Raw genomic sequence first — 108,570 nt, 5'->3', positions numbered from 1 at the left:
GATGGTAGTGGTCATAAAGTCCAATTGGATGTCAAACGTTTTGCAGAGAGACCTCCAATATTTGGCGGTGAACTGGGTCCCGCGGTCAGAAAGTGTGTTTGAGTAGCCCATGGAGTCGGAAGACGTGGTGAATGAAGAGCTGGGCTAGTTCTGGGTCGAGGGAAGGCCAGCTAGGGTGATGAAATGCGCTATCTTAGAGAAGCGATCCACTATCACCCAGATGGTAGTATTGCCTTTGGAGAGCGTGAGGTCAGCAATGAAATCTGTTGAGATGTGAGTCCAGGGCTCTTTGGGAACCTGCAGAGGATGCAATAGTCCCCAGGGCCAGCCTACCAGGAATTTGTGTTGAGCGCAGGTTTGGCAGGACTCGACGTAGGATTGGACATCTTTCCTCATGTCAGGCTATCAGTAATAATGTTGGAGGAGGCGAGGGTCCGGGCCTGTCCAGGGTGGCCTGCCACACGGGAATCATGGGCCCAAAAGAGCATTTTATTACGGAGTCTGCATGGAACAAGCATCGTCCCAGGAGGAACAGGAGTGGTGACGCCAAGCAAGACCATGGCCAGATCAATGATGTGTCAAGGAGGGTCGATCAAATCTTCGGTGGTGAAGGATCGTGAGAGGGCATCTGCCCTGAGGTTTTTGTTGGCAGGCCGGAAACGCAGCACAAAGTTAAAGCAGGTAAAGAAAAGGGCCCAAAAAGCTTGGCATGGGTTGAGGCGTTGTGCCCGGTGCAGGTATTCTAAATTTTTGTGGTCAGTGTAAAAGGTGATTTGGTGCTGGAGCAGGAAGTCTGCAATAGGAATCCTGAGACAGGACCCTGAGGCAGGGCCACTGAGGCAGGTCACCGAGACAGGAATGCTGAAATAGGAGCACTGAGACAGGAACGTGGGAAACGTTACCAAGTCAGTTTGCTGGAGCCAGAGGCGGCCTTTAAATAGGCTGGAGGGACCGACGTCATCAGTGGAGGCCGAGCACCCTTTTCCTGCTGTTGGCCCTTTAAATGGGCCGGAGTGGCACACACACCTAGGGAAGGCCTGGTCGTGAGAGGAGAGGAGGTTGGCGGCGTCTCGGCTGCCACATGAGCGGCAGCTTCGGAGGACCCGGGCTGGGGCAATGTGCATCGGCAACAGCTCCGTGCTGCTGCCAGAAAACCGAGGGCTGCTGCGAGCGGGCAGCGAGGTGAGTGAAGCTGGCTGTGGGGCCCTGCGGCCGGTGAGCGTAACAATCACCTAGAGCACAGAACAAAGCTCAGGTACTGGGAACTTAAAAAAAAAGAAAAGAAAAGGGGAATCTACTGCCTTGCTGTCAATGCGGCTTGTCATATTTGTCTGGGGAACATTATGGATAAGGGAGAGCCTATTACAACAGGATGGGCTCCACCTTAACTAGAGTAGAACCAGGCTGCTAGTGCTAATTTTTAAAAAGGAAATAGAGTAGCTTTTAAACTAGAACCTGGGGAAAAGCTGACAGTTGCTTAGCAGTGCAGAGGGAGTTTATCTTCAAAGGATACTGGCAAAACAGTCAGGTTAACCTGACTTCAGTGCCAGGAAAAATAGTGGAAAGTGTTCTAAACATCAAAATCACAGAACATATAGAAAAATGGTTTAATGGAACAAAGTCAGCATGGCTTTACCCAAGGCAAGTCTTGCCTCACAAATCTGCTCCACTTTTTTGAAGGAGTTAATAAACATGTGGATAAAGGTGAACCAGTAGATGTAGTGTACTTGGATTTTCAGAAGGCAGTTTATAAAGTTCCTGATGAGAGACTTCTAGGAAAAATAAAAAGTCATGGGATAGGTGGTGATGTCCTTTCGTGGATTACAAACTGTCTAAAAGACAGGAATCAGAGAGTAGGATTAAATGGACAATTTTCTCAGTGGAAGGGTGTGGGGCAGTGGAGTGCCTCAGGGATCTGTATTGGGACCCTTACTTTTCAATATATTTATAAATGATCTGGAAAGAAATACGACAAGTGAGGTAATCAAATTTGCGGATGATACAAAACTGTTCAGAGTAGTTAAATCAAGAGCAGATTGTGATAAATTGCAGGAAGACCTTGTGAGGCTGGAAAATTGGGCATCAAAATGGCAGATGAAATTTAATGTGGATAAGTGCAAGGTGATACATATAGGGAAAAATAAACCATGCTATAGTTACACAATGTTAGGTTCCATATTAGGTGCTACTACCCAAGAAGAGATCTAGGCGTTATAGTGGATAACACATTGAAATTGTTGGTTCAGTGTGCTGCGGCAGTCAAAAAAGCAAACAGAGTGTTGGGAATTATTAGAAAGGGAATAGTGAATAAAACGGAAAATGTCATAATGCCTCTGTATTGCTCCATGGTGAGACCGCACCTTGAATACTGTGTACAATTCTGGTCGCCGCATCTCAAAAAGATATAATTGCGATGGAGAAAGTACAGAGAAGGGCTACCAATGATAAGGGAAATGGAACAGCTCCCCTATGAGGAAAGACTAAAGAAGTTAGGACTTTTCAGCTTGGAGAAGAGACGGCTGAGGGGGGATATGATAGAGGTGTTTAAAATCATGAGAGGTCTAGAACGGGTAGATGTGAATCGGTTTTGTACTCTTTCAGATAATAGAAAGACTAGGGGGCACTCCATGAAGTTAGCATGTGGCACATTTAAAACTAATCAGAGAAAGTTCTTTTTCACTCAACGCACAATTAAATTCTGGAATTTGTTGCCAGAAGATGTGGTTAGTGCAGTTAGCATAGCTGTGTTTAAAAAAGGATTGGATAAGTTCTTGGAGGAGAAGTCCATTACCTGCTATTAATTAAGTTAAGAACATAAGAACATAAGAAAATGCCATACTGGGTCAGACCAAGGGTCCATCAAGCCCAGCATCCTGTTTCCAAGAGTGGCCAATCCAGGCCATAAGAACCTGGCCTGGATTGTACCCAAAAACTAAGTCTATTCCATGTTACCATTGCTAATGGCAGTGGCTATTCTCTAAGTGAACTTAATAGCAGGTAATGGACTTCTCCTCCAAGAACTTATCCAATCCTTTTTTAAACACCGCTATACTAACTGCACTAACCACATCCTCTGGCAACAAATTCCAGAGTTTAATTGTGCGTTGAGTAAAAAAGAACTTTCTCCGATTAGTTTTAAATGTGCCCCATGCTAACTTCATGGAGTGCCCCCTATCTTTCTACTATCCGAAAGAGTAAATAACCAATTCACATCTACCCGTTCTAGACCTCTCATGATTTTAAACATCTCTATCATATCCCCCCTCAGCCGTCTCTTCTCCAAGCTGAAAAGTCCTAACCTCTTTAGTCTTTCCTCATAGGGGAGCTGTTCCATTCCCCTTATCATTTTGGTAGCCCTTCTCTGTATCTTCTCCATCGCAATTATATATTTTTTGAGATGCGGCGACCAGAATTGTACACAGTATTCAAGGTGCGGTCTCACCATGGAGCGATACAGAGGCATTATGACATTTTAGGGTAGATTTTCAAAGGGGTACGCGCGTATGATACGCGCGTACCCCCCGAAAACCTACCCCAAACCCCACCTGTGTGCGCCGAGCCTATTTTGCATAGGCTCGGCGGCGCGCGTAAGTCCCGGGGCTTGCATGGAGGGGCGTGTCGGCGTTTCGGAGGCGTGCCGCGGGTGATGCGGCGTTTCGGGGTGGGCCCGGTGGCGTGGTGCCTGCCCAGGGGCGTGGTCGTGGCCTCCGGATCAACCCCCGGGTCGGGTGATGGCGCGCCAGTAGCCCGCTGGCGCGCACAGATTTCCTGCTTTCCGCAGGCATAAATCTGCCAACAAAGGTGGGGGGTTTAGATAGGGCCGGGGGGGTGGGTTAGTTAGGGGAAGGGAGGGGAAGGTGAGGGGAGGCGGAAGGAAAGTTCCCTCTGAGGCCGCTCCGATTTCGGAGCGGCCTCGGAGGGAACAGGCACGCGTGCTTGGCTCGGCGCGCCAGGTTGCACAAATGTGCACCCCCTTGCGCACGCCGACCCCGGATTTTATAAGATACGCACAGCTACGCGCGAATCTTATAAAATCCAGCGTACTTTTGTTCACGCCTAGTGCACGAACAAAAGTATGCCCGTGCGTACATTTATAAAATCTACCCCTTTCTGTTTTATTCACCATTCCCTTTCTAATAATTCCCAACATTCTGTTTGCTTTTTTGATTGCCGCAGCACACTGAACCGACGATTTCAATGTGTTATCCACTATGACGCCTAGATCTCTTTCTTGGGTTGTAGCACCTAATATGGAACCCAACATTGTGTAATTATAGCATGGGTTTTTTTCCCTATATGCATCACCTTGCACTTATCCACATTAAATTTCATCTGCCATTTGGATGCCCAATTTTCCAGTCTCACAAGGTCTTCCTGCAATTTATCACAATCTGCTTGTGATTTAACTACTCTGAACAATTTTGTGTCATCTGCAAATTTGATTCTCTCACTCGTCGTATTTCTTTCCAGATCATTTATAAATATATGAAAAGTAAGGGTCCCAATACAGATCCCTGAGGCACTCCACTGTCCACTCTCTTCCCTGAGAAAATTGTCCATTTAATCCTGCTCTCTGTTTCCTGTCTTTTAGCCAGTTTGCAATCCACGAAAGGACATCGCCACCTATCCCATGACTTTTTACTTTTCCTAGAAGCCTCTCATGAGGAACTTTGTCAAACGCCTTCTGAAAATCCAAGTATACTACATTTACTGGTTCACCTTTATCCACGTGTTTATTAACTCCTTCAAAAAAGTGAAGCAGATTTGTGAGGCAAGACTTGCCCTGGGTAAAGCCATGCTGACTTTGTTCCATTAAACCATGTCTTTCTATATGTTCTGTGATTTTGATGTTTAGAACACTTTCCACTATTTTTCCTGGCACTGAAGTCAGGCTAGCCGGTCTGTAGTTTCCCGGATCACCCCTGGAGCCCTTTTTAATATTGGGGTTACATTTGCTATCCTCCAGTCTTCAGGTACAATGGATGATTTTAATGATAAGTTACAAATTTTTACTAATAGGTCTGAAATCTCATTTTTTAGTTCCTTCAGAACTCTGGGGTGTATACCATCCGGTCCAGGTGATTTACTACTCTTCAGTTTGTCAATCAGGCCTACCACATCTTCTAGGTTCACCGTGATTTCATTCAGTCCATCTGAATCATTACCCATGAAAACCTTCTCTAGTACGGGTATCTCCCCAACATCCTCTTCAGTAAACACCGAAGCAAAGAAATCATTTAATCTTTCTGCGATGGCCTTATCTTCTCTAAGTGCCCCTTTAACCCCTCGATCATCTAACGGTTGACTTAGATAATAGCTATCGCTATTACTAGCAACAGTAACATGGAATAGACTTAGTTTTTTGGGTACTTGCCAAGTTCTTATGGCCTGGATTAGCCACTATTGGAAACAGGATGCTGGGCTTGATGGACCCTTGGTCTGACCCAGTATGGCATGTTCTTATGTTCTTAAATAAGTTAGAATGACCCTATACAAACCATGCACTGTTTAAATGTAAACCGATGTGATATGTAAATCGAACACCGGTATATAAAAGTAAATACATAAATAAATAAATAAATAAATAATGCACTGCTAAACTTTCCCATAGGTTCTAGTTTAAAAGCTACTCTATTTTCTTTTTAAAAATTAGCATCAGCAGCCTAATTCCATTCTGGTTAAGGTAAAGCCCAACCTGTAGGAAAATGGCTACCCCTTACCCATAATGTTCACCAGTTCCCAACAAACCTAAACCCCTCTTCCCTGCACCATTGTCTCATTTATTTAGATTTATATTCCACTTTTCACACTTTTTTCAGTGCTTCAAAGTGGATTACATTCAGGTATTGTAGGTATTTCCCTATCCCCAGAGAGCTTAAATCTAAGTTTGTACCTGAGGCAATGGAGGGTAAAGTGACTTGCCCAAGGTCACAAGAAGGAACAGCAGGATTCGAACCCTGGTCTCCTGATTCATAGCCCACTGCCCTAACCACTAGGCTACTACCCATTGAGACTCAAGAGCTTGACCTGCCTCTGAGAGGTTGCAGTGGTGGTTCCAAGCAGATCCTGTCAGGAAGGGGGCTTCCTGGGAGACACCGGTCTAGTTGGCATGCACAACGGATGTGAGCCCTCGAGGCCAAAGAGCAACAATGGGCCATCGAGTGGTTGGAAGTACGCGCTGTTAGCCTGTGTGCTTGAGGTTCGCCAACTGGCTGTGGCCTGCATCAATCATTAAGGTGAAACCAGGAGCCACCAGATGACGGTGGATGTTGCTGAGCTCATGGAGTGAGCAGATATACATCTACAGGCCATTTCTGCCTTCCACATTGTCAGAAAGGATAATGTAAGTGCCGTCTTCCGTGAGAGGGGGAGTTGATAGGCAGAGCCTTTCTGCTAACTCAGTGGTGTGAAGTGGTCGTCTGGATTTATATGGACGACCTCCAGCAATGCAGAAGTGCTATGGTTATTCAATCGCAGAAGGGATCTGAGAGCGTTAAGTATCGATGCTCTCATCTGGGTCTGGCTGCGATCAGGATGAGATATCTCTTCTCCCTATGGCTCTTGATAGCCTGGATCATTTGGAAGGTTGCAGGGCAGACCAAAACTGTATGTCTGTGAGCTCCAAATTAGCGATAGGCCATGGTATGCCATTCTTTAGAGTCTCAAAATAAAGACCTAAAAATATTGCAAGTGTAAGAAACACAAATATGTATAAAACTTGCTAAATCGAATATCTCAACTAAAGAATTAGTCAACCTTCATACGATACCATAAGGAATTGGTTATTGTGCTGATAAGCTATGGCCAGCATAGGGTTCCGTTCCGCATAACGCAGGTAGCCTGTTTGGCACTTGAAATTTAAAAGTGATAGCTTTTTGCATTGCCTTTCCGTGTCTGTCAGCAGACGGTTCTGTCCCGGACACCACGACTCCTGCAAACTTTACATCCACTGACCACTACAATTAACGTTGTGTCCTTGAAGAAGGGGTTACATACCCCGAAACCTCACGATGTCGGATGGCGAAAACTATCACTGAAAGTGGATTTAAAGATAAGTGCAACAAGTACCTCATCCAAGAATTATTTTTCCTGGGCTAAATTGCACAATATTCAGTCATCTAATGATTTACAAAGCTCTTTAACCATAAGAGCTTATCAGCACGATAACCAATTCCTTATGGTATCGTATGAAGGTTGACTATTTCTTTAATAGAGACATTCCATTTAGCAAGTCTTATGCATATTTGTGTTCTTTAGAGTCTAGCAGAACTCTCAGACTTTCATTTAGGAAGGATCTGTTGCACTGGCGTCCATGTTGCACGATGATCAGGTTGGTTTTGTTTATGGTCTAGCCCTTGAGAGGGCTCAGTTGCTGAAGCATCCTGCAGTGCTCCCGGCCAGAAAATTTTCTAAATCTCTAGCTTACATTAGAGTTTGGAGGCTATTTGAAGGTTGGTGTGAAGAGCGAGGTTTTCATCTTCTCATAGTTGACATTTTACTGATGTTGGAATTTTTATAGGATACTTGCTTAAAGGCTTGGCCCTTAGCACATTGAGGGTGCAAGTAGAAGCTCTTGCTTGTTGTAGAGAAACAAATCAGTGGTGGGACATTGCCTCCTGTCCAGATATGTCCAGGTTGGTGAAGGGAGTTAAATGTCCTCCCTTGGGGCTACTGGTGCCTCTTATGGCCCTTAGCCTGGTCTTAAATTTCTTGACTGTTTAGCACGCCCAGTTTCAGAGCTGCAGGCTTCTTCTTGCCATTCGCCATTTCTGCAAATGGCTCTGGGGGTGGTACAAATTAGGATAGTACCTTTTATTTTTGCCAAAAGTGGTTTTGGAGTTTCATTTGAATTAGTTTAGGCTCCTTCCCACTTGGGACAGGGATAGAGATGGGTGTGAGTATCATCTGTTGCGTGCCTTTGATGTCTAGAGACATCTGATGCGGTACTGGAAAATTGCTTTCAAACAATTTGAGTGACTGTTTATGCTCTATGGTGGATATAAACAAGGTTAACCGGCAACGCAGGCGACTATAGCCCTTTGGGTAAGAGAAATCATCTTGGCCAGCTATGTGGATATTGAGGTTCTATTGCCTAAACAGAGTAGGACACTTTCCACTGGGGCTCTGGTGGCATCATGGGTGGAGATTCGGTTGTTATCTCCTGTTGAGGATTGCCAAGCAGAACATGGTCCACCTTACACACATTCTCCAAGTATTGCCACTTGGACGTTTGGACTTAGGAAGATGCCACCTTCATATCTGCAGTGTTGATGAGACCGTGGACAGCATCCCACCCTGTTCAGGAGCAGCTTTGGTACATCCCACTCTTGTGGATTGGCTTGCCTAATTGTGGAGGAAGGAGAAATTACTACTTATCTGATAATTTCCTTTACTTTAAGGAAGGCAGGACAGGCAATCCACAACCCTCCCTCAGCTGATGACTTGCCTTTTAGTTTGTACTTAAGTACATAAGAAATTGCTATGCTGGGTCAGACCAAGGGTCCATCAAGCCCAGCATCCTATTTCCAACAGAGGCCAAACCAGGCCACAAGAACCTGGCAAGTACCCAAACACCAAAAAGATCCCATGCTACTGATGTGATTAAAAGCAGTGGCTATTCCCTAAGTAAACTTGTTTTATTAAGCTATCCGAAATGAATATTGCAAGAAATAAATCTGCAAATACTAGGCCTCTGATGTATGCAGATTTATCTCATGCATATTAATTATGGATAATCACAGCTGCAGACTCAGTTTTGTGTGTATTGTAGCCCCTCTCCAGGTTTTCCCCACATGCTGTGGATGACGCAAAGTATGTTCCTGTTTATTTGCTGAAGGACTGGTGAGTTTTATAACCAGCCCCTAAGTCAATTATTTTATCTGTGCTCAGTGTTCCAAACTGGTTGGAAGCATAAGTGGTCGACTGTTAATAGTCATGTTCAAGTCTAATCAGTTTGTCCACAGTTTGGCTTTTCCAAAGAATAGTGGCAGGATGATGTTGGACAGAGCTGTATGCCTGTGACATCAGCTTTACTTCATGTCCATCTACTGGTAAAGATGTATAATCTACTTGTGTGGATTGGCCTGCCTTCCTTAGAGGAAAGGAAATTATCAGGTAAGTAGTAATGTCTCCTTTCCCTGGGAAGAAAGAAATCTTCAACAAATTTCTGTGGTATATAATGCAGGTCAAGAAAATCTTCAAGCGATTTCCATGCTCCTGGAGCTTCTGGATCGAGAAGAGTGGGAACTCAGCCAAGAGGTGTTTCAGAAGATAATGAAATGATGGGGAATGCCACAAATGGATCTAATGGCAACTTGTAAAAACGCCAAAGTCCATCAATTTTACAGCTGAAGCAAGAATATGAAGCAAAGGAATAAATCTTCAGAGGGATAGCCTTGTTAGTCTGGTGTGGCAAGAATGACAAGAGCCAGGTGGCACCTTATTGTCATGAGAATCCAAGTTCTAGGGCACATTCTGGGCCATCGTTCAGCTGATCAGAAGTCTTGGCTTAGATGGAGAGTAGCTTGGGCCAGTATGAACCAGATAGTCAACAGCTATCAAGGCTATTAAGACTGGACTTCTTAATTCATTAATATACCAAGGCCCTCCCTTAGCTCACTTTCTCCCTTGACTGTTACCTGAGTCTCAATACTCTCTATTCTCAATATCTCTTTCAGTGCAAATGGAGATCTTTCCCTAGTTTCAAATGTAACCCTATGTTAAGGTATATCCACCTTCCATAGCTGCAGACTTACCATATGTAGTGCCTATAAAAAAAACTTTGCAAGTCTGAGATACTCTTTCTCAGCACTCTCAAATCTCCTCTGGGCCTTTATTTCATTCTTTCTTCTTTAAGACAAGCATATAACATGCTTTGAAGCCTGTTCCCTTTTATATTTACTTCTTCACAACCAATATTGCATTTCTTTTTCAAGCAATGACAATCTGTAAAGCTCACAGCTAACACAGCTCATGAATATTCTTTCAGTTCCATATAGGTGTCTCTAACAAACTGCTGAAAATTACACACTTCTTCAATGTTTTAACTCCACAAACAATAACAGACTGAATATTGGTGGATATAAGCCCCAAAAATCATTACATTATCACTCCCCAGTTTACCTACAGACAGTACTATAATGTTTCCATGTATTTATAACTTTGCAAGATCTTGAGAGTGGACATAGCTTTATACCCTGGGCTCAGTGTTCCACATTTAAGGCCAGCACCAGTGTTATTCAAGCTTACCCTAAACCTTTTATTTGGAGACTTTCATGGCGTGCACAGCTCTTAAACTTTCAAGCCCAGCTGTATTCTCTACATTTCTTACAACCAAGAGTTTGCATTTTTTTTTCAAAATTACCTGAAGACTCTCACCCTTAATGTTAGCTTGCAGTCCCCATCACTTTGGAAGGCTACCTAATTTTGTTGCAAGCATAGCCTGATCCAAGCTCTCAATTAGTGCTAATTAGGATGTTTTTGTTTCTAGTTCACAGTCACAGTAACATGGTCTCTTTCAGCAGTATTACCAAAGCAATTAACCACCCTTGCTTAAATCTAGGCAAAACAACCATTGTTTTTTCAACTGTCTTTGTATTTCAGAAAGATAGCTTTTATACATTTGTTAGCAATTCAGTTCTAAAGACTATAAAGACTATCACTCAGAAAAATTAAACTTCTTATCTTTTCTTTGCATTCTTTCTTCCCCTCAGGATCATAAACTCAACTAAAGCATTTCCATATACCAACTCTAGCTTTGCAGGGTTCAGTTAATCAATACAACACATCTTAACTTTAGTGCCATTAGCTGCTTTAGAACTGGCTATTGTTCTTCCTCCTCTTCAGAGGATTTCTCCATGGCTTTGAGGTCAAGGCTGAGCTCCCTGAACCTCTGCTTCTTTCCTCTGCTGATATCTTGACTGTTTCAGTTCCACTCCTCTTAGGGGTGGTTCTATAATGAGGCAGGATGAGGTGGCAGCCTCAAGCCGCCTGATAACCGTCTGAATTTAAAAACATTCATCAACCACACAACCAAGGACTGCTTCTATAAACTGCAGGTACTAAAAAGAATTAGACCACTTCTACACTTCCAAGATTTCAGAACTGTCCTCCAAGCCATTCTAGTCTCCAAGATAGATCACTGCAACTCCATTTTGCTAGGTCTCCCCGCTTCCTCCATCAAACCTCTGCAGATGCTTCAAAACGCAGCAGCCAGAATCCTAACAAACACTTGCAGACGAGACCACATCACACTCATCCTCAGAAATCTACACTGGCTACCAATAAGTTTCAGAATTCTACACAAGTCCCTCACCATCATCCACAAAACCATCCATAATCAAGCCCCTCTTAACCTTCAATTCCCACTCAGACTACACCTCGTCCAGACCTATCAGAGAAGCCTACAGAGGATCCCTGCAGGCCCCCCCCAACCAAATCCACCCATCATCTAGCCACCAGAGAACGGGCCTTCTCCACAGCGGGACCAACCATATGGCATACTATTCCCCCTGAACTCAGACAAGAACCCTGCCTGTTGACATTTAGAAAAAGGCTTAAGACTTGGCTATTTAAACAAGCCTTTCCCTAAATTCACCGATCCGCCATAGCTATCATTACTGAACATTCAGCACACTGTAAATAATTATTATGATCATTGAATTACTTTCTGCTTTGTCTTCTTCTTCCCCCAGTTCCATTACCCCTGTTCATTGTAACTTTTTGCCTCTCTTCGTTATGTTAATGTTTAAGGTTTTTTGTACCCCGGTTCCTTGTAAACCGACATGATATGATTGTATCATGAATGCCGGTATAAAAAAGCACTAAATAAAAAAAAAATAAATAAGCGGCAAAATTTTGAAGCGGCAAAAAGTGGTACCTGCCATAGCCACCTCACCTTGCCTTAAGGCCAAACCCAGCAACGCAGCTTCAGTGAGCTGCCCACAGGGTTTCCCTCCTCCCATGAGAAAAAGAATCCTCAGTGGGCTATTGCACAATTTCAATCTGCAGCAATGCAGCTTCAATGACTCCGTGCCCGTGGCACATCTGGATCAATGCGGTCCTCCTCCTTCGCATCTTAAATGACGTGGCCCTCTACCTGGTGCATCTTTAAAGACTTGAACCTCCCCCAGTGGTGCATCTTTAGTGATACAGCACCTCCCCCCATGGCACATCTTTACTGATATGGCTCCCCCACTAGAGGCGCATCTTTACTGAAGCAGCTCCCCCTCCCCTGCGGCACATCTTTACTGACTTGGCACCACCAACTGGTGGTGAATCTTTACTGACACGGCCCCTCCCTGGCAAATCTTTACTGATGGCCCCCCTCCCCAGCAGTGAATTTTCAGTGAGGCAGCCACCACCCCCGATAGTGCATCTTCATTGAGGCCACCCTAGTGACAAAAGAAGAAACTCATTGGGACAGCTGCAAAAAGATCCATAATAGAGTGGACGACCTTGAATGTGTGTGTGTGTGAGAGAGAGAAAGAGAGATCATGCATGCTTGTGAGAGAAAGAGAGCCACTGAATGTAAGAAAGTGCCTGTGTGGTAAGGGAGAGGTAATGACTGAGCATGAGAGGAGGTCTGTGTGTATTTGTGTGTGTGGGAGAGAGAGCCATTTAATTTGAGAGAGTACCTGTGTATATGTGTGTGAGAGAGAGAGCAACTGAGTGAGTGAGTTTCTGTGTATATATGGGAGAGAGATCCACTGAGCTCGAGAGAGTGTGTGTGTGCAGGTGGGTGTGTCTGTGTGTGAGGGAGAGAGCCACTGAATGTGAGGAAGATAAAGGTACTGAGTGTGTGAGAGTGCCTGTGTGTGAGGGAAAAAGAGCCACAGCGAGAAAGAGAAACACTGAGCAGGAGATAGTGTATGTGTGTGTGTGTGTGTGTGTTGTATGTGAAGAGGAGAGAGTCACTGAGCCTGAGAGAGTCCTGTGTATATATGTGTGTGAGAAAGTGCCTGTATGTATGTGTGTGTGTGTGTGTGTGTGAGAGAGAGAGAGAGAAAGCCAATGAGTATGTGAGAGCTTGTGCGTGTATATGAAGGGGAGAGAATCAATGAATGAGTATGTGTGTGTGTGAGGGACTGTGTGTGAGAATGAACATGTGTGTTAGAGTGTGTGTGTGAAAGAGAATGAACATGTGTATTAGTGTGTGTGTGAAAGAAAGAACATGTGTTAGAAAGTGTGTATGAGAGAAAGGAAAAAGTTTGTGTACCCTCCTCCTTCCTCTCTAATCCAGGTCAATCTAAGGTTAACTGGAAATCAAATGTTCCCAGGTATGGAGAGTGGAGGATTTTTAAAAAATCCCTATTAGTTTTAAATAATTGGCTGTTTATTTGATGTGTCTGTTTTGAAATATTTTTTTGATGTTTGGTATCCCGGGCACAAGTGCCTCGGGGGAACCTAAGACGAATCCCCTCCTAGAGGGACTCCGTCAGACCTGCCATCATTTCCCACTGTTACAAGCCGTCCAGCAGCTAATTGACTTGGAATGGGAAGCCCCGGAGACCACGTTCAAAGGGGGGCGTGCCCTGGCAGCTATGTACCCTCTGGATCCCACTACCAAAGATGACCTGCCATGTCCGAAAGTGGATGCCATGGTCTGCGCAGTATCGAAGCGCACTACTATCCCAGTCGAGAGAGGAGTGGAAGCGAACCTCTGAGAGATCTAGGCCGTCCACATTGCAGGGAAAGACAACGTCACTGCGGATTACCTCAGCAGAGAAAGTCTAGACCCAGTTGATAGTAAGCCATTGGGGAACACCAACCATGGACCTCCTGGCAAACCGGTCCAATGCAGAAGTGCCCAGCTTCTTCAGCCTCAGACGGGAACCTCAGTCCCAGGGAATCAATGCCCTGGTACAGACTTGGCCACAGGAAACTCTATTATACGCCTTCCCACCATGGCCCCTATTGGGTGCAATCATCCACAAGATAGAACACCACAAGGGTCCAGTACTTCTGGTGGCCCCGGACTGGCCAAGAAGGCCGTGGTATGCAGACATGCGAAGGCTACTGACAGGAAGCCCCCTTCTGCTACCGCCACACAGGGATCTGCTCCAACAAGGGCCGATCCTCCACGAGGACCCAGCTCGATTCTCTCTTACGGCCTGGCCATTGAGAGGACTCGCCTGAGGAAGAGCGGATACTCAGGGGCAGTAATTGACACCCTGCTCTGAGCACTCAAGTTCTCCACATCCCTAACATACATAAGGATTTGAAGAGTATTCGAAGCCTGGTGTGAGGACTAAGCATCCCACGATTAGTCAAAATTCCCACGATTTTGGAATTCCTACAGAACGGTCTACAGAAGGGATTGTCTCTCAACTCCATCAAGGTACAGGTGGCCGCATTGTCATGCTACGGAACCAAGAGGGAGGATGGTAGCCTAGCCTCTCACCCGGATTTCTCCCGCTTCCTGAAGGGAGTCAAACAGATCCGACCACCCCTAAAGTGGCCGGTGCCGATATGGAACCTCAACCTGGTCCTAGACTTCTTAGCAGGAGCCTCCTTCAGACCTCTCCGCGGCCTGTCCTTCTGACTATTAACATTGAAAACAGCCTTCCTGGTGGCAGTCTGTTTGGCCTGTCGTATCTCCAAGCTGCAAGCACTGTCCTGCCGGTAGCCGTTCCTCAGACTCACTCCAGGAACCATCCAGTTACGCACTGTCCCGTCCTTCCTCCTCAAAGTGGTTTCTCACTTCCATCTCAACCAAACCATCTCGCTGCCATCGCCAGATGAGCTTAAGGATTCGGAAGAATCTCGCAGCCTGCACCACCTCAATGTCGGCAGACTCCTAGTCCGATATCTGGAAAGGTTGGAATCCGTATGAAAGACGGACCATCTATTTGCCCTTCATAGCGGGAAGAAGCAAGGGGAAGCGGCCTCACAGGCAACCATAGCCTGCTGGATCAAAGAAGTTATCAAGGCGGCCTACGTAGAAGCAGGCAAGCCTCCGCCTTTGCAAGTCAAGGCCCATTCCACTAGAGCCCAGGCAGTGTCCTGGGCGGAAACCAAGATGCTGTCACCCGCCGAGATATGTCCGGCGGCGACATGGTCCTCCATCCACACCTTCTCCAGGTTCTACCGCCTGGTGTTCAGGCTCGAGAGGACACAGCATTTGCAAGGGCAGTACTAAGTGGGCCTTGGGCAGCCTCCCACCCGTTTCGGGAGTAGCTTTTATACATCCCATTGGTCCTGAGTCCATCTGCTACACGCTAGGAAATGGAGAAATGACTTACCTGATAATTTCATTTTCCTTAGTGTAGACAGATGGACTCAGCATCCCACCCACGGCTGCTGTTATTCATGGAATCCTCGGGTGACATCCCCGAGAGCGAGTTATTCACGGGTAAGACAAGCTTTCCCTCCAATTAGGACACCCATCCTACCGGGTGTCGACGTTTCTTGGTTGAGGGCACTGGCGGTCTCCAGCTATAACCAATTCAACCAGTTCAAGTTAATCAAGTTAACTAAGTTATAAAGTTAATCATGCTATTTATTTTTCATTTTTATATACCGATGTTCCTATATAATATACATATCACACCGGTTTACAAGGAACTAAAACTGTCGCCTCTGGGGCGGTATACATTGGAACAAATAACAATAAGGAACTTACAGAGAACAGAGAGGCCTAATTAAACTACAATATAGAACTATTCAGAAACATATGTACAGAAGTTATCCAAGTTATTCAGCCACACATATATCCACAATTGCTTTTCGAGGAGAATACTGAAGAGCTGCACTTCCTGCAGGGGTATATGTACTAAGGCTGATGTCAGATTGAAATCTGATCCGTCTCCAACTGCTTTCAGGAGTACACTATACCCATTGGTCCTGAGTCCATCTGTCTACACTAAGGAAAACGAAATTATCAGGTAAGCAATTTCTCCATTACCCATCTTTCACCAACAAACCCAATTATAAGTTCACCCAAGACATAGGGAGCAAACAAAAAAAAGTAAACTTTGCACTAGGACTCCTTTTGCAGGCCTCTTAGGCTCTAGCACAACACGCCCCTTCTCCCCACAGTTATGCTCCAGGCATCAGCCTTTCCAATCCTCCAAACAAAACAACAAATAATCAGAGTAACCTAACTCACTCTATTCCCTCTGTCTCTGTTTCTGCTCTGCTCTGGGTAGTCCACTTCTATGTCCTCCTCCCCTTCCTTAGGGCTGGCTCCCAATTTAAACTCCCCAGCATCGTCTTGAATTTCCTCCTTCCTAATCAAGGGCTCAGCTGTGTGCGCCCACTCCCTCAGGGTCACATCTCCCGGTGTATGAACAGCCCCCTCTCTCCCTTCCCATTGGTCTGTCAGTGGCTTTAAGAGCCTGTGAAATGTAGTCTCCCTCCTGTCTCTTTGAGGCCTTTGCTGCCTGGATCTGCCTCTGGCTCTCCCTGGGATAATCCAGTCCAGGATTTTCTTCGTAGGTAAACATGAGCCTCATCACACTTTATTACTTTCAGTGTGTGTGCAAAAACCCGTGGCCTTTACTTTGGAGCCCATTTAGAATGCTATTGAGAGTCTTGGGAAAGTTCTTACAGGGTCATTTATCATTTCGCGTTAGGGCCTTAATGCGTGTGTTAATGCCCTAATGCACGTGATAAATAATGCAATGCAAATGCATATTCCACATTGAGTATTCCAGTGGGAAGAATTTGAGAAGAGTTAATGGTAATGAGAGTCAGCAGTGCCCAATGCAATATAGCAGCACATGATTTAGTACCGAAAATAACACCTATTTTTCAGTGTATTGTGCTTGCGATAGTCTTGCATTATGGCAAGAATATTTTTACCACACAGGGGAGAGAGAGACTCTGCACAGAGTCAGTCTGACACTCTCTTTATATGTACCACAGTAGAGGGACACTTTGAGTCAGGGTTGGTTTTGGAAGGTGGAGGGGGAGGGTTATAATGACTGCAAATATTTAGTGATGCCAATTTTAGTATAAATACCTCAGAATATTTCTGTAACACCATCCCCCTAACCCCCCCACCATCCAAAACCCACCCCAATTCAAGTGCCCCTCTACAGTGGTACATATAGAGTGTCAGACTGCTTTATACAGAGTTTTCTTGCCTTCTCTTTCTCAGTGCACAAAGGGGCAGATTTTAAAATGTACGCGTACGGCCTACATTTGTGTGCGCTACCTGGTGTGCACAAATGTATGCCCGATTTTATAACATGTGTGTGCAGCTGCGCACACGTTATAAAATCAGGGGTCAGCGCGCGCAAGGAGGTGCACCGAGCCCTTGGGGAGACCAGCTGGTTTCCCCGTTCCCTTCGAGGCTGCTCTGAAATCGGAGCTCCGAAATCGGAGTGGCCTCGGAGGGAACTTTCCTTCCCCCCCCCCCCCCACCTTCCCCTCCCCACCCTTCTCCTACCTGTTCCGCCCCCCAGCCCGAAAAAAAACAACCCCGTACCTTTATTTCACAAGTTACGCATGCGCTGGCCGACTGCCGGCGCGTGATCCCCTGGCCCAGTGGTGTGGAAAGGCGTCTGGCCACACCCCCAGACCACCCATGCCCCGCCCCTGGATCGCCCATTTTTTCAAGCCCCGGGACTTACACGCGTCCCGGGGCTTTACGCGTGCTGCTGGGCCTTTTGAAAATAGGCCCGGCGCACATAACCCCCCTACGCATGTAAATCCTCATGGATTTACGTGTGTAGGGCTTTGAAAATCTGCCCCCAAGTGAAAAATAGCACAGGTGTGGAAATTTTCTGTGTGATGTGGGAGCTGGGTAATTAGCCTATCCATGCCACCCCCCCTTTTTTTTCTTTTTTTTTATCAAGGGTGCTGTTTCCGCTATATTTATAGCATTTTATAAATCTAGGGGTCAGCTGTGGTGATCAAAGAAAATTCTGTTGTGGATCAGAAGATTAAAGAACTGGATAAATTTAAGGAGTCACCTGAACAACGCCTGTCGGGCTTAATGAATAAGTCTGATCAAATTGCTGCAATTCAGCAATCTTTGATTGAAGATAATGTTTGTCTTCTACCTAAAATGGCGAATATAGAAAATTCTATAAGATGGCAGAATTTATGTTTTATAAATTTTCCTAGGCTGCCCAATGTGTCAGCTAAAAAAATGTTTTGCAGATATATGGTTGAAGTCTGTGAGGTACCTACTTAAATTCTTCCGCATCTATTATATGACTCCTAGTAAAACTGTAGAGATAGTGGTAAGAGGTGAAAATTGGTAGTTTCATAGGAAAATTTGGACTTAACAGAATGCCTGAAGAGATATAGATGAAGCCTAGATTTTGCAGTTAGGGGCACGATTTTTCCTCAAATTTTCTTGTAAATATTTCATTAAATATAAAGAAGTTTCTTAGATTTTTTTTTTTGCTCCTGTGCAGTTGACATTATTTCTAACTGATAAGTTTATGCAGTAAGGTATGAATGGATCCTTGAATCATATTTCTGCAGAGTCATCATCCTAGGAATTGAACTCTCACATACATATGGTACATTAAACACATTGTCTTAGTTTCTTTATAGAAATTCCTTAGGTTGTGTGTGATAGTTTCCTTGATATTGTGGGCTTTGATTGGTTGCATTGTGTTGTATTTATTTATGATTTTTTTCTTCTTATGTTTTTTGATCAATTATAACATGTTTTTCTTTCTCAAGGTTTCTTGATATATTATTTTGTAAACATTTAATAAAGAAATCATTAAATACAAAAGTAGAATGTGAAGGAAATAATTTTTTTGAAATATCTGGATATAAAATGTACTCTTCTAAGATATTTAGAAGTAGTAACAAATTCTTTTAGAAAAACAGGTAAACTATTTGTATTTGGAGGACCACACAAAGGTGAAGTGTCATCTAAAGCTACTTTAGCAAAATAGATTATTACTACAACATATGGTATTATTGAGGAGTATTATTTATTTTTTGTTTTTTTTATTCTGCTTGTTCAATATAGAATATCACATCGGTTTACATTGTAGCTGTGTTAAAGAAGTTGAGGTCTTCTTGTTGTACATTATAACATCATCAAGTTCTTATTTAACATTGTGTATGTAACTGCATTATAACTTCAGTACAAAATGTATTGAACATTGTAATTAACTCTTATTTCACATCATATTTAGTTCGTATTTAGCTTTGTTATTGTTGCGTTCGTGCCTGCTCTTCACCCTCGCTCCACCCGGTCTACCTCTTTGGCGACTCCCTCTGGGTCTGATGGACGGTCTGCTGCCGCAGAATCTCCTTGCCGCTTCTCTCTGGCGTCCCCGGGCTGGCTTGACGCTGTGGATCTGCCATGTTCCTGATGACGTAGGGCGTGCACGCGCGCTCCGAAGTTTGTACCAGCAAGGGCGCGAACCTCGGGGTCGTCCCCCCGTAGTGACGTCATCCGCTTCCAACATAATAGGTCTTTGCTTACGCTTACGAATCGAGTTAGCAAGGATTCGTCCAAGGTACTCTTCCTCTTTGAACTTACCAGGGGTACCCGCTCCTCGGGGGCCCCGCTCTCTCCTCTTGTTTTCAGATTGCTAAGACGGGATCCGGTACGCGCTCCTCGAGGGCCTACGACCCTGAACACTCAGAAGACTCCCTGTTGCCTGGAAGCGATCGCAGACATGAACTTTGTGAGTCTCTATTCCAGCTGCATATAGGAACCGGTACTCGCTCCTCGAGGGCCCATGTTCCTAGAACCCTGAAGATTCTCTTCTGTCTAAGACGCTATCGCAGGTACGGAGATCGTGAGTTATTACAGATTGCAGATAGGAACCAGTACTCGCCTAGAGGCTCCTGTTCCTGAATATACTAACTATTCTCTATTGCCTAGAAACCATTACAGAGATAGATAACTGTAAGTCATCATCGCTCTCTCAGAGCTGTCCCTGGAACCAGGTACTCACTCCTCGAGGGCCTAACTCTCTCCAGCTACTGAGCCTTCTTATTAATCTATTCTGAGTCTCTCTCTACAGCTCAGCAAACCCGGAGATTGCAGTTCCAGGACCTGAGGGACTTCAGCCCTGCTGGGCACTTCAGCTCACTACTGCCACCTCTGGTGGTTCTACTACCTGTCTAATAAAGAACTGTTTGTGTCTGTCTCCATGCTCCAGCCTAGCCGGTGGTCCCTCTCATGATATCCTCCTGAGGGTGCTGTCATCTGCCATCGGCCCAAGGATTCACCATTCTACATTAGAGTGCTCATTTCTCACTCTTCAAGAGCTGAGTACATTACTAGTCCCTCCCCTCTGGGGAGTAACTATAACAGATTGCTAACTCCGCCCTCCTGGCGGGGTGATTGATAACAGATTGCTAACTCCAGTGAATCCGGCTTTAAAAATTGGAGAAGCAGTACTCCTGGGAACCCAGCTAAGTATTGGATGTCTGTAGCCATGGACCCGGCTCTTCTTTCTGCCTTGCAGGCTATTCCGGGCCTGGCTCAACGCATCTCAGAACAGCAAGAAACCTTGGAAAAACTTACTGCAGCCTTTCATCAGCTTAACACCCAGAAGATACAAGGCACAGCTTCCACACAAGAAGGTCAGTTACAGGAGGTAACTTTCAAGACAGCTGTCCCACTGGCGGCCCTTTCGATTCTCCGGAGAACTCCAGAAGACTCGGGGCTTTTTGAACCAGTGCAGCTTGCATTTAACCTTACAACCTTCATTGTTTCCCACAGGTCTCTCTAAGACCAGCTATATTTTGTCATACTTGGATGGGAGAGCCTTGTCGTGGGCATCTACCTTGTGGGAATGCAAGGACCCTATTTTGCAGATATATAGAAGGATTTATGGACTTGTTTAAATCCGTTTTTGATGACCCTGTTCATATGTCTGTTGCCGGGTTTGCTTTAGTGGACTTGAAGCAAGACAACAGATCCCTGCCTGAATTTGCCATAGAATTTAAAACTCAGCGGAACTTCATTGGGACCCCAGATGTCTGAAGACACTCTTTTGCAGAGGTCTGGATACTCGCGTGAAGGACGAGCTGGCTGCTCGTCAGACACCTGACTCACTGGAAGAATTGATAGCCTTAGCTATTCGGATTGACTGGCGGCTTCGAGGCAAGGTGAAGGAACTTCCGCCTAAGGTATTACCTGGGTTGAAACAGGTCAGTACTCCTGCTTTTCAGATGGGTCCAGCAATTCCTGCAGTTGATAAAGAGGAACCGATGCAACTTGGTCATGGTCACTTAACTTCTAAAGAAAGAAGAGTCCGGGGACAAGGTGGTCTGTGCATGTATTGCGGTCAGTCCGGCCGTGTTGTCTCTATATTACTTGAAGAACGGAGAAATTCTAGTACGGTGGAGAGACTGTTCTTGGGACTTACTGCATCCTCTCCTCCACTTTCTCTTCCAGTCTCCCTGACCTATGAACCAGTCACGGTTCAGACTTCTGCCCTGGTAGATTCATGGGCAGGAGGCAACTTGATTACTAGATGGTTAGTGGAATGTTTAAGGATTCTTCTCATCGACTTAAAAAATCCACTACTGTTGTCTTCCATTCATAGGGAACCCTTGCCGGGCGACGTAACTTACGAGACCGTACCAGTTACACTTCGCACTGGAGCACTTCATACGGAGATCATCCCCTTCTTTGTACTGGAAAAGGCCATGCACCCCAATGTCCTGGGGTTTCCTTGGCTGCAGTTGCATCAACCCCAATTTGACTGGGCTTCCCTGGACCTTTCACAATGGGGCCCTGAATGTCATGAGAAATGCCTTAAGGAGGGTTCGTCTACGATCTGCATGACTATGACTCCAGCGGTGCCAGGACTACCACTTGAATATGCATCCTTCGGGGATGTATTCGCCAAAGAAGCGGCTGATATTCTTCCTTCGCATAGGTCTTATGACTGTGCCATAAGGCTGAAGCCCAATTTGGAACCACCTAAAAGAAGGGTGTACCCTCTCTCGGCTCTGGAGAATAAGGCTATGTTGGAATACATCAAAGAAAATCTTCAGAAAGGGTTTATTCGACCATCTAAGTCACCAGCGGGCGCAGGCTTTTTCTTCATAGGGAAGAAGGACGGTCCCCTACGCCCATGTATCGACTATCGAGGTCTAAATGATATCACGATTAAAGACTGTTACCCCTTGCCATTAATCTCGGAGCTGTTTGATAGGCTGCAAGGGGCCAAGATATTTTCTAAACTTGACTTGAAAGGGGCCTACAACCTTATCCGCATTCGAAGTGACGATGAATGGAAAACGGCCTTCAACATGCGAGACGGCCATTTCGAGTACATTTCGAGTACCTGCACAACGTTTGAATTACTGACAGGCCAGATGGTCTTTATTCTTCAACCATTTTGACTTTGTACTTAAGTACTGACCAGGAGATCAAAACACCAGAGCCAGACGCATTGTCACACTCATTTCATTCAGAAGATGTGCCTGATGAACCACAGCACATAATAGATACAAAGTGGATATCTCTAGCAACCAGCCAGTCCGTTTCTGCTGATGATGCTACCAATTCTCATCCAACTATATCTATTGGAGAGTTACCTTTGGACATGGATTTTGGACATTCTTTTATACCACCACTTTCACTGAATCCTTCAGTGACGTCCGTAGCCGCTCCACCCAATGCTGCTGATATCAGCAATAAACTCAGCAAGATTCTTCCAAATCTCAAGATTCATCTATCACCCTTGTTGAAAACGAAGTTGAACTCAAGATTAAAGAGATTATGGATTTTTGTAACAGAGGCAAACAGTTGGAATACCTACTAGTCTGGGAAGGCTTTGGTCCCGAATTGAGCACTTGGAGCCTCAGACCAATATCTTGGATAAAGAGTTCCTTCATCAGTTCCATCTCGCGCATCCTTTAAAACCTAAGCCTGGTACCCGAAGAGGAGATCGCCCTTTGAAGGGGGGTACTGTTGCGTTCGTGCCTACACTTCACCCTCTACCTCTTTGGCGACTCCCTCTGGGTCTGATGGACGGTCTCCTGCCGCGGCGTCTCCTTGCCGCTTCTCTCTGGCATCCCCGGGCTAGCCTGACGCTGTGGATCTGCCATGTTCCTGATGATGTAGGGCGCACGCGCTCCGAAGTTTGTACCAGCAAGGGCGCGAACCTCAGGGGCGTCCCCCCATAGTGACATTATCCGCTTCCAACATAAAAGGTCTTTGCTTACGCTTACGAATCGAGTTAGCAAGGATTCGTCCAAGCTACTCTGCCTCTTTGAACTTACCAGGGGTACCCGCTTCTCGGGGGCCCCGCTCTCTCCTCTTGTTTTCAGATTGCTAAGACGGGATCCGGTACTCGCTCCTCGAGGGCCTACGACCCTGAACACTCAGAAGACTCCCTGTTGCCTGGAAGCGATCGCAGACGTGAACTTTGTGAGTCTCTATTCCAGTTGCTTATAGGAACCGGTACTCGCTCCTCGAGGGCCCATATTCCTAGAACCCTGAAGATTCTCTTCTGTCTAAGACGCTATCGCAGGTACGGAGATCGTGAATTATTACAGATTGCAGATAGGAACCAGTACTCGCCTAGAGGCTCCTGTTCCTGAAAATATTAACTATTCTCTATTGCCTAGAAACCATTACAGAGATATATAACTGTGAGTCATCATCGCTCTCTCAGTGCTGTCCCTGGAATCAGGTACTCGCTCCTCGAGGGCCTAACTCTCTCCAGCTACTGAGCCTTCTTATTAATCTATTCTATGAGTCTCTCTCTACAGCTCAGCAAACCCGGAGATTGCAGTTCCAGGACCTGAGCGACTTCAGCCCTGCCGGGCACTTCAGCTCACTACTGCCACCTCTGGTGGTTCTACTACCTGTCTAATAAAGAACTGTTTGTGTCTGTCTCCATGCTCCAGCCTAGCCGGTGGTCCCTCTCATGATATCCTCCTGAGGGTGCTGTCATCTGCCATCGGCCCAAGGATTCACCATTCTACATTAGAGTGCTCATTTCTCACTCTTCAAGAGCTGAGTACATTACTAGTCCCCCCCTCTGGGGAGTAACTATAACAGATTGCTAACTCTGCCCTCCTGGCGGGGTGATTGATAACAGTTATCAATTCTTATTTAGTATTGTAACTTTAAACTTACTTATTTCTTACAAAGGAGATTAGGCTGTAACAGTAACGAGAGCATGTCCTCCGTAGAGTTTTGTTATTATGGCTCTGACATTAAATTCTTACAAAGGAGATTACATTCTTACACAGTGGATTAAATGAAAAACAGTCATGATATTACATCTTATGGGGTGTCTTGTTGTAGGGTAACATGAATGTTGAGTTGTAACTGTATGTCCGAAGGGTTATCCTATCATGTGATGTCCTCGGAAATGGGTATTAAATGGTTGTTGTAAAGGCTTTTTGGAAAAGCTATGTTTTTAGTTTTGTTTTGAAGGTTTGCGTTGTTGATTCCAGTCTTAGCTGTGTTGGTAAGTTATTCCAGAGGGTAGGTCCGGCTACGGATAGAGTGTGTTCTCTTATTGTGGTCAGGTGAATTGCTTTTGGAGAGGAGATTGGGATGAGTCCAGTATTTTGGAGCAGAGATTGCTTTGTGGGTCGCGGAAATAGAGGGTTGTGTTCATCCAGTTGAAGTTGTCAGTGTAAAGAGCTTTGTGGATGAGGGTGAGGACTTTGCATTGGATTCTGGATTGAATGGGCAACCAGTGTAGGTTTTTTGTAGGTTTTTAGGTTTTTAGGGATTTTTAGGTGTAGTTATAAAAGGTGTAGGATTTTTAGGTTTTTAGGTGTAGTTATAAAAGGTGTAGTTATTCGGCGCGAAAATGACAGTGAAAAGTGTTGCTATGCAAACTTTTTCTCTTCAGTTGGCAAACCACAGAGGCTGAAGGGCCTGCATCAGCACTCCTCACTGAAAGGCCTACATTAACACTGTTCGCTGAGTTTGCATAAACATTCTCAGCATTTTGCCTATCTCGTTCAGAACAGACACAAAGTCTGCATTTCTTAAGCTGTTGTTTTTCCACATTTAAGCTCTTAGTATAAATAACCCTCTGTCTTAGATACAGTATGATTGTAGCCATAGCTACGTAGGCATGCACACAGGCAACATGTTGTATCAGCACGTAGGACATATTAGCCAATCATATGTATAGTAGTTGCTGTGGAATTCTGTAACTCGATATAATAAAAACATCCTCAGTCTGGGATCGGAGAATCATCAGAGGATGCTGGCTTCCCTAAGGATCCTGTCTGAAATGCCTCTTCTTTCCCTGCGCCGCTACAAAAAGCATGCGTGCTGTTCGTTGTCTGGGAAATCTTTGCGGAGTCGGCCCCGGTGCCACCCCGACTCCTCCTCTTCCGGGCCGACTCCGCCCCGAGCTAGCTATCGCACGCGTGAGATAGCTTTAGAAAATGACCCCCCAAATTTGCAGATGACACAAAATTGTTTCGAGTTGTTAAAACAGGAGCAAATTATGTAGAACAGCGGAAAGACCTTGCAAGACTAGGAATAGGGCTTCTAAATAGGAGATGCAATTTAATGTGGACAAGTGCAAAGTAATACATAGGAAAAAATAATCCCAACTGCAAGTATATGATGCTGGATTCCGTGTTAAGAGTCACCACCCAGGAAGAGGACTTCAGAGTCTTTTGGGCAATACCTTGAAAACTTTGGTCAGTGTGCAGTGGCAGCCAAAAGGCAAATAGAATATTAGAAATTATATGGAAAGGAATAGAGAACACAATTGAAAAATTGATAATACCTTTGTATAGATCAATGGTACAACTGCACCTTGAGTATTATGTGCGGTTTCGGTTACCCTCATCTCAAAAAAGATATAGCAGACATAGAAAAGTACAGAGAAGGGAAACAAAAATGAAAAGGGGATGGAAACGCTCCCTTATGGAGAAAAGCTATACAGATCAGGACTCTTTAGCTTGGAAAAGAGATGACTGAGAGAGGATATGATTGAAATTTATAAAATGATGAGTGGGGTGGAAGGGGTAAATAGGGAATGGTTATTTACCCTTTGAAACAACATCAGGACTTGGGGACATTCCATGAAACTAGAAACTGAGATTTAAAGCAAATTGTAGGAAGTATTTTTTCATTTGGTGAACAATCAAGCTATGGAATCTGTTGCCAGAGGACATGGTTAAGGCAAGTAACATAGTGGGGCTCACAAAAGGACTGGACAAATTCCTGAAGAAAAAATTCATAAACAGTTATTAGCCAGGTAGACGGGAAAGCCAGCACTGTGAATGAGATTACAAGAAGCAGATCAACTACTGGGGATCTGCTGAGTACTTGTGACATGGACTGGCCAGTGTCAGAAAGAATGCTGGGCTTGATGGACCTTGGTATGACTCAGCATGTCACTTCTTATGTTCTTATCCCACTGAATATCTGGGATAAGTTAACTTGTCCACTTTCCAGCTTACTGAATATTAGCCTCATAGAATTACATATTTGATATTCTTCCCTTTGCTGAAAGAAAATATTACAATACAATGCAGTACAGTATTTTGGTCCTTCATACAAATGTAGTCTATCATACTTTATGGTCAATGAAAAAAGCCACAGTAAACCACAATATAATAAATACAAAAAATCTGAGCAATTAAATTACAGTTTGTTTATATAGCCAAGAGAAGAGATGAGTCTTGGGGCAGAAATGAGGAAATTGTTGACAAGGTGAAGAAACATAAGATAGGACATTTCAGAATTCAGTAATGAAGGCTGGCTTGATTACGAGACAGGTTTCAGAGAAGGAAGGAATTTAAATAGTGGAGGAAACCAAGTGTTAAAAATAGAAATTAGAAATACATTTCTCTGCCTTCTCTTTTCCCTACTTAAACCACTACTAAGGAAAGGGAATCATTTTGCCATTTCTTTCCTATTTATTTTCCTCCATTAATATTAACTAATATTTTTGTACTTTTGCTGTGTTTGTCAAGCAATGGGAGGACCGTCTGATTCAAATTCAGGAAACTATTGACGAATGGTTGAAAGTTCAAGCTCAGTGGCTTTACCTGGAACCCATATTCTCTCAGAAGACATCATGCCAACAGATGCCAGAAGAAGGACGTCTCTTTCAAACAGTAGACAGAAACTGGAAGGAGATCATGAAGCACTGTGTTAAGGATCCTAAGGTACTTTAGTAATGTGGAAATTATTATAGATCATAGTACTTATGAGGGAGTATACAATAAACTCCCTCAGACTACCTTAAGGGACCGGGCACAGCAGTCTTGGATGGTCTTTCTTAAGATTCAGACCCACAGGGAATCCTTGGTGGAGCCCTTCAACAGAGTATGAGACTGTAGGGCCTAGAAGGGTTAAGTGGGCCCTGAGGATCAGACAGAAACCTACTGTATTCTAAGACTTGCTACATTTAAGGACTGTGAGTAATCTAAGTTTAAGAGCTGCTACTTTTAAAGATTGTGAGTTGCTTGAAGTGAAGGTGAACTGCACTGTTGTGTGTTTTTTTTTTCACTGTAAATAAACTGCACTTAAGGAACATCCAAAGTGTGCATCCTTTTTTCTCTGGCTGTCTTCTAGCCACTACCGCTCGAGTTACCACAGTGCTTTACCTTTCTTGTCATCTAAATCTTTTAGCTACAAATTTATAATTGAAATAGTCATGTTGAATTGTGACCTACTTAGTATAGAATTATACAGTATTTATAACTAGTGTTTAAGAATTGTTATCCTTTTCTATTATAAATATCTTGTATGTGATTTGGTACATGAATATAGTTGATATTTTATATCTGTTCTCACAGGTACTTGCTGCAACTTCCTTGTCAGGTTTATTGGTAAAACTTCAAGACTGCAATGTTCTGCTGGATAAAATTATGAAAGGACTCAATGCTTACCTTGAGAAAAAACGTCTCTTCTTTCCTCGGTATGCTTCCTTCTCTCTATAATGACAATATTCATCTTTTGTTCACTGGTAATATTGCTCTTAATTTGTGGTGCAGTGCCTGTTATTTACTTTATCAGAGGTAATGCTTTAAACAATAATCTTTATTTATAAAGATGCAAAACCACACAAAACATCAAGATTACAAATTCACAAATGGTACAATTTCAATTAATAATATTATGATGCCATGTCCAACCTAGCTTATTAGTTAAGGGTAATAACCGCCGTACCATCAATTTACTGCATGCACTCTTTTCTCCAATTCCATCCTTTAGCATTTAGGGTTTCACAGTATTTATCCCATGCCCTTTTGAATTCCTTCACTGTTTTGGTTTTTACCAACTCCTTCGGAAGGGCATTTCAGGCATCCACCACGTTCTCTATGAAGAAATATTTTCTGACATTTGTTCTGAGGAGTCCTCCTTGGAGTTTCATTTTGTGACCCCTAGATCTGCTAATTTCTTTCCAACGGAAAAGGTTTGATCTTTGCACATCATTAAACCCTTTTAGGTATCTGAAGGTCTGTATCATATCACCCCTGCACCTCCTCTCTTCCAGGGTATACATATTCATAACCTTCAGTATCTCCTCATAGGCTATCTGATAATGACCCCCTCACCAGTTGGTAGCCCTTCTCTGGACCACCTCCATCCTGTCTCTATCCCTTTTGAGATAAAGGCTCCAGTACTCCAGGTGAGGCCTCGCCAAGGACCTGTACAAGGGCATCACCACCTCCTTTTTCTTGCTGGTTTATTCCTCTTTCTATGCATTCCAGCATTATTCTGGTTTAGCTATCATCTTCTCACACTGCATTGCCATTTTCAGATCGCCAAAAACTATCACCCCAAGATCCTACTCTTGGTCTGCCTTCTCCCCATCTCATATCGCTCTTTTGGATTACCACATTCCAGATGCATGACTCTTGGTATTGAATCCCATCTGTGAAATCTTCGGCCACTCTCAAGCCTTCGTAAATCACTTGTCCATTCCTTCTGTTGTATCTACTCTGTGGCAGGTCCTGTATCATCTGCAAATAGACACACTTTATCTTCTAATCCTTCCGCAATGTCGCTCACAAAGATATTGAACAGAACCAGTCCCAATATCGATCCCTGTGGCACTCCACTTAACATGGCTCTCTTTCAGAGTAGGTTCCATTTACCAGTACACGCTGTCTCCCATCAGTCAACCAGTTTGTAATCCACTCCACCACCTTGGCGCTCACTCCGAAGCTTCTCATTTTGTTCACAAGCCTCCTATGTGGGATGGTATCAAAAGCTTTGCTGAAATCCCAAATAGATGACATTGAGCACTCTTCTTTAATCCAATTCTCTGGTCATTGTTGTGTCCGTCGGTCTTAGATGGCTTCGTCCCGTTTGCCTCACTTTATTCACGGCTCCTCCTGCTTACCTAGGAAAGATGGCTACCACCATGTCTCAAGCCGACCTCTCTGGCGTCCCTGGAATGGCTATGGTGCAGCCTCCCGCCATTGCTCCTCCCAGGTACCTACTAAGGTGCGCGCGCAACCCACATCTTTGTACCACCCTTGGCGCGAACCTCGAGGGCATTCCATCATGCTGATGTCACGCCATCCGGGTATATTGCCTTCACCAGTTTGCTAGCTCTTTGAGTTAGCAAGGACTCAAATCTGTTCTTGTCTACGCTACTCTGCCGCTTCCGTGCTGCCAGAGGAAGCTCTCTCTCTGCCCTTCGGGGTATCTGCTAACCTGGGTACCCGCTCCTCGGGGGCCCTCTGCTTTATTTCAGGTGCCTTACAGGGAACAGGTACTCGCTCCTCGAGGGCCTGCTCTCCCTGCCTCTGTGCCTGTACCTTCTACAACATACCTGGTGGAATCGCATACCAACAGCAAACACCTAGTGAGTATTCTAACTCTCAGTCTATCTCATCCACAGTATCTTCTAGCTGGGAGACCTGCTGTGGAACCTCCTGACGTCATCAAGGAGAGAAGGGCTCCCTCTGCCGAGGTCCCTGAGACTGTAAGCACTCGACTGCCTCACCACTGCCACCTCTGGTGGCTCTCTTCACGCTGTCTAAAGAACTATTCTGTGTTTGGTGTCGTACGAGTCTAGCCCAGTGCTATGGCTCCTTACGGGGTTCCTCCCCGTGGGCATGGTCATCTCCACAGCACCCAAGGATCCACCAAAACACACTTAACCATAACAGTCATCCTATCAAAAAAATCAATCAGATTTGTCTGCAGGACCTTCCTCTGGTGAATCCATGCTGCCTCGGGTCCAGCAACTTACCAGATTTTAAATAGTTCAGTATCTTTTCTTTCAGCAGTGTCTCCATTAATTTTCCCCACCACTGAAGTGAGGCTAACCGGCCTGTAGTTTCCAGCCTCCTCTCTGCTACCACTTTTATGAAGCAGGACCACCAGCGCTCTTCTCCAATCTCGTGGCACCACTCCTGTTTCTAGGGATCTATTGAGCAGATCTTTCAGTGGACCCCGCCAGGACATCTCTGAGTTCTTGTAGTATCCTGGGATGTACCTCATGGACTTGTCCACATTCAGTTTTCCTAGCTTTTCCCAGACATACTCTTTTGTAAAGGGAGTAGTGTTAAGCCCATTCCCTTCTATTGTCTTGTCAACCAGCAATGGTCTTTTTCCAGGGTCTTATTTATTGAACACAGAACTGAAGAATTTGTTTAATATTTCTGCCATTTCCTTATCTGTCTAGGCACATTGCTCCTCGTCACTCTTCAATTTCACTATACCACTTCGGGCTTTTTCTTCTTTCTCTGTTTATCTGAAAAATGTTTGTCACCTCGCTTTACCTCTTTGCAATCCTTTCTTCTGCTTGACCTTTTGCTTTTCTGATTTCTTTCTTCATCTCCCTCAGTTTCACCAGATATTCTTCCCTGTGTTCCTCTTTTTGGGATCCTTTATACTTCCTGAGCACTGATGTTTTTGCCTTTATTTTTGCAGCTACCTCCTTTGAGAACCAAATTGGTATCTTTTTCTTGAACTTTTGCTTGCTTATCTAACAGATTTGTTGCCTTTGTAATAGCTCCTTTTAATTAGCCCAATGTTGTTCCACCTCACCCTTTTTTCTCCCAGCCTTCTAGTTCTTCCTTCAGGTTACATCCCCATTTTGTCAGAGTCAGTATCTTTGAAATTCAAAATTCAGGTCTTTGTGTGACTTCTTGGTATTATTTTTTTTTAAACTGTATTTATTGGTATTTCAGGGTAATATAACATATCAACCAACAAACAACAACAACCATCACCTGATATTACCCCCCTCTTCCTCCCCCCTCCCGCCCTCCCACCCTTCCCCTTGTCCATGGAGTCACAAAGAGGAGAAGAATAAATAGAATGTTCCTGTGACTAGTGTTGGGTAAAGATGAGCTGTAACATTCAATGTGACTGCTTCTGAGCGGCGGGCAGGATGTTTACATCCCCTTTTCTCTGATATTGAATCCTGGTGCCAGGCGCCATGGGTCAAATAGAGGTCCAACGTGCGGGTCCAGGTAAGCTGTAAAGGCAGCCCAAATTAAAGAGGTATTTAAAAACTTCTTTGGCATGGCTTTCGTAAGGAGGGCATGCTCCATAGAGCAGAGATGTACCATTCTTTTGAACCAATGTTCGTGGCTAGGACTATGAGATTGTAACCAAGTTGTTGGGTTGATTCGCTTCCCCACGAGGCCGGCCTTCATGATATATAGTTTAATTGGGGTGGATAAATTTAATTGGGGGGGGGATCCACCCCAAATAACCAGAGGTTGGGGTTGAGAGGCAAAGTTTGTTTCAAAAAAGTTGAGCAAGCGGTACACACTTGCCTCCAAAATTGGGATATTACCACACAATCCCAGAAACAGTGGAAATAGGTGCCGTCCTCGCTGGCGCACTTAGGACATTGAGTGGACTGGGTAATTTTCATTTGTTTTGCCCATATGGGCGTTATATAGCTTTGCCAAAGAAATTTGTAATGCATTTCATGCAGTATAACATTCTCAGATACTACAGGCAATTCTTTGAAACATTTCTTAAAGTCAGTAAGTGTTAGTGAAAAAAGGCCCCAAGCTGTCCATTTAGCATAGATAGAGTTTTATATCTGTGGGTCCACTAGGTCCATAATCTCTTTGTAATAATGAGAAACAGTAGGTTTCCTAACCTTCTGTACTTGTACAAAATCCCTTAGCTTTGGAACTTCTGGGGTCTCTGCAAGAAGGGGGTCTCATGGACCTTATAAAATGTGTAACCTGAAGGTACACATAGAGGTCAGAGTCTGGTAGCGGAAAACGTTGTTTGAGCAAGTTAAAAGGTGATAGGGTCTGAGACGCCCTGTCATATAAATCCGAAATAAAGGTGAGCCCCAGTTTTTCCCAACGATGACAGACACCCCCCCCCCCCCCCTTTTTCCCGGGAGGAACAATAGTGTCCAGTAATGGTAATGAGCAAGGTTAAGCTGCTCGGTACATGCCCTATTCTACAGAACATTTTCCAAGCTTTCCGACATGTACGAAGCAATTCCTGTGGTTTATGTGAGGGGGAAGCATTGGGATGTCAAGTTGTAATAGAGGATTTAGGGACGTCACCCAATACCATTCTAACAGGTGCTTATGCGGGGAGATCGTTGCCGTGGAAAAGAGCCAATCTTTTATATATCATATGCTGCATGCTAAGTTGTACATTGGTAGATTTGGGCAACCTAGGCCTCCTCTTTCCGGAGGGTTAGTGAGGATTTCCATGGATAAACGGGCTCTCTTTCCACGCCACAAGAACGATCGAAGGGCCTGAAGTATCGTGTTGTGGTCTCTTTTTGTGATCCAGAGGGGTGCCAGCTAAATAATGTATAACCACTTGGGGGCTAATATCATGTTAAAGAGCTGTTTGTGTCCTAATAATGATAAAGGGAGTGGTGTCCACCCTCGCAGAGTGGTGAGCGTATGAGTCACAAGGGTTTGTATATTAGCTTTGTACAAATTTCTCACCAGGATATGTATGCCCAGGTATTTTAGATTGTCCGACACCCACCTGAGTGGAAAAAACCCCTGCCAAGTTGCTTGTAGTTTCCCCATAATATCAATGACCTCAGACTTGCCCTGATTGACCCTAAGGCCTGCGAAATGGCCAGATTCATGCTGAATGTCCAGTACCGCTTGCAGCGAGTGTTGGGGTTGGGTGACAAACACCAATAAATCATTGGCAAAGGTGGCTATTTTGAAAATATGATGTGGACCGTCAAATCCTTTCACCTCCCTGCACGCATCAATTTTCCGCAATAGGGGGTCTGTTGATAGTATGTACAACAAGGGGGACAGTGGACACCCCTGGCGGACACCACTCTGGATCTTGACCTCTCCTGATAAACAACCGTTGGCAAGTATGCGCGAGGTTGGGTTATCATATAGTAATGAAATATATTGAAAGAATTCACCTCAAAGGCCAAACTGTTGCAAGACCGAAAAGAGGTAAGGCCATGCTACTCAGTCAAATGCCTTCTTCAAGTCAAATCCAATAGCCAAAGCTGGGATATCTTGACTTTGGCAAATAGTCATAGCAGTGAGCAGTTTAATAACATTTGCCTGAGGTTTGCGTCCCCGGACAAAATCCACTTAGTGTGGGGAGATCAGGTGTAGGTGGATTACATTCAGTCGTTCAGCGAGGACCTTTGCTAAAATTTTTTGATCGCAATTTAGCAGTGATATGGGTCTGTAGGATTCGACAGATCCTTGCCCGGCTTAGGGAGAACTACAATGTGTACCTCCTTGAAGGGGGCTGGAAAGTGTTGTTGTGTTAGCCCCTCTGTGAAGTATTTTGTCAGTGGTGTCCTGATGTGCTGAAGTAGTAGTTTGTAAAAATCATACGAGAACCCGTCCGGGCCAGGGGATTTGCTGGTTTGAGCGGCCGAGATGGCTTGTGAAACCTCATATGTCTGGATGGGCCAGTTTAGAAAATCAAGTTGTGAGGCCAAGAGCATGGGGAGAGCCAGGTCCCGGAAGAAAAACTCCCCCCCCAAGGATTCAGGAGTATACAGAGTGTTGTAAAACTGCCGAAAAACTTCGCTTATCTCAGTTTCTTTGGTGACGAACCCCCAGGAGTGCGTCTTCAAATGAGCAATAAACAACTTTGGCCTGTGGACTTTCGTTAAGTTTGCCAGCAAGCAATCGGGTTTGTTTCCAAATTTAAATAAATGTTGCTGTCCCTTTTGTAAATAAAATTGGGCTCTGAGGTCCAGAAGGGTGTTCAGTCGACCCAGTACACTATAAAATTCTTTCCTATTACTGTGAGAATTTCGTTGTATTAGCGCCCTCTTTGCTTGCTGTAGCTTTACTTTGAGGTGCAAAATATTCTTATGTAGCTGTTTATTGCGAGAGTGGACATATGCTATAATTTCGCCCCGGAGTACCGCTTTTCCTTTGTCCCAGAAGAGATGAGGCTGATCTGCATGCTGTTGGTTATTTTTAGCGTAGTCTTTCCATTTTTTTCTCAGAAAAGCTTGAAAGCATGCATCGTCCTTGAGAAAAACAGGGAATCTCCAAAGGCGGGTAGCTTGTGTGGATGTCTGGTATTTCGATGGTTGCAGAAGCTACCCTGAAAAGATGTTCTGGGAAGTTAGAATATAATCAATGCTTGACAGCGTACCATGGGATCTCGAAATGTGAGTGTAATCCCGTTCATTAGGATGAAGCGTGCGCCACACATCCAGGAGGTCAAGGTGGTGGCAGTGATAGGCTACTCCTTTTTTCCTCTTTCCGGCTGAGTGCAGTTGAGGGGGGCTTTTATCTAGAGAAGTGTCATGAACACATTTAAAATCTTCTAAGACATAAAGTGTGCCATGAGTATGTATGTGAAGTAAATTGCTCAGGTTCTCAAAGAATGCATGATTGTAGTCGTTCGGGGCGTAAACGTTTGGGGCGTAAACGTCTGGAGGTGGTCCAGAGAAGGGCGACCAAAAGGGTGAATGGTCTTCATCGAATGACTTATGAGGAGAGATTGAAGAATCTAAATATGTACACCCTAGAGGAAAGGAGGAGCAGAGGTGACATGATACAGACTTTCAGAACTTGAAAGGTTTCAATGATCCAAAGACAACGACAAACCTTTTCCATCAGAAAAAAATCAGCAGAACCAGGGGTCACGATTTGAAGTTCCAGGGAGGAAGACTCAGAACCAATATCAGGAAGTATTTCTTCCCAGAGAGGGTGGTGGATGCCTGGAATGCCCTTCCAGAGGAAGTGGTGAAGACCAGATCTGTGAAGGACTTCAAAGGGGCGTGGGATAAACACTGTGGATCCATAAAGTCTAGAGGACATGAATGAAGAGTGGGTGGCTTGCGGGAATGACGGCTACTGCCTGGAGATAATACCCCTATTCAATAAACATACACATGGTTAATGCAACTCCAACATTGCTCTAAGCTTCAACGGCAAGAGGAAACGTGGAAAAAGATTTGCATTCACAAAAAAGCGGGGAGTAGCTTGCTTGTTACGGCAGTTACTACCCCAAACCAAATAAGCCTGATACTTCACTTTCAATGCATATCCAGCATAGCTCTCTGCTTCAACGGCAGGGGAGAAAGACTAATACTTCACTTTCAATGCATATTCAGCATAACTCTCTGCTTCAACGGCAGGGGAGAAAGTCAGATACTTCACACATATCCAGCATAGCTCTCTGCTTCAACGGCAGGGGAGAAAGTCTGATACTTCACTTTCAATGCATATTCAGCATAACTCTCTGCTTCAATGGCAGGGGGAATGAAGAAAAGTGGATCTAGATACAGACAACAACCAACAAGGTCTGAATTATTTAGACTGGTTAAACAAATAAGCATGGGTATAGCTTGCTTATTGCGGCGGTTACTACCCCAAACTAATTAAGCTAGATATTTCACTTAGAGGCAGTTCTAACACTGCTCTCTACATTAATGGTGGGGGTGGAAGGGAAATAGAATAAAAAGGTTACTAAGAGCCAAGAGTAACAGATAAGTATGAGAAAAAAAAAAGTGCAAAACTTGCTGGGCAGACTGGATGGGCCGTTTGGTCTTCTTCTGCCGTCATTTCTATGTTTCTATATATGTTTCTATATGGTGACGGGCTTGCTATTCCATACCCCGAGCAGGATGATAAAGCGTCCCCCTCGGTCAGGGATAGTTAGTGGACTTGCTAATCGATATCACTACCCCCGCTTTCCTGTGAACCACCGCAGTGTACACACATGTACCCACCCATTCCCTATGGAGCTTTTTGCTCTCAGGGTCCGTGAAATGTGTTTCTTGGATACATGCTATATCAGCGTGCAAATGTTTGAGGTGGGACAAGACCTTTTTCCGCTTTACCGAGGTACCCAATCCGTTTACATTCCAGGATATGAGTCTAGACATTACTGTTTGTATAGTGTACTATGTGGCCAATATTGAAACCACTTGAAGGGGAGGTTCCCAGCCTAGCCTCCCCTTTTCCTACTTCCAAGCCGCTCCCAGAAGATGAAAGTGAGTCACATCGTGAACCACAACAGAAGGTGATACAGTAAACTTGCCTACACCATAAGATGCACAGCCTTCGAAAGTCAGGAAACAAAGTGATGAAAACTATTGCTCGTTCTCCTCCTTCCCCAACCCACCTCTCTTCCACCCCCTTCTCCTCCCATCCCTCCTTTCCCCCACTTCCTAGTCCCCTCCCTTCCCTACGTCCCTGACGTTCCCTCCCAACCTTCCCTTCCCCCCCCTTCCCCCCCCCTTCCCTTGACCCACCCTTCCCCTGTCCCTTCTCCCCTTGCCAGTGTGCATCCCCTGTCTCCCTTGGGTCCCCAGAATCTTTGGAGATAAGAGAGCCACAAAACCCTGTACCAGTACTTCCCCAAGATTTCAATATGTTTCAATTCACATACAACCCAACTACTGAAAACTTATAAAACTAAAAAACCCAACTTGATAAGTATACAAAACCCTCTGCTTTTGTCCTTGTTGTTTCGCAAGCTCCTATTAGGTATTCTTGCTTCTCCCTGTTGTGCTTCATTCCGATCTTGGCTTTCCGGATCTTGCAGGCTCCTTCAGGTGTCCGTAAGCGCTGTTATGAATGCCCGTGCACTTGTTGCAGTTTCAAAGGTTTTCCATACTCCTTTGTATTCCACCCTTAAGCTAGCTGGGTATTGTAAGTTGAATTTAATATGTCTATTATGCAGATCTGCGCAGACTTGTGAGAATTCCCTCCTCTTCTGTGAGACACTGGTGGAGTAGTCCTGGAATATCAGAATTCTTTTCCCTTCATTCATAAGGGAAGACTTCTTTCTATAAGCCTGTAATATTGCAGCTTTGTGCCCAAAGTTTAGAAATCTTGCAATGAGGACTCTAGGGCATGTAGCATCCGGATTACTTACACCCAAGCAGTGTGCGTGCTCCACATGACAGCTACCCTGAAGCTGCGCTAGGCCCAGTTCCAGCAGCAACCATCCCTCCAACAAAGAATGAATGTCCCTGTCCGTATAAGTTTCAGCAAAGCCCACAAAACGTAAATTATTCCGTCGAGACCTATTTTCTAGGTCATCTACCTTTTGTTCCAGGGCTTGCATTTGCTGTTCCATCGCCATTTGTTTTTGCTTCATAGCCTGTGCTTCATCCTCTATTTCAGACACTCTCTTTTGTGTGTCCTCTACTTGCTGCTTTATGGTCTGCAGCATTTCATTCCCAGAGGCTAATTGGGTCGAAAGTTCCAGGAATCTACTGTCCAGGGCTTTAACCACAGCAGCTGTGACCTCCTCAACCAGCCCTCCGAGGTTGCTGCTACCCGTGAGGAGGAGGAGGCCCATCGGCCATTTTAGCTTCCCTCACCTTGCTGACTGTTTTCTTCTCTCTCAGGGGTTCCGTTGCCATTTCCCCTGCACCGCGGAGCAAAAACACTTCTATGGAGGTCTGGGAAGCCACGGGTCTGCCTTGAAGAGGACCGTGAGTCAAAACAGAGGGTAAGAATAGCGTTTCTTGGAGGAAGCACCGGGAGCGTGCGAGTGTTGCTGCTCACTCGCTCATCAGGGCGTGGCTTCTCCACTTCTTGGTATTATATTTGCAAAATCAAACCATACCGTCTGATGATCACTTGTACCTAGGTGGGCACCTGTCTGGACATTATAGACATTTTCCCTGTTTGTGAGCACTAGGTCCAGGATTACACCATGCCTCATGGGATACATTACTATTTGTTTGAGCATAGCCCCTTGGAGGGTATCCAGTATCTCTCTACTTCTTGTAGATTCCACAGAAGGGATACTCCAGTCCACATCCAGCAGATTAAAATCTCCATTGAGCAACACTTCTCCCTTCTTTCCCATCTTTTTGATGTCTTTGATTAGATCTCTGTCTAGCTCTTCTGACTGAATTGGAGGCCTATAGACCACACTGATGTAAATGGAAGCTTCATCTTTTTTTTTTTTTGATAGTCCATAATGCTTCTTCTTTACCCCACATTCCATGCTTTTCAATTGCTTGGATATTGCTTCTGACATAAAGTGCTACTCCTCCCCTTTTCTGTTCTCTCTGTCCTTCCTTAATAAGTTATAGCTCGGGGTTGCTATATCCCAGTCATGTGACTTTGTAAATCATGTTTTTGTAACAGCAACAATGTCCAGATCCTCTTCCACATTAGAGCCTGCAGGTCTGGGATTTTATTGCCCAGAAAATGAGCATTTGTGCTCAAAACTTTCCAGCTTCCCTCCTTCAGGTTACTGCTCTGCTTGGTCTTCTTTTGTACCTTATTCAGCTGACTTATGTTATCCCCTTCATCCATTTCTTTGAGATTTGGGGGGGGGGGGGGGAGGGTGACATTCCAGTTCCCTTCAGCCATCCCCGTCCTCTAGTTTAAATGTCTTTTGGCATAGGATTTGAATTTATCACTTAGGATCTTTTTTCCTGCCACAGACATATGTAATGTAATTACACAAAGGGTATATTGAATACAACTCTCTATGAACTTGTCATAAAATTACACAAATTTAGAGAGCCAAATTATATATAGTAAACATACAAAATTTATTTAAATTCACCCACAACCTATGTAAACAATAAAAACTAAGCTAGCACACTCACACATTCATACCAACACATTAAAAAATATGTTCATTGAGATATCACATACAAAATGTAGTCTCTTGCCACGAATATATTACACATATGTATTTTCTTTACAAACAATCAACAATGTAAATCTTATCTATTGCCATAAATTTCTTAAACTAAGATGTATAATTCCTGATGTCCGACAAAAGTAGATCACAAGATCTCTTCGTTTCACTCCTCACATGAGGGGCTTCCTCAGGGACCAATGTAATTCACATATATTGCATATGCAGACGCGCTGCAATAAACCAATATAACAGGGATTAACCTCCAACTTAATCTGAAAAACCTTTTTCACCCATAACCAATGAAAATATCTCTTCAATTTTTCAACTCCAAACTTTAACCATTAAAACCCTACCCAATTCACCATCACCGAACTTCAAAATTATCTCCTAATTCCCTTTTTAACCCTATCCTTTAACCATGCCCGTTACAATCAAAACAATGAAAACACAATTTTTTCTTCTTTTTTTTCCTCTTAACCTATACTGAACCACCTGACAAACTCAGGTCAAATATATATCACGACCACACCTACCTTGAGTTATAAATATCCAAGTGTTTTACTTCATTAAGTTCTTATAAACGCCATCCTTCACAATGTTTTCGATACCTCTAGGGCCATCAATCCAAACACTTCCTTGTTTCACAGCATGTCACGCGGTGTTCCCGCTAATTGTTACAAACTGATACTGACTTCAATCCTTTTCATGAATCTTATAAGACACACCAACCCGTGCTCTCAAAGAACATATCCTGCAACGATATAACCCACAAATTGTTTCTTATACCTAAAGAACTTGCTTACCATTCACCACCAACTGCTGCAATGCACAGGAAACCTTCCAATACTCACGTTCAGACCGGAGGTGACGTACCACGTCGTCACTCACTGATGAATGAAAGTAATGCTGATTCAAACAACTTTATATGAAGCGAACACAGATAATTGGACGCACTTGCCAATTATCTGATCACAGCCTCAACATAATGTGCGAATAACAAACCACCCCAGTCCACTTTTATCCTAATCAGAACCCAATAGACCTTGCTGGAACTATTCAACTACCCACCTCTTAATAAATGCATTCCATTCTATTGGACCATTAAGTCCTGACGGGATCACAGTCTGCCAACTAAAGATAAATTGTTGTTCAATCTTTCTTAACATGAGGGATAAATCTCCCCCATGTTGAAGGGTTACTTGCTTGATCACAAAAAAACGAATATCTTCCACAGTGTGGCTTCTCTCAATCCAATGACTTACTAAAGGAGCATGTTCCCGCGATGCCTTAATACGGCTCCGATGCTCAACAATACGACAACGAATGGAGCGCGTCGTTTGTCCTATGTAGATTAAATTACACGGACAAATGATAGCGTATACCACTCCACTAGTATTGCAATCAAACAGCCTTGGAATTTTATAGGGAAATTTCAAATGAGAATGACAAAACATTTGACACCGCAGCGTCAAAGGACAAACCGAACACGACCCACAAGGCACTTGTCCATATATCAAACCTGAATCACCCAATATCTTACCCCCCTTAAGTTTATCGTGCAAAGTTTGACGTTTTTTCATGGCGAATACAGGATTCTCCATGAAACAAGGAATAGTTGACAGGATGTGCCAATGGCTTAACACTATATCTTTTATCTGAGTACTCTTCATGGAAAATGGAATGGTACAAATCATCCGGTTTAAAGTCTCTTTTGGATTATAAATCAACAAATTGTCCCTGTTTGAATATAATGCACGTTTGTAGGCTTTTTTTATAACAGACTTAGAATACCCTCTAGCTATAAATCTATCCTGTAACTGAGATGCCTGAATTTTAAACTCGGTAGTGGAAGTACATAAACGGCGATATCGTAAGAATTGACTTATAGGGATGTTATCCTTCAATTGTTTCGGATGAAAACTACGGTAATGTAAAAGTGTGTTTCTATCCGTACTTTTCCTGTACACCGTAGTGTCCAACTTCTTTCCATGAACAAAAACCTGCATGTCCAAAAACGTCACAGAATGTTTATGTTTAACCACAGTGAATTTTAAATGTTGATCCCAAGAGTTCAATAAATTCAAAAATATTTCTAACTGTACCCCATTACCACTCCAGATGAAAAATAAATCATCGATATAGCGTTTCCAACATACTATATGTCGAAATGAATCAGATTTATAGACCCATTTACTTTCAAAATTTGCCACGTATAACCCTGCTACACTGGGAGCCATCGGCGACCCCATGGGGATACCTTGAGTCTGTAAAAAGTAATCCGCCTGAAAACTAAAACAATTCTGGGTTAAAGCAACTTCTGCGATAGTCATCAAAAAATGTATTTTCCTTTGCGGTATATCAAGCTTCACTAACTCCCCTTCAATTACTTGTAAAGCTTCCCTTTGGGGTATACTGGTGTATAACGAGGATATATCCGCAGTAAGTAAAATCCAATTTGATTGTATATCCGGCAGACTTGTCAACTGATTAATAAAATCAGTGGAATCTTTAACATATGAAGGTACACACTGTACCAGAGGTTTCAAATAATGATCAATCATCTGCGCAAGGGGCTCCAAAACAGTCCCTATTCCCGCCACAATCGGTCGCCCGGGCGGGTTTATCAATGTTTTGTGGATCTTTGGTAAAATGTACAGATGGGCCGTAGTAGGAAATGATACCTGCAAAAAGCGATGTTCTTTATTGGTGATAATTTTTTCCTTATTCGCCTTTTCTAAAATTTCCATAACTTGCTGATGCAACACAGGCGTAGGATTTTCATCCAATTTTCTATATGCCTGTCTGTCAGATAATTGACGATGCACTTCATTTTCATAATCCCTCTGATTCATGACTACGACAGCACCCCCCTTATCCGCAGCCATTATCCGTATAGAACTATCTTCCCGCAAAATTTTCATAGCTTGCCATTGTTCCTTCGAGAGATTGTATTTAATAAAATCTCTCTGGCCTTCCATTTGATCTAAATCTCGAAGTACCAAACTTTGAAAAGTTTGAAGCAAGTGGCTAGGGGGAATAGGTGGAATCCATTTTGAAGGTTTGTAAAGCCCATCTCTATTGCTTGATCTTGCCTCATCCTTAAAAAACTCCTTAATATGGAGGCGTCTAAAAAATTTTTGGAGTTCAACCCGGGTCACAAACGAATCATATCGACAGGCAGGACTAAATGAGAAACCTTTATTTAACACCTCTAACATAGGTTTAGTCAAAACTTTATCAGACAAATTAAACACAGAGGTATCACTCATAACACCTGTGCCATGGTCTATCGACGCAGATTGTAGTTGGCACTGTACGGTCTGTTTTTTTGAAACCTGGACCCCCGTGTTCCCCTGTTTCCTCGGGCCCGCTGCTCTAAAAAATGAGAATCAGTGTGTTGATGGGACTCATGACTAGCATTGGAACTTTCCCCCTCTGCAAACCTTACCTGTCGCTTCTCTTTATTTTTCTCTTTTTGTATATCTTCATCTGTGGAATCCTCGGATGAAGAAAAGTCACCCTTTCTTTGGCTGAATCTCTGTTTTCTATTAACTTGCATCCAGTGGTATACATAACCACCATTATAATCCTTCTCGTCTCGATAAAATTTGCTGATTTTTATTTTTCTTGTTTCTTCACGATACTCATCTAATTGTTTTTGTAGCTCACTCATCTGATTAGATAATGTATCTGTTGACAGATCATTCTGAATTTTTTCCAATTCAAAAAAGCCTACAAACGTGCATTATATTCAAACAGGGACAATTTGTTGATTTATAATCCAAAAGAGACTTTAAACCGGATGATTTGTACCATTCCATTTTCCATGAAGAGTACTCAGATAAAAGATATAGTGTTAAGCCATTGGCACATCCTGTCAACTATTCCTTGTTTCATGGAGAATCCTGTATTCGCCATGAAAAAACGTCAAACTTTGCACGATAAACTTAAGGGGGGTAAGATATTGGGTGATTCAGGTTTGATATATGGACAAGTGCCTTGTGGGTCGTGTTCGGTTTGTCCTTTGACGCTGCGGTGTCAAATGTTTTGTCATTCTCATTTGAAATTTCCCTATAAAATTCCAAGGCTGTTTGATTGCAATACTAGTGGAGTGGTATACGCTATCATTTGTCCGTGTAATTTAATCTACATAGGACAAACGACGCGCTCCATTCGTTGTCGTATTGTTGAGCATCGGAGCCGTATTAAGGCATCGCGGGAACATGCTCCTTTAGTAAGTCATTGGATTGAGAGAAGCCACACTGTGGAAGATATTCGTTTTTTTGTGATCAAGCAAGTAACCCTTCAACATGGGGGAGATTTATCCCTCATGTTAAGAAAGATTGAACAACAATTTATCTTTAGTTGGCAGACTGTGATCCCGTCAGGACTTAATGGTCCAATAGAATGGAATGCATTTTATTAAGAGGTGGGTAGTTGAATAGTTCCAGCAAGGTCTATTGGGTTCTGATTAGGATAAAAGTGGACTGGGGTGGTTTGTTATTCGCACATTATGTTGAGGCTGTGATCAGATAATTGGCAAGTGCGTCCAATTATCTGTGTTCGCTTCATATAAAGTTGTTTGAATCAGCATTACTTTCATTCATCAGTGAGTGACGACGTGGTACGTCACCTCCGGTCTGAACGTGAGTATTGGAAGGTTTCCTGTGCATTGCAGCAGTTGGTGGTGAATGGTAAGCAAGTTCTTTAGGTATAAGAAACAATTTGTGGGTTATATCGTTGCAGGATATGTTCTTTGAGAGCACGGGTTGGTGTGTCTTATAAGATTCATGAAAAGGATTGAAGTCAGTATCAGTTTGTAACAATTAGCGGGAACACCGCGTGACATGCTGTGAAACAAGGAAGTGTTTGGATTGATGGCCCTAGAGGTATCGAAAACATTGTGAAGGATGGCGTTTATAAGAACTTAATGAAGTAAAACACTTGGATATTTATAACTCAAGGTAGGTGTGGTCGTGATATATATTTGACCTGAGTTTGTCAGGTGGTTCAGTATAGGTTAAGAGGAAAAAAAAGAAGAAAAAATTGTGTTTTCATTGTTTTGATTGTAACGGGCATGGTTAAAGGATAGGGTTAAAAAGGGAATTAGGAGATAATTTTGAAGTTCGGTGATGGTGAATTGGGTAGGGTTTTAATGGTTAAAGTTTGGAGTTGAAAAATTGAAGAGATATTTTCATTGGTTATGGGTGAAAAAGGTTTTTCAGATTAAGTTGGAGGTTAATCCCTGTTATATTGGTTTATTGCAGCGCGTCTGCATATGCAATATATGTGAATTACATTGGTCCCTGAGGAAGCCCCTCATGTGAGGAGTGAAACGAAGAGATCTTGTGATCTACTTTTGTCGGACATCAGGAATTATACATCTTAGTTTAAGAAATTTATGGCAATAGATAAGATTTACATTGTTGATTGTTTGTAAAGAAAATACATATGTGTAATATATTCGTGGCAAGAGACTACATTTTGTATGTGATATCTCAATGAACATATTTTTTAATGTGTTGGTATGAATGTGTGAGTGTGCTAGCTTAGTTTTTATTGTTTACATAGGTTGTGGGTGAATTTAAATAAATTTTGTATGTTTACTATATATAATTTGGCTCTCTAAATTTGTGTAATTTTATGACAGACATATGTAAGCCATCTTTGACATAGAGCCTTTTACTGTTCCATACATGGCCCCAGCCCCCAATATATACAAAACTTTGTTCCTTACATCAGGTTTTGAGCCGTGCATTGAAGTTATCTGTATGGCTTAGCCTCTCTCTTTCTCCTTTCCATGAACAGGTAACACTTCTGAAAAGGCAATAGTCTTTGTCATGTGTCTAATCTGCTTCACCAAGTCTGGAAATCTCTCGGTACCACTTGAATGCTGTTTCTAGCAAGGTCGTTGGTTTCCAGATGGATGATAATATCAACTTCAGAGTCCATACTTTTTTCTTTGATTGCATTGACTATTTGAATAACATTTTTACCAGCCGATGATCCCAGAAGGCTTTTAACTATAGTGTTCCCTTCAAAAAGAGTTCTCAAATTAGTGCCTCTGATGACTGAGTCACCCAACACAATAAGCTTTTTCTTATGGTTACTGATTGAGAGAATTTCCAAATTCTGCACAGAAAATGGCAGAGGAGACTCTGGCATGCCACGAATGGAGCACACCGTTTGCGGTGAAGATGAAGGCTCCCAGCGCACTGGTCACGATGAAGATGAAGGCCCTGGCATGCTGCAAATGGAGCACACCATTTGCGGTGAAGATGAAGGCCACCAGCACGCTGGTTGCGATGAAGATAAGAACATAAGAACATAAGAAGATGCCATACTGGGTCAGACCAAGGGTCCATCAAGCCCAGCATCCTGTTTCCAACAGTGGCCAATCCAGGCCATAAGAACCTGGCAAGTACCCAAAAACTAAGTCTATTCCATGTTACCGTTGCTAGTAATAGTGGTGATTATTATCTAAGTCAACTTAATTAATAGCAGATAATGGACTTCTTGTCCAAGAACTTATCCAATCCTTTTTTAAACACAGCTATACTAACTGCACTAACCACATCCTCTGGCAACAAATTCCAGAGTTTGATTGTGCGTTGAGTGAAAAAGAACTTTCTCCGATTAGTTTTAAATGTGCCACATGCTAACTTCATGGAGTGCCCCCTAGTCTTTCTATTATCCGAAAGAGTAAAAAAACGATTCACATCTACCCGTTCTAGACCTCTCATGATTTTAAAAACCTCTATCATATCTCCCCTCAGCCGTCTCTTCTCCAAGCTGAAAACTCCTAACCTCTTTAGTCTTTCCTCATAGGGGAGCTGTTCCATTCCCTTTATCATTTTGGTAGCCCTTCTCTGTACCTTCTCCATTGCAATTATATCTTTTTTGAGATGCGGCGACCAGAATTGTACACAATATTCAAGGTGCGGTCTCACCATGGAGCGATACAGAGGCATTATGACATTCTCCGTTTTATTCACCATTCCCTTTCTAATAATTCCCAACATTCTGTTTGCTTTTTTGACTGCCCCTGGCGCGCCATTCGTGGTGAAGATGAAGGCCTTGGCATTCTGCAAATGGAGCGCATGCACCCTTCATGGCGAACATGAAGGCCCCTGCGTGCCTCGGGTTGCACTCCACTCGTGGCAAAGATGAAGGCCCTAGTGAGCATGAATGTATTTAGAGAGGTGTGAGGAGGGAGAGGGAAGGGGGTGTGAGAAGGGAAAGGGTGTATGAGAGAGAGGAGGGAGAGGGGAGGATGAGAGATGAGGGGGTGAGAGAGAGAGCAGGGGGAGGGGGTGAGAGACAGAGAGCAGGGGGGTGAGCAGGAGGGTGTGAGAGAGAGCAGGGGCATGTGAGAGAGACCAGGGAGGGTAAGCAGGGGGGGGGGGTGAGAGATAGCAGGGGGGTGTTTGAGTGTGGGTGCCAGAGAGCGGGAGCCTATAAGAGGAGATTGTGAAGGAGTGTGTATGTGTGTGAGAGATTGGGAGCTGGTGTGTATGAAAAAGGGATCCTGTGTATGTGAGAGTGCTGGCCTGTGTGAAGGGATTGTGTATGTGTGAGGGAGAGCCTATGTGAAGGAGTGCGTGAGAGAGAGACATAGGTAGCCTGTGTGAGGGTATATGCGTGAGAGAGAAAGGGAGCTTGTGAGAGTGTGCATGCAAGAGAGAGGGAGCCTGTATGAGGGTGTGTGTATGTGCACTAGAGAAAGGGAGCATGTGTGTGAGAGAGAAGAGGGACAGAGGGAACCTGTGTGAAGGGCAGTTCTGAGAACGGGGTCAAACTCTGGGAGTGGAGATAGAGTGGAAGGGGTTGAGCCTAGAGATGGAGGGGAAAGATACTGGCAGGTGGAGGAGTTGGGGCCTGAGAGGGCAAAGTGGCCAGGGGTATAGGGAAAGAGAGTGGAAGGGACACTCTTACAATGAGTTTCTAGAGAAATTCTGCTCAAAATATTTAAAATTCTGCATCTTTAAGTAAAAACTTTTTTCTGTATTAATTTAAAATGTAATTACTTAAGGACCATCATGTAAATTGTTATTTTAACCAATATAAAGTTTGCAGAATTTTGCAGAATTTTAAGTTTTTGTGCACAGAATTTATATTTCTTTTGCGCAGAATTCCCCCAGGAGTATTTCTTTTCAGAAACCACTTAAATCTCTCCATTGCTAGAGTTTCTTCATTATCTAATACAGAGAAGGCATTTTGTACTTGTGTCACTTGAGAGGGTGTATGTCACTGCAACACAGGTCTTACTCTCCCAGAGCCCACTGTAATCCATTTGTTCTTGGGTTCCTGTATGCTCTGTGTTCATCACAGACCCTCTGGTATATAAGGTTCCCTCGGAGAAATAACAGGCGCCTAAGCAAAGGGTCTCCAGCATTCCACAGTGCATGTTGTTCCTGCATTCCTGGTTCCTATTTGGTTCTTGTTTTCCTGCCTTGCTTCTTCATCCAGCCTTGCCTCGTCCAGTCTCATCTCGTCCACCATTGTTTCCTCACTCCAGTGTTGTCTGTATGTCTTTGTCCTTCCCAGCTTGATGTTTTGTTACCGACATCTAGCCTTGGACCTGACCACGTTTGCCTGCTGCCTGGATCTGACCTCTAACTTTGGTTTTGACCACATTTGTCTGCCACCTGCCCTGATCTTGGCCTGTCTCAGCTTCTTCAGTCTAGTGCCTGTTTTGACCCCTGCATGCCCTTGGACTCTTGCTCACCTGACTGCCCTAGTGATTCACCTAAGCTCTTCTGGCTGCCAGAACCCAAGGGCTCAATCTGTGGGGATATAGACGAAGCTCCAGCATGTCCCACTATAGGGCGCATTTGTAGCTGTCAGCATAGGCCTCGTAGGTTTACCTACAAAGCACTGTCAACCACAACATAGCAACAAGGGCTCACACCCACACCACCCATCACAGTTAGCTGAGGCCATGAGCTTGGCGGACTCGCCTAAGGCCTCCACTATTGCTGGGCTGGCTCACCAGCTTCAGCAGCAGCAGGATCAGTTGAATGGTATGGCTGCCCGGTCTGATCTGGCTTCTGCTCCATCACCCGTGATATGGCCTACTACTCTCACACTTCACCTGCCTTCGCGCCCGAGGTATAATGGAGATCTGGTGAAATGTAGAGGCTTCCTGAATCAGGACACGTTTGAGAACCACTGCTGTAGAGTATTTGCAACCTATACCAGTGCCTTTTGATCTAGAACATGCAGAACATTTTGGAGCCTGTATTACATTTTACAGTATATCAGAAGCTGTCTACTCTAGCTCTAATTAAGACTTCATTTCTGTTTGTATAGTTCTTCTATTCCTTCTCTTTATTTTCAGAGAACTTCTACTATGCTTCACCAATACAAATATAAAAATACAAAAATGACAAAAAAATAATAATAGAATCATGAAGAATAAATCAGTCAAATGACAGAACAGAAGATTCTCAAACAACTCACTGATTATGACATGAAAACTACCAATTCATTTATAATTATCCTTACTCTTTGCCTCATGTAGTAGATCAATTTTAATATGTAATAGTACATTTCTCTTGATAGATATCAATATCTGACTGTGAAAACCTTCTCTGTATCCAATCTATGTTTGTTTGTTGGTTGTGTTATAATTATGAATGTCAATTTGAAACTGTTGTGATTTACACATGGAACAATGGTATATAAAATGTCTAAATAAATTAAATAAATAAAATAAACAATACCAGATGCAGTTTAAACTGCAGCCACCCTTTTCCCATCAGATTGGGTCAAAGTGACCTATATTCTGTCTTTATTGGGTGGCTCCACCTTAGCCTGGGCCTCACCTCTTTGGGAAAGAGATGAGCCACTCCTAGCGGATTTGAATCACTTCCTGCATGAATTCTGTCTGATTTTTGAACTTCCAAGGCATCTGAACCCCTGCAGATCAGATGGGGTGCCCAGTGGGTGGGGAGTATGCAGTGTATTTCTGCACCCTGGCCTCCGAACTCCAGTGGGGCAGTAATTGTCTAATTGCAATCTTCAGGCAAGGGTTTCAGAGCACATTAAAGATGAGCTGGCTGCTAAGGATCTACTTGATACGTTGGAGAGCTTAATCAGACTAGCCATATATCTGGATCTTAGGTTCCAAGAATGGGCTCGGGAGAGGAGCTTGGTTAGTCACCCTATTTATCTTACCCCAAGTTTCCAGTGACCAATGACTCCCTGATCACCTCCAGAGCCGGGACCAGCACCAGTGGAAGCTATGCAGCTTGACCGCCTCAACCTATCTGCGAAAGAGAAGTAGAGGCACTGAAACTTCAACCTGTGTCTCTATTTGTGTGTCTCCAGAGCACTTTGCAAGTTGCTGCCCAATTAAGTCGGGAAACTCCAAGATCTAGGTCTGGTGGAAGTAGCCACCCTATGTCAACCCTACACTTCTCCACAAATTCTTGTACTAGTATGTCTCTCATTTGGGGACATCCTCGACACTTTTGCGTTCCTTGATAATGGCGCTGTTGGCAGCTTCATTCATGAGGCTTTGGTTCATCACTATAGGATCTTGACGGTTTCCTTGGATACTTCACTCTCAGTCTTGTCTGTGTACAGAGAACCTTTGCCTGGATGTGTCAAGAGGGCCACTGTCCCACTCACCATGCAAACACATATTCTGTATGCAGAGCAGATCACCTTATATGTGCTGTCCAAAGTGGTCAATGCAGTCATCTTGGGCCTACGTGGTTCATGCTATACCTGCCCCAAATTGATTGGGCTACTTTACAGATCACTAAATGGAGATCCTGCTGCCATGAGCAATATCTAGCCAAAGTCTTGCTAGTTGTGACCCTGGCCCTGACAGTGACCTCAGAGCTACCTGGCCTGCCATCACAGTACACTGAGTATGCTGATGTGTTTAGCAAGCAAAAGGTGAAGGCTCTGCAGCCTCATTGTTCCTAAGATTATGCCATTGATTTGGTTCGTGAGCAGGTACCACCTATGGTTAGGGTCTAACCGCTCTTCACAGAGGCAGAGGCTTTGTCCAAGTATATTAAAGAAAACTTGGACAAAGGCAATATTCGCCCCTTTTCATCATCTGCTGGGACCAGATTCTTTGTTGTGGGGAAAAAGGACGGGTTGCTATGTCCTTGCATTGACTATCGGGATCTCAGCTCCATGAACAAGAAGAACTGCTATCTCCTTCCCTTGATCTCTGAGCTCTTCGACTGCCTTCGAGGTGCTCAGATATTTGAAAGTTGGACCTATGAGGGGCATATGACTTGATTAGGATTCGAGAAGGTGATGAATGGAAGACAGCCTTTAATACCCGAGATGGATACTATGAGTACCTAGTGATGCCCTTCAGGTTTGTGCAATGCTCTTTCAATTTATGGTCAATGAGATCTTTCTAGATTTGCTCTGTTCCCAAGTGTGGTCTGTTTGGACAATATTCTAGTCTTCTCTGTCCTTAATGGAGTATGGATGTCATGTGAAACAAGTCCTCCAGAGATTCCATGAGCACTATCTCTACACAAAACTAGAGAAGTGAACCTTTGAACAGAACATAAGAAATTGCCATGCTGAGTCAAACCAAGGGTCCATCAAACCCAGCATCCTGTTTCCAACAGAGGCCAAACCAGGCCACAAGAACCTGGCAAGTACCCAAACACTAAGGGAAGAACTTCCCTTTTTGGGATATATCATCTCTCGCCAAGGCCTACACATGGACCCAGCAAAATTGAAGGCCATTCTGGAATGGCCCAAAACCGTGGGGTCTAAGGCACTGCAGCACTTCCTAGGGTTCACGAATTACTACAGGCAATTTATTCATGATTGTTCCTCTTTGGGCATAGATACCAAGAACTGGACCATCAACGCTATTCAGGCATTTAAGCAACTCAAGGAGGAGTTCACCCATGACCCGTGTGTGTGCCATCCAGACCCTTCCAAGCCATTCTTTCTGGAAGTAGATGCTTCTGCACTCGGATAGATGCTGTACTCATGCAGCACAACACACTGGTACCCTCGTGACTTGCTCCTATTTCTAGAAAAATGTTCTCCTGCAGCAAAGAATTATACCATCAGAGACTGCATGCTGCTAGTGGTCAAGCTAGCCCTAGACAAATGGAGACACCTGTTGGGCCAGGCTCCCAGTAAATATACATGGATCAGAAAAACCTGGGACACTTAGCACAAGCACAGAGACTGAATTCCTGGCAAGCCCGCTGGTCACTGTTCTTCAATCAATTTGACTTTGAGCTGCGGTATTGCCCTACAGAGAAGAAACTGATGAGCTAACACTCTCTCACACACCTTTCATATTGAAGGCTTTCTGGAGCCTCCATGGCACTTCATAGAGCCAGTAAAGATTGTAGTTGCTGCTGCCTTCAAAGTCCTTCCTGGAAAACCATAGTTCTCCAGCATCTACATCAGACGTTTCTTTAGTGGGCCCATGACTCAAGGTTGGCGGGTCACCCAGACATCATCCGAACCTTGGAGTTAATTTTCTGACACTACTGGTGGCCCCAGATGAAGTCAAATGTAAAGTGGTATATAGAATCCTGTCCTACATTTGCCATGAATAAGTGTTTGAACTTGACTATTGGGGTTGTTATAACCACTGCCAGCCCCCAAGGAACCCTGGACCCATTTGGCCACTGACTTCATCACTGACCTTCTCCTCTCAAGTGAGTGGTGGATCGATTTTCTAAGATTGTACAATTCATGCCCCTCCCGGGTCTCCCTTTGGTGCCCGAACTGGCTAAACTCTTCATCCAATGTAATCTTCCGTCTGCATGGGCTTGTCTTCACATCCTCTCAGACTGGGGAGAACAGTTCACAGCCTGCTTCTGGAAAAGCTTGTGAAAGAAGTTTGGAATTACCTTAGATTTCATCTCAGCTTACCATCCCTAGAGCAATGGGCAAACCAAATGAGTAAGTCAGAATTTCAAAGCCTTCCTGTGAGCCTCTGTGAACCAGCGACACGATAAATGGGCATCCCTCTTCACATGGGCCGAATTCTGCCACAATAACCACATAAACAGTTCCACTGGGTCATTGTCCTTCTATACAGTATTCAGGCATCAACCCTGTACACCCAAACCTGTTCCAGTTCCCATAACTTACCCTGCAGCCAACTTAATGGGGGGAGAGAGTTCCAGGTTCTCTGGCAGAGGATGCACCACCCCCTGAAGCAAGTGGCAGAGCAGTTCAAGAATCAGGCAAACAAGAAATGTCGCCAGGCACCCCAACTTAAACCTGGTGACTTGGTATGGCTCAGCACAAGGAACCTATGCTTAAAATATCCTTATTAAAATTTGCACCGAGATTCCGAGGGTCCATTCCCTATCGAGCGAAAATTGGGCCTGGTGGCCTACAAGCTTAAGGCACTTTTCACTCTGCATATCCACGATGTCTTCCAAGTATCCTTGGTAAAACCTGCAATTTTTCTGGCTGGTCAGACCACCCCTCCAGCCCATGGAAGTTTCAACAGAGGAAGACACTCAATATTAAGTCCACAAAATCTTAGATTTATGGCAGGTCCAGAAACAAATCCAATATTTAATCTCCTGGAAAAACTTTGGGCCTGAGGAGAATTCTTGGGAACCAGCCTCTAATCTGCAAGCCCCACAACCACTAAGAGATTTCCACAGGAAGGTCCCCAGGAAGTCCAAGCCCAGAAGATTGGGGAGGGGGCTTTGATGGGAGAGTACTGCTACATTTGGAGACTCGCAGGAAGTCCCTGTGAGCCACCTCACTCATCCTGGGATTGCCGGTGTTTGCGGCAGAAACGCCACCTGCATCCAGGCCCTGCCAGGTATGGCTTGAGACTCTGTCACATTGCCTCTCCTCCATCCCTCCCAAGGTGCGTGCACGCCCGACACTCAGACATTTAAAAGGCCCGAGGCGGGTATCCAGCCTCGGTGCCCTTTAACATCACATGTCCTCCGGTATATAAAGCTCCCTCGGAAGAGCAACAGGCGCCTCAGCAATGGGTCTCCTGCATTCCACAGTGCATGTTGCTCCTGCATTCCTGGTTCCTGTTTGGTTCTTGTGTTCCCGGTTCCTGTTGTTCCTGCTGTGCTTCCTCTTCCAGCCTTACCTCATCCAGCCTTGCCTTGTCTAGTCCAGCCTTGTTCATCCAGTCTCATTTCATCCACCCTTGTCTCCTCACTCCAGTGTTGTCTGTGAGTCTTTGCCCGTCCCAGCTTGATTTAGCTTCGGACCTGACCCTGTTTGCCTGCTGCCTGGACCTGACCTCTAGCTTTGGACCTGACCATGTTTGTCTGCCACCTGGACCTGACCTCAATCTTTGAACCTGACCACATTTGCCTGCTGCCTGGACCTGACCGCTAGCTTTGGACCTGACCATGTTTGCCTGCTGCCTGGACCTGATCTCTAGCTTTGGACTTGACCTCATAAGTCTGTCACCTGGCCTGACCTTGCCTTGGCCCCAGATTCTCCAGCCTGCTGCCTGTCTGACCCCAGCATACCCTCAGACTCATGCTCACCTGGGTGCCTTAGGGACCCACCTAGGCCCTGCTGGCCTTCAGAACCCAAGGGCTCAACCTGCAGGGGAGATGAATAGTATAGGTGAAGCTCCAGCCTGTTCTGTTACAGGGCGCATTCACCGGCTGTAGACATAGGGCTTGTAAATTTTCCTACACAGCAGAGTAACACCAGAGCAACAAGGGCTCACAACCCACATACCCATCATACAAACTCAAAGCTACACTGTCTCAATTATTCCTAGACTCACCCCCCCCCCCCCCCCACTTACCAGAAAATGATTCTACCATCTAGGCAAGCCTTGTGGGGTGGTGCTTTAGGGATGATATTTCCCTCCTAGCTGCTAACCAAAAGGACAGGGACCTAGGGCCATCTAGTGGAGACCAAGATGTCTCTACAGATGTATAAAGATTCCTTGTCTTTGGCAAACTAATTCCACATTTTTCCCAAATGTTCTGCAAGTCTAAAGAATAAAACACCGTTTAAAAAAAGCAGCATACTAAAATAATTAAGAGTTTTATAGTGTCATAGGTCTCCTAGCAAGCTATCTCTCTCCACTACAATCTATCCTAAATTCAGCTGTGCAACTTATCTTTTGTCAAAGTCACTACATTCACATAACTTGTCTTCTGATATCACTGCATTGACTCCCTATCTGCTCCCATATATAGTTCAAACTCTCCTTTCTCACCTACAGATGCCTTCTGTGCAGCACCTCACTACCTCTTGTCTCATATTTCTCTCTACACCTCTCCTCGTGCACTCCGTTCATCAGACAAATCACTCCTGTCTGTGCCCTTCTTCTTTTCCTCCAGTTTCCACTCTGGATTTCCACCCGGCTGCACTGTGTGCTTAGAATAGTTTTCCTGAACTGGTGTGCATTGCTGCCTTATCAGGATTTAGAATAAAAACTAAGTATTCAAGTGCAGTAGTATAAAGCCTGTCCTCTGATCGAGTGCAACTCAGACAAAGAAAGTGGATATGATTTCCCAGCCTTTAAATGGATGTGCTCACAAACTAGATACAAAGGGGTAAATAATCAAAACTGTGTACCCAGGTGCAAATTCTGCAGGTATTTTTAACCTGTAGGGTTTGCAACAAATCAAAAGTACGTTGCTTTGATTAATGCCCACTGAAAAATTACTTGCAGAGATTTGTGCTTGCTTTTTCTATGAGTAATTTTTATGCACAAAAACACTGGGATAAACAAATTTAAGCATGCTATTCTTTTCTCCTTGGCTAAGCCCAACAAACAGCCACACAAGATGGGTGAAGTCATCCGATGGTTCAGAGTCAGGTCATTTTTTTCTCATAGCTCAGAAAGTTCCACTTTGACTTCTGAGAATGCATGGGACTTCTCTTGCTAGCATCTCCACACTTGATTTTGCCTCAGTCTATTTTCGTCTACTCAGCAAACAGACAGGAAAACTTCTCTCTCAGTGTCACTGCATCAAACAGAGATATTGACAGAAAAAACTTCTTCTAAAAGGAAAGGAAAAAACACATTTAAGAAATATTAGAAATGTAGACACCAAGAGTGCAATATTCTGCTGCAGAGTGACTTGGCTAGTTAGCCAGATAAACTCATCCAGCTAACTTATAGGGTCATTCATCAAAATGCATTATGGTGTTGACACACGCGATAATAAGGCTAGCACATGGCGTGAATGCAAATTTTGGGAAGGGGCAGGATTAGGGAGGAGTTTGGGTGGGATTTATGAAAATGAGGGGCAATACACCAAGTGATAGCAAAATGCATGCTATTGCATGATTTTAACTATACCTTTTTTCCTGGCGTTAAGCTGTGCGATATGACCGAAACAGCCATAAAACAATTCATGGTAAATTTTGCGAATTGCATTTCTGGGCTTGGAAGAGGGGAGGAAGAGGGAGAGAGAGAAAGAGAGAGAGCCTCTGGGGAAGCCCTCACAGTATGCAACTATTTATATGCCTATAGGAGTGGCATCTAATAGCTCGAGGTGATGTATTGGTGATGGTTTAGGGGCCAGTTTCTCATGCAGAGTGAGATGTACGAACAGCACAGTATACCTCAGTGAAGATCTGACGTCATTTGGAGTGAGGAAAAAAGTCTCACAAAGATTAAATTTTGTACTATGTTATCTCACCCTAGCTTGATGGTACCCTGTTATAGAGCCCATCAAGCTAGGGCGAGAAAACATAGTAGAAATTTCATCTTTGTGAGACTTTCCTCACTCCAAATGACATCAAATCTTCACCGAGGTGTACTGTGCTGTTTGTATGTCTCACTCTGCAAGAAAAACTGGCCCATAAACCCTAAACCACCACCAACACCTTACCTCAAGCTAATAGCTGGCCTTACTATAGAGATATAAATACTTGACTACTATGAAGGCCTTATAGGTAGATAGTCTCAGTTGCAGTCAGAATTATTACAGTGTGTAAAAAGTTTACCATACTACTAATGTGAAGTGCTATGGTGCAGTAATTCTAAAATTTTCATAAACAACACTCCTTTTTCTTAATGCAGGCATTATTATAGCATTTTGATGAATCTAAAGGTAAGTTTGTATATTCAATGACAGCCCTAAACACATAACTTCATAAAAAACAAGATAAATTAAGTTTGAGGTTCAGACCAGCTGGAATAATGATGTTTAATCAATGAATCCAAAATTGTTCCTTTTGAAATAGTGTAATAGAACAATCTCGTCCTCATCATCCAGGATATGTATCTATGACACAGAATCATAAATCATTAAAAGAATGATTCAGTTCCATTCAGTAATCAACTGAATGAGCTGTTGTCCATTGATTCTTGATATGTTCAATCATCTGCACGCCAACATTCTGTACTGTCTTGCCAAGATAGGCTTTATTGCTTGGGAAGATGATGATATAGACTACCCCTGATGTCTTACAATCCGTATTGTAATGTAACTTAATAGTGTATTTAGCTGAAGGGACAAACACTGTCCCCGAGTGCAAAGATATTATACTTATGGTGCAATTTTTATTTTATTATTTATTTTTATTTTAAATCTTTTCTATACTGTCGTTAAGATTGATACCGTTACAACGGTTTACAGTAAGGCACATAAAAATAATGATGCTAAAATATATCAGTTTACACAGGTGCCATAATGGTTCGGTAACATAGGGCCTGATTTACTAAGCATTTTTCCCATAGACACAAAATGGGAGAAAAGTCTAAGTAAATCAGGGCTACAGTTTGTAAAAAATATTAAGTGGTAAATGTGACAAATCATGTCCAAATCTCTCTGTATCAGTTTTGAATAGAAGACTAGCTTTATAATTGTATCTTTATCCTAGTGATGAACGAAAAAATAAAAATGAAAACTACACACATAATAATTACGGTGATGTGTGTGGGTGTTCAATTGTTTGTACCTTGCACTTCCCTGGGTTCTATTCTCCCTTCTCTTTTTGATAAGCTTGTTTAAAGAGCCAGGTTTTTAAACTTTTTCTAAAGGTTTTGCTGTCTCTTTGTAATCTTAACTCCAAGGGCATGGTGTTCCATAGTATGGGTCCTGACAAGGATTGCACCCTTTCTCTTACTTGTGTTAGTCTTGCTGTTTTGATTGATGGAATAGTTAGGAGTGCTTTGTTGGCTGATCTCAGGTTTCTGTTAGGGATGTGTATGCGAAGGGCTGTGTTCAGCCATTCTGCTTTTTCGTTATGTATTAATTTATGTATGGTGCATAGTGTTGTGTACTGTATTCTTTGCTCAATAACTCAGCCAGGGTTTCGGTGATGTGGTCTCTTTTACTTTTACCGGTCAAAATTCTTGCAGCTGTGTTTTGTAAAATTTGTAGTGGTCTTAGTGATGTGTATGGTAGACCTAGTAGAAGGGCGTTACAATAATCAGTGCAATTACCACATAGTTGATGTTGACCTGCCACCCTCTGTTCCCCTAGCTGTTCATTAAAATCAGATTTGACCAGTCTTTCTCAGGTTCATACTGTGAGTATAAGCCATGCTTGGGAATTCAGAGAACTCAGGTTGAAGTTGCAATATGTGCCAGTGGCTCAATATAGCTTGATGTGCTGCATGTACCCATGCTGTAAAAGGTAAAACACATGTCAATTTCTGATCATCCTTAGAGGGGCTTGGCAGAAAAGCCAATTTTAGTGGAAGTATTTCACCCACAAATTGGCTTTTTGAGTCTCATTTTTTTTATATCTTCTATTAGCAAACAACTCAATCATGATCTGTGCTTGATGTTGAAAATTCTCTCTAGACGTGCAATACATGACAGCCTTAAAAACTGGGTAACTGGAAGACTGAGTTTTAAATTCCTTGGATCAAATGTCAGCAGACTCTTACAATCAGTGGGCTTTTGGAAGAGATAAGTCGAAACCATCCTCACTTTTGATAAGTCAAATATAAAAAAGAAATCTAATGTTCATGAATGACTGCTGTAAACTTCACATTCGGGTATAAATTATTCAGCCAATCTACAAACTGTTGAAACACTAAAGCAGATCATCTCCAAAAAATAAAAATGTCTGTATAGCATTTCCATATAAGATGATGTCTCTGAAAAGGTTGATTGTTAAATTTATTTATATTCCACTTTTTGGCACTTCAAAGCAGATTACATTTAGGTACTGTATTTCCCTATTCCCAGAGGGTTTACAATCTAATTTTGTACCTGAGGCAATGGAGGGGAAAGTGACTTGCCTAAGGTCCCAAGTAGTGACAGTGGGATTTGAATGGTGGTTTATAGACCACTGCTCTAACCACTAGGCTACTCCTCTTTTCCGCTTTATTTTAAAATGGCCCATATATAAGTTCACAAAACCTGGGTTATTCATGGTACCCATTGAGGTACCTTGTATTTGTTGAAAGAACTGTTTATCAAAAGCAAAAAGTTTTTTGTCAATGCAATTTCCAATACTGGGTCAAAAACTGAATAGGAATATGGTGTGGATGTGGGTTTGGTCTAAAAATAAGCTAGCAAATTCAATAGCTTGCTGTTGCAAAATGTTGGTGTGTAAGGATTCTACATCTAACGTAGCCAAAAATGTGTCTGTTATGTCTTGATGAATTGTCTCCAACTATAAAATTATAGCCTGTGAATCCCTTACGTAGCACATCAAGAGTGCGGAGTAAATAGCACGAATACACACACACATATACACAGACATAAATATGAATCCCAAAATAATATAATGTGTGGCGATACAATATAAACTGTTCAATACATATATCTATTGCTTTATTTGTTTAAAGGCCAATAGGAAAGGACATTTGTTTGAACAATGTACTCTTATTCTGAAAAGTTTCCATTTTCAAAGGTAAAATCCTTTTTTGCCCTGGAAATGGCTTTGAATATTGCTCTTGTATATGTGAAGAATTATACAATTTCAGAATACATTTATGGAGTATATGAATGGGGGAGATTGAAATAGGTTATCTCATCTTTTAAAGCAATTAAGTTACCCCTCTGCATGGAGATACAAATGTATACCACATATAGAAAGAAAATAATAGAAAAGGCATTTTAATTTCTAACAAAGTGTTGTCCTGGCATTATTTATCCTTTGCTTCCTTAGTCTCACTTTCCTGCACATAATTATACAGTTTAGCCTTCTGTTTGGATATATATATATATTTTTTTTATAAAAGGTATGTAACAAACACAAAATGGGAGAAACTCCTTAATACAAGTATATAGAGCTTAATATCAGTTACTACTACTATAAAATAATATGGCATGAATACATCATTACTTGTGACTTAATTTTTCTAGGTTTTTCTTCTTGTCTAACGATGAAATGCTGGAGATCTTGTCAGAGACTAAAGATCCACTGCGAGTTCAGCCTCACTTAAAGAAGTGTTTTGAAGGCATTGCTAAATTAGAATTTCTCCCCAATATGGATATTAAGGCAATGTACAGTACAGAAGGCGAGCAGGTGGAACTAATTGAGATCATTTCAACCTCTGAAGCTCGAGGAGCTGTGGAAAAATGGCTTATTCAAGTGGAAGATATGATGCTGAAGAGTATACATGATGTCATTGCTTGTTCGAGAATGGTATGTTTCTTAGCATTGCTATAAGAATATATTTTCTCCCAGTTCAATCCTTGAGTCTGGCCTTCCATTCTCTGTGTCGGCTGGGGTTGGATCCTAGGGATGTTGCAAAGACAGGTTTCACAGTCCTCGTTCCCCCCCCCCCCCCCTGGAGAGAGTCTGGGACATCGTTCAAGGGTGACACTTGTTGCCAGATTCAGGGACCATGATTACAGGGATGGAGTTCTGGTGCATGGTCCCCAGCTGAAGGACTATCACTGTAATGATTAAACCAAATTTATTGGGGGTAGTGTGAGATAGGGGAAATATTCTTAGGCAATTGTGAATGAAGGCTCATGGTGGCAGGATCCCAGTCCTTATTCCAATTGAGTTGGATGCCCAGAGGAATAGGGGAAACTGCCAGATCAAATAATTATTTTGAAGAATCAGTGGCCGGATGTGCACCAAGGAGGACCTGGGCTCGATTCGTGGATGAGGTCTTCCATTCCCTTGGCTGGTTGGGACTGGGGATGCTGTGCAGGCCCCTAGGAAGAGGAAATCCCAGCCACCAGGGAACAGGAACATCTACTGGCCGAATTTAGGACCCATGATTGCAGAATTCGAAAAGGAGCTCTGGTGCATGCCATTCGACCAAGAACTATTTCTTAGCATTCAGACAGGGTAATCCATGACCAATGGGTTAAATACCTCTACCAGCAGATGGAGTCGTAGGAAAGCTGACGCAATGGTATATATACCTCTGCACTGACATCAGCCCACCAGTTAGACTGTTTGTATTTTTAGTCAGTCAATAAGGTAGCAGTAGGTAGGCAGTGAATAAACAAGTTAGACTGTTTGTATTTAGTCAGTCAATAAGGTAGCAGTAGGTAGTGTGTTTATTTTTTAAAAGTCTGCAGAACTAAGTGTTCTCCAGACTTTTAAAGAGCTGAGTGTTTTATTTAATAATAACTGAGTGCATTGTATTGAAAAACAAAAATAAAACCACAAAACCCCCCCCCCCCCCCCCCACAAAAAAAGTAGCCAGAAGCTAGAAATAAGCTAGGAGCAGTATATACCAAAGTAAAAAAGTTGAATAGTTCAGCTCAGTTACTCACCTTGGAAAGGTGTTGAGGTAGTGTGATTAGGTTTGAATAGGGAACAACATTTGTTAATCAAGGGAGCTGTGAGTCACTCAGGCTGACTAACTAAAGTTAGACTGTTTGTATTTCCCAACCCTCCCCCACCCCTTAATTTATAGGCAGGTGCCACTTGCACAAAAAAAAAAAAAAAACCCCATCAACAAAAACTTTATTGAGAATTCGATCAGACCCCAGTAGGCCACTACCAGACATATAGTGAATTCACAAAAACATTTAAAGGAACTTAGACACATTCCTACTCCCATAGCAACCTAAAACTTAACTAGGAGCTGATCAAAATTGAGATGAAGGCAGCAGTCCAGCAGCAAGAGGGGGGCTTCCCAGTCTTTTGCATCGAGTGTCACATGTATGATTTTTTACCCACCGGTGAGAAGTTGTACATGTGCACGCGATGCAAAGAGCTCCTGGCTCTCAGAGAACGAGTCCGATCTCTGGAGGCTAGAGTGGCAGACCTGGAGGAGCTGAGGGAGACAGAGAGGTATATAGATGAGACCTTCAGGGACATCATAGTCAAGTCCCAACTTCAGACTGGCAGCCCTGGTGCTGCCTTGGAGGAAGAAGGTCTCATAATGGGAGAGCACCAACCAGGTGTAGCAGGAAAGGATCCTGTAGCAAGGACCTGCTCTCTAGGTGATGCATTGTCCTCTCGCACTGAGGATATCTCCCCAAGGCCTACTGCCCAGGAGGGAAGGGTTAGGTCGGCCGTCATAGTTGGTGATTCAGTTATTAGGAATGTAGATAGCTGGGTGGCGGGTGGGCGTGAGGATCGCCTGGTAACATGCCTACCTGGTGCGAAGGTGGCGGACCTCACGCGTCACCTAGATAGGATTTTAGACAGTGCTGGGGAGGAGCCGGCTGTCGTGGTACACGTGGGCACCAACGACATAGGAAAATGTGGGAGGGAGGTTCTGGAAGCCAAATTTAGGCTCTTAGGTAGAAAGATTAGATCCAGAACCTCCAAGGTAGCATTCTCTGAAATGCTCCCTGTTCCACGCGCAGGTCACCAGAGGCAGGCAGAGCTCCGGAGTGTCAATGCGTGGATGAGACGATGGTGCAAGGAAGAGGGATTCAGTTTTGTTAGGAACTGGGGAACCTTTTGGGGAAGGGGGAGTCTCTTCCGAAGGGATGGGCTCCACCTTAACCAGGGTGGAACCAGACTGCTGGCGCTAACCTTTAAAAAGGAGATCGAGCAGCTTTTAAACTAGAACAAAGGGGAAAGCCGACAGTCGCTCAGCAGCACATGGTTCGGAGAGAGGTATCTTTAAAGGATATTAATGATGCATTAGAATTAGGGCATCCCAACAGTGAGGTTCCAATAATTAGAAAAGTAGTCCAAGTGCCTGTAACTAAAAACTCACCTGAGCTAAAAAATTCTAACTTATCCCTATCAATTAAAAAGCAGAATAAAAATACAAACAAAAAACAAACTTTGAAATGTTTGTATGCTAATGCCAGAAGTCTAAGAAGTAAGATGGGAGAATTAGAATGTATAGCAGTAAATGATGACATAGACTTAATTGGCATCTCAGAGACATGGTGGAAAGAGGATAACCAATGGGACAGTGCTATACCGGGGTACAAATTATATCGCAATGACAGAGAGGAGCACTCGGGAGGAGGTGTGGCGCTTTATGTCCGGGATGGCATAGAGTCCAACAGGATAAACATCCTGCATGAGACTAAATACAAAATTGAGTCTTTATGGGTAGAAATCCCTTGTGTGTCAGGGAAGACTACAGTGATAGGGGTATACTACCGTCCACCTGGTCAAGATGGTGAGATGGACAGTGAAATGCTAAGAGAAATTAGGGAAGCTAACCAAATTGGTAGAGCAGTAATAATGGGAGACTTCAATTATCCAGAAAAGACCGAAGCAAAAAAAGCCTTGCACATACGCAAGTAACAGAGTACACTGGTGCAAGAAAAATTGTATCACCACCAAAAATTCCACAAAAGTCTTTTATTGCACTTCAAAGCAAAATCAGGTGAAACAGTGTTGCAGTGACGGCAACTCCACGAATTAAAGGACACATACTTTAAAGCGATCCCCCGACACGGACCGTGTTTCGCTAGGCTGCATCGGGAGGGACCAGCATGTACATTAAAGTCTTCTCAAATGTACAATGGAGCGCTCCATTGTACATTTGAGAAGACTTTAATGTACATGCTGGTCCCTCCCGATGCAGCCTAGCGAAACACGGTCCGTGTCGGGGGATCGCTTTAAAGTATGTGTCCTTTAATTCGTGGAGTTGCCGTCACTGCAACACTGTTTCACCTGATTTTGCTTTGAAGTGCAATAAAAGACTTTTGTGGAATTTTTGGTGGTGATACAAGACTTCAATTATCCCAATATAGACTGGGTAAATGTATCATCGGGTCACGCTAGAGAGATAACGTTCCTGGATGGAATAAATGATAGCTTTATGGAGCAATTGGTTCAGGAACCGACGAGAGAGGGAGCAATTTTAGATCTAATTCTCAGTGGAGCACAGGACTTGGTGAGAGAGGTAACGGTGGTGGGGCTGCTTGGCAATAGTGATCATAATATGATCAAATTTGATTTAATGACTGGAAAAGGAACAGTGTGCAAATCCAAGGCTCTCGTGCTAAACTTTCAAAAGGGAAACTTTGATAAAATGAGAAAAATTGTTAGAAAAAAACTGAAAGGAGCAGCTACAAAAGTAAAAAATGTCCAAGAGGCGTGGTCATTGTTAAAAAATACCATTCTAGAAGCACAGTCCAGATGTATTCCACACATTAAGAAAGGTGGAAAGAAGGCAAAACGATTACTGGCATGGTTAAAAGGGGAGGTGAAAGAAGCTATTTTAGCCAAAAGATCTTCATTCAAAAATTGGAAGAAGGATCCAACAGAAGAAAATAGGATAAAGCATAAACATTGGCAAGTTAAATGTAAGACATTGATAAGACAGGCTAAGAGAGAATTTGAAAAGAAGTTGGGTGTAGAGGCAAAAACTCACAGTAAAAACTTTTTAAAATATATCCGAAGCAGAAAGCCTGTGAGGGAGTCAGTTGGACCGTTAGATGATCGAGGGGTTAAAGGGGCACTTAGAGAAGATGAGGCCATCGCGGAAAGATTAAATGATTTCTTTGCTTCGGTGTTTACTGAAGAGGATGTTGGGGAGGTACCTGTAATGGAGAAGGTTTTCATGGGTAATGATTCAGATGGACTGAATCAAATCACGGTGAACCTAGAAGATGTGGTAGGCCTGATTGACAAACTGAAGAGTAGTAAATCACCTGGACTGGATGGTATACACCCCAGAGTTCTGAAGGAACTAAAAAATGAAATTTCAGACCTATTAGTAAAAATTTGCAACTTATCATTAAAATCATCCATTGTACCTGAAGACTGGAGGATAGCAAATGTAACCCCAATATTTAAAAAGGGCTCAAGGGGCGATCCGGGAAACTACAGACCGGTTAGCCTGACTTCAGTGCCAGGAAAAATAATGGAAAGTGTTCTAAACATCAAAATGACAGAACATATAGAAAGACATGGTTTAATGGAACAAAGTCAGCATGGCTTTACCCAGGGCAGGTTTTGCCTAACAAATCTGCTTCACTTTTTTGAAGGAGTTAATAAAAATGTGGATAAGGGTGAACCGGTAGATATAGTATACTTGGATTTTCAGAAGGCGTTTGACAAAGTTCCTCATGAGAGGCTTCTAGGAAAAGTAAAAAGTCATGGGATAGGTGGCGATGTCCTTTCGTGGATTGCAAACTGGCTAAAAGACAGGAAACAGAGAGTAGGATTAAATGGGCAATTTTCTCAGTGGAAGGGAGTGGACAGTGGAGTGCCTCAGGGATCTGTATTGGGACCCTTACTGTTCAATATATTTATAAATGATCTGGAAAGAAATACGACGAGTGAGATAATCAAATTTGCAGATGACACAAAATTGGGCAGAGTAGTTAAATCACAAGCAGATTGTGATAAATTGCAAGAAGACCTTGTGAGACTGGAAAATTGGGCATCCAAATGGCAGATGAAATTTAATGTGGATAAGTGCAAGGTGATGCATATAGGGAAAAATAACCCGTGCTATAATTACACAATGTTGGGTTCCATATTAGGTGCTACAACCCAAGAAAGAGATCTAGGTGTCATAGTGGATAACACACTGAAATCGTCGGTGCAGTGTGCTGCGGCAGTCAAAAAAGCAAACAGAATGTTGGGAATTATTAGAAAAGGAATGGTGAATAAAACGGAAAATGTCATAATGCCTCTGTATCGCTCCATGGTGAGACCGCACCTTGAATACTGTGTACAATTCTGGTCGCTGCATCTCAAAAAAGATATAATTGCGATGGAGAAGGTACAGAGAAGGGCTACCAAAATGATAAGGGGAATGGAACAACTCCCCTATGAAGAAAGACTAAAAAGGTTAGGACTTTTCAGCTTGGAGAAGAGACGACTGAGGGGGGATATGATAGAGGTGTTTAAAATCATGAGAGGTCTAGAACGGGTAGATGTGAATCGGTTATTTACTCTTTCGGATAGTAGAAAGACTAGGGGGCACTCCATGAAGTTAGCATGGGGCACATTTAAAACTAATCGGAGAAAGTTCTTTTTTACTCAACGCACAATTAAACTCTGGAATGTGTTGCCAGAGTATGTGGTTAGTGCAGTTAGTAAAGCTGTGTTTAAAAAAGGATTGGATAAGTTCTTGGAGGAGAAGTCCATTTCCTGCTATTATGTTCACTCTGGGGTAGATTGTCAAACACGGCGCGTTCGTGTACTTTTGCTGGCGCATCAGGCGCAAGCAAAAGTACGCGGGATTTTAGTAGATACGCGCGTAGTCGCGCGTATCCGCTAAAATCCTGGATCGGCGCGCGCAAGGCTATCGATTACGTATAGCCGGCGCGCGCCGAGCCGCGCTGCCTACCCCCGTTCCCTCCAAGGCCGCTCCGAAATCGGAGCGGCCTTGGAGGGAATCCTCTAACGCCCTCCCCTCACTTTCCCCTCCCTTCCTCTACCTAACCCACCCCCCCGGCCCTGTCTAAACCCCCCCTTACCTTTGTCGGGGGATTTACGCCTCCCAGAGGGAGACGTAAATCCCCGCGCGCCAGCAGGCCCCTAGTGCGCCGGGACGCGACCTGGGGGCGGGTACGGAGGGCGTGGCCACGCCCCCGGACCGCCCCGGGCCGTAACCACGCCCCCGGGCCCGCCCCCAAAACGCTGCCGACACACCTTGAAAACGGTGCGGCGGTCGGCCCCGCCCCCGCCACGCCCCCCTCCGAAAACCCCGGGACTTACGCGAGTCCCGGGGCTCTGCGCGCGCCGGTAGGCCTATGTAAAATAGGCTCACCGGCGCGCAGGGCTCTTAAAATCCGCCCCTTAGAGAATAGCCACTGCCATTAGTAATGGTTACATGAAATAGACTTAGTTTTTGGCTACTTGCCAGGTTCTTGTGGCCTGGATTGGCCACTGTTGGAAACAGGATGTTGGGCTTGATGGACCCTTGGTCTGACCCAGTATGGCATTTTTCTTATGTTCTTATGTTCTTACGTTCTCCATTCTGGCCAGGTACATGGCCCAGAGCACCATCCCTTGGGACAGGGCCCATGACCAGATCTGGACTGCTTCCTGACATAGGAGGTACAATCCCATGCTTCCCTGCTTGTTGATATACCACATGGCTACCTGGGTGATTGTTTTAATCAGGACAACTTTGTTGGACAGCCGATCTCTGAAAGCCCTTAGTGTTTATCTGATCGCCTGATGTTCCAGGAAGTTGATTTGACAAGAGCATTCCTGAGTGGACCAGAAAACCTGGGTGCTGAGCCCATCTACATGAGCCCCCACCGCAGAGTGGATGTTTCTGTGGTTAGGACAATTTGGGTAAGGGGACTTTGAAAAGAGATCCCCCGTTCCAGATTCAAAAGTACCCGCCACCAGGACAATGAGTCCCGGAGAGATGGGATGATTCGGTTGCAATCCTGGAGGCTCTGAGTAGCCTGGCACCACTGCGACCTCAGGGTCCATTGGGCTCTGTGCATGTGTAAACGTGCCAAGGGAATGACATGGATGGTTGTGGCCATATGGCCCAAAAATCTGAACTTGTGCCAGGCTGATACCTGCTGGCTCTGCTGAATCTCTGCCAATATGGTCGTCAAGGTGACAGCCCTCTGACGAGGCAGGAAGGCCCTGTGCTGAGCTGTGACAAGAAGGGCTCCTATGAAGTCCAATTGATGGAACGGGCTGTGATGGGAATTTGGGTTAGTTGATAACAAATGCTAGTAACTCCAACTCCCGAATGGTCAAGCGCATGGACCTGGTGGCACCTGCTGAGATGTGCTCTTGACCAGCCAATCATCCAGATAAGGGAAAATATGTAGTCCCAGCCTGCGGAGGTACATCACCACCACGGCCAGGCATTTTGTGAAGACTCATGGGGCTGACGCTAGCCTGAATGGCAACACCCGATACTGGAAGTGCTGTTTTCCCAACACAAATTGGAGATACTTCCTGTGACTGGGGACAATCTCAACTGAGTGTATGCGTCCTTTAGATCAAGGGAGCATAGCCAGTCCTCTTTTAGTAAAAGGGGGATCAAGTTGCCCAGGGAAACTATCTTGAACTTTTCTTTTTTTAGAAACTTGTTCACGGCCCTTAGGTTTAGGATGGGACGGAGACCTCCTGTTCTCTTTGGAATCAGGACTTTCTTGGAGTAGAATTCCTGCCTTCTTTGCCCTGTTACTGCAGTCTCGATTGCCCTGGCTATTAAGATGGAAGGGAACTCCACTATCAGTGCCTTTTGATGAGCTACCGGCCCCGAAAACAGGCATGGAGGGCAATTTGGTGGAACACCCAACAGGTAAAATTGATACCCTTGACAGACAATGGAAAGAACCCTCTGGTCCAAGTTTATACGGGGCCACTGGTTCACAAAGAACCACAGCATGCCCCTGATCAGAGGGTCCACTGTCCCAGGTACGGGCGACTGGCCTACGCTCCCTGCGACCCAATCAAAACCTTGTCCCTAGAGTTGACTGAGGCAACTACTGGGGTTTGGGGACTCTCTGCTGCCTGGAATGGCCATGGGTGTTGCGTGTGCTGGCGCAGCAGGCCCCCTGCCAGGCCCTCTTACCCTCTTCTGCCTGCTCCAGCATCTGGCTCGACTTCCCTTGCGGCTGTGGGCCACCTTCTCCGTCCTTGGGCTGTTCCCAGTGCTCCTGTCTCCACGGTTGACTCCTGTGCTCCGCGGTGGGCCTCTCTGCGTAGTCCGCGGAGAGACGCCGCCATCCTGCGCTGCTCCCCTCCCTAGGCGCGCGCAAACATGCATCTCTGTTTTTTTTTAAAGAGGCCACGGTGGGAATCCAACCCGCAGCCCTGGATGATGATGTCACTGAGCTCCGATATATAAGGCCAGGCTCAGCTCTTGTTAGTCGCCTTTGCAACAGGTCTCCACGCTGGATGTGTACTTTGTTGCCTCCTTGGTGATTTCCTCATGTTCCTGGTTCCTGTTCCTTCTGTGTTTCTGATCCTGGTTTCGTCTTTTCCTGGTTCCTGTGCTTTGTGCTACTCAGCTATTCCTATGGACTTACCTTCTTCTGGACTCGACCATTGCTTTGCCTGACTACGTCTCTGATCTTCTCTTGGATCCGACCACTGCTTTGTTTGACTACGCAATTGATCTTCTCTTGGACCCGACCACTGCTTTGCCTGACCACGCTACTGATCATCTCCTAGGCCAGACCTCTGCTTCGCCTGACCACGCTACTGATCATCTCCTAGTCCAGACCTCTGCTTCGCCTGACCATGCTACTGATCATCTCCTGGTCTTGACCTCTGCCTTGTCTGACTACGCTACTGGTTATCTCCTGGACCTGACCTCAGCCTTGCCTTGCCACTGCTTCTTGTCTTCCGCCTGCCCTGCCTTCAGCCTGTTCCTCGGCGCCTCTACAGTCTTAGTCCTGGACTTGGCCTTTCAGGCTTCAGCCTGCTTACACTCGGGTGCCCTCTGTCCGATTCTTGTTCCTATTGGTGCCCGGATCTCTGGGACTCCGCCTTGTCCAGTACAAACTCTCCAGTCCTGCTGTTGCTGTCCCCTGACTGACCTCATCATCATCTCCCCGAAGACCACGGACGGAGGCCCACCTAACTCCAGCTGGCCCCGGTAGTGACAACCCCAACTCGGCCCAAGGGTCCACCTCCTGCGTAACAGATTGCAAAGGCCATGGACTCAGCGGAGCCGTGTGCCCTCCAGACTATCCCTGGCCTGGCTTCTAAGGTCCGAGAACACCAATGATTCCTCGAGGCATTGGCCTCTTCTATTGAGCGTCTGCATGCCTGGCTTGATGCCCAATCCGGTCACTCCGTTCCAGCACTGGGTTCATCCAACCAACAATCCTCTCCTCCCACCTCCAGGGCCTTGCTGACCCTACCAGCTCTGCCTTGTTTCAGTGGTGACTCCTAGCTCTGCAGGAGGTTTATCAACCAATGCTACATGCAGTTTGCTCTGCAGCCCTCCATCTTCCAAGATGAACTCACGAAGGTCACCTTTATCTTGTCTCGTTTGGAGGGGAAGGCGTTGGCCTGGGCCTCGCCTCTATGGGAGCCCTGAGACTCACTCCTGCAAGAACTGTCTCGTATTCCGTCGGACCTTCGATGACCCTGGGCAGCATGCTGTGGCAAGTGCTAATCTTCTTCACTTACGACAAGGCCAACAAAGCCTTTTTGACTATACGATAGAATTTCGGATCCTAGCTACTGAGCTCTCTTGGCAAGAAGATTGCCTACGAGCTATTTACCTGGATGGACTTTCTTCGCAGCTGAAAGACGAACTGGCAGCTCGTGAGCTCCCATCCTCACTTGAGGACTTATTGACTTGACTGGCCGATTGACCACTGTATCCAAGAGCGCCATCGGGAGAATCGAATGCCCAAAGGTCCACCTTGGAACACTACCACTCGCCACTGAGCACCAACCCTGCTGCCGGTAGGGTTCCTTCTGTGGCCATAGTGGAAGAATCCATGCAGTTGGGCCGTGGGCAGCTGTCCCCGGAAGAGAGCCTCTGGGGGTTCCGGACCGCCGCTGAACGACCTCCTGCAGTCGATCTCCTGCCGGCGCCATTTTCCGTACGAAAACGATTCGCGGCAAGAAATCGCTCCCGGAACCCCGCTGGACTCCCAGGAAACTTTTGGCCAGCTTGGGGGGGCCTCCTGACCCCCACAAGACTTGCCAAAAGTCCAGCGGGGGTCCGGAACGACCTCCTCCGTCGAATCATTTTTGTCTATGGCCGCTGCCATTTTGCGGCGGCCATTTTGAAAAATGGCGCCGGCTGAAGACAACACGATTCTATTGAGGGGGCCGTTCCGGACCGCCGCCGTTCTGGACCACCGCCGGATCCCCAGGTAATTTAAAGCATTTGGGGGGGGGGGTTCGGGAGGGTGGGGGATTTAATTTAAAGGGTCGGGGGGGGGGGTTTAGGGGGGTTTAGTGTGCCGGCTCACGATTTTAACGATTTTTCACGATAGTTTACACACCCAAACGGCAACAATACGATTCCCTCCCCCTCCCAGCCGAAATCGATCATTAAGACGATCGAGGACACGATTCACATCTCTAGTATTGGAGACCGAGAATTACTCACTATCAAGCTGGCCTTGGAGGAATGGCACCCTTGGTTAGATGGTGCTCAGCACAAATTTTCAATTCTCACCGATCATAAAACCTTGAACACTTGAGTCATGCCCAGCGTCTCAATGCCGGTCAAGCCCTATGGGCCTAGTTCTTCTCTAGGTTCAATTTTGAACTGCGGTATCGCCCGGCTGAAAAGAATCTCTGGGCGGATGCCCTGTCTTGTTCCTTCGAACCTGAAGATGTTTCTGAAGAACCCAATCACATCATTGACCCTGCCTATATCTGCTCACCTGCGACTCTCCCAGTCCTAGCTGGGAAAACTGTTGTGCCCTGTCGCCTCTGTGAAAGAGTTCTCCGATGGGTACACGATTCCAAGTTTGCTGGCCACCCAGGACGAGCTCAACCTCTTGCTCTACTCCAGCGATTCTTCTGGTGGCCCACTATGGTCTCTGATGCTAGAGCGTACATCGATTCCTGCAATACCTGCGCTCAACAGAAACCCCCGGTCGGTTGACCTTGGGGTCTGCTTCAACCACTTCCAGCTCCAGAAGAACTGTGGACACATCTTTCCACGTATTTCATTGTGGGCTTGCCACCATCTAAAGGTCATACAGTTATCTGGGTCATCATTGACAGGTTTTCTAAAATGGCCCATTTTGTTCCATTGCCAGGCTTACCTTCTGCTCCAGAATTGGCATGCCTGTTCTTTCTTCATATATTCTGTCTGCATGGCTTACCTAAGGACATCGTCTCGGACAGAGGTCCCCAGTTTGTCGCCCGCTACTGGTGCGCTCTTTGTAGTAAGTTTGACATCAACATCAGCCTCATCACAGCTTACCATCCACAGGCCAATGGTCAAGCTGAACGTATGTATCATTCTTTGAAGGCCTTTCTTCGCGCCTACATAAACAATCGGCAAGACAACTGATCAGAACTTCTTCCTTAGGAGGAGTTCTCCCACAACTCCCATATTGCTGCTGCCACAGGTACATCGCATTCTCCATTGCCTATGGTAAGCAGCCCCGGCCATCTTTACCCATACCGCTGTCAGTACCTTCTCCAGCCACACAAGCTACTGCAGATGCCCTCAAGGCTCTCTGGAATCAGACGAACCTTTGCCTGTGCCAAGCCGCTATCTGGGCTAAGAAGTCCGCGGATACTCATCGACGCTCTGCTCCTGAGTTTCTTCCTGGCCAAAATGTCTGGTTCAATACATGATACATTCGTCTTAAGATACCTTCCCAAAGGTTCGCACCAAGATACATCGGACCTTTTCCAGTCATCCGTTGTGTCGGACCGGTTACTTAGCAGCGTCAGCTGTCGCCAAATTTGGGAATTCACAACACTTTGCATGTGCCACGTTTGAAGCCAGTAATCCTCTCTTGGCCTTTGTGTAAGGTTCCCAAACCTTCCCAGCTGGTGGCGGAGTCCGACACCACCTACAAGGTCCATGAAGTCCTTGATGTCTGCCGTAGGGGCCGCTGGTGGGAATACCTCCTTTCCTGGGAGGGGTATAGCCCAGAAGAAAATTCATGGGAGCCAACTCATAACATCCTGGATACGAACCTCTTCCTACAGTTTCATCGTGCCCTCCAGGCAAACCAAGGCCTCCAAGAGGGGGACGTAAGGTGTGTGTGTGTGTGTGTGTGTGTGTGGGGGGGTACTGTTGCATGTACTGGCTGTGGCAGGCCATCGGCCAGGCCCTCTTACCCTCTTCTGCGTGCTCCAGTGTCTGGCTCCACTTCCCTCGTGGCTGTGGGCTGCCTTGTCTGTCCTCGGCTGTCCCCGGCGCTCCTGTCTCCACAGCTGACTCCTGTCCTCCGCGGCTGGCCTTTCCACATGGTCTGCAGAGAGACGCCGCTGTCCTGCACCATGCCCCTCCCTAGGCATGTGTGCGCTCATCTCTGTTTCTTTTAAAGGGGCCGCGGTGGGAATCCAACCCGCGGCCCTGGATAATGACGTCACTGAGCTCCGGTATATAAGGCCGGGCTCAGCTCCTGTTAGTCGTCTTTGCAATAGGTCTCCACGCTGGACGTGTAATTCGTTGCCTCCTTGGTGATTTCCTCGTGTTCCTGGTTCCTGTTCCTTCCGTGTTCCTGATCCTGGTTTCGTCGTCTTCTGGTTTCTGTGCTTCATGCTACTCAGCTGTTCCTATGGACTGATCTTCTCCTGAACCCGACCACTGCTTTGCCTGACCATGCCATTGATCTTCTCCTGGACCCGAATACTGCTTTGCCGATTACGCCATTGATCTTCTCCTGGACCCTACCACTGCTTTGCCTGACCACACTACTGATTATCTCCTAGTCCAGACCTCTGCTTCGCCTGACCACGTTACTGATCATCTCCTAGTCTAGACCTCTGCTTTGCCTGACCACGCTACTGATTATCTCCTAGTCCAGACCTCTGCTTCGCCTGACCACGCTACTGATTATCTTCTAGTCCAGACCTCTGCTTCGCCTGACCACGCTACTGATCATCTCCTAGTCCAGACCTCTGCTTCGCTTGACCACGTTACTGATCATCTCCTAGTCCAGACCTCTGTTTTGCCTGACCACGCTACTGATTATCTCCTAGTCCAGACTTCTGCTTTGCCTGACAATGCTACTGATCATCACCTAGTCCAGACCTCTCCTTTGTCTGACCATACTGCTGATCATCTCCTAGTCCAGACCTCTGCTTCGCCTGACCACACTGCTGATCATCTCCTAGTCCAGACCTCTGCTTTGCCTGACCATGCTACTGATCATTTCCTGGTCCTGAGCTCTGCCTTGCCTTGCCACTGCTTCTTGTCTGCCACCTGCCCTGACTTCAGCCTGTTCCTCGGTGCCTCTACAGTCTAAGTCCTGGGCTTGGCCTTTCAGACTTCAGCCTGCTTACACTCGGGCGTCCTCTGTTTGACTCTTGTTCCTGTTGGTGCCCGGGTCACCGGGACTCTACCTTGTCCAATATAGACTCTCCAGTCCTGCTGTTGCTGTCTCCTGGCTGACCTCCTTATCATCTCCTTGAAGACCACGGACGGAGGCCCACCTTACTCCAGCCAGCCTTAGTACCCAAAGGCTCAACCCGTGGGGAATGAGGATTGGTATTGGCGAAGCTGCAGCCGCCCTCTGTCAGTCAGCCAGCTCCACCTGCCGACGGTGGGGACCCATAGGGCCTCCCCTACAGGTAGCGTTAATCCCACCTTGGCCCAAGACTCCACCTCCTGTGTAACAGCGGGCGCTTTGGTATTGACGGGAGCAAGGGGGCGTAGGATTATACTTAATTTGGCAAAAGACTTCCTCTGTCCCTGTCTTGCCAGCCTCCTAGAAGAGGAGGATGGGTCCAGAGTGTTGGCGAAGAGTTGTTGGAGGGTTTCATGATGATCTCGAAGTTGGGCCACAGCGTCCCTCACTCTGTCTCTGAAGAGATTCTCCCCAGTACACGGCACGTTGACGAATCGTTCCTGTACCTCTGGTCAGAGATCCAAGGCCAATAGCCATGCCTTTTCTGTGGGCACTGATTCCTGCTGCAGAGACCTAAGATGCTGTCTTGAAAACACTGAAGGTCGCTCAGACCTTGTGTTTTCCACAGTCCAGGCCCTTATGCAACAGCGACATTAGGGTGCCCTGCTGCTGTAGAGGCAGCTGCTTGGCCACCTCCTGCACCTGCTTCCAGATGTCCTGTGAATACTGGCTCATATAGAATGGTAGGCAGCAATGCGTGCAATGAGCGAAATACTTTGGAACACCTTCCTCCCAAGAGCATCCATTGCTCTATGGTCCTTCTCTGGGGCACCGAGGAATGAGTCTGAGAATGCTTGGCCCTCTTGAGGGCAGATTCAACCACCACCAACTGGTGAGGCAGCTGACACTTATCGAATCCGTCAGCCTTCTGAACAAGGTAGACCCCGGCTGCTTTCTTATTAACGGGTGACACTGTGAGGGAGTGTTCCCATATTCTCAGCAGTAGCTCCTTAGGATCTTGTGTACTAGGACTGTCACAATCTCCTTAGGAGGCTCTACAAACTGGAAGATCTCAAGTATTTTGTGCCTGGCGTCCTCCATTAACAACTGAAATGGGATGGCTTCTGCCTTCACCCTCACAAACCCTGCAAAGGTCAAGTCTTCAGGTGGAGACTTCCTTCACTCCTCTGGAGGAGAAGAGTCTGATGGGAGACGGAGCCCTCAGAGGAGGACTCCAAAGCATCATCCCCCCCCCCCCCCCAGGGGTCATAGAGGTGCTCATCTTCACTGTAAGCCACAGGGGATGGGGCCCTAGGTGCTCGGCTTTTGTCAGAGGTGCATGCGCTGGTAAAACTGGATGGGGGACTTCAGGTCTCGGCGTCTTTGCCAGCCCACGTAGAGCTTCCTCCTAGGAGCACCCAACAACCATATTGGTAGGGGGAGGCCTTGATGTCCACTGTGCACCGATGCTGTGCCAGGTACCAACACCAGCTGGGTTGGTAACGCACCAATGAGCATATTGAGCTTCTCCAGTAGTGGTATGAGGATGGGCGTCACCAAGATTTGTGCCGTCAGTGCCACAGGACCGAAGCCCTGCAGCGCCTGCTCCACCACCACCTAGACTCACCGCTCTTGCTCCTCCTCAAACGTTGACAATGCCAACACTGGGAGGAAGGAGGGGTGGCCAGATGTTCTTCAGACCCATGAGGCAGATTGGTGACTGGCATCAGGACTGGTGGAGAATTCGCGGACCCCTGGCACTGATGGAGGATTGTCACTCCTCACCGTGGGGTCACTATGGTGCTTCGTGGCATGAGCCAGTGCGCATCCCCTGGCCCGGCACCGTACATCAACAGGGACTGGTGCCGATGCTTCTTCAGTTTTCCTCGATGCTCGGCACAATCCTTTACTGGTGCCAAGGCCAATGATGAAGAACCCTATGTCCTCAGCCTGGAGGAGATCGATGATGGTAGGTCTCCAGTGCCCCTTTCTGCCAACAGCACAGACAGAACCAACGGTCCCGCCAATGTTGATGGCTCAGTGGCCATCCATGCGGCTCCCTGGTCCTTCAATGCTGATGCCGCCAATGCTTCAGACTTCTTCGACCTGAAGAGCTATTCCATCTTGTCGAGTCAAAGCTGATGCCTCTTCAGGGTCATCTGGGTGCATAAGCACAACTTCAGCGTTATGTGATGCCCCCAGACAGAGGGCACATATCTCATGCGTTTTATAGAGTTTTAAAATCAGCTTAACGGTGCTGCCCCAAGAACACAGAGGTACCATACCAGATTTAATAGAAACAAATGTAAGTTTTTTTATTGCATATCAAAAAGCAATTAGGGGACATCTGGAAGACACGGAGTAATAGCTCCATATTTACAGAGCTATTCCTGTGTGTCTCCCCATATGTCAGTGAGTGCTGTTTTTTTATAGGTAAAACATACAATAGTCCCTAATAGGAATCCATGAAATGGGATCATCATGTACCACGTGTCTTGTGTTAAAACAAGATAAGTTGAATCTAAGTTGCCCTGTCCCACCTCCCACCTTGAGGCCCAATTAAGGCCTAGTTGAGACCCACATGCCTGCCGCTTATTGTCAATCTTCTGTTAGCTCTTTGTCCTGTCAGTCTTTCATTCTCTTAATCTCAGGGGCATCTCCAGGACTCTCTGATTTCACTAGGGCCCCTCAGTCGAGCCGGTATTCTGTGAGAACGTGGCCTCCACCATGTGCTCTTTGTAACCTCATGACCCTGTCATAAGTTCTGAGCAGCTCCAAATGCATTCCAGATGTCTCCCAGAGTCTTCATTCTAGGGTCAGTCTGAGGTCCTTATGACAGAGTTTCAGGTACCTAGACTCCTTTGCAGCTTGGCCTAAGCCAGCATCTCTTTGTTGATTTCAGACTTCAGGCACACATATATATCAGTTTCAGTGATGGATTTGGTCCTCAGGCACCGGGTGCATTGCTGAAAACCGGACATGGCCATGTCAGATGAAACAAAATTAGTGCACACCGAAAACTATGGCAGCAGGTGTCGATGGCCAGCAGGCACCGAGGCACCGCCACCACGGGGAATTGACTGAGAAAGGAAACTTACCAGAATTGCTGAAAACCCTGACTAGGAACACTATGGGAAGGCACCGAGAGGGACCTGGTGACAGAATAACGCAAATAATCCCGCAAAAAACGCAAGAAAAGGAAAGTTTTCCACGAGGCCAAAATGCCAAAAGTGAGCTCACTCACACCGCAAGCCTTACAGCTCTGAGGAAAAAAAGTGACTGGAGAGGGACCCCACGTGAATGAGTGGTATAGGGAATGCTGAGCATGCTCAATGTGCTTAGTCAAAGTTCTAGAAACGTTGACATATGTTTTCTGTTTTGGGGCTCCAACTACTGATGTCGCCCATGTGTGAGGACTATCATTCTGCTTGTCCTCTGAGAATAACAAATCACTAGGACCAGATGGTAATCAAAAATGAAATTGGAGACCTGTTTCTGGTGATTTGCAATCTTTCATTTATTATGTGCTCTGCCTCAGTCTGCTGGAAGGGAGCATAACCCCGATCATTCTGGACTGGTGTAGCAGGTTTAAAGGAAAGGAAATTAGCAGGTAAGCTTAAATTTTTCCTTCTTAATTATTGCTCCATTGCTGTCTTCTAGTGGAGGCTGGGCTCCAGAAGGACTATTTACACTATTGCAAAACATGAAGACTTGGCTATTTCGCCAGGTATTTGAGGAACTAACGATAAAAGTTGTTTGGGTAGATATTGATATCTGTATGTGGGTTTCTTTTATGATAAATAGACATAACCATTGATAGTAAATTTCAAAGGGGCGTATAGGCACACATTGATACGTGTGCGTTGGCGCACTCCCAGGGTTGCAACAATTTTATACGTGTGCTATGTTATAAAATAGCCAGGGCACGTGTATCTGTGCCCCCAATTTTGCAAGTGGTTGCACACAGCTGCAGTTGGGTATGAGCTGCACAATTGAGGGAATTTTATAACAGGATTGTATCCACACCATAACCGGTTTCACCAGTTTGACCACCAGTTCACTTAGTCTAGAGCTAGCTTTGCCAAACCCCTCTTGGTTCTTTAACCTGTAGTCCCCCCAGTTACACAAAATCCCTTAAAACACTCAAGGATGCCTGGTTTGGGTTTTGCTTTGTTTGTTTGTTTTTGTTTTTAACTTACAGCTCCTCCATAGTAGAAGTAAAGTTATGCAGCACTGGACATGGATGCCTGCCCAGGCATGAAAATACTTGCATGCACTTCTCTCTTGGCCCTGCTCTGGAATACCCATGCCTTGCCCCGGAATGTCCATGGCTCACCCACACCACACCCTTTTTCTCTGATGTGAGATGTGTACGCATCGGCGCAATCACCCCCCAACTTTATAAATTGGGTAGACACACACATCTCCTACGTGCACACTCATCTCCTGATTTTGGCACGCACCTGGATTTTAAAATGGAAGAAATAGGCATGAATTTATGCAATATTGATATATATGTTCTAATGTATTTTGATATATATGTGGTTGCTTTTGTTTAATTATGTTTTAATTTAAAATTTCCTCAAGTAAATTATAGAGGCAATGATTAAATGTAAATAAATGAAATGAATGCTGTCTCTGCAACATTCTCTTTATCTACTGGCTAAGGAGCAGAAAGTGAGCTTAGGAATTGAAACTAGGTCTCCTGAAGCAGTACCATTCGATCAGGGCTGGCGCAAGGGTATTAGGCACCCTAGGCAAACTTTTAATGTTACGCCCTCCCCCTTGCACATCTGCCTAGAATTTTCTTTCTTTCTCTCTCCACCTCACCCTCATCTTGTCTTCCATCTGCCCAGCACCTACTGTCTACAACTTCCCCACCCACCCAGCTTCTTCTTTCTAACTCCCCACCCCAGACATACACACACATCTACCCTGCATCCATTTCCTTCTCTTTCTTGTGATGCCATGCCTTAAAGGTAGGTAGGTGGCACCTGGAGGTTTCCAGGGTTTTTGACCCCCAAAATATTATTTTGGTGCCTTAGGCAACTGCCTAGGTCACCAAATGAAAGAAGTGACCCTACTTCAGCTCAACATTGAAATAAATGGTAACAATTTTTAGGGGCTAAGTTTCACATGCAGAAATTACTTTTTAAAAAATTCCCTGCCCTACATATGTGTAAACTTATACATATATGTTATGTTTGCTAATAAGTTTACCTGCACTGAGCTGAGGTGCGTACTTTGTAAAATTTGACCATCTACGCATAAATCATCTGAATAATTTTGTGCACACCAAATAACAGGTGTAATTTCTGTAGGGTAGATTTGGTGGATAATTTTCAAAGCAAATTTATGCGTGTAAGTTCACTTTGAAGATTGGTGTAACATGCACATATGTAGCATGTTTGACAATTACTCTCTCTTTGTCTACTAGCAAACACAACCAAAATGCATTTTTATAGTTTTCTTGTAACCGTAATGAACACATTCTAAATAGTTCTAAATTATGTATATGAAATTTAGTATTTTTCTGAAATCGTGCATTTGCAATGCACAAAATCCCTTAATGGTAGAACAGAAATTCTCTGCATTTTCCTACAGAATTTTCTGGCTTTTGAATATTATTTGTATATATTTTCTTCTTCAGGCTTATCCTGAGACACCAAGAAAAGATTGGGTAAGAGAGTGGCCTGGGCAGGTGGTATTATGTGTCTCTCAAATGTTCTGGACAACTGAGGTTACTGAAGCCATCTGCAGTGAATCAGAGGTACTATAAAGCATATTTCCTGTACTTTTTTATTATAATTGAGTCTCAAGTTGTCATTTTGTTTTAAGAACAATAAATTATCTCACACCATGTGTCCACTTTTGAAATGTGCTGTCATGTTGTTTCAAGACAGATATCAATGATAAAATTATTCTTTGTTCTGGTCAATAATTACCTTTTTATTTTAATGATTAACAATAACCATACATTGATATTAACCATCAAGGGTTTTTTTTTAAATGTTTTAAAAAAATATTTATTATGATTTTATGTTTGTTTTTCATTTTCATCTATATAATCATGATTTATGTGTTTATTTTCAATATGTATGCATTTACTGTGTAAACTGCAATTGTGTCTATAAATTGTGGTATATCAATTTGTAATAAACATATTTGAATTATGATAAGTAATATTTTTCTTTGGTAATATCAACAGAAGTAATAAAAACATTTTTAGATGCTTCTGTTATTAGCTTTTATAATTCTTGTTAAAAATGCTAAACAATGTTTTGTTGTTTGGTGTCATTTATGGGGTGCAGATAAGTAGTGCTTTTTAGACTTATGCTGCTATCTTACTTACCCCTAGGTTCATCAAAATGAGTTAATAATGCATGGATAATGCCCATGCTATGAAAAAGAGGTGTATTTATGGAAATTACTGCACCATGTGATAACATACTGCTTTTCATTGGTAGTAATGCAATAAACTTATTGCACCCTGTGATAATTCCTGTGAGAGAGAGACTGAGAGAGAGAGAGAGACTATCTACAAAGGTTGCATAGTAGTCAAGTACTTACATCACCATAGGAGGGCCATCTAATAGCTCGAGGTGAGGTGTTGGTGGTGGTTTAGGTTTAGGGGTCAATTTCTCATGTAGAATGAGGAGGATTCTTGCCCGCCCTCGAACCGCTGCCATGCCCCCAGCACGCCCCGAACCACCACCACGCCCCTGGCCCGCCCATTTTTTAAAGCCTATACACGTGTCCCAGAGCTTGCGCGTGCTGCCGAGCCTATGCAAAATAGGCTCGGTGCGCGCAGGGATAGGTTTTTGGGGGTTACACGCGTATCTTACACGCGTAACTCTTTGAAAATCTACCCCTAAACCATCACCAACACTTCACCTCGAGCTAATAGATGGCCCTCCTACAGAGATATAAATAGTTGCACACCGTGGGGGCTTCCCCAGAGGCTCGCGCTCTCTCTCTCTCTCCACACTCCACTCCCACCCCCACACCCTCTTCTCCCCCTCTCTCCTCCCAAGCCCAGGAATGCAATTCTAAAAATTTATCACAAAATGTGTTATGGCCAGTTTGGGCATATTGCACAGCTTAATGCCAGAAAAAAAGGTGGTTATTTCTGGTATTAAATCTGTGTGATAGCATGTGTTATGCTATCACATGGTGCGATATTGCCCCTCATTTTCATAAATCCTGCCCAAACTCCACCCTGATTTCATCCCTTCCAAAAATTTGCATTTGCGCCATGTGCTACTATTATTATCAGATGCGTTATGGTGTTAACACACGCGTTAAAGCATTATCGCATGCATTAACGCCATAATGCATTTTGATGAATGACCCTGCAAGCCGGATAAATAGCATTGTAAGACTTATCCAGATATGTAGCGACTTTGCTGCTATTTAGCCAGATAAGTCAGATCTTATCCAGATAAGTTCTACTTTCATGATTTAGCTGGATAAATCGGATTTTATCTGGATAAGTAGTGTGCAACTGCTATACTTTTACATTTTTATATCTAACTTAAAAAATATATACGTGGAGACTTTACCCACAAACTTTACACACATTTGCCCCTCATAAGTCAATTTTTATGTGTGTAAATCTGTTGCAGAGTGCGCCCTTCAGCCCTGTTAGGAGTGTGGAGGCGTGGTCCAACTCTAGGGAGGATGTGAGCCCTTGGATCACAGCACAGCTCAGGGAGGAGCCCCAAGATTCACCATGAGAGGTGAGCAGAAACGAGCACGGGTGGAGCAGGAGTAAGGCTGGACTGAAGACAAGGCGAGGATTAACCGGAACAGGATCAAGGCAGGCTAAGCCCTCCACTGGACCTACACGCACCAATGAGACCCAGCAACGCAATGCTGGTCTCGAGAGTAGCCCTCCGGCCACTTGATAGCCCTTCTGGACCCGTCGCTTGGGAACGACGAGTGCGTGAGGCCAGACGGAAGCTGAGGGCAGGAACACAAAGATTCAGACGTGGATTTGGATACTCAGGAGACTCAGATGAAGACTAGGATACTCAGGAGACTCAGACCAAGACTTGGATACTCAGACAAGGACTCAGGATACTCAGAAGACTTGGAGGATATGATGAAACAGTGGCATAGCCTTGGGTGGAAGGACCACTCATTTGGGCTCAGATTGCCTGACATTGGAAGAAGAGGCATTACAGCATGACATCTGTGGATCTCATCCTGCAGGAGCAGAAGAGACCCTGCAGTATGTCCACCGCGGATCCCATCTGTCATTGGCTGAAGAAGGGGTCTGATGGTGGCTGAAAAAGAGGCCCTGAGAAAGTGTGTGTGGGAGTGGGAGCCTGTGCATGTACGAGCATATGGGAATGGGAGCCTGTGTGTGTGTGTGAGCCTGACATAGTAAGAGCCTGTGTGTGTTTGTTGGGGAGAACCTGTGAGAGAGATAGCCTGTTTGTGTGTGTGAGGGGGGGCGGAACCTCTGAGAAAGCCTGAGTTTGTGTAGAAAGACTAGGGGGCACTCCATGAAGTTAGCATGGGGCACATTTAAAAATAATTGGAGAAAGTTCTTTTTACTCAACGCACAATTAAACTCTGGAATTTGTTGCCAGACGATGTGGTTAGTGCAGTTAGTATAGCTGTGTTTAAAAAAGGATTGGATACGTTCTTGGAGGAGAAGTCCATTACCTGCTATCAAGTTCACTTAGGGGCGGATTTAAAAAGCCCTGCACGCTGGCGCGCCTATTTTGCATAGGCCGCCGGCACGCGCAGAGCCCCGGGACACGCGTAAGTCCCGGGGCTTTCTAAAAGGAGCGGGGAGGGGGTGTTCCCAAAACGACGTGGCGTTTCGGGGGCGGGCCCGGGGGCGTGGGCGAGGCCTTCGGACCAGCCCCCGGGTCGGGTGATGGCACGCGCAGATTTACGTCTGCTTTTAGCAGGCGTAATCTGCCAACAAAGGTAAGGGGGGGGTTTAGATAGGGCCATGGGGGGAGGGAGGGGAAGGTGGGGGGAGGGCGAAGGAAAGTTCCCTCCGAGGCCGCTCCGAAATCGGAGCGGCCTCGGAGGGAACAGGCAGCGCGCGCTGGGCTCGGCGCGTGCAGGTTGCACAAATGTGCACCCCCTTGCGCGCGCTGACCCCGGATTTTATAAGATACGCGCGTTATCTTATAAAATCCAGCGTACTTTTGTTCGCGCCTAGTGCGCGAACAAAAGTAAGCGATCGCGCAATTTTTTAAAATCTACCCCTTAGAGAATAGCCACTGCCATTAGCAATGGTAACATGGAATAGAATTAGTTTTTGGGTACTTGCCAGGTTCTTATGGCCTGGATTGGCCACTGTTGGAAACAGGATGCTGGGCTTGATGGACCCTTGGTCTGACCCAGTATGGCATTTTCTTATGTTCTTATGTTCTTATGAATAGGAGCCTGTAAGAGAACCTGAATATGGGTCTATATGTGTGAGCCTGTAACAGCGAGAACTTTGTGTGCATGTATGGGGGGAACCTGTGAGAATGAGAGGTTTTGGGTGTGGGGGAGCCTGTGAGAGCGAGAGAGAGAGATTGTGTGTGTGTGGTGGGGAGCATGTGAGAGTGAGAGCTTATGTGTGTTTGTGTGTGTGATGGAACCTGAGAGAGAGAGAGCATGTGAGAGTGAGAGCCTGTATACATATGAATGAGGGAGGAAGGGAAGAAGATGGGAGAGAGAAGAAACAGAATAAGAAAAGAGGAAAGTGGAAAAAACAAGATTATTTATTTATTTATTTTATTATTTAAATTCTTTTAATATACCGATGCTCAAGACGAGGTCTTATCGTACCGGTTTACAATGAAACTAGGGGAAAACCAATTAACAATATATATAGAAGGTAAAAGTTACATTGAACAAGGGGAATAAACATGGGCTTTGGAAGAAAGGAAAGATTTCAAAATAATACAACTGGAGAGTACCAAAATGGTAACGAGACAAAAGTAAATTAACAAATGGAAATTAACATAAGGTTGCTGAATTCGGCTGGAGAGTTATCTCAGGCAGGTGTTATCATAACATTTCCAGAGGAAGGAAGAGCAGGGGAGGTAACGTGTGGGGGGGGGAGGGAATAGTGAGAGGGTGGTTATGTGAGAGAGTTAATAAAGGTTGAAAGAGGCTTCTTCAGCTGTATGCTTGGGCGAACAGCCAGGTTTTCAGTTTCTTTCTGAAGGATAGGTGGCATTGTTCCTGGTGTATATCAGGGGGAAGAGAATTCCAATGGAGTGGACCCGTTGTCGAAAGTGCTCGTTTATGAATGGAGCTGTGGACCAAGGATTTGCTTGGGGGAGCCTGGAGAGAGCCTTTGTATGCTGATCTGATCGGCTTTGTGGAGGCATGAAGTTCCAGCGGGATGGAGAGTTGGAGTGAGGATTGTTGGTAGACCGATTTGTGGATAATAGTAAGAGTCTTGAAAAGTATTCTATAGTGGATAGGAAGCCAGTGTAGGATTTTTAGGACTGGAGTGATGTGGTCCTTACGACGTGAGTTTGTAAGGATCCTAGCCGCTGCATTTTGTAGCATCTGTAGAGGTTTAGTGGAAGAGGCGGGGAGACCGAGTAGTAGTGCATTATAGTAGTCAATTTTAGAAAATAGAATGGCTTGAAGAACTGAACGGAAATCATGGAAGTGTAGTAGTGGTCTTAGTTGTTTTAGGACCTGTAGCTTGAAGAAGCATTCTTTAGTTGTGGTATTAATGAACTTTTTAAAGTTCAATCTTGAGTCTAGGGTTGCTCCAAGATCTCTCACCTGGGTTGCTAGTGGTATGGTTGCGTTGTTGGCGACAGGGTTATTATCACTGGGGGAGATGACAAGGAGTTCGGTTTTGGATGTATTGAGAACCAGGTTGAGACTTGATAGAAGGCGGTTTATGGAGTGCAGGCAATTGTTCCAGAAGTTTAGTGTGGTGGAGATGGGGTCTGAGATGGGGATTAGTATCTGCACGTCATCCGCATATATATAGTGGGTGAGGTTGAGGCTGTTGAGTAATTGGCATAACGGAAGTAGATAAATATTAAACAGGGTAGGAGAGAGAGATGAATCCTGTGGTACTCCTTGTTTAGAAGGGACTGGGTGGGATTCTTTGTCATTTATTTTGACTTTGTAGTACCTGTTGTAAAGAAAGGATTTGAACCAGAGGAGTGCAGATCCAGAAATGCCTATTTCCTTTAGATGGTTGATGAGGATTGAATGATTTACAGTGTCGAAAGTGGCTGAAATGTCGAGGAGGGCTAGAAGGTATGATTGGCCTTTGTCAAGGCCCATCAGGATGTTGTCTGTTAGTGAAAGAAGGAGAGATTCTGTGTTCAGGCATTTCCTGAATCCGAATTGGGAAGTGTCGAGGATGTTGAGAGTCCAGGTAGTCTGTGAGTCGTGTGTTAACTAACTTCTCCATTAGCTTGGCTATGAAAGGTAGATTTGCAATGGGGCGGAAATTTCCAGGGTTGGCTGGGTCCAGATTGGGTTTTTTCAGTAGGGGTTTCAGAGAAGCAATTTTTAATGAGTCAGGGACTGAACCTTGACTGAGGGAGCAATTAATGATGTCGGCCAGAGGTTTAGCAATGGTATTGGGTATGGTAAGAAGGAGTTTGGTAGGTATTTGGTCCAATGGGTGCGATGAGGGTTTCATATTCTTGATTATCGATTCGATTTCCAAGGATGATGTGGGTTCGAAGGATTCCAGTTTCTGTAGGTGGATGGTTGGTGGGTAGTTTTGGCTAGGTGGAGGCAAGGTATTTGATGTGGAGTTGGATGATGCCAGAGGAGCAAGTAAGTTCTTAATTTTGCTGTCGAAGAAGATTGCCAACTCTGTGGATTTGTTTTGGGCTGCTTCTTCTGGGATGGTGGGGGGAACAGGGGTGGTAAGAGCTGCAACGTATGAGAAAAGGGTTTTTGGGTCGTACAAGAAGCCGTGTATTTTTTTGGCATAGAAATCCAGTTTGGTGCGAAGAATGGCGGTCCTATAATAGATCATTGTGGTTTTGTAGGAAGCATGAGAGGTTGGGGAGGGATCCTTCCGCCATCGTTGTTCTTTGTGTTGCAAGTCTTGTTTGAGTTTTCTTAATTCAGATGAAAACCATGGTTTTTTGTTGGCGCGGGTTGGGCTGATAACTTTGGACGACGTGGGGCAGATTTTGTTTGCTATAGAGTGCGTGATATTTAGCCAAGAGTTAATAGCAGTGTCAGCGTTGGAGAGGTCCAGGTTAGTTAGGTCTTTGGAAAGGCTATTGCTGAGAGTTTCCATGGAGCAAGGTTTCCTGAACTGGATAGTGGATTTGGTGACAGTGGGAGTCTGTATTTGTTTTATTGATAATTCCGTAACTATCAGAGAGTGATCTGACCATGGGATGGGGGTTTTTTGTGTTGGTTGTTTTTGTTTTTGTTGGTTGAAGATTGTTGGTTGGATTTTCTTTGCAAGCACATCAAATTAAACGTTTTTGGACAGTGCTATCTGTCCATCCAATTTTTACACCCACAAATTTTTTGCTTTTCAACATGCCTGCAGTTTGAAGGATTTATTCGTTCATACTTGGAATCCTTTTACTAAAGATAATGTTGACAGCAATTTAACACCTAGAGGCTTTGTTATTTGCACTAGATGTTCTTTTTATTCTCAAGTTGTACAAGGATCCATTTTGAACTTAAGGGTCAACAGCCAATTAAACGGAGATTTACTGTTTCATGGTTTATTTTATGATTAGTCCTTGTTCCTATTATATTTAGGTAAGATTACTCAACCTTTTAGAAAACGGATGACACAACATTATAACTATATGTTGAAACACCAGTTGGAAAGCTGTTGATCATTTCATTGCAGCTAAATACCCTTCTGATAAGCTGCTATGGGGTATATTGGACAATATTGTGCTCTTGATGCATGAAGATGATAGGAAATGGTGTTTTCCTGGAGTGTAGCCAGATGGACTCAGAACGAATGAGTATAGTATCCGCGTGCTAGCAGTTGGAGACAGATCTGACGTCAGCACGGGTGTATATATACCCCCACAGGAAGCGTAGCAACTTAGTAATTTCCGTCTCCAAAGCAGTTTGGAGAGCCTGCACGCTCGCTGAGCATGTTTTCCAAATCTACTTTCTATTTTCTACTTTCTACTAGGGATGTGAATCGTTTTTTGACGATTTAAAATATCGTCCGATATATTTTAAATCGTCAAAAAATCGTTAGGGCCATGATACAATACCAATTCCCCAGATTTATCGTTAAAAAATCGTAAATCGGGGGAAGGGGGAGGGCAGGAAAACCGGCACACTAAAACCCCCTAAAACCCACCCCCGACCCTTTAAATTAAATTCCCCACCCTCCCGAACCCCCCCCCCCCCCAATGCTTTAAATTACCTGGGGATCCAACGGTGGTCCAGAGCGGCGGCGGTCCGGAACGGCCCCCTCAATAGAATTGTGTTGTCTTCAGCCGGCGCCATTTTTAAAAATGGCCGCCGCAAAAATGGCGGCGGCCATAGACAAAAACGATTCGACGCAGGAGGTCGTTCCGGACCCCCGCTGGACTTTTGGCAAGTCTTGTGGGGGTCAGGAGGCCCCCCCAAGCTGGCCAAAATTTTCCTGGGAGTCCAGCGGGGTTCCGGGAGCGATTTCTTGCCGCGAATCGTTTTCGTACGGCAAATGGCGCCGGCAGGAGATCGACTGCAGGAGGTCGTTCAGCGGCGGTCCGGAACCCCCGCTGAATGACCTCCTGCAGTCGATCTCCTGCCGGCGCCATTTTCCATACGAAAACGATTCGCGGCAAGAAATCGCTCCCGGAACCCCGCTGGACTCCCAGGAAAATTTTGGCCAGCTTGGGGGGGCCTCCTGACCCCCACAAGACTTTCCAAAAGTCCAGCGGGGGTCCGGAACGACCTCCTGTGTCGAATCGTTTTTGTCTATGGCCGCCGCCATTTTGCGGCAGCCATTTTGAAAAATGGCGCCGGCTGAAGACAACACGATTCTATTGAGGGGGCCGTTCCGGACCGCCGCCGTTCTGGACCACCGCCGGATCCCCAGGTAATTTAAAGCATTTGGGGGGGGGGTTCGGGAGGGTGGGGGATTTAATTTAAAGGGTCGGGGTGGGTTTTAGGGGGGTTTAGTGTGCCGGCTCACGATTTTTCACGATAGTTTATACACCCAAACGGCAACAATACGATTCCCTCCCCCTCCCAGCCGAAATCGATCGTTAAGACGATCGAGGACACGATTCACATCTCTACTTTCTACTTTCTTACAACATCGAGCCCCGCACTCCTGCAGTGATACCCTAAGGTCCCTCCCCCAGTAGAGTTTCCCAGGGTGATTTCCGTGATCCCCCGGAGGTCTAAGTCCTCGGTCCGGTGGCCGAATCGCTGCAGGGACATAGCCCTCGGGCGAGGTTCGGGTGAGGCATACGAGGCGCCTCGGTCCCGGCGTGGACGAGGCAGCGGGTGCATATCCTCAAATGCGGCGGTGAAGGTACTTGCCCTCTCCCCCCGCAGCCGGAGACCGCCCGGGTTCCAGCCGGGAAGCACCGAGGATCAGGTAAGGCGTATATCTCTTATTTCTGGTCTCCGAGGAACAGAGGATCGGCGGCGTGGCACGCCGTGGAGGGCGCCATTTTGTGGGCCTTGTTCAGGTATTGAGTGCCCGTAAATAGGCGCGGCTCTATTCCTCCTTGTGCGTATATTGCCTTATTGCTGAGAGCATATTGAATGCCATTGAGCGTGTATTGCTAACCGCTTGTTGCTGTGGGCCTATTGAATGCCATTGAGCGTGTATTCCTAACCGCTTATTGCTGAGAGCCTATTGAAAGCCATTGAGCGTGTATTACTAACCGCTTATTGCTGTGAGCCTATTGACTGCCATAGAGCGTGTATTGCTAACCGCTTACTGCCGAGAGCTTATTGAATGCCATTGAGCGTGTATTGCTAACCACCTATTGCTGAGAGCTTATTGAATGCCATTGAGCGTGTATTGCTAACTGCATATTGCTGAGAGCATATTGCATACAATTGAGCTGTTTTCATGGCCGCCTATTGCTGTGAACATATTGCATATTATTATTTTGTGCCTGTTGTATTAAGCGCATATTGCTGCCGCATATTATTATTGTGCGCCTGTTGTATTAAGCGCATATTGCTGCCGCATACTATTGTGCGCCTGTTCTATTAAGCATACAATATTGCCGCTTCTCATTCAGCGCATACTTTTCAATGGAACAGAACGCCTCAGCGTCTTCAGCGGCGGCGCCGCCTGCCTCAGGCATTAAAGCCCTTGGCCTCTGCTCTGCATGCCAGCTTAGAGCCATGCACAGTGAAGAGCCAGACTCCCTATGTGCCCAATGTGAGGAGGCCGTGGGACCCTCAGGCCAGGACCAGTCTCAGCCACGATTTGCTGACAGTTCCCCAGGGGCTACCCCGGATTTAGCGGGCAGTCTCGACCAATCAGGAATCCTGGGGGAACTTGTACCCCGGCGATTAGAGGCTGCTTCCATTTCCTGGGTGGATCTCTTTAAGGGGATTCATGCCTTTGTACAGATGCAAACGGCTTCCCGCCCAGGCCCTGTGGTTCCTGCTGTTCCTGTTGTTCCGGCGGTTGCTGCGGTTCCTGTGGTGGCTGCGACTGCGGCGGCTGCTGCGGCGGCCACTGCGGTGGCGGCTCCTGCGGGTCCTGTTCCTGGACCCTCACGCCCTTATCGTGAGCGGGACATTCCGCCGCTGGACAGTCCAGATCAGTCGGACCAGGAGGTTTCACCGGACGAGTCCGAACTCCCGGAAGAGGGGGAGCTTCCCCCAGGGATTGAGCCATATAGAACCATGAGGCGGTTCTTCCCCAAGGAGGATCTCTCCGACCTGGTGTCTCAGTGTCTGGCGGAGTTGGATATTACAGGTCCCAGCGCTACGGTACCCTCTGCGCAGAACCCCCTGCTGGAAGGACGCCTTGATTAGCGCTGTGGTCAAGCGCACTACCATTCCAGTTGAAGGGGGGGACGGCCCTCAAGGAGCCTCATGACCGGCGACTGGACGCCATTCTGAAACAGACCTTTGAGGTGGCAGCTCTATCTTTGCGGATCGCGACCTGCTGCACAGTGGTGACGCGTGCCTGTTTGTCACAGGTTAGGAACAACGCTCCAGCAGCTGATATGGAGTCAGCTCTTTCGTTCCTCACGGATGCTGCATCAGACCTAGTCCGGACAACAGCTAAGGGGATCTCATCCTCCGTAGCCGCCAGGAGGCAGCTCTGGATCCGGAGATGGTCAGCTGATGCGCCTTCAAAGACACGCATCACCAGATTGCCCTTTAAGGGCTCTTTCCTATTTGGCAGCGACCTTGATAAACTGGCCAGTACATGGGGTGCCTCTCCAGTGCCTAGACTGCCGGAAGATCGGTTCAGAAGGGGCCAGCGCGCCTTTCCAAGGCCCTCCAGGGGCAGGAGTTCACAGCGCTTTGTTCCTTACAGGAGTCGCTACCAGGCACCACGTCCTCAGGCCAGGAATCAGTCCTTTCGGACCAAGCAGCGCAAGAGGGGAGCAGGCCCGGGCTCAGGTCCCGGCCGCGCCTCCCAATGAGAATCCGCCGATTCATCTGGGGGACGGAGCCATAGGGGGCAGGTTAACCCTCTTCTACCCCAGATGGGTGAGATCACGTCGGACCAGTGGGTCCTCGCCATTATCCGAGAGGGATATTATCTGGACTTTCATCATCTCCCTCCGGGCAAGTTTGTGGAATCGTCATGTCCCATACACAAGAAGGCAGCATTGGAAGCTACCTTGGCGAGGCTCCTGTCCTTGAACGCTATCATCCCAGTACCTGCCTGGGAAGTGAATTATGGACACTATTTCATTTATTTCATGGTACCCAAGAAAGGGGGCACCTTTCGGCCTGTACTGGACCTCAAGTCCGTCAAGCGATACCTACGGGTCCCGAGGTTTTGCATGGAAACTCTGGGCTCCATCAAGACCGCAGTACAGCCAGGAGAATTCCTCATGGCATTAGACTTGTCGAAAGCCTACCTGCATGTCCCGATCCATCCGGATCATCAGCGCTACCTACGCTTCAAGGTTTTGAGTCACCACTTCCAATTCCGGGCTCTGCCCTTCGGATTGGCCACGTCACCGCGGACCTTCACCAAAGTGGTTGTCGTGGTAGCAGCGGCCCTCAGGCGGGAAGGAATTCTGGTCCATCCCTACCTGGACGATTGGCTGATCAGGGCAAAGTCACGAGAGGAGAGTCATCGGACAGCTTGGGCTGGGTAATCAACCTCAGCAAGAGTTGCCTACAGCCTTCCCAGTCACTGGAAAACCTGGGAGCACAGTTCGACACAAGCAGACACCGTCAGTCTCACTACCAAAAGAAGGTTGAAACTTCAGACGCGTATCCAGTACTTGATGGGAGCCAGTCGGCGCATAGCGTGGGATTATCTGCAGGTTCTCGGTCTCATGGCATCCACCCTGGAAGTGGTACCTTGGGCAAGGGCCCATATGAGACCTCTGCAACACTCCCTGCTCTCGCGCTGGAGCCCTCGTCTACGGAACTATTCCATGCACCTACCTCTGCCTGCCAGAGTCCGGACACAGTTACGGTGGTGGCTGCAGTCCGACCACATGAGCAAGGGGTCGAGGATGTCCTCCCCAATGTGGACCCTGCTCACCACAGATGCCAGCCTGAGCGGCTGGGGAGCACACTGCGAAGGACTCACCGCACAAAGGCGGTGGCACGGAGAAGAGTCAGCGTGGAACATCAACCGTCTGGAGGCCCGGGCAGTCCGATTGGCTTGCCTTCGATTTGCTCACAAACTGAAGAATAGAGCAGTCAGAGTGATGTCCGACAACGCCACCACGGTGGCATACATCAATCGTCAGGGCGGAACCAGAAGTCGACAAGTATCTCTGGAGATCGCCCCACTGATGGTTTGGGCGGAGGCGAATCTTCAGGACATCTCCGCCATCCACATTGCCGGGAAGGACAACACCACGGCAGACTTCCTCAGCAGAGAACGTCTAAATCCGGGAGCGTGGCAGCTGTCACCCATAGCCTTCCAGATGATTGTGGATCACTGGGGGATTCCGGACATGGATTTACTGGCGGACAAGTCTAATGCTGAAGTACCCAGATACTTCAGCCGCAAGCGCGATCCATTCTCCCACGGAATCGATGCCCTGGTTCAGCCGTGGCCTCTAGGGACTCGGCTATACGCCTTTCCTCCGTGGCCTCTGCTGGGCGCCATCATCCACAAGATTCAGAAACACCAGGGCCTAGTTCTTCTAGTAGCACCAGACTGGCCAAGAAGACCCTGGTACGCGGACATGAGAAGACTACTGGCAGGGGAGCCTCTTTCCCTGCCTCCTCTCCAGGACCTTCTATGTCAAGGTCCCATCCTCCACGAGGATCCAGCTCAATTCTCTCTTACGGTCTGGCCATTGAGAGGGCTAGACTGAAGAAAAGAGGTTATTCGGAGCCCGTGATAGATACACACCTCCGAGCTTGCAAGATTTCCACATCCCTCATCTAGGTAAGGATCTGGAGAGTATTTGAAGCATGGTGCGACACTCATGGCACCAACCCACAGGCAACCACAATCCCTATTGTGTTGGACTTCCTGCAGGATGGACTTCAGAAGGGTCTCTCCCTCAGCTCCATCAAGGTCCAGGTGGCTGCGCTGTCTTGCTATGGTCTCAGGAGAGATGGCAAGACTATCGCCAAGCACCCAGATGTTTCTCGCTTCCTGCAAGGAGTCAAGCATATTCGTCCGCCACTAAAGTGGCCTGTGCCCTTATGGAACCTCAATCTTGTTTTGGATTTCCTCGCGGGATCCACCTTCAGACCCCTTCGGGGACTGTCTCTCCGTTCTCTAACCTTGAAGATGGTGTTCTTGCTGGCTGTATGTTCAGCACGCCGCATCTCAGAGCTACAAACACTGTCCTGTCGGGATCCATTTCTCAGAATCCCTCTGGAGGCTATCCATCTTCGCACTGTTCCCTCCTTTCTACCGAAAGTGGTTTCACAGTTTCATCTTAACCAAACCATATCCTTGCCTACCATGGCGGGTTTGAAGAAATCTGAAGAAGGGCGTTTATTACGCCATCTCGACATTGGCAGATTGCTGCCCAGATATCTGGAAGTGACACAAGAACTATGAAAGACGGACCATCTGTTCGTCCTGCACAGCGGGACGAAGCAAGGTGAAGCGGCCTCGCGGCCTACCATCGCCCGCTGGATTAAAGAAGTTATCAGAGCAGCTTATGTGGAGGCTGGGAAGTCTCCGCCTCTACAAGTCAAGGCTTATTCTACCAGAGCACAAGCGGCATCCTGGGCGGAATCCAGGATGCTGTCGCCTGCAGAAATATGTAAAGCGGCGACATGGTCCTCCCTCCATACCTTCTCCAGGTTCTACCGTCTGGATGTCCAGGCTAGGGAGGACTCAGCATTTGCGAGGGCGGTCCTAGATGGTCCTCAGGCAGCCTCCCGCCCAGGCTGGGAGTAAAGCTTTTGTACATCCCATTCGTTCTGAGTCCATCTGGCTACACGCCAGGAAATGTTGAGATTACTTACCTGATAATCTCCTTTTCCTTAGTGTAGACAGATGGACTCAGCATCCCGCCCAGCTGCCTGTGTACATGGGTTTCACCGATTCAAGGTAAGCCATGTCATTTGTTTCCATTAGAAGCGTACACTCTACCAGGTGTCAACGCCTTCCGGTTGGGAATGCTGGCGGTCTCCAGCTACTATCAATCGGTCAGGGGAATCCTGTTTCACTTTTCACTGAGCGTCAGTACCCACATCCATAACAGCTTTTGCAAGGAAGATTACTAAGTTACTACGCTTCCTGTGGTGGTATATATACACCCGTGCTGACGTCAGATCCGTCTCCAACTGCTAGCACGCGGATACTATACCCATTCGTTCTGAGTTCATCTGTCTACACTAAGGAAAAGGAGATTATCAGGTAAGTAATCTCAACATTATCACAGATGGAACAATGATGGATTCGAGAACTAAATACTATTGGATCTGTTGGATTGAATGCTGTTATTGATTGAATTGTGTTTTTCTGACTGGGGGATTCAGCTGTGTTAACATTTCATATGCAATTTTTCATATGAGTCATGTGATTTAGGGTGGAATTATGATTAATCCAAGCTTTATATTTAAAAACCTAACATAATATATATATGCCACCATACACATTTATTTAAAAATTATCCTCTAAATATTATAACCTGTTTGTGAATTGGATTTTGAGGATAGTGTACATTTTTTTGAGAACATGCTTTGAAGTTGGGTGTTAAACTGATGTTCACCTCTACATGTCTTTTGCAAAAACTTTTCATTGAATAAGTCTTTGGTCTTTACATGATGGTTTCAGGATGGATTAATTACAATTAAAAATATAAAATGTGCAGTTAAAGGCTGCTAAATTTTGATCTTGGTATAAATTGTTTAACATGAGCATTTAGCCAATTTTCCATGGTCTTGATGCCTTTTCAAATTTATGATTTTTTAAATTTTGATTTAAATGGTCTCTTTTACTGTATTTATTTTCTGAAAAAGACCAATCAATTAGAAAAATAGAAAGAGCAGACAGAAAAGTAAACCAAAAATGATTTTGAGTTTTTAGTAAATAGAATATGCCATTATTGGGAATGTGCATTTCTTATATTTTTGTATTTTGCACTTTCTTCAGCATTCAAGAGTCTGGTTTCTCAGGCTTTCTATTTTAGTTTTGTCTGCATATTTCTGTTTCTAATTTGTAATCCCTTATTTCTGTATTACTTAAAAGTCTATCTGTGTTCTGCTTGTGTGTGACTGAAGTACAGAATTTCAGTTAGCATCTCTGTAGGGATTTGTAGCAGTCTGGCTTGTTTTATTATCACAGTAGATGATTCTAGGGCCTTGTATATGTTATGTTTGGGTTTTTTCATGTGCCCTTGGGCCTCAGCCCAACCCCAGACGAATCTAGGACCGAACCTAGGGTTGGCGGCGTGTCCCAGCATGGCAGAGACAAGGTCTTACCCTCTGCCGGGCCTTCATGCTCCCGGAGCCAACAAGAAGATGTTGGTATATGAACAGTCCTCCGACCGTTCCCAGCCCTTTCGGACCTGCCGCATAGGATCGGCATGGAGCAGCAGGCCGGACACGAGACGAGGGCGGACAAGGGCTGAAGCTTGGGAGATGGAAGCTCCAGTTTTAGAAGTCATCTGAGACAAGTGAAGATGAAGTCTCCAGGCAAGAGAAATGTCCGAGGCAAGGATGACTCTTACGGACCTTGGGAAATCCAGATAAGACGGAATGCTTGGACGAAGACAGGAGAGCACTGTTCCTAAGGGCACCCTACACAGCCCACTACTCAGGGTGGACCCAATAGGCTGGTCACGGACCACCCTGTCCTCTACGCACCCTACACAGCCCAAGGAGGCTGGTCACGGACCATGCGGGAGCGGGGCAGGCTCAGGAACGGAATCCAGCTGACAAGGGCTCCAGTGACCGGAAACAGGAACCGGACGGAATGGATTTACCCTCGGAGAGGCCACCTGGAGAACTGGGAGAGCTGGAACATTGCAGGAACAGACATCAGGAAGATCAGGTACGTAAAGGACCTCTAGTCATCGAGGACATCAGGACTTCAAGAACATCTGGAGGGCAGAGATGGAGGATGTTAGGAACATCAAGACATCAGAGACCTGGATGAGGGCCTCAGGAGACGAAGACATGGCACAAGAACCGACGAGACATGGAGCTCCAAGAAGAACAAGAAGGACCTGACGGAGTGCTGGAAGATAGGGACTTCCAGGAGTGAAGTAATTCCGATGCAAGGCGAAGGTGGAATGCAGGAGCAGCCCTTTTATAGGGCTGATACAGGAAACAGTCTTTAGGTGGGGCCCCGGGCATAACTGACCGTGGGCCCTTTAAATCTGGCCAGGAGGTGCGGCCACGCGCCTAGGGAGAGGAACAGGAGGTTGTGCAGGACCGTGGACAGTGGCCCTGCACTGACGTTGACGTAGCAGAGGCAGGTGTTTATTCTAAAGAAAAACACAGCTGTAATAGTTAACTTTGAGACTTTATTAGGGAAAGACAGAGACAAAGGGAATAGAGACAGATACTGGAACAAAGTACAGATAAGTTTGTTCCAGGGAGCGACAGGTCCATACAAATGTATAATTACCAAGTCACTCAAAGTTCCAGTAATGTGTAGAACCTTTTACACCTTCCATACTGACCAATCAGAACATACTGAGAGTGTTATTTCTAGATAAGTGCAGGGCTTCTGATTTGGGAATATATTAGAACAATCAGCTAATGGGTCTGGGGTGTTGGCCGCATTCCAGCATGTAGCAGAGATAAGGTACTTCAGAAAGTCAATGCACAATATCACATACACAGGGCTGGGCCGAGGAGCAGGCCCCGACTTCGTCAGCGGCTCCTGCTGCTGCAAGAGGACTTGAAGGCGGCTCCGGCCGCCAGGCGAGACTGGGGTCTGCGGCCTCCGGCCGTGAAGACGACGCTAAAGTCCGTGGCTCCTGCCGCGGTGAAGACTTGGCGGTGGCGGTGGCTCCGTGCCGCATTGGAGAAGGCAGCTCGGGAGGTGAGGGGCCTGCTCGCTGGGGAAACTCGCGGGCAGGAGTCATGACAGTATAATATTTGCACTGCTGCTTTTTCATAGATAAGGTTGTTGTTTGAGTCCGAAGATTAAATTCTATTTTTGTATGGTATAGCAAAGCTAAGTGTCTGTTTTTTGCAGAGGTTTATATTACTTCTCAAACAAGTACATTTTTAAAGGCGTGCACATGCACCCATAAACACGCATATTGGGCAGAGAGCAAAGATATGTCTAATTTTATATTGTGTGTACAAGTACAAGCATATCATTTAAAATATCCCTGCCACATGTAGGTGTGCCTTTACACGCATAAGTGACCATATTTGAGAGAGAGAGAGAGTGAGAGAGAAAGAGAGAGCGAGAGAGCATCTGTGTCAGAGACAATCTGACACTCAACCACTGTAAGAGGGGCACTTTCAACTTAGGGTGGGTTTTGGGAGGGGGAGCGGTGTTACAAGGCTCTACAGACCCTCCCCCAAAATCCATGTTGAGTTGAAAGTGCCCCTCTTACAATTGGAAATATATACGGCCGAATTTTAAAACAGCTGCGTGCATAAAAATTGGCACTTATGCGCGTGGCCGGGCCCTGCGCATGCCATGCGCATTTTCAAAAGGGCCCAGCCACACACGTAAGTACTGATATGCGCACAAGTGCCGGGCCCTGAAAAAGGAGCAGGCGCGGGGACGTGGTCTGGGTGGGGAGGGGCGGGACGGGACAGGATGGAGGTCGGCCGGGACAGCGGCCATTAGCCGCTGTCCTGGGGAAGCATGCGTTGGCAGATGGCCAGCGCGTGCAAACTACTTTTACTCCAGGGGAGCAGTAAGTAGTAAAACAGAAAACCCTTAAGTTGCTGCGATGGGTTTAGGGGGTGGGGGGGAGAGGGAGAGAGTTTAGGTATGGGGGTAGGGAAGTTCCCTCCCAGTCCGCTCCTTAACTGAAGCAGACTGGGAGGGAACTGGGGAAAGCCCGATTGCGTTGCCATGCGTAATTTACTAAATTTCACACCTCTGTGAGCGCGGCCCGCACATGCGCACAGCCCATGGATTTTATGACATGCACACGCTAGCACACACATGTTATGAAATCTGTACGTCCATGTGCGCATGCACACTTTTTAAAATCTATCCCATAGAGTATCACTTTGTCTCTCTAACAGAGTCTCTCTCTCACTCTCTCTTTCCCTTCCTTCACCCCCTCAGTGTTCAGGACCCCTCTAGTTCAAAATCTCCAGACTTGCGCCTCATCGGGACAAGTAGTAAAGTTACGCAAGTAACATGGCACATTGCCATGTTCAGCTTTTGCAAAATTCGGGGTTAAATGTGTAAGTCTTGGCTTCACCCTGGAACGCCCATGCTCCACCCCTTTTCTGCCTCCTTATTCTTTATGCGCAGCCCACATACGTGTGTATGGGGCTGTTTTTGTGCAAGCAATGCTTTCAACGCCTAGCTGAAAGTGTTTAGCAGTTGAGGGATTTCATTTTGCTGAAATGACACCAAAATTAGACTAAAATTTTTGCATGTTGGGCTATAATGTAAACTGTCCTAGTTCTGCTTTGCAGCCATTGCAAATCTTAAGTTCTTATGATTATTATTGTTATTTTATTGTAGTTATGATATTCTCTGCCTTTCTAGAAAGAGGATTCATAAAATAATATTTTAATATTTGTTTTACTACATGATTGGATCTGAGTTTCTGTTATGGGTTCTTGCATTGCATTTATATAATATTCTTATTGTGTATTTATAAAGTTCAATAAATATAAAATACATTAATACAGAATAATAAGAATGTTAAATTTGGTAAGTGTTTGAAATAATTGAGTTAAAATATTTAAAAAATTGTTACTTATGATGCATGATATCTATTGCAGGGTATTTAGAAATCCATTTTCAGGTACACTTTAAAGCATTATTTTATCAATAAGAGTACAACTAGTAGTGCTCAGTCTTTTTTTGCCTACTGACTACCCATGTTAACCTTGGGTTCCCCCTACTCCCAACAAAAAATCACTTCTGGCTTCGCCACTATGGTGAAACCAAGCTGGGTTTAAAAAGGGTTTACACATGTTCCTGGAGGAAAAGTCCATAAACCCATTATTAGTCATGTAGACTTGGGAAAGCCACTGCTTATCCTTAATTATGAGTAAGAAAAATTGTATCTATTCTGTGGGATCCTACTGGGTACTTGTGACCTGGAATGTCCACGGTTAGAAACAAGATGCTGGGTTTGATGGACTTTGGTCTGATCCAGTATGGCATTTCTTATATTCTTTCAATATAACTTTTCTACCCCATTCCTACACAGGTTTTACAATAGTCTAAATCTCTATCTGCATTCTTTTGGTAATTTAAACATTGAGGATGTTTGTTTATGGGGTCTATAAAATGAGTAACTTTACATCAACTTTCTTCATCAGTGAATATATATGTTTCTATATTATGTTTCTGTCTAGGGTTTAAAAGGTTACTATGAAATTCTTCAGCTTCAGCTTAATGACATCGTAGAACTAGTGAGAGGAAAATTGTCCAAGCAAACACGAACTACTCTGGGTGCTTTGGTCACCATTGATGTGCACGCTCGGGATGTTGTCATGGAAATGATTGAATCTGGTATTTACTTTTTTTAAATCTAATTTATGATAGAAATTACATAATAATTCTAATACTGTATTAATGGTAAAGCAGAGTTGCTTATCTGTAACAGGTGTTCTCCCAGGACAGCAGGATGTAGTCCTCACATATGGGTGACGTCATCAGACGGAGCCCTGTCACAGAAAACTTCTGTCAAAGTTTCTAGAACTTTTGACTGGCACACTGAACACGCCCAGCATGCCATAATCCCTGTAGCCACAGAGGTCTCCCTTCAGGCTCGTTTGTAGCAAAAGGCACGAGTGAAAAATAAAATAAAATGGTTTCGGACCCAACTCGGCGGGGTGGCGGGTGGGTTTCATGAGGATTACATCCTGCTGTCCTGGGAGAACACCTGTTACAGGTAAGCAACTCTGCTTTCTCCCAGGACAAGCAGGATGGTAGTCCTCACATATGGGTGATTAGCAAGCTATAGGCTGACTCATATTTGTTCGCGCCAACAGTGTACAACTTGTGCAACAGGCATAACAACTGGTGTACTGTTGGCAAAAATGAAGCAGCCTGAAAATCACGGCAGATGGATGTGGAAGGAGTTGGGATTATACTGGAAATCAGTTCTTCAAGACGGATTGGCCAAACGCAGAGTCTTGACGTCCTTCCTTGTCCAGGCAGTAATGTGCTGCAAATGTGTGAAGAGAGCTCCATGTTGCAGCTCTACAGATGTTAGCAATCTGTACTGAAAGATAGTGTGCTACTGACGCTGCCATGGCTCTGAGTGCGCCTTCACTCGTCCCTGAAGGGGAAGGCCTGCTTTCTCATAGCAGAATTTGATACAGTCTGCTAGCCAATGAGAAAGAGTTTGTTTGCCCACTACAACCCCCACTTTGTTTTTATCAAAAGAAACAAAGAGTTGGGTGGATTTTTGATGGACTGCAGTGCGGTCTAGGTAAAATGCAAGTGCACGTTTACAGTCCAAGGTGTGTAAAGCTCTCTTGCCCTGGTGAGAGTGAGGCATTGGGAAAAAGGTGGGCAAGACTAAGGACTGATTCAAGTGAAAGTCCATTACCACCTTGGGAAGGAATTTAGGGTGAGTGTGGAGTATCACTCAGTCATGGAGGAACCTGGTATAGAGTCAGTATGGGACATGGGCTTGTAACTCACTGACCCTTCGAGCAGATGTAATGGCTACTAGGAAAAGGTCTTTCCATGTAAGAAATTTAACATCACAGGAATGCAAAGGCTCAAATGGGGAATGCATGAGCCTTGTAAGCACTACGTTGAGGTTCCATTCTGTAACTGGTGGCCGTAGAGGGAGTTTAAATTGAAGTAAGCCCCTCATAAACCGACCCACTAGGGGTTACGCAGTTATCAGGGCATCCCCTACTCCTTTGTGGTATGCTGAGATGGCACTGAGGTGTACACGTACTGAGGAAGTCTGGAGACCAGAGTCTGAAAGGTGCCAGAGATAGTCTAATAAAGATGGAGTGGGGCAGGAAAAGGGATCTATACCTTTTTTTGTGCACCACTTGCTAAATCTAGCCCATTAAAATGGTAAGATTTGCGTGTAGAAGGCTTTCGGGAAGCTACAAGCACTTCAGAAACATTAGTTGAAAGATTGGTTGTAAGATCAAGCTTTCAACATCCAGGCTGTTAGGGCTAGGGTTTGAAGGTTTGGGTGGCGTAAACTGTTGTTGTTCTGCGTGATGAGGCTGGGCGCTGTGCCCAGACGAATTGGTTCCTGAACTGAGAGGTCGAGAAGTATGGGAAACCACACTTGTCAAGGCCAGTACAGGGCTATGAGAATCACTGAGCCCTTGTCCTGTTGTAGCTTCACGAGAGTTTTGGCTATCAGTGGTATCAGAGGATACGCATATAGGAGACTTATGTTCCAGGGGCGAGCGAAGGCATCCATGGTTAATGTTTTTTTATGTCTGTGTAAGGAGCAGAATCTGTCCACTTTGTGATTCAGTTTGGAAGCAAAGAGATCGGTCTGGGTGACCCCAGCGTTGGAAGATTTTGCTCGCTACACAAGGATCCAGAGACCACTCGTGGGGATGGAAACATCGACTGAGGTGATCTGCCACTACATTCTGCACGCCTGCTAGATAAGTGGCTCGAAGATGCATGGAATGTTGGAGGGCCCAGCTCCAAATCTGTGCGGTTTCTTGGCAGAGCAGATAAGAGCCTGTTCTCCCTTTCATGTTCAAGTATCACATTGCAACTGTGTTGTCTGTTTGAATAAGTACAGTCTTGTGCGAAAGGCAGTCCTTGAATGCATAAAGAGCATAACATATGGCTCGAAGCTCTAGAAAGTTCATTGCCTTGAGCTGTGTCCATGTACCTAGAGTCTGAAGGTTGTTGACATGAGCTCCCCAACCCAAGTTGGATGCGTCCGTGGTTAAGGTCACCTGAGGAGTTGGTGGCTGGAAGTGTAGACCTGACAGTAAGTTTGCTTTGTTTGTCCACCAGAGAAGTGAAAGACGCAGCTGTTCGGTTACATGAATCATGGAGGAAAGCGGTTGAATGGCTTGGAGCCACTGAGATTTCAAAGTCCATTGAGTTACTCTCGTGGCAAGCCTGGCCATGGGAATGACATGGACCGTAGAAGCCATGTGGCCCAGCAGTGTTAAGAATTGATGTGCTGAGGCTGTGCTGTGTGGGCGCAGAGATATGGCAAGTTTGGACAGTATGTTTGCACGCTTCATGGGTAGAAAGGCCTTTTCGGCTGTGGTGTCCAAATCCGTTCCGATGAAGGTTAGCATGAGAGACAGATTTAAGTGAGATTTCTGGTAACTCATGAGAAACCCCAATGAGTGTAGCAGATTGATAGTTAGCTTTAAAGTGTTGGCTGCTCCTTGCTTGGATTGGCTCTTGATTAACCAGTCGTCCAGGTAAGGAAACACGTGTATGCTGTTTTTGCGTAGATGGGAGGCAGCCACTGCTAGGCATTTTGTAAATACACGGGGAGCCGAGGCAAGTCCGAAAGGCAGAACCCGGTACTGAAAATGTTGATGACCCACTATAAAGCACTGATATTTGCGGTGACGTGGGAATATGGCTATGTGTACAGAGGCGTCTTGAAGGTCCAGAGAACAGAGCCAGTCTCTTTGTTGTAGAAGGGGAAGCATGTTGCCTAGAGACACCATCCTGAATTTTTCTTTTTGTAGAAATTTGTTGAGATTGCGAGGTCTAGGATGGGGCGGAGGCCGCCTGATTTCTTTGGAATGAGAAAATAGCGGGAGTAGAATCTTCTGCCCTGCTGTGCCAGGGGAACGGCTTCTACGGCCCTGGCGCTTAGTAGGGTGGACAGTTCTGACTCTAGAAGGCTTGTGTGATCTCTGCGGATCCACAGTGGATTGGGTAGTGAATCCGGGGGTACCATGAGGATGTTTAGATGATATCCATGGGCTATGATGGATATTACCCATTGGTCTGTTGTAATGAGGCACCAGTTGTCTATGAAGTGGTGCAGTTGACCTTCTACAAGTAAGTCTGGTCTTGGATTCATGGAGTGGCTGCTGTTCTCTGGAAAGGTTTCAAAATCCAGAGGCCGGGCCCGTTTGCGGAGCTGGTTGTGATCTGGACATTTTGGTCTAACGTGGATGTCCTCTTTGAGGTGGTCTGGCTGGTCTCATGCGAGATGTAGGTGGGTAGTATTTGTGTGTGCAATAAAAAGGCCTTCTGGAATTCCTTCTCATGGGTTTCCAAGCAGAGGAGGGAGCTTCAGCAGTGACTGTGGATAGCTGGTGCAGGGTTTCGTGATGATCCTTCAATTGAGCCATTGCGTCCTGTATCTTGTCGCCAAAGAGATTATCTCCAGTGCAGGGGAGATCAGCGAGCTTATCCTGGACTTCCAGTCTTAAATCAGAAGTCTTAAGCCAGGCCCATCTTCTAGCACTGATTCCTGTTGCTGATAAACAAGAAGCCGTCTCAAAGGCATCATATGCAGTTCTGACCTCATGTTTCCCTGCCTCAAGACCTTTTTGGAGAATGGCAGTGAGGTTTTCCTGTTGTTGCTGGGGGGGAGGAAGTCTGCTATCTCTTGGACTTGCTTCCATAGATTCCTCTGGTATTGTATCATATATAACTGATAGTCAGCTATGCGTGACACTAACATAGAAACTTGGAAGATTTTACTACCTAAACCGTCTAAAACTTTTGGTCCTTTCCAGGGGGAGCTGAAGAATGAGGGCACAATCTCTTGGCCTTCTTCTGTGCAGATTCCACTACCACTGATTGATGAGGTAGCTGAGGCTTCTGAAAACCTGGAGTGTGTTGGACCAGATATGTTGCATCTGTCTTCCTGTTCACTGGTGGGACAGTGCAACGGTGCTCCCATAGGCGATGTTGCAGATCCATGGACTGGAATGGCCATAATTTCCTTGGGAGCATCCACAAATTGAAGGACTTCTAACGTCTTGTGACGGGTGTCCTCTTCGGTGACTGGGTCAAAAAGGATGGTTTCGGACATTTCTTTTATGAAGTTAGCAAAGGAGAGGTCTTCTGGAGGGGACCATCTCCTTTCTTCTGGAGGAGAAGGCTCTGAGAGTAGGTCCTCTGATGTGGAAGTGTCTGTGTCAACATCCTCCCATGGATTATAAGGGATCTCTGGTTGAGATCCCAAGAGAGGGAGAATGTCTGTTACTCCAGGACGTGCATGCATCGATGGAGGCCTTGATAGCGGCTTTGACAGCATCGATGGCATCGAAGGAAACTGTGGGCGTTTCAATCCTGAGAGCCCCGATGGACCTGAAACTGGTTCCAGCATCGATGGAAGCGGAGCTGGAGTAGGACTAGAGTTCATGTCCTCATCTTCTGAGGACCCCGGAATGGGTATCGGGGGCTGCGGAGGTTTGGAAGGTTGACTCAGTACCGATGGTACAGGCTGGTTCAGAAGGGCACCAATGAGGGTATCAAGGCGGTCCAGCAACAGTGCAAACATTGATGGCTCCGGTGTCGGTGCCGGTATGGGGACCAGCATCGATGGCGGATGCAAGTTCTGGAAGGCATCGAGGACCGCCTGGCGGACAAGGACGTCCAGCTCCTCCCTGGAAGCTGGTATAGGTAGCACAGCTACAGAGGGAGGCAGGCTAGGCACTACTGGCACCTCCACAGGAATCTGTGGGGGCTCAGTACCCAGCACCGGTGTCAGTGGGGAACACCTCGGGGTCTCAGGTGCAGAGGAGGATGGAGGCTCCTCTCCCCAGGCCCTCCTTACAGCCGGCTCGATGGCCATTGAAGCTGATGTGGTGTTGTTGCCTGGTGTGAAATCGCATCGGTGCCAGTGACTATGCTTCCCTCAGTGCTCGGTCCGGTTTTTCTCCAGCACCGAGGAAGACGCTACCGATGCCCTGGATGGCATCGGTGACGGACGGTCACAGTCCCCTTGCTGCTCCCAGCGAGATTTGTCGATGGATGAAGATTTTCTGCTGGTGATGACTGGTCGGAAGTCGATGGAGTTAGTTTTATTTTGAAAAGAGACTCCATTTTGTCCAAATGGGCACGCCTGCCCTTCGGGGTCATTTGAGCGCAGCTAAGACATTGTGTGATGGGCTGAGGCATAGCACACAGGCATCATGCGGGTCCGTGATAGACATCATGCGCGGACACTCTGGGCAATTTCTGAAGCCTGTCGCTATGGCTAAAAAAAGGGCTGCGAAACGGTCGGTGGCCTGCATGAACCGACAACAAGGTGGCAGGAACTGACAGGAGACAGTGGAAAAGTACTCACCGAGCATCAGGAGAAACGGTGTCGAGATGGGAGACCCCTATGACTGGGTAAATGTATCATCGGGTCACGCTAGAGAGATAACGTTCCTGGATGGAATAAATGATAGCTTTATGGAGCAAATGGTTCAGGAACCGACGAGAGAGGGAGCAATTTTAGATCTAATTCTCAGTGGAGCACAGGACTTGGTGAGAGAGGTAACGGTGGTGGGGCCGCTTGGCAATAGTGATCATAATATGATCAGATTTGATTTAATGACTGGAAAAGGAACAGTGTGCAAATCCAAAGCTCTCGTGCTAAACTTTCAAAAGGGAAACTTTGATAAAATGAGAAAAATTGTTAGAAAAAAAACTGAAAGGAGCAGCTACAAAAGTAAAAAATGTCCAAGAGGCGTGGTCATTGTTAAAAAATACCATTCTAGAAGCACAGTCCAGATGTATTCCACACATTAAGAAAGGTGGAAAGAAGGCAAAACGATTACCGGCATGGTTAAAAGGGGAGGTGAAAGAAGCTATTTTAGCCAAAAGATCTTCATTCAAAAATTGGAAGAAGGATCCAACAGAAGAAAATAGGATAAAGCATAAACATTGGCAAGTTAAATGTAAGACATTGATAAGACAGGCTAAGAGAGAATTTGAAAAGAAGTTGGCTGTAGAGGCAAAAACTCACAGTAAAAACTTTTTTAAATATATCCGAAGCAGAAAGCCTGTGAGGGAGTCAGTTGGACCTTTAGATGATCGAGGGGTTAAAGGGGCACTTAGAGAAGATAAGGCCATCGCGGAAAGATTAAATGATTTCTTTGCTTCGGTGTTTACTGAAGAGGATGTTGGGGAGGGTACCCGTAATGGAGAAGGTTTTCATGGGTAATGATTCAGATGGACTGAATCAAATCACGGTGAACCTAGAAGATGTGGTAGGCCTGATTGACAACTGAAGAGTAGTAAATCACCTGGACCGGATGGTATACACCCCAGAGTTCTGAAGGAACTAAAAAATGAAATTTCAGACCTATTAGTAAAAATTTGTAACTTATCATTAAAATCATCCATTGTACCTGAAGACTGGAGGATAGCAAATGTAACCCCAATATTTAAAAAGGGCTCCAGGGGCGATCCGGGAAACTACAGACCGGTTAGCCTGACTTCAGTGCCAGGAAAAATAGTGGAAAGTGTTCTAAACATCAAAATCACAGAACATATAGAAAGACATGGTTTAATGGAACAAAGTCAGCATGGCTTTACCCAGGGCAAGTCTTGCCTCACAAATCTGCTTCACTTTTTTGAAGGAGTTAATAAACATGTGGATAAAGGTGAACCGGTAGATATAGTATACTTGGATTTTCAGAAGGCGTTTGACAAAGTTCCTCATGAGAGGCTTCTAGGAAAAGTAAAAAGTCATGGGATAGGTGGCGATGTCCTTTCATGGATTGCAAACTGGCTAAAAGACAGGAAACAGAGAGTAGGATTAAATGGGCAATTTTCTCAGTGGAAGGGAGTGGACAGTGGAGTGCCTCAGGGATCTGTATTGGGACCCTTACTGTTCAATATATTTATAAATGATCTGGAAAGAAATACGACGAGTGAGATAATCAAATTTGCAGATGACACAAAATTGTGCAGAGTAGTTAAATCACAAGCAGATTGTGATAAATTGCAGGAAGACCTTGTGAGACTGGAAAATTGGGCATCCAAATGGCAGATGAAATTTAATGTGGAAAAGTGCAAGGTGATGCATATAGGGAAAAATAACCCATGCTATAATTACACGATGTTGGGTTCCATATTAGGTGCTACAACCCAAGAAAGAGATCTAGGTGTCATAGTGGATAACACATTGAAATCGTCGGTTTCAGTGTGCTGCGGCAGTCAAAAAAGCAAACAGAATGTTGGGAATTATTAGAAAAGGAATGATGAATAAAACGGAAAATGTCATAATGCCTCTGTATCGCTCCATGGTGAGACCGCACCTTGAATACTGTGTACAATTCTGGTCGCCGCATCTCAAAAAAGATATAATTGCGATGGAGAAGGTACAGAGAAGGGCTACCAAAATGATAAGGGGAATGGAACAACTCCCCTATGAGGAAAGACTAAAGAGATTAGGACTTTTCAGCTTGGAGAAGAGACGACTGAGGGGGGATATGATAGAGGTGTTTAAAATCATGAGAGGTCTAGAACGGGTAGATGTGAATCGGTTATTTACTCTTTCAGATAGTAGAAGGACTAGGGGACACTCCATGAAGTTAGCATGGGGCACATTTAAAACTAATCGGAGAAAGTTCTTTTTTACTCAACGCACAATTAAACTCTGGAATTTGTTGCCAGAGAATGTGGTTCGTGCAGGTAGTATAGCTGTGTTTAAAAAAGGATTGGATAAGTTATTGGAGGAGAAGTCCATTACCTGCTATTAGGTTCACTTAGAGAATAGCCACTGCCATTAGCAATGGTTACATGGAATAGACTTAGTTTTTGGGTACTTGCCAGGTTCTTATGGCCTGGATTGGCCACTGTTGGAAACAGGATGCTGGGCTTGATGGACCCTTGGTCTGACCCAGTATGGCATTTTCTTATGTTCTTATGTTCTTATGAACTTTTAAAGAAGATAACTTCAAGTTTTCCCGTGAGGAAAAGTGGTGAGAAAATTCTCACAGAGCTGCTAACTGCGAGGCAACTGCAGCGCGGAAAAAAAGAGACTGAAGAGAGACCCCTGTGGCCACAGGGATTATGGCATGCTGGGCATGCTCAGTGTGCCAGTCAAAAGTTCTAGAAACTTTGATAGAAGTTTTCCGTGACAGGGCTCCATCTGATGACTTCATCCATGTGTGAGGACTACCATCCTGCTTGTCCTGGGAGAATAGTATAAGTTGGGTATCCAAGACACTTGGCCTATCCGCACCTTCCACGTCCTTTACAATCTCATAACAAAAAAACAAGACCACTTTCGGTAAATAAGTCAGCAGTTTTAATGTGTAGCACATGCCCTGAGCCTTAACAAGGAACCAATATCCCCAACCCTGAAACTGGGTGTGCCCTGTGCCACATCCCAGTGGGGAGGGCGGCCACCTGTGACCCACCTGGGTCTCAGACTTCTGGTAAGCCACAGCCACAAATAGAGGCTCTCCCTTACCACAACTCAAGAAGGGTGGGAACCCTCATGAGAAAAAGCTGCCGAAGACCTTTCCTTAGTCATATATCCAATGTGCAGCCCCCAGTACCAGCAGCTACCCCAAATCCAACAGGATAACTTCCACTTAGGCAATGCCTGTGCACCTACCAATAAATAGACTTGGGTCTTCCGCTACAGGTACAGACAACCAAAATTAGTCCATGACTCCCCACACAGTAAAGCTACACTGGCCTCAGATATGTACGTTCCAGAAAACATGCCTTTGCCCCACTGTGCACCAAATGCATCCATACAAGACCCCACGCATCAGATAGCAGGGCCAACCCCCCAACCTCTCCATCCAAGTACCCACAACACCAAACCATCCAGTTGCCAAGAAAACATACACTGACCTAACGGTCAATACCCTTCACACCCCCCCAAAGGGCATCTGACCAAATCAAAATGTATTGGAGTCTCCACCTAACCAGCCAGCGTGAACGGCCATACCTAAAAGCACACACAAATCATCGGCAAACATAGTCCCCTAAATGCTAGCCCAAAAAACTCAACAGCCAGGCACACCTGCTGCCATCTCTACCACCCCCTACACTAATTCCCACGCTCAGCACTGACTGAAAGACCCCTGCCCTGCCAGGTACCCTATTCCAGCCCCACACGCCAATAAGTCCCCACACAAATAGACGGAAACATACACCACCAAAAGTAATGCACACAGTGCGGGCTCTGAGGAGTTCATGGTATTCCAGATGTGACCCCCAAGACTAACCCATAGCATCCCAAATGTAAGCATCACCACTCCCCCTCCCCAACACTCTAGAGCAAAGGAGCTCAAAGGGAACAGTGCTCAGGACTAACACAGACCAGAAAACAACTAAAAAACCCAAATCCCCTACCAGCTTCAAAAACCCGAAAAAAGCCAGTATGCCCGCAAAAAAAACACTAAACCGGGCAACCCCCCATTATAACATCCCTGAAAAGAGAAAAGGACTACAACCATTGAGCAATCGCAAATGCCAACAGCCCTGGACGCCCCATCACTATCCTTACCTATTCCTATGCACCGCATCCCTCCATGCAAAGTGCTCCACACTGAATACTAAAGAGCAAGTAGAAAGCAGGTAACTCATGGCCAAACACAGATCTGGGGTATGTGTGTGTTGTGGGGGCGGAATCATTCTTGCCCAGCAATAAACAATTGGGCAGTCCACATGCAAAAATGAGAAAAGGATACTTGTATTGCCAGACCATCTTGACCAAGATAAAAGGGCAACTACAAGAGAGGCAAAAGGTGCAATAGAAGACTACAACGGACCCCACTAATGTAATCCAATGACCAGTTGCAAGCAAAGGCAAGCAGGACACCACTGCCCCAAATCCGCGATCCATCAACAGGTTTCCCTAACTCCACCTCCCCT

General features: G+C 45.5%; 1 protein-coding gene across 1 annotated transcript; it reads left to right on the top strand.

Moving 5' to 3' along the window:
• Positions 1-1,116: 1,116 nt before the first annotated feature.
• Positions 1,117-98,319, top strand: LOC115082450 (dynein heavy chain 12, axonemal-like; the record flags this gene model as incomplete). Its single annotated transcript, XM_029586680.1, has 6 exons — positions 1,117-1,182; positions 26,854-27,048; positions 27,682-27,803; positions 59,154-59,436; positions 78,775-78,894; positions 98,163-98,319. Coding segments are annotated over exons 1-6 (943 nt in total), but the record flags the coding sequence as incomplete, so codon positions are not given.
• Positions 98,320-108,570: the final 10,251 nt, after the last annotated feature.

The sequence above is a fragment of the Rhinatrema bivittatum genome, unplaced genomic scaffold (assembly GCF_901001135.1).
Source record: "Rhinatrema bivittatum unplaced genomic scaffold, aRhiBiv1.1, whole genome shotgun sequence".
NCBI classification, from domain to species: Eukaryota; Metazoa; Chordata; class Amphibia; order Gymnophiona; family Rhinatrematidae; genus Rhinatrema; species Rhinatrema bivittatum.
This window is presented reverse-complemented; position numbering and strand designations above follow the sequence as displayed.